This window comes from Juglans microcarpa x Juglans regia, chromosome 6S, assembly GCF_004785595.1.
Source record: "Juglans microcarpa x Juglans regia isolate MS1-56 chromosome 6S, Jm3101_v1.0, whole genome shotgun sequence".
Lineage (NCBI taxonomy): Eukaryota > Viridiplantae > Streptophyta > Magnoliopsida > Fagales > Juglandaceae > Juglans > Juglans microcarpa x Juglans regia.
Window position 1 is genome coordinate 18,810,153 of NC_054605.1, and position 125,834 is coordinate 18,935,986.

Consider the following 125,834-nt stretch of genomic DNA (forward strand, 5'->3'; position numbering starts at 1 on the left):
AATAAAGTCGTGGATAAGATAAGAGTTAGCTTGTACGAAAATTTTAAAATAGAAGTTTTTTTTTTTTAATTTTGTATATTAATGATGTGAATGGTGTATTCTGATATTCTCTACACTATTAATCTTTAAAATACTTAAAATCTTCACATAATTAGAATAATTTTAATTATTCCTCATTGATCATCTCTAATATAATTATCGATAAAAACACTTTAAATATTTTTAAATATTATATTTATTATTTAAAAATAAATAAAATTGTAAATGACAATAAAAAAAGTATGTCCAGGTTAGCTAATAATTAAACCCTTTCACGTAATCATATGGTACAAAAAGATCCACTTTCTCCGTGGTCCAAAAAGCGAGGTTTTTTCCGCCTCTCTATCCCGTACAAAGGTTCTTCCTCATACGTGGTTTCTCTGAAGATCCGAATCCCTTTAGCTCTCGAACTTTTGGATTAGGATAGGCAATCCCGCTGTTTCGTGAAGAAAGAAAATAAAAGATTTCTGTTTTCTCCAGTGTTTCCCGTTGTATTTTTATTTTATTTTTATCTTTTGTTTGGGTTGGTGCTGTCTGGATTTTCGTTGCTGGTCATCTAAGAAGTTGCGTTCCTTAAGCAGACTTCAAAGCGAGGTTTCCGAAAATCTGATTCGGTAATGCATCTTTTCACGAATGAATTCTTATTTTATACAGTGTGTTGGATGCCTTTTGTGTTCATTTTCTCTGAAAATATGCTCTGTTTTGCGACTTAGAAAATTGAATAAAGAAAATGAGAGTTTCGATACCCTGTATATTCCGCGCCTGAATTCATTTCACTTTTCCATAGTTTTCCGAATCCGGACAACGAAGAGCGTACCAGTTGGTACTAATTTTCTGTTTGCCTTTTCCCGAGTTTTCTCGGCAACCAAACAGGGTATCAACAGGAACTTCTAGGCTACGTTTTCCCATCTGTTTGATACGATTCTGCATTTGGAATTTTCATTTTTGAGCACCCTGTTAATTTAATGGTCGTTCTATACGTAGGAACGGCATTTGTATATATCATGAATAAAGTAAGCGCTGAAGCGGGCTTGAAAGCAACATGCAAGGGATTGAGCTTTAGCGCATGTTGCTCGTTAGCGCTTTAGAAGGATTGCAGGACCCTTCGGCTTTTCTAATAAGTTAGAAATAGTTTCTTATTTCTTTTTGTTTATTCTTGGTTAATTAATTATTTTAATTGCTTGATTTTAGTACGAGGGTAGTCCATGGATATGTAATGGTTGACTTTTAAATTCGAGAACTTGATCACCTGATTGTTTCATGCTGACTTGGTCCAATTGGGTGGTTTATGAGATGATAATGAACATGTTTTAAGGAATCAAACTAAATGGACCGTTCAATGCCAATATCGTAAGAAATCACTGCTCTAAGGATGGGTAGTTTATTCTAAGTTACGTAAACCTTGTGAAAGACATAAGTTAACTGACAAGTCGATATGCATGTTGGATAAGTGTTATAATAATAGTTCGATTGAAACTTATCATGAGGAGAAAATGCTATCCTTTTGGATGTTTTACTCTAACTTCCCTGCCTGATTGATGTAGCAATGAGACATACAATTTTTGGCTTAAGGATGGGTAATCAATATTCAAATGCTGCAGAAAAAGTGATGGGTCTTGCTTTGGTTTAGATTGGGGATCAAGATCTCCAGCATTTTCTATTTATTTATGTATCATTGATCACCTATCTAAATGATTGAGTTTGCAAGATTCTCTCCTGTATTATATTTCCTTATATTGGTTGAATTTTATTATTTTCTGCCAACAGATAGTCACTTTTTATTATTCTTTCTTAGACAATATGCAATTGGTTTTCCTTCAGATGTTCTAGGTGGTTGTGCTCATATGGCTCTATGCGAAAGTGAAGTGGATTTTGGCAATCTTTCTGAAATGCCATGTTACAAGAATTAAGATACATATGTCAGGGTTTAGTGCGTGTCTGAGTCTTGATTTGTCTAACCTCCAATTACTATGACATAGGACTTCTGTTTATCTGTAAAATGCACAAGTTATCTTCTGTTTCTTAAGGTCATTGAAGTTTCTACATTATTCAGTTTGACCGAGATGAATGCTTTGTTCGATATGAAATATAATGTGATATTTGCACATTTTAGATTGGTGATTCTAGTAACCGGGTATGTGTGCATATCTTCAATTGCTAGCGTGCTTATTCGGTTTAAACTGTTGTATTGTGTTCAGCAAATTTGCTTCATTTTAAAGTCTCCATGTTGAATAGCATGTGTGTATTTTCAATGCAAACCATATTTGCCTAGCATTCATATTAAAGGAGAAATATTTCTATGTTTAATCTGTGCAACTAGGAGACCACATTTTGCACTAGAGTGCCAAATGTTATTCCATTGAAGTTGTCAGGTTTTCTGTGTAACTGTCCACCATTATATTTCATCTCTGATGTGGTAAAAGGTCTACAATAGTCTTGAAATTGTATGTTGATTAATATTTTTCCTGTGGAGCTGGATTTTTTACTAGCATAAACATGATGATTCTATGTGAAGTCTAATGCAAGATAATGCACAAAATATAACTTCTATTGTTGTCTTCTTTCATTATCCTCTCGTGCTGGGACAGCTTCGGGTATCAATAATCACAGATAATGCAAATTTCTGCTGTATATTTTTCCATGTCCCTCTAGCTTTCTTTTCATATAGGTTTCCATTGTTTTCTTTGCAGTGAAAGATGGTTGCCTTTGGGAAAAGGTTGAAGGAAAGGCAAATTCAAGAATGGCAAGGGTATGCTTGACATATAATTATATTATTCTAGCTTTCACCGCTTAGAAATTAATCCATTTGGCTTACTTAATAAGGGTGTACTCTAACAGACGAACAAAGAGAAAAAAGTAAATATTTTCTGTTATCAGTTAGTGACAGGCATTCTGTGTTTTTGTTATTTCTTTTTTGAAGCTGGGTAATGGTGGTAAATGAATTTTGATACATTGTTATGATTATCTAATTATGAACAAGTCATTCATAGTAACATAGTAGATTGAACATCTTATCTAATGGCCCTTGTGACTAAAAGATTTGATTTGTTTGTACATCTGTTGTGAGCATATTAATATCATAGTTTTTTGGAAACAACTTTTCAACTGTACCTATCTACTTTTACAAACCTCTTTTACTTTGGGCTAAGGCCATTGAATTAGAGGGGGCTGATCTTAATAACTTGTATGCTTCTTTTTTTGTTAGTACGCTGTAATTAGGTATATTTCTCTTGTATATTACCTGTATACTTGGGCTTTGCCTAATTATGAGGATTAATAAATTTTTCTTACTTATATATATATAAAAAACTTTTACAAACCCCAATACAAGAATTGAAATTTCCCTAGTCCTTTTTTCTGCGAAACAAAGCCTAGTCTTTTCTGCCTTCTATCCTGCTTTTCCTGCTTGAGACTGTTTTTTATTAGCTCAGTCATGAACCCCCCTGGTTGCAGCCATGGTCTATCTTGGTAGTCTTGTACACCTGTTGAAACCAAAAAAGAATCCCAAGATCTCACAACTGACCTATATTTTCAGTATGTTTATGATCCTTCTCTGCCAACTTTCACCTGACAACTGCTTGAATGCATTTTCTAACAGAATCCTTATTTCTTGATACATGGCTAAAATTTCTGCCATTCTGCTTGCTCCAAATTTGATATACCATAGTGACTCAAACAATGGTTTGCTCCTTGCATTCCCTCTGAAAGTGGCTGGTGGCAGCAAGCTATCCTGTGGTTTTTAACCAGGCCACAATCTTTATTCTTTCCTCTTGGCAACCAGTCCATGATATGAACATGCAGGACACAGATTTGTGTAGCCCATTGCCCGAATCCATTTGTAAATTACTGCTCAAAATGATTAATCCAATTTTTTGCCGTCCACAAAAAAAGCAACCTGCTGGTAGCTTGTTTTGGGTCAGATTTCTCTCAAAGTTTATCTTATAAGATTTAGACATTAAAGCTTGTTTTTTCAAATTCTGTAGCTTCATGCGTCTTCTCAAAAGAATATTATCAAACCTTTGTTTAAATGCAACCAAACCACACATAGAGATGATACATAGAGATGATACTATGTAACCTACTTCTCGCATACATACACACTCAAAAGAGTCAAATGAGATGAGATGAGATGAGAAATCTGTGAATAATAGTAAAATAGTTTGAGTTAAGATTTTTATTGAGTTTTGGGAAATGAGATAGAAAGAGTTGAATAAAAATATTATAAAGTTCAAATATTGTTAGAATATAATTTTTTAATATAATTTTTTTTTGAGATTTAAAAATGTTGAATTGTTTTTTGTGTCTTAAATGGAAGTTTGGGAAAGTTGTAATGATTAGTAATGATTAGATGAAAAAGTATGAAAGAGAAATTGAAAAGTATTTGTATTTAAGTAGTGTTTGGATGTTGAGATGAGATGATATGGGATGAAATGAGACCAACTACGTATCCAAATGGGGCCTAAGATAAAGATGGGGGTTTCATTGAATATTATTGCACAACAGTTTCATTTCATTGTAATTAGATTCCTGTCATTGATGCTCATGATTTGATTTCTTACTCTTCCAGGTATTACATTAACTATAAACTCATGAAGAAAAAAGTAAAACAATATGTGCAACAAATTGAAGTTGGGACTCAAGATCGACGGCATGTACTCAAGGATTTCTCAAGAATGTTGGATAATCAGGTGCTTTGTGTACATGTTTCTTGTCACGAAACAAAACAGACAATATGATGTAACAAGAACTAATATATGTTTTATGTATCAACTTATAAAAATATATATATATATATATATGTTTTATGTATCTGTGCTTTGCTTATGCATGTTAAATTCCTGTCTTTCACAATCTGCTTGTTGAATCACAAATGCATTATGTCAAACTGAGTAGCTTATAGGTTTGTTAATTTTAGAGGATTCCTTTACAGTTGGTTCCAAGATAACGCGCCCACCTTGTCATTATGCTCAATTACACAATCCATTGAACTATAAGTAACATAACTGTATAAGTATTTGTTATAGTCAAGTTGAAGTAGGTTTTCTTATTAACCATTTTAAGATGGAACTAGGTTATCTTTCCAAAGTGACCATGGCCAATCTGTCAAATCTTTAAGATAAGTGAAGAAACATCTGATGTTGTGGCAGATAAATTAAAAGTTCTGTCAGGTCCCGTAGATATGTAATGGAACATGTGATATCCCTTAAGTAGCTACCTCTCCCATACGATCAAACATAATAAGTAAATTTTTTTACGGTTAAGTTACACTTTTGTACCTTTCTTACCCTCAGGAACCAAAAAAAAAGAGAGAGTTGGAGTTAAATATAGCCTTAAAGGGAGGATCTAAGACATAACCTATGTCAATGTTTTAAGTGGCAGTGGCTCTTGTGCAGATGTATACTTACCCTCTAGGGAACAAAAATTGTTTGTTTAAAGGAACCTCACATGTGCAGTCATCATGGATGACCTAAGTTCTGGTGTTCTTTACTCAAGGTTGATCATGAATGGTGTTTCTATCAATTCCTTATAATTATTTCAGATTGAGAAGATTGTCCTTTTTCTGTTGGAACAACAAGGGATACTAGCAAGCAGGCTAGCTAAGCTTGATGAACAGCATGATTCCCTTCAGCAGCAACCTGATATGTCTCAAATATCTGAATTACGAGAAGCTTACAGAGCAGTGGGACGAGATCTTTTAAAGCTTCTCTTTTTTGTTGAGATAAATGCCATTGGTCTGCGGAAGATACTGAAGAAATTTGATAAACGCTTCGGTTATAGATTCACTAATTATTACGTCAAAACACGTGCAAATCATCCTTACTCCCAGCTGCAGCAAGTGTTCAAGCATGTGGTAATGTGTTAATGTTGGAGGGATTCCTTTCCTATTTAACATTTTAAGACTTATAAAAGACTTCTCTGAAATTTTTTACTCACTGACAGATAATGGAACCTGCAGGGAATAGGGGCTGTCGTGGGAGCTGTATCGCGAAATCTTCATGAACTTCAGAATCGGCAGGGAAGCTACTTATCGATATATGATCAACCTGCTCTTCCCCTCCAGGTTTCTGTTACATATACTGCAACTTGTTCAAATTTTCATGGTCCCCCCCCCCCCCCCCCCCCAAAAAAAAAAACGTGTTTCTCACTCCCTATCGTATACACCCACACACACACTGCAAAGTGGTCACAAAGCTGGTGATTTCCTATGGTATTTACTAGGTTTCTCTACAGGATCCTGTCGTTGACTCAATAAGAGCAGCCGTGGACAGATTGACTCACTCAACAAATTTCCTCAACTTTTTGGCGCAACATGCACTCATTATGCAAGATGAGCTACCTACTCCCATTGAGGAGCAAGTTGATGATCAGAAATACCATTTTATGTCACTTCTCTTGAACTTGGCCAACACATTTCTTTATATGGTCAATACATATATTGTTGTTCCTACAGCAGATGACTACTCCTTGAGCCTTGGAGCTGCAGCAACAGTTTGTGGTATTGTGATTGGTGCAATGGCAGTTGCCCAGGTGTTTTCTTCGGTGTATTTTAGTGCATGGTCGAATAAATCATACTTCCAACCTCTTGTATTTAGCAGTATAGCTCTTCTGGTTGGAAACACCTTGTATGCATTGGCTTATGATCTTAATTCGATAGCGGTTCTCCTAATTGGCCGCCTTTTCTGTGGGTAAGTAGTCTTGTTCTTCTTACTGTGTCATTACTTGATAGGAATAACTTCAAGAATGTGCTTTTCCTGCATTTTGAAACGAAGATCTCCACCTTGCTTTGCATTTTGGGTTCAACATTCTAGTTTACAAATCTATGCATTTCTTATTTACTTTCATCACAATAAAAAATATATACTATCACATCTAAGCAAGTAACTGAGAAAAGACTACTTAATTAAAAAATTCACGAAACCACAAAATTAGTACGAGAAAATAGAAAAATCTCATGGAATTGTGTTCTGTTATAACTGTGTATATACATTTTATTTATAGGTGAAGTTATGAGATAATAGGAAAATTTTTAGACTGCCAAAGTCCACGGACCCATTCACCAAGACTTTGTCACAAAAAAACTTTTAACTGTGTGTGTACATGACAACACATGCCCTAAACATGCACATATTTGTAGGAGAATCTTAGTTGGTGTCAAAACTTGGAGCCTTTACAAAGCTTGGGTACCCAAACAATTGGCTTTACAACATTAAGAGATTGAGTAATAGAAGAAAGACTAGACATAGCTCTTTCAATCAAGGACGTGACATGAAAATGGTCAGATTGCAAGTAGAAAAAGTTTCATTCACCAAACCATTTTTGTTATGGTTATAGATTTATTTCTGTTATGAAAATATATTAACAAGATTGGTTTATGCTCTTTTATTAAGGCACACCATTTGCTTATGGTCACAAGAAACTAGAAAAGTTGGTTATAAAAGAGACGGTAATTCTCTTCTTACAGAAGTGTGGTATCAGATCTCGAATTAGGAGATTATGGTCTCTTCTACAACCAAGAAATGCTTTTCTAGTTTTTTTCCAGACAATATAACGTTATAGTATTTATAATATTCTCATCATATATATTAACGTTGCCACACTTGAAATTGTAGATTGGGTTCTGCAAGAGCTGTTAACCGGAGGTATATCAGTGATTGTGTACCTCTGAAAATCCGCATGCAGGCATCAGCAGCTTTTGTTAGTGCTAGTGCTCTTGGAATGGCCTGTGGTCCTGCTCTAGCTGGTTTGCTTCAAACTAATTTTAGGATCTACAAGCTTACATTCAATCAAGACACCTTGCCTGGCTGGGTTATGGCTGTTGCTTGGCTAATATACTTAATTTGGTTGTGTATCTCGTTTAAAGAACCTTCTCATGATTTTGAGGAAAATCAATTGCCTCGGGAATCAAATTCTGGTATGTTGATTCATATGGACATTACTGGCCATGTCTATATTATTTTTTTCAGACTTTAAATTGAATAACTGACCATTTAATGTGGTTATTTTTTTCTCATAGAACTGGTTTTGCTATTTTGGAAACTTCTAAAGAGTATATAGATTCTAAATGACATCATCAGTCTGTCAATCAGAGTGGTGATTTACTTATCCATCATTTTTGGAAAGTGTAACAAAAATTCACTCTTTTTAAGTTCTCTGTTTTTTTTTTTTTTTTTTTTTTTTATAAGTTCTCTGTTCAAGATGTTTAGTTCTGATTGTGGACTTTGAATGACAGAAGCAGTACAGAATGATTCCCTTGAAGAAGGACTTAAACAACCATTGCTTGTTAGTTCAGAAGATAAGCAACAAGATGAAGATAGTGAGCAAGAATGTGATGAAAGTGAAGAAGCTTCTGAGGAATCTCGCCAACCAGCTACTTCAATTCAATCAGCATATAGACTACTTACACCCTCTGTGAAGGTATATAGGTGACTTTTATATTAGTTTAAAAAAATTAACAGATAAGTTTGATGCATGTCTTTGATTTCATCATTGACATGAAAAAAAGTATGTAGTTATTAACACACGTGGTTTTGTTGTTGTGTCTTTCAGGAAAATAGAACTATAGTACTATTTTTATTCTTAAAAATATATATTTCAAATGTGACCCCCCCCCCCCCCCCCACCCGGCCCAATATGTATGCTTTATGAAAACACACACAAACACCACATTGCTGAAACATACTAATGTATATCGATGTTTAAACTTGTTAACCAGCCGAGTATCAATGTTACAACTTCACTTATTCATTATAATGCAGCTAGAAGTCCCAATTAGGTGAGCAAGCACTTATGCTTCCACATTAAAGCTTTGTCTGCTGAGATGCTTTCTTTGAACTGATAGTTGAGATGAGTTATCAAATCTTGTTTCACACTGTAAAGTAGAACCTGATCATTGACTTTGCTCTGTGTTTTTATTTATCCAAAATAAAATAAATTACTATTGAATTGCTGGAGATTAAGCAATCCAGATCCTGCTCATTTATCTTTTGATAGCTGTCATGTATTTCATTGTCCAAGCCCATGGACTGGTTTAAATCATCGAGAAGCTTTCCTCCTAAAATCTTCTTCCTAATCTCATATCTGCTATTAATATTTGGTTGGAGCTGAAACACTAGGAACTTCAAAACAATCACTAATTGAATTTCTATGTTTCATCAGGTTCAGTTGTTGATATATTTCATGCTCAAATATGTAATGGAGATTTTACTTTCAGAATCAAGTGTTATTACCACATACTACTTTCACTGGTCTACGAGCACAGTGGCAATTTTTCTTGCTTCCCTTGGCCTGACAGTTCTTCCAGTAAACATCGTTGTTGGAAATTACATTAGCAATATGTTTGAAGACAGGTAATTATTTAACAGTAACAAGCTTTTGATCTCTAATTTCTGGAATTTGTTCAGTATCATTAGTATTTGATTGTCTTATATCTCCTCCCCCCCTTCCCCCCAAAAAAAGAAAAAGAAAAAGGAAAAACATCTGTTCTAAAGTTTTTGGATGCTTCTCATAAACTGTTGATGCATTAATTTTCATCTGTCTGATTCTGATCGCAGGCAGATTCTATTGGCATCTGAAATTGTGGTTTGCATAGGCATACTCCTGAGCTTCCATATAATAAATCCGTACTCTGTGCCACAGTATGTCTGCTCAGGACTCATCGTGTTTGTTTCTGCCGAGGTACTTGAAGGTGAGATATTGTTCAGTTCAATTTTATTTTTGTTTCTAATAAGCACCTATAAGGAGGGAAAACTGCACGTCATGACTAACCAAATCCCAATTAAAGTGATATATTTAGGAATAATCAATGTGGTCTAGGATTAGGAGAGGAAATGGTTTTCTGAAGTTGAGAAAAGAAATAACAGTTAATTTATTGTATGTCTGAAGTATTCAAATATATCTAGTTCCACGTTTGTGGATTTGTCTTGTGAGCTTTCATTTTCAAGAAGCCTGATGCTTTTTTGTTTATAATCACAGTGACTCAGGTACAGCTATCGTCTCTTATGTTTATCATCATTGTACACCTTTCATGCTAATCCATTTTGATATCTATCTATTTGGAAATTGGAATTGGTATGTTATATGTATATCTGCCAGCCACAAGTTCAGAAACTTAAACCACAAACTCGAGATTTTATCTAACTATTTAAGGTATAAACGTAAGATGAAATAAACCAAAGATCATCTAATTGAATCTGGACATTGGCACGATATAAATGGTATCCATAATTCATCAGATATCACACTACCTTGATCTTGAATTAATTTAGGCTAAAATATTTACAGTTAAAAAATTATAGAACTGGGAGGGGACTTCTGCAAGTGTTCCTGTTTAAAATAAACCTTTCTCCATTTTGAAGACAGAAGGGCATCAAATCTTATTATTTCATATTTGATAAGAAACTAACATTTCTGTTTTTTAAATTTTTTGGATGAACTCAAAACTTTCTCTTCTATAAAACTTAGTTCATTGGGGCCATTGCTATAAATTTTAATGGACTAAGCCTCCATGACTTCCTTGTATCAGTTTCAAATTATAATGAAGTGTTTCTCTTATATATATATATATATATATAGATGTAATCACTCAAAAAGTGGTCTACAGTGTATATATATATATAAGAAGTAAGAAAGTACTGTAACAATCTCACTGCCACGTGATCAGCAAAAATGTACACTTATTAGCTGTAATAATTGTATTGTATTGGAATAATTTAGGAACAATAGTGAAGTAGAAAATAATTTCTTTGTGAAGATTCAAATTTTGTCTCAGATCTTTGCATCCTAATGAAGGGAATATATCATGACTTTTCTCTACTGTTGGTTCAGGTGTCAACTTGGCACTCCTCTCTAGGGTCATGTCATCCCGGCTTTCCCGTGGAACCTACAATGGTGGACTACTTTCAACAGAAGCTGGGACAATTGCACGAGTGATTGCAGATGGCACAATAACTATGGCTGGATACTTGGGTCAGAGTAGACTCTTGAATGTCACCCTACTTCCTTCACTCTTCATTTGCATTTCCTCCATTGTTGCCACCTGCTTAACGTACAACTCTCTCTATTGATTAGTAACTCTTGTATCAATAGTTGTCCATCCAATGCAATTCCAGTCCCTGTAAGATCTCTCCATTTCCTCATTATTTTGCCTCACCTTCAGCTATCATTGCTGTGCATTGCAAGAAAACGAGGTCATTCATTTTGTTCTTGATCTGTTGGATTATAATAAATATTTACTCCTCTGCCGTGGAGATCCCTAAAGTTGCAAAGCCTTGAAAATTTTCATCTATACTCGTTCAACTACTTTATTTTATATATAAGCCAAACCTTTGAGCTGAATTACTGAAAATTGTGGTTTTTTACTTTATAATGTAATTGAGTAGAGAATATTTAGAAGTATGGGTAATGTTACCTCAAAGGAGACTATGTTTCAAGGCTACAATATCATTTGTTGCTTTGCCAATGTGCATGTAAATGGTGTTTATAATTAGGGTTGCAAGTGTGCATAAAATCACTGATCAAAAAGTCCCTTTTGGCAGCTCTTGATCTGCAAATTATAAGAATTCTCAATGTGAAGAAAGCATGCACGCACAGAGACAAACGGCAGATAAAGGATGTCGAGGTCTGAGGCTAGAATCCAATCACCCGGTGTTGTAGTCACTGTCATCATCGTTGTTCCATTATTGCCACCACCAGCACCATGACTTTGCACCACTCCCTTTAAGTACTAGTCATTGTCACCGGCCTCCATTACCATCATACTTTTGATAATTACTATTGCATCCTGATTTTGAGAGTTTTAACTATACTTACTCCAAAAATAAACCGTAGATTGATGGGATTAAATTCTCAGAAAAAAAAAAAAAAAAAAAACGACACTAATTTATAGTACCTCCCGAATAGACATGAGCGGTTCTGTTCCTAACTTATTTTATAATCAATTAATATAATTATTCTAATTCATTATAAATAATTTCAATTTACATATAACTGTTCTTAATTTAAATTAGAGTTGTAAAATAATTTTAAAAAAAAACTAAATTTTACCATTTTTTTGGTATCCTAGGACAGCCATTTATGGTTGCCAACTCTTTCATTTCAATGACACGTAAACGACTACTAGTGATCAACAGCTGACTACATATCTAGCCCCAAAAAGTCCGTAGACGACTACATATCAACAGCTGACTACATATCTAGACATGTAGACGACTACTCGTTCAGTTTCTTCCCTTAGGGTACAAAGCTCGTTAATTAAGTCCGTAATATTTAATGAATTAGGTGGGACATGTTAAACCTTAATTCCATTTACAAGGTCGAAGATTTTATGATGCTGATTAGATTACGCTTAATTACGTTAAAACTGCCAGCATAATATATATCCCCCTATTTTGCCAGCTTCTATTAATCACATGTAGCTCACGTGCTGATCATATATCACCGACTGTATATGATAATTATAGTATATACTTTTTCAATAAGGACAAAAAAATTAAAATAACAAACAAAATGGTTGGAATAGTTTAAAAGGTAATATATACTGTGAATGATGCTCGATAAAGTTTTAAAAATATATAAGTCTACGCATTTTTAAAAAAAAAAAAGTAAAATCTATTGTTAAAAAAAATTATATAGATTTCAAATTTAATCATTTTTATGAAATAAAATGCGCAAAACTTACCCAATGAACACTAATATAAGAGTGAATATAATTTATCATATATATATATATATATATATATATATATATATATATAGTACCAATTACAATAAATATTGTGATAGACTGGTTGTCATCAATCAATTAGGCATGCATGTTCATCGCTACCACGTGTTTTATTAATTAAGTGGGTCATCGGCATTCATCGTCAGGGTATATTTTTTGGTTTCTGTTGTGTTGTTTTTTTCTTCCCATAAATGCAGACCCTCATCGTGTAGTACAGACTATTAATTTAATCACCGAAAAAGATGGTTTAAAAAAAGAAAAATGATTTAAACACAATATTTTTTATAACACTTTATATAGTTATATTTTAAATAAAGAGTATTTTTATAAAATATCTTATAAAAATAACATTATTTTATAAAAATATCTTCATTTTATAATATTGTTATACAATATATTGTATACTGTATTTTGTATATATCATTACACTTAAAAAAAAGCGCTCTATATAAATGTGGTGTATATATATAGGTACAGAACAGAATGCTTTCTTGGATCGAGTCTGATCATCATCGTAGTAACTAGTAAAATAATTAAATCGGAGCCGTCGACGAAACCATGCATGCATTGCATGATCTTATACCAATATTTATGGCTGGAAGCATTTAGTGAACACGTACATACGTCTGTCATGGACGTAATTTCGATCATGCTTCAAACATTCTCAATCTCTCTGTTAATTGTTGTAAGAAATATTTGAGATGGATAATTTTGTAGATTCTAAGCTATAAGGCAAAGCATGATGTACCGTACATGACATCGGATCGAGACTTGAAGATCAATAGTGCTTGGAAGGAAAATAATTAATTGGAAAAGAGTAATATTACTCATCAGTCATCATCTCATTATGTGATATTAGATGATTAGAGACTATTTATTATATTTTACTTATAAATCTATCATCTAATATCACATTTTGATATAAAAATAATAAAAAAATAAATGATGAATAGATTTTTTTCATTGAAAAATATTACTAGTAGCTAGTAGATAACCGGTTGACATTTGACCATAAATATTAAGATCACGATACTAAAACGAGAGATAATATGTACGTAGTTATCCAGCTCGATCAGCAATTCTCATCCATACATACATGAGACGCCCATATTTTGAGTTTTCTTCTCCATTTTGTACGTAAATAATGAAGAAAAACAAACTTACTTTGAAAACAGAGAGAGATGAGAGAGATCAAATAAAATATTATTTTTTAATATTTTTATTATTTAAAAATTTAAAAAAATTAAATTATTTATTATATTTTATACAAAAATTTAAAACAATTATAATAAGAATAAGAGAAGATGAATTAAGATCTTTTCAATACAAACGGCGCATTATTCCGCCTCCAACGAGAAAGGAAGCCAGGACGTGTACAGGACTTTTGAGTGATAACAAGAAAAGAAAGGCCAGCTACGTCAGTTAATGCAGAAGCTGCCTGAAAATGCCGGATTTAATTGGAATGATGGAATCCTTGGTCAAGAAGAATGCAGACAGTACGTACTGATAAGGGTTCCATCATGTGGCGGCATTTAAGTCTAACTGAACTACTATATATATATATATATATATAAACTGCATATATATATATATATATATATATATTGAAAAAGTTTATTTACTCACTTGATTTGTTCATTTGTCTTGATTGCTGGTATTTTTTATTTTTTTTATTATTATTTTTTATTTAATAATTAAAAAAGTGATTTTAAATATATTAATATATTTTTTTATTTTTTTAAAAAATAAAAATATAAAAAAAAAGTAAAAAAACAAAAAAAAAACAAACTGAGTGACACGCCCAACGTTAAATGTTGGACGGTAAAGTAACATTACCCATATATATAATGAGCAATATTCTTCAATTTTCTTTTGTAAAATATTTAGTTAAATTGAATAAGTCTGAAATTAGGATTCAAACTCCAAATTAATTGACCATGAATGATATCATATAAAATTATTGGTTATCCTAAAATTTTAAATTAATTAAAAATAAATAAATTTTTATATTTTTATATTATATATTGCTTAACACTTTCCTAAAGACCCACAATCAAAAAATCCTAGCTGTTGCTTAGAATTATTTAGTGCAATAAACAAAACCCAACTGCCTCTTGATCTTATCGTGCAATATGACATTAATTTGCCGAAACACAGAGCTAGCTAGGCTAGCTATATAAACCCAATCAGCCAGTAAGCATAAGTACTGCTGGCTATATTTCATCTACTAGCTCTACTCTTAATTTCTTCTACACTACAGTACTTGTTCTGATTTTCTGGGATAAATTAAACTACTTGGCCCAGCCAGCCAGCAGGCCATTCGATCTGGGTGTCATATTTTCTGCATTTCTTGAATCTTTGCTGCATGCCTAATTGGCCAATACATTTTTTCAACTGCCTGGACCAGTTTCGCCGGTACGACCACTACTACATCTCTACCCTCATATATATCTTATCGCCATCGAGATCGTTGGTCTTTTGAATTTATATATACACTATATATGCATGGGAAGAAGGCTCTGATTTTTGCTTGTAGAATAAGTCCACATTTATATACGTACACAAGCTGTTCATGAAGGCCTTTGATCCTGAGGATCGAGCTTTTGAAAGTGCGATAATGGCTACGCTTAGCTGGCGGAGATTGTTTGGTACTGCTGCTTTTGCTGGAATATTGCTCTTCTTTAGTGGCTTTTGCGCCTCTGAAAAGGGTACGTACCCATTTTTCCTGGCTTAAAGGGATAATTTAAAGATGCTGCATGTATTTCATGTATATTTTTTTATTTATAAATTAATGCTTTGCTCACGAACAAATTTTATGTGAAATTACTTTTTAAAACCTGAAATTATTATATGTATACTGATGCAAATTCTTGTCCTCATGATATAAAATGTAGGCCATAAATTAATGGGCCATCTTCAATTCTTAGATCATAATGTTTTCAAGAAATTGATTTGCAGTTGAATTTTGCAAATTGCAAATGACAAGGACATACATGTAATTATTATAATCAGTCATTCTTAATTATATATGGATTACTGATGAAAACTCATTATTTAATAAAAGTAATGGCGCTGATATATATATATATATATATATATACAATTTTAGAGTGTGTATATCTTGCGCACTTCCTTTAAAAAAAATAGAGTTTATTATTAAAAAATAATAACTTTTTCATGTAGATCATATATAATTTATTATTTTTTTAGAAGGAATACACGAGAGTTATACGCACACTCTAAAATAATAAATATTATTTCTCATTTCAGAATCTTCTCATTTTTCTTGATCACGAGATGAAAGAGATTTTACATTTTGCGAATTCAAGTTCCATTTTTTTAAAAAAAATAAATAAATACAAAGACGTATTCCAAATGTAGCATTGAATTTCTTTATGTACGATATTACGCGGCACCAATGTAGCATGTACTTGAGGCTTGTCTAAGCTGCTAACTTCTCCATGGCTAGCTCATGAAAGCTGTAAGTGGAGAGAAATATCAAATTAATGGGAATCAAATGCTGTCCATAAATATATATATATATATATATATATATATGTATGTATGTATGTGGAAAATGACCCATTCTGAATATTAATGAATGCACCGCAAAAGCTGATAATATTAATGAAAGTAGGTGACTACGATTAGCTCGAAAACAGTACAAACCTAACTTTATGCATGCCTTATGGTTAATAATACAGCTAATTATTAAGTAATTAATTTCTTGTAATTTGCTCCAAAAAAATTACTCATGAAGTGGTATTTTATAAATGAGTAATACTATTCATTATTTAAATTCTCATCATTTTCTCATCATTTCATAATGTGATATTAGATTATTAAAAATTATTTATTATATTTCACTTGTAAACTTATCATTTAATGTCATATAATGAAATTATGAGAAAATAGATGATGAATATATTTATTCTTTATAAATTTAACTATTTAAGTCGCATTTTATTAATTAATATTTATTCTAAAAACTTATACTGGTCGATTGTATTTTCAGTCGATTGCATGTATTTAATGAATCTCATTCATTTGAAAAATTAATTACATTATACTTGTTGGACATTTGAACCTCCTTAATTTCATCTTGCATTATATATCTAAGTACAAAACGAAATAAATGTAAGACATCAAAAGAATCGAATTCCTCGCTCGCTACAATAATAATACGTACTTCTTTAATTTTATTATTTTTCCTTTAATTTTTTATTTAATTTCCACGTACGCGCGCACAGCTCCAAACTACAGCTTCATGCACAAGGCAACCTCAGCCCCACCCATATCCTATTATGACTACATCATTGTAGGCGGAGGTACGGCTGGCTGCCCCTTAGCAGCCACTCTCTCCCACAACTACAGCGTTTTACTCCTCGAACGTGGTGGCTCACCTTATGGCAATCCTAACATCACTGAGTTAGACCTGTTTGGTGCCGCACTCTCTGACCTCTCCCCAACCTCCCCCTCCCAACGCTTCATCTCCAAAGACGGCGTCATCAACGCTCGGGCTCGTGTTTTGGGCGGTGGAAGCTGCTTAAATGCTGGATTCTACTCACGCGCCTCTTCACATGACGTCAGGTAGTAATATCATAAGTATGCATGACTCGGATTTTCTCATGTGTCGTCTTCCATTCTAGTACTACATGAATGTGTTTGCATGGCGCCTATATATATATATGTGTGTTGATAATTTTTGCCAATTAAATTGGCTCATAATTAATAGGGAAATGGGATGGGATGGGCGGCTAGTGAATGAATCATATCAATGGGTGGAAAGGGTGGTGGCATTTGAGCCACCAATGCAACAGTGGCAGACGGCGGTTCGAGACGGAATGTTGGAAGTCGGGGTGGTGCCGGACAATGGATTCACGTATGATCATATGTACGGGACTAAGGTTGGGGGCACCATATTTGATAAAGATGGCCATAGACATACGTCTGCCGACTTGTTCGAATATGCTAACCCTAGTGGCCTTACGGTGCTTTTACATGCTTCTGTGCATAGAATCTTATTTAGAACTCGAGGTAAGCTGTAGCAAATTGATGGACGAGTGAGAAAATTATTGGATATATTTTCTTAAAAATAGGATAAAATTTATTTATTTATTCACTATAATATATATAGTATTGTCTTCAAAATAAATGCTTGTTTAATATTATTCATCAAAATCAATCATCATAATTAAGCAGGAAGACCAAGGCCCAAGGCCCACGGAGTCATATTTAGAGATGCATCAGGGGCCAGGCACAGAGCCTATATCAAGAAGGGGTCCAATAACGAGATTATTGTATCAGCTGGTGCATTGGGGAGCCCACAGCTGCTTATGTTAAGTGGAATAGGGCCTCCAGACCAACTAAAGGCCCACAAGATCAGAGAAGTTTTGGACCTGCCTATGGTTGGCCAAGGCATGTCGGATAATCCCATGAATGCAATTTTCATCCCCTCTCCAGTCCCGGTCGAGATCTCTCTCATTGAAACCGTTGGCATCACCCACTTTGGAAGCTACATTGAAGCAGCCAGCGGTGCCAACTTTGCCGGTGGCTCTCCGAGAGACTTTGGGATGTTCTCTCCTAAGGTAGTGTTTTATAGTCACAACAAAGTTATTTTGGGCTGAGAGAGTAGTAGAAAAGCCTAGTTTTTTCCCGGATGCTTACTGGGCTCAAATTCTCTACCTGTCTAGAAGCCCAGGCCTGCTTTTAGCCAAGCAGCCCAACAGAGAAATAGTGCAAAACAACTCTAAATTATAATACCTTAATTTCGTCAACATTTTTAAGGAAATTTGACCTCAAACATGATTAATGTGTTTGTGTTGATCGCCGTTTACAGATTGGGCAGCTCTCCACAGTCCCACCCAAAGAAAGGACCCCAGAAGCCCTAGCCAAAGCAGTTGAACTCATGGACAAACTTGAAGAAGCAGCCTTCAGAGGTGGATTCATTCTAGAGAAAATCACGGGTCCAATGTCCACAGGCCATTTGGAGCTCCAGACCCTGAATCCCAATGACAACCCATCTGTCACTTTCAACTACTTCAAAGACCCCCTAGACTTGCAAAGATGTGTCCAAGGCCTTAGCACCATCGAGAGAGTAATAGAGTCAAAGGCTTTCTCCAAGTTCAGATACGACTTTTTATCTTTGCCAGCACTTCTCAACATGACCGCGAGTTCCCCAATAAATTTGTTGCCTAAGCATGAAAATGCTTCAAGGTCCTTGGAACAATTTTGCAAGGACACTGTGATGACCATTTGGCATTATCATGGAGGCTGCCAAATGGGGAAGGTTGTTGATCATGATTACAAAGTTCTTGGAGTTGATGCACTAAGGGTTATCGATGGATCCACGTTTAATCACTCTCCTGGAACTAATCCTCAGGCCACTGTCATGATGCTTGGAAGGTACATAACTATAATCCATTTGCAACATACTAAAATATACAATCATGTTAATTATTATGTGGAATCCTGCAACTGATCATGCTTTGAGTACTGTTTTTATATCATTGACGGACTATGTGTTTTAATGCATGCGGTGCAGGTACATGGGTGTAAGGATATTGAGAGAAAGACTAGCTGGCCGGAATGAGTCTCATGAGTAAATCATGATTGTAAACATCGTTTTGTTTTTATGAACTTAATTGATCAAAGTGCATGCATGGATTTGGAGGAGTACTCCGTTTTACAATGATCTGTACGTTGAAAGCCTAAAGAAATTTCAAATTAATTATAATTGATTCTTGTGATCATGGATTTGAAATTATACATACCTATATATATAATATATATATATATATATAAATTAATTAAACGTACGTGTACATTGAGGATCGATTATGTTAATAATTTATTTTCGAGTCTTCAACACTCTCATGTGGTACTTGTGGTACTAATCAAGACTACCATGCACTGTATGCTACTTATACCCCATCTATTAATATTCAATACGGTACCCCATAAGAAAAGTATATATATTGAATTAATATATATTTTATTAGATGGAAAGCTTCACAAACTGAGTGCATGTGAACATGTAATATAACGGTTGAGAAAGAAATTAGTTAATTGGCATATTCTTATGAAAATCTATGTAAAATTGAGTTGTAACAAGTGTTGAAGCAGTGTAATATGAAAAAGATTGAAGTGTGCTCAACATGGCTCGACTGGCGCTCGACTGGCGCTCGAGCGGGACCTTCCAGAGAGGTTCGCTCGACTTGCGCTCGACTTAGCGCTCGAGCGGAACCCATATAGAGTGATTTGCTCGATGTGCGCTCGACGAAGCGCTCAAGCGGAACGATACAGAGTAATTCTCTCAAGGTGCGCTCGATGTGGCGCTCGAGCAGAACCCATCCAGAGAGGTTCACTCAAGGTGCGCTTGACGTGGCGCTCGAGCAGAACCTATCCAGAGAGGTTCGCTCAAGGTGTGCTCGACATAGCGCTCGAGCAGAACCCATCCAGAGAGGTTCGCTCGATTTGCGCTCGAGCAGAACTCATCTAGAGAGGTTTGCTCGATGTGCGCTCAATGTCTTGCTCGAGCGGTTTCAGAAGACAACTTGCGCTCGACCTTCGCTCGACACCTCGCTCGAGCCAATGTTCAAGACAACTTAATTTTGAGCGTCGTGTCTTGCTGAGACTATAAATAGAACATGTTATTTTTGTTCTTTGGGTGAAGAAAATAGAGTAAAAACACAATCTCTTTTCAAGAGCATTTGAGAGAAACTTTTCTCTCATTCAAAGTTGAATCTCTTGGAAGATTTACCTTCACCAAATCACACTCAAGATAAAAACACTATAGAGTCCATTGAAGTGGACATATTCATTGGCCGGAAGGTTTCCGGAGCTGCCTTGCTGCAGAGATCGAGAGGTTCTTGTGGGATACTATAGAAAGGGTTATTTATGGAGTTGCAAGCCAAGATTTAGCTACTACAAAAGTTATGTGAGTGTTTCTAAATTGGTTGTAACGAACTTATATTTCTATAGTGGATTTGTGGTGGTGACCTACATCCGGAGTGGTTTTATATTTTGAAGAAGTTCTTCGAATGAGTTTTCACTCCGTGAACAAATCTCTGCTTTGATTACTTGTGTGATGCATATTTTTAATTAGTTGTATGGGTGTCAATATGTTTAGTAGACTAAGAAAATTTTGAATTACACCTATTCACCTCCCCTCTAGGTGTTGTGTTGGGTAGAACCACTGCTTTTTCAATAACAAAACAAAGTTCAGAAACTTGCATGCATGCGCAGAGTTGGAGCCATTACCATATGACCATCGATCAAGATCCAGCTACTATGCATGCAGCGAGTCATAATTCCCATTAATAGGACAAGCAGAAAAAATAATGATATTTGAAATAGCATTAGTATGAAAAAGAAATAGTTTATTCATAAAAAGGTTTTATAAAAACATGAAGCTCATAAATTGATGTAATATATTAGATCTATTTTATAATTAAAATAATTTTACAATCGAACTTATTAATCAAGATAAAAAAAAAATCATCTATTAATAAATTGATTCGTTGAAAGAGTAGAAACAAGATAAAACTTTATTAACGAGAGTACGTACTGTAGCTAATTAGTGAAACGGTATAAAAACCAGAGTTCATTACGTCCAATTGTAAAATTCCTACATAGCTACCAAAAGGTATATATTCCCAGGAGATCAGAAATAGGGAGGATTAATTTATTACTCTGTTTTCTTTTGCTTTTTTTTTTCAAATAGCCAATAGATGTCAAAAAGCATATTAAAATGAGAGAGAATATGACACAGGATATACCTTCAGGTCCAGGTTTCTGCTGCAATTGTCTCCCAACACGGATAGAGAGAGAGAGAAGAGAGAGAGAGAGAGAGAGAGAGAGAGAAGAAGGCATCGTGTATTCTGATCCATGGCATCTCCCTCTTGATTTTTCCCTCTCTCTCTCACTCCAGCTTGATGAAAGAAACGTTCAGAAGTCGAAAATAAAGCAGAATCCAAAAACATTCGTAAGCAAGCTTTTTTTTTTTCTCCCTGATAAAAGCAGCCTTGCATGGAATGCGTAGAAAGCAGGCACCGAAGGATATCCATGGCATATGCTTCCCTCGACCGCTTATCCACTGTTGGAAGAGCCTATAAAGCTGTCCGAGCTGCTAGACATCTCCACACAAACCAGAGGTGGTGGGTTTCGAACTGTCAAAAAGCTTGACATGAATTATGATCGTCGTCGCGATCGGCCGGTGAGCGAACTAGTTGTAGGGCTTCTCTCCCTTGGCAGGCATCATATATGCATGGCATGCATATCCGATATTCTAGCTAGCTTTCTAATGTCCCGCCAAAGGAGAGTTGCCCTCCAACTGCTTCAGCTTAATTAAATGTAATGATCTCAAGGGGCGCCCGCTAAAGATCGTGTTTTATATATGCAAGACTAGGTAAGCTCACAAAACATATATAACGCATGCATTTTGTGTTTTCTTGTTAATTTTCTGCGGTATTGCCACCCATACAGCCCATGCCATTTTCATCCCAACGTCATGTTTGTGACAAAAACTAATGATTTTTAAGTGCAAAGTTCATGCGTGCAAGTGTATTAACCGTGCATGTCAAGGGTGTGGAATACATTCAAGGGATTTTAAAGCACATATATTTCAGGCGAGACAGGACGTTCGTTTCGAGCTTAGATCATAGTTCCCAGATCAAGAGGCAGATCATACAAAAAAGCAGTATATCAAGGCCCCAGTACCAGTATCTGTCCGCGACAAGAGTCTTATTACTGTGCATTTGCTAATTTTGTATGTTTGAGAGATTTGTTCGAGCATGCATACACACACACATAAATATATATTTTTATAATAAGTGGCTATTCCAGCATGAACAATAATGAAAGTGATCTTCTTGTCCTTCCGTGCATAATCCTTGTGTGTTGTGTGGTTATTTCTTTATCCTTCTACTTTATTTTTTTGTGTCCTCTTATGTGAGGATATAAATATCTTTTGAGTTTTTTTTTTTTTCCGATTTGTGTCAGTGGGTCAGTAAGTGTCAGTGCATCATTTTAGTTATGGGGAAGCGGATGGTTTTGCTTGTATCAGTAATTTTGTGTCTCCGCCCAGTGCTTGTGTTAGTGCAAATTTTTTTTATTTACTTCTGTTTCTCTTCTTTTCATTATTATCCCTTTGTTTACAGGCGAGGGGATGTTCTCTCAGCTCTCAACAACGTCACACGCCTCCATGTTGTAGTAGTGACTCCATCGTACCAAGCCACTTAGGCTCCCTTCCGTCGTGACCCAACCCCCTACTCAACCATTTTTTCCTTTCTCTCCACGCACGGCTAAAACAATGGACAATAATTGGTGTTCTCTAATATGTTTATGTTCTTATTTTTGAAATTAATAGATAGTTATTACTTTTTGCAGGAGACTTGGACTCTTTGGTTTGAAATTTATGCTGCTTTGAGGTTGTATGTCGTGGTAGATATTCTTCTGGGTATGAAGAAAAAAGATGCTTTAATTTTTTTTTGTTGGACTAAAAGATGTTGCTATGTTATTTTATATATATATATATATTTGGTTGGATTTGTATATTTTGAGAAATTGCTATGTTATTTTTCTTTTAGTCTTTGATGGCTGCCATTTCCTCTGCTATAATGTTGTTGATGTTATGCAAGCAATGAGATCCTCTATAGGCTCTTTGCTCTCGAGGGTGAGATTTGCATGATACAACCATTTTTGTCGCTTATATTGTATTGCAGGTTCTATGCATGAGTAAATTTCTCTTTGCCCCACTACTTTTTGTTATTGGACAAGTCTCATTTTTCACTCAAATGGTTTGTCCTATATGTGTGTGGGACTCAAAGTTACATGCCATAATTCATAACTTTCATGTGTTTTTGTAAATTGATTGTTCCGATGTTGTAGTTGGATAATTAAGAGAATGAACCTAACTCTGTAAGATTATAACCTGTTTTGGAATATCTGATTGCTCTTCTGTGTTTTGACAAGTTTAATATGTAGCAAGAAAGGTTGATGATAAAGGTATTAGGTGCAATATTTGCCTGTTATTTCCTGCAATATGTTTTATATCAGACAAAGCTTGATTTAGGAGGTTTCATTGTCACTATAAATTTAGGAATTAAGACCGTATAGATGCAACCATTTTCTTCCACTTTTTATAGAACTAAGATCTACCCCAGCAGCATTTCACGCTTTCACCTGTTGACCCATCACACAAATGGCAAGACCAGTACTACTCCTGTGTTTACAGGATGTCATGACTACCATGCTAATACGTGTTTTTCTTGCTTATTACTTCTCTTCTCTTCCACTTTCTTTGTTTACTTCTTTTTTTGCTTTGAGATTCTATGTCGTGGCAGATATTCTTCTAGGTATGAAGAAAAAAGATGCTTTTTAATTTGTTTTTTTGTTGGACTAAAAGAAGTTGCTATGTTAATTTATTTTATTTTTTATGTTTTGGTTGGATTTGTATATTTTGAGAAATTGCTATGTTATTTTTCTTTTATATATTTTGTTGGAATTGTATATTTTGTTAAAGATGCTTCCATCTAAAAGTGTGTTTTCCAGCTTCAAATCTCTATGGCATAATTTGTACAAAATAAAGATAAAAAAAGAAAAAGAAAAAAGGATCTTCAAAATGTTCTTTTAATGGTAGAGAAATATAAATTAGGAGGGAGAAAGTAAAAAAAGACAGCTTTTAAGAGTGAAAATGTAGCATTTTTAGCAATGACTCTATTTTTATATCACATCCAGGGAATCCTGCTTCACGAGATGGGTAAGTTTGGTAGTCTATTAGGAGGTTATATTCTTTTTCTTTCACAACCCAAAGTTCTTTTATCATGAACTACGTGAAAAAATTGGTGTTCTCTAATATGTTTATGTTCTTATTTTTGAATTAACAGATGACTATTGCTTTTTATAGGAGATTTGGACTGTTTGGTTTGAAGTTTATGTTGCGGTAGATATTCTTCTAGGCATGAAGAAAAAAAAGATGTTTTTTAACTTTTTTTTTTTGTTGGATTAAAAGAAGTTGCTATGTTATTTTTTATATATATTAGGTTGGATTTGTATATTTTGAGAAGTTGCTAAGTTATTTTTCTTTTATATATTTTGTTGGAATTGTATATTTTGTTAAAGATGTTTCCATTTAAAAGTCATGTGTTTTCTAGCTTCAAATCTCCATGGCATATTTCCTGCAAAATAAAGAAAAAAAAAAGTATCTTCAAGCTGTACTTTTAATGGTAGAGAAATATAAAGGAGAAAGTAAGTGAAAAATGACAGTTTTAAGAGTAAAAATGTGGCATTTTTAGTAATGTTGCTATAGATGGCTCTTACTATTTTTTTTCTTCCATTAATAGAAGTTGTTCTGTTTTGTTTTTAAATTCATGGTCTTTTGGTGTTTCTCTTTGCTTTCCATGGTGACTTTCTATGGGTTGAATTATAAATTTGTGATCTTTTTTATTTTTAAACTTCTTGGTTTGGTTTTTGTAGGGAATTTGCTTTGTTTGGCTTGAAGTTTATGTTGCTTCAAGGTTTGTATTTGTCTGATTTACACATTGTTTTGCATTAATCAATTGGATTTCTTAGTTTTTTTTTTTTAAAAAAAAAGATGGAACCCCAAGTTTATTGATTACCCTCACTTGTGGTAGAAGAAAATCGTGGTTACAGCCCAACACATGGTGGTTACATAAAATCCAAAACCCAGGCGTCAAAGACCAATCTAAAGGACAACACTAATTTAAAATAACAACACTGTTTACAGCAAGACACCAAGTACATGGAAATTTGCAAGGGAGAAACAAAACCAAAACAGAGAAGCAATAACATAAAACAAACCAAAAAATAATTTACCTGGTACAAACCTTATCGTACCCGCAGGTGTGGTAAATCCAATTTGTCCATGTGAAGAAGACCTCTTAACCAATTAGGCCAGGTATGATTGTCAGACCATTCCGAGTTCAAGCCCTCAACCCCACACTTTGCTAGGAAGTCAGCCCCAACAAAATGACTATTTGCAACTAAAATTGATTGTAAATAGTCTTTTGGTTGCAATAAATTAAACACAAAAATATGTTTTTCTTGTAGATATAATCCAACCTATTCAAGTAATCTTGAATTGGACTTCTTGGTTTGGTTTGTCTTTTTTGTTATTATGATGTTGGATGTGTCTTGATCTATTGAGTCCTACTTGTTTTTTTATGCGATTCTTTTGATTTTCAGATTTTTGAAAAAAAAAACATGTCTTTTTGTTTTATTTATAATTAAAAATATATTTCTTTCGGTATAAAAAAATAGATGCTTTTTTTCTTTTTCTTTTTTTTTTTTTTGCATTAATAGAAGTTGTTATGTTTTTTATTTTAAGAATAGTTGGTATCTTTCTTTAATATATTTGGTTGGATTTGTATATTTTTTTTATTGAATAGATATAGATAGAAGTTACTATTGGGAGCACCATTTTACACACATGATGTGGCATCATCTAGATCACACATCTCCCCAAGTGAGTGTTGGGAACAATCAATTAGAAGCAGTCATGCAGTGAGTACAAAGTGTGCACTGCTATAATGGTTTCTCTCTAGCATTACTCTTTTTTATTGATTTGGTTTCTTGGTTTCATTTGTCTTGTCCGATTTGCAGCTTCTTGGAAAAAAAAGATGGCTTTTACTTTTTTATTTTATGGTTTTTTTTTTTTTTTTTTGTTGCATTGATAGAAGTTGCTGTTTTTTATTTTAAAAATTATAGGTATCTTTGTTTTATATATTTTGTTGGGTTTGTATATTTTGTTATTGATTCTATTTTTTGGTTCCGTTTGTCTTTTTTATTATTGAGCTCTCATCTGCAGTTTTATTTTAAAATGAGTAAACGGATTTATGCTATTTGGATTAATGAGTTTGTGATTTTTATTTATCTTTTAAAAATGTTTAAGGGATTTAAAAAATGTTTGAAAAAAAAAACAAAAAAACCCACTATACCAATTTATACTGTTTGGATTAATGAGTTTTTTATTTTTATTTCTGTGCATTTTCTATTGTTGGCCTCTCAAGTGCAGATTTTTTAAAATGAGTAAACCGACTTATGCTATTTGGATTAATGAGTTTGTATTAACGAGTTGGAATTAATGAAACATCATTAAATGGATTTATACTATTTGGATTAATGAGTTTATATGGTCTGTGGCGTGCCTACAACATCATCCTTATCAGAACTTTTTTGTTTCATTTGTATTAACGAGTTGGAATTAATGAAACATCATTAAATGGATTTATACTGTTTGGATTAATGAGTTTATATGGTCTGTGGCGTGCCTACAACATCATCCTTATCAGAACTTTTTTGTTTCATTTTGCACAGATTTCTCAGACCGATGTCAAACTCTTTTTTGAATCAGTCTGTGGAGAGGTCTATGATCATCCATCTGATATAATTTTGAAATTTTATTTCTTGTTGATGCAGCTTGGATAGTTGTATTAGCAATTGCAAGAAATGCACTAAAGGGGATAACCTTTTTTTTTTTTTTTTTTTAATGCAGGTTTATCGCGTGAGGCTACTAAGGGACTACAAGCATTCCACTCGTATCGCTTTTGTTGAGCTTGTAATTTGCTCCTTTTTCTTTATTATTGCATGCTCAATCTTTTTTGTTTTTCATGCATAGTTTTACTCCTTCAAAGCATCAAGATTTGTAAAAAATGAAAGAGTTTTCAAATGACCAGTTCTTGGAAAGAAAGCTATGATGAACGTTCTAGATCCTAGGTCAAATCCTGTTAATGTCGAGAAAATTTTTCCGGTGGACAACAAGGATTTATTGAGTAATGTGGTTGAGAAATTTGTATGTGCTACTTTGATAGTAGTGATTGCTACTCCTTTATGCTTATTATGTTAGATTCAAACGAGATAGTTCAAACTATGTTCCTGGGCCTCTTTTTTTTTGTATATTCTATATAACTTTTGCTGGTTTTGATGCTGGTGTTTATATTTTAATGATAATAATCTTTGAATAATTTGGGAGTGAATTGATAAATTCTTCTATTTGGATTTAAACCTCTTTTTTAATTATAACTGCCTAGAATAAGGTTTGTCTACAGTTGTATTCAAGGATTGGATGTAGTTGTATTTAGTAAGATCAAGGAATGGTAGAAATTGGCGATTAACAATTTTTGTTTTTAGGCATATGCTATCAATGTCTCAATCTGTAATCTGTATTTGATAATTTCTACCATCGTGATATTATCCACAATCATATAACTTAAAAGGATAATCTAACTCTTATGATCTTATGCTAAGGTACTAACAGTTGAAGGATGGGTTGATTGAACTCCCAGAGCTAGGATAAGGAGGATATGCTATTTTTTTTCAATATAATATTTCCCTTCAGCAGATTTGCATTGTATTGTTACTAATTTACTTATTTGCATATTACTCAAAAACATTATATTCGACACACATATATAGGATAAAACTATGGATTTGATTAGGCCAACAAGTCATTCTGAGTGGATCATAGATGTGAGATATGTTTTGTGCCATTTAACAGTTTTGTATAATCAATTTGCTAAACTTGTATTAAACTATGGTGTATTTCGAACTAATCTTTTTTGTTTCTAATCTATCAAACATGTAATTATTATACTTCACTATGTTATCATTATCCAAAAATATTTGCTAAAATGTGCTCTTTTTTTCTATGCATTAAATTAATCAATTTCTTTTTTGTAAAAGAACATATTATTTTTGTAAAACAATTGTTTCAGTTTGATCCAGCTAGGCAAACATGTTTTGCATGTTACTTGACCTAGTATAAATATATATATATAGAGTAATTCTACATACAACTGTGAAGTGCGTAAACGCCGTATAATCGCTTTAAAAAATAGTGGAGTCCACTATTAAAAAATTAATTTTTTTCATGTAGATTCTGTATTTTTTCACTTTTTTCAAAATGATTACGCGACAGCGGCACAATTCACGGTTGCAAATATCTTTTCTCATATATATATATATATAAATAAATACTGAAACTACAATTATGGTTTATATATGCAACAACATGACAAATTTATTTACTTCAGCTGCCCGAAACTTAAGAATAATACAAGAAAAAGATCAGAGGGTGTGATTTCTGATCTGGCTCCCTAAATTATCTGAAAAGAAGAATTAGTTAGTCTTACGTACTTCCCTTATTTGTTATCGTTGGTTGCATCACTTTATCATTACTTCTTCGAGTGAGGACTTCAGCTCATGCTTCACCCGCAACGTCTAATTATTTGAACCGTGTGTGAGTGTGTTATTCTTATACTCCATGGCAGCTCGAGGGTTATACCTCGGAATATTCCGTACGTGTGTTGGAGAAAAAAGAAACCAACAATTAGAGAGTGTGCCTGTTGTGTTTAAAGGAAGGTTAGCGAAGTACATGTACGTGTTAGTGGGGTTCTATTAGATGTATTAGTCCAGTAGTAATTATTTCAAATGAAATGATAGGAGTACGAAACTTCACAAATGCAATTTGAGTTCTATTCATATATGAGAAAAATACATAATTACAAACTAAATTCAACCAAAACATGTTAATCCTTGAATCTTCCAAAATTACGTTGGATTTCAGTGTGATATATATACGCACAAGGAATACCAAAGCTCAATTTTGGAGAAATGTTTTAACTATAAAAAAATTTCACAAATTGATGTAACTTAACGTCATATGTTATATTATATATACTTATTCTAAATTATATTATATGCATCATATAAATTTATAAATTTATTTTTATATAATTTCTTCCAACTCGTAACACTTTTCTAATTTCTATTGTCGTGTCTTATCGTAAATCCCATACGAACATACACAAATTCAAAACCCACTCCCAGCATACATTAATTTTTCGCTTAGCGGCCTGTTTGGTCACGATGACATCATGTGCTTCTATTGCTTTAGGTTTACCCAATATTTGTGGCCGCCCGATCGAGGGCGTAACTTAAATGCATGGGGTCCATGGCGGTGTACTGTCATAAATCATGTGATCCCCCCCATCTGGCTTCTAACAGCAATATTTATGTGGAATAAGTATCAAAGTTATAAGTTTGACCCAGGCCTCGATTTACATGGATTCAACTCCAGAAGCAGTCTTTTTCTGCCTTTATTCGACAATTTAAATTTAATACGATAGAGCCTGTAGGTTATGCAATTCAAGCACGCCTCAACAACCATGCACGTACCCTTCGGTCATCAAGAGCATTCCTACCACTTGTGCTCTGATTGCTGTGTGTGTGAGAGAGAAAGAGAGAGGCAAATTTCTAAGTCAAACCGGCTGAAATTGGCCTTCTTTATTTTAGGGGATTGGTCCAACGTACACCAAAAATAATATCATATATGAATTAATAAAAAAACTATATAGATCTCCAAAATTTCTTGATGAATGACATGATGAGTACTCTTCTGATTTACAGTCAGATCAAGGGTCGGTTCCGAAGTCAAAGTGGAATAAATTGACCTTTGTATGTTATATAAAATTAATTCACACCTTAAATTATCAAAATTAACACAATATTAATATGCCCTCAAGTCATAATTGAATGTCATAACCTCTCCTCCAAAATCAACAAATCAAAAAAAAAAAAAAAAAAAAAATCATAATTGACTGTCAAATAGCATCGTCTATATTAAGATTCGATGGTCAAGATTAATGTATCATATCACCGGCTCTTTTTTCCATCTAAATGGTAAAATTTGGATGATGAGGGGCTGTATTTAAAAATGAATAGTAGGTGTACCGAACAATGTTGATATTTTACAATGAAAAACAAAAACAAGAATAATTAACTCAGGTATATATAATGTTCAGAAACATCGAGGAGGCTTCTTGTATGCCAACAAAAACAAAAAGTTAAGTGCTCGATCAGGTAGACTCGGCCGATAGTCATGATCCATATATACGTGGAAAGATCTACAAAAATGACCTCCTGCTGGTAGTGGGATGCAGATGAAAGTGACTTGTCCATGCAAAAGTTTGGAAAAATATGGCACCCACCAATGGAGACGTTATATACCAGTGAGAACAAGAATTTTGGTGAGCTAAAGCAAGTTGGCCACCGAGAAAATTTATTCAAAGGGGTTAAGCGTATGGCCTAGCTACATCTACAAAAAGCTTTCTTGCGTGCCTTTTTCTTCTCCATGCTTTCCATTTTCACGTCTGTAGGATGTCACTACCAAAATATATAGCCTTCATCTCATTCATGATGTGAACCTCCAAGACCACTTCTTTTCTTTTTAGTTTGGAGAAGCCTTAATTAATTACAAGTTCCTTATATATGGAAAAGAAAACTGCCCCATGACAACGCATCGGTTGATGTATTGATTCTTCGAATCAGTAAATTGGATGATTCATTTGCTTAAGGTTTATTATATGATGTTGCTATTAGAACAAATTGTCTGATTTCAGTAACGGCCAGACACGTCAGATGGGATTATTGGAAAGATGGAGGAAAGTATATACTCTTCTAGATAGAGGAAAGTCAGGTAGGAAGACGCGTTCATGGTAAGCCGTGTAAGATAACCTGTCCGAAATTTACTATCAAGAAAACTCTGATCATTTATGCATCGACAAATGCACGCACAGATAGAAAGAGTATATTCGGTCAAACCAACAAGAATGAAAAGAATCAAACACACGGAGTAATAACTTGGGGGTGGGGAGAGAGAGAGAGAGAGATCAGGAAAATGCACTCATCTAGCATCAGAGAGGCCTGCCTTACTGGCTGCTGTCCAACTCCTATTCGTAGCCTTCTTGATTCACAAACTCACACTCCCAAATCTACAGGCAGCAGCTCTGCATATCACGGCTTTGTAGTGGCCACAGCTTTGTCCCTTTTGCCAAATACCCCATTTACTAACCATGAGTCCCTCCCTACATTGCACGAATCATTTTTTAACTTCGTAAGAACATACCCACAATACTATCAGACTGAACTGGCTGATCAAATAAGAGGCCAAGAATATTACCACCTCACCATCTACAACCGTGTATGCCTCGATTATGTTGGCCACGGTCTCTTCTCACATTCTCAGCAGCGGAGTCACTCTCCAGAAGCCCCAGTTGCTGCTTCATCATCATCTCCTCTTCCATCCCCACACTTTCATGAGGTGCCCTTCTTTGATATATCCTACAAGTCAGTAAACTTGAATTCCCAAATAATCTACGGTGACCAAGAATCAGAACTGGAAACCAAGCTCCGATTGAGAATCATGGCCTTCATGAATATCTCTCAAGTTGATTACAACCTGGTACTCACTGCCAACCAGTCATCTGCTTTCAAACTTCTAGCAGATTGTTATCCTTTTCAGTATAACCGAAATCTTCTTACGGTTTATGATTACCAGAGTGAGGCAGTGGAAATGATGACTAAAAGCTCCAAAAATAGAGGAGCCCAAGTCCTGTCAGCTGAGTTCTCATGGCCCAACCTGAGCATCCAATCTGGAAAATTGAGAAAGATGCTAAAGACTAAAAGGAAGGATAGGAAGAGGGGACTGTTTGTTTTTCCCCTTCAGTCAAGGATGACCGGATCACGCTACTCATATCAGTGGATGAGCATTGCACAAGAAAATGGATGGCATGTCTTGCTTGATGCATGTGCGTTGGGGCCGAAGGATATGGACACCTTAGGCCTCTCTCTTTTTAAGCCTGACTTTCTCATTTGCTCCTTTTACAAAGTTTTTGGGGAAAACCCATCTGGGTTCAGTTGCTTATTCATCAAGAAATCCAGTGCTTCAGTGCTAAAGGATTCAGCCAATGCTACAAGAATAGGTGTTGTGGGACTTGTTCAAGCATCAAGGACACCTGAATTCACTGGAGATCAGGCAATTACAGAGATGGAAATTGATCAAAAAATGAGGTCCGAATTGTGGAACGATGACTTAGTTGTACCACACTCGATCTCTGGCCCATTATGTGTTCAGCAGGAAAGTGGTGAAACTTCTAAATGGAATGAAACTGAAGGAGTCTCTCCAAAGCAGAAGGCAGTATTACTCTCTGAAATAGTGGAACTAGAGACACCCTTTGAATCTGCTGGATCAAAATACAAAGAAGGCAGCGTAAATGGGAGCTCAGATATTGAATGTAGAGGCTTGGATCACGCAGATTCACTGGGCCTTATGCTAATTAGTAGCAGACATAGGTACCTGATCAATTGGTTGGTAAATGCGTTGATGAGTCTCCAACATCCACATTCAGAAAATGGGCATCCTTTGGTCAGAATCTATGGACCAAAGGTTAGTTTTAACCGAGGACCTGCGGTGGCATTCAATGTGTTTGACTGGAAAGGAGAACAGATTGATCCCACCCTTGTACAGAAGCTCGCTGACCGAAACAATATTTCACTAAGTTCTGAATTTTTGAAGCACGTCTGGTTATCAGACAAGCATGAAGAAGAGAGGGAGAAAGCATTACAGACAAGAAAAATTGAATTTGAAGGAACGGTCTTACATAAGAAGAGTGATAAATATCAACCTCAAACAGTACCAGTGGTCACGGCAGCACTTGGTTTGTTCACAAATTTCGAAGACATATACAGGCTTTGGGCATTTGTTTCGCAGTTCTTGGATGCAGACTTCGTGGAGAAAGAGAGATGGAGATACACAGCTCTTAATCAAGAGAGATTCGAAGTTTGAAAGTTTCGTTCTTTCACATGGTGCAAAATATTTATTTGTTGTGTATTAGTGTGATGTCTACATAAATATATAAAGTCGCACTGGACGGTAAGATGTATAGTGGCACGGCCATAACTTTGGGATTATTTCTCAAAAATTTCAATCCAGAGTCACATAGTGCAAGAATTATGCTGGCTATACATTCCTAGTTTGATAAGAATAACACTACAATCAACGTGTAAAGCACGAAGTATTGATGAGTTTCCTCTTAAACTCACACCAGTAGGGAAGAACTGCGTATCAATCCTGAGGGAAAGTCATCTTAAGAGATCAGTAGGACCGAAGAAGATTAGGAGTGTTGCAGATGAAAAACCAATGCACTTGAGAGTTCTCCCATCTAGTTGCAGAATGGTCCTATCAACGATTTCTCATAAAATTATTCATCCAATGTTATATCTTCTTGCATAGCCACTCATTTGATCATGTTGGTTTGAACCGGACACGGCTCATAGGGATTCATGAACTCCCAAATTGCCCCCACTACACAAAGTCATTGCCAGCCCTATACCCATATAACTCTCTCAAAAAAAAAAAAAAAATCATTTTTTTTTAATTGCTCATCTTCAAAATTTAAGTATTCTGCAGTGCATACAAGACTATCGACCAAAAATGGCTACATTTGGCCCGTAAAAATAATAATAAGGAACATCCTCAACAGAACCAAGCTCATATAGAATCCGCTACGTACGGGCAACAAAGAATAGCCAACTAATAGGAAATACAAAATGCACAAAGAAACTTCAAAACCAAATCCTAATATCTCAGCCTCAGAAGAACTACTTTACCTGGATGTTCTAGTTTCGGCTGTTCGCAGCTTTATAATTCTTTGTAGGACAGTAGGAGGCTTCCGGGATGGTGACGCAAAAAAAAAAAAAAAAAAAAAGGATCGTGTTTCGGGTCGGTCGGGTACCCCGGAAGCTTTGGGGCCTGGGCTACTTTACAGTTTTCAACTTTTCATGGAGCATTAAGGAATAATTGCAGTTTCGGAAAAATGAAAAGTGATGAAGAAAAATCCAACCTTTTCGGTGAAGGGGAATTAGACATAATCGTGGAAATGCCTGAAAATATTATAATATATTTCATATTTATAAGTTTTTTGTAATCGCAATAATTACAATTGAGAAGAATATAATCTAAAAATCCGAACTCAAGATACCTTCAGTATTGTAATCGATTTTGTATTACAAATTTTAAGAAACAACAGTATAAAGTAAGTAGTTTGATTATAAATTAAGATTATTATACGTTAGTTAGTTATATATATTATTATTAAAGTCAGTTCTTTCGAAACCTGTATTTATGTACCACACGTCATTTATCATGTTTTATTTTGCATATTATAATTATGTATGTATTATGCATCTAAGCTTTCATAAAATCAAGTATAAGATGAACTCAGAACACTTAATCAAACGACCATTTAGATGCATGATATCAATGTAGTTTCATGGTGGATGTGTAAGCCACAACTCAAACGTGGTCCACCATAATATGCCACAATACCATCAGCAGCTCTGTAAGACGTGGGGTTGATGCACAACCTCACACACAAAGTTAAGTATGTTGGCTAGTCAAATCAGTCAGATAAATCATATCAGTCAGTTAATTCAAATAAATCAGTCATGCAAAGCATAAACATCAGTATAATCAGTCATGATTTTAATTCTCACCATGAAATATTTTATGAAAACTTTATGTTAAGTGTATTTATGATATAATGAGTTTCTTATTTAGTCATCGACTCATTTTAGTTTTTTTTTTTTTTTAATTTTTTAAACCATCCCAAATCAAAATATTTATGAAGTTAGAGGTGCAAAATGAAACTTAGTCCAAAGAGGCATATAGTGGCCTAGGTATATGGATTTTAAGTTATGATTTTTATGGTGTGAATTTTGAAAAATTTTAATAAATATTTTCACGAACTCTCTCTTATAATTTTAGTATTTTAATATAAAACGATTCTATTTATTATAAAAAAATCTTTGTATTTGGTGCTTCATTTAAAAATTTAAAAAATATATATTTTTAAGTCAAGTTTAATAATAAAACTTCGACTCTGAGAATTTTTAAAAATAATTTTATTATTAATTATAGTGGGAATGTTACAATATAAGATTTAAATAAACAGGCTTTATATAAAGTAGTAAACAGAATGACTTTTTTAAAATTTTTTTAAAGTAGAATTTACTTTTTTACAAAAGTCTGCACGTGATTTTATTCGAGACTTATGCAGATCATTTCACTATATATAAAATTAAAAATCTGCTTTTGTTGGGAATCTACCAAATTATACGGTATAACATATATCAATCTTTTTTAATTGGCGGCCATTGAAAGGTGTTAGATTAGGCTAGGCCACGCCGACAAGGCCCGAACTCAAAATTTGACGACGCCCGAAATGGCCCGGAAGTGATATTTATTATTTATGGCCGCCTGCCTTCGCGTAACAAAAACGGCACATTGTATACGTGTACTTGAGTTTAGGTTCAAACTTCAAAAATTCAAATACTACGGTGGTGTGAAAGTGGCACCAAATTAATATCAGTCTTAACTGACTACGTTATAGACGTGACATGGATGCATGTTGACTTTTCTCCTCCACCTACCACCTTGGAGTAACCGACATCATGCGCCTCGTGGTCTATAAATTTGGTCTTGTTTAGGCCATGTTTACTTGCAAGCATTAACAAATCTTAAACTAAACCAGGAATTCTTTTTAAAAATACACTCATAAGATATGGTATCTGTTTCTAGGGCGGAAAAAAAAAATACATTTTGATTAAGGAGATTGTTGTTTCCCTCAAGAAACTTTTTAAATTCCAATCCTTAGTTAATACAAAGCTTGAGTATTAATTAATACCTTGACAATCAATGTATCGTATAATGACTTGATTTTTATATAGAATAATATTAGATATAGTTTTAGAAAATATAAAATTCGTATAATTATTTAAAAAAATGATCCACTATTAAATTTTTTTTTATTTTTTTTTATTTTTTATGTTTGGTTGAAATTTGCTCACTTTTTAAATTGGAGTACACGAAATTTAGTTATTTTAAAACTATACAAATCATTTTGGTATGATGTTGTTTCAACATGCAAAGAAGTGGTTGTAATGGAGTTTGAAAAGGTAGTTAATTGTCTTTGTTGCAAATATGTTTACTTTTGAACAATAGCTTTGCTAGTTATTTATTATAAACCTCGAAATAAGATGTTTTGATGATAATTATATTTTAAATTGTTTTGGTGTATAGATGTTTGGATTGGGTGTGTGCAAATTCTAAAAAACTCATTGTCACCAAACATTACCTTAAATATTTATTATTATTGTAAATATCTTTTCTTAAAAGATTTATTTTCATGTCCACTAAATATTCAAGCCTGGTTTGGATAATAAAATCCTCTCAACTCATCACATCACATCACATCTCATTTCAATATTCAAATATTATAATATAAATATATTTCAATTTCAATTCGTCAATTTTTTCATATAATCATTACCTAATCATTACAACGTTCATATGATTCCAAACAAAACACACAAAAAAAACAAGTTTTTTAAATACTAAAACAAAAATAATATTAAAATTTTATATTCTAATAATATTTTAACTTTATAATATTTTGATTCAACTTGTTCTTTATCATTTTCCAAAATTTTATAAAATATATTAACTCAAATATTTTATTACTATTTACAAATCATTTAACTACTATTCACAGATCATCTTATCTTACTATCCAAAACAGGCTTTAATCTTTAACCACATATGGCATTTTACACAATAAAAGTGGATAGCATTACAGTTGAAATGTCTAAGAATTTAATCAAATCAAAATATTTAAAAGTTCTAAGGTTTTTAATGATCAATAATTATATCCTTGACAGGGGAGATCGTAACATTGTGTTACACTGTTACTCAGTCGGTTAAAATGCACCACGAGTACTCATTTCTTAGAATGTGATTAAACAAAAGGGTATTAGGTCAAGTCATAGTACTTCTCCATTACCATGTGCTTAGCAACCAATAGTATTTATCTGAAGTCAAGTCATACTCAGTATGCTTAGCAAAATAATAAAGAAAAAGAAAAGCAAGTCTCCCATGATACGGCCCTTTCAAGTATTGTATCACAGTTCACACTGATCCAAAGCAAAGTCACCGTAAAGGTTATGTTTTTCTAGTCTTTGAAGACTGAACTTATAAATAATAAATTTATGTTATTTATAAATTTATTTATAAGTTAATGAATAAAATATACATCTTTTGCGGCATCTATTAATTATTATAATTATAAAATAAATTAAAATATCAATATTTTTTTTACCTTAACTAATATTATAAAACTTTTACATTTTTGATATGTTAATATGTGTGTTAATAAACAAGCTGTTTGCAATATTTTTTTTTTTTTACTTCTTAATATCTTTGTTTTTTTCTTCTTTTTTTTTTTTTTTTTTTTTTTTTTTATCGTTACAGTTGAGAATAAATTCTCTCTTCTCCTCGATGTTCTAACATGACAGATCAAATAATAACTTGATGAGCAAAATCTGCTGAATCAAATCAGGATGATGAGTCTGGATTCTGGATTTTGTCACCTATACATAGTTTGTTGCATCCTATATTTAATTCAATTTTCTTCGATTAAAATACAAGGATCTTGCTGTATCTCGAGGTATAGCTCGAGAGATTCTTCCGATAAGAGCATTTAGCCTTTTATTCTTTTATTTTTTAAAATATTTAAAAAAATTACAACATCGTTAAAAAATATTTTCTTAATTATTAAATCAAAAAAATGTTTCGAAACCACTCCTCCGTTGCCCAAACATTTTTTTAAATATAAAGACCAAGTCCGACCTATCTTCTTTCCAAGATCAAGAATTTCTGGCTCCAATACTAGATTATTACAAGAAGGATCAAGCAGCCCCATTTCAATTTTCCTCTACATGAGGTGAAAAAAAGAATCAACGAAGAACCATTCAAACAATTCCAACACAATAAGAATCGCCAAAGTTGACAAGATAATAACAATAATGTTAGAAGTCTCATGTAAATAGACTAGGCTAATTGACTTTGTCCGGCTGCTACTTGGAGTCCAAGACTATTTGATGTGTAGCTATCGTTTGGTTATACAGTCTAGAGAAAATGAGATGAGATGTTTTGTTAAAAATTAAATAAAATATTGTTAGAATATAATTTTTTAATATTATTTTTATTTAAAAATTTAAAAAAATTGAATTATTTATTATATTTTATGTGAAAGTTTAAAAAAATTATACTAATAAAATGAGATGAGATGATTTTGTATATCAAAATTGAGCCGAGAGTCTCGTTAAAATATAAAATATAAAAAAATAAATAATTTCATCATTCTACTTAGTTTAAGCTTTTTAGATAAATAATAATTTAATCTAGGACATTATTTTCTTCTAAATTAGGTTGGAAATTTTCCTCCAAATTATCTTTAAAAATGATACATATGAATTGCATATATCACGTACACATTTTTTTTAAAAAAATATACGAGACTTACCTACTTTATGACATCTGAATCAAATACCGCACAATCGCTCAGATCTTTAACCGGGTCAAGCATGTGAACTGCGGGTCACAAAAAGCAACCATTGAATCAATCGACCAATTTATACGATCTTTTAATTATTTTTCCCGACCTGTGAGCTGTGCTTTTTTGGTTGTAAGTTTGAACAAAAGGATCTTTGTGTTTTAGCAACCAAGTTTAAAAGTCGTCGCTCATTAGTTCCGATTAATGATTCAGTCGTACCAATGTGAAACATATTTTGAAATTCGTATGTGTTTTTTCTCTCCTCTTCCCCTCACCAACTTGTACAAAAACGATGTTTTGTCCTCATTTGAAAGGCAGTCCAATCTCCTGTCTATATCATACTTGTCTGTGGCATGAACATGGTCGAAAAGAGGCATCTTGTTTGCAAAACTGGAGAACTGCGTTAAAAAGAGCGAAAAAAAGTAAGTACAGGTTTTAAGCGTTGGAACTGTATAATAAGATGACAAAACATCATTAATATCCGAGAGCTCGTCAGAATGTGATTTAAATAATTAAGTTTATTTATGAGGTTAAGATAAAAGATAAATATTTTAATTGTAAATTTTATAAAAATAAATTCATAAATTATATGATAATTTATTATAAAATAAATTTAATATATCACATAAAAATATATTAATTTATGAGTTTTATTTTATAAAATTTGTATAATTATAGCACTATAAATGATAATTTAATTGAAAAATAAAAAAAATATTTATAATGCTAAATTATTTATCTAGAATAATTTTTACCATCAATCATTATTTAATTCTACATTTTATCTCTCGTGAAGAAAAAAAAATTATATATAAAATGTGAAGATAAATAATAACTTATGTATACCAAATTTCTCTCATTTATCTGTTGTGACCAACGTACAGGAGGGACCATAAAAAATGAATGGAGGACAGTTTGGGCAAACAACCTCTGATCGAAAGAGGTGCTCTGAAATCAGAGCCTGGAAGTCAAGATTATTAAAGCCTGTTGCCGGCTATCTCCAACTAACCAAGCGTCGTGTATTTTCTGATTTTCCCTGTTTTTAAGCTGAAAAACGAGTTTCATTTGCAACCAACAAAAAATATTCCCGTTTTAAAATTGAATCCATTTTATCTCAATCAGTTAGTTAACGTGTATTCTGGTAAGCGAGATGCTCGGTCAATAAAGAAAATTATAAAAAGTTAGAGAAATTATATTTATAGTTTTAAGTGTATAAGATAAATATAAAAAAATTATTTTTTAAATATAAATCTTATTTTTTTTTAAAAAAATATGCAAGATTTGTATACTCTAAAACTATATCTTATAGCATTATTCTTATCTAATAAAATGATGTAATTTAATAAAATTTATCCGATTGTAAAATTTCCCCTTAAATACAATTATAAAAAACTATCTAATAAATTGATGTAATTTAAATAAAGTGATGTAATTTGGTCAACAAAGAAAATCACAAAATGATTAAAGGTTTTTCTTTAACCACGTGACATTACAGAATCTCCAATTATTCGATTCTACGTCTCCTTTCATGCTGATTATTATTTTATTTATTATTATTATTTTTATATAAAATAGAAAATAAACATTTATTTCATTTATTTATTAGTCGTTTGATACTATTTTATTAAAAAATTTATTTTATTATGAGAGCATAAATACTTAAAAATCTATTAATTATATTTTATTAATTATTTGATGTTACGTGTGAAGAAAATAGTTAAAGAAAAAAATAGTAATTATTAAAGGTTACGTGGGAGAAGCATTTCCCTTGGGATTTTTGTCTCGCACACTAATGATCGACCCAACTACCAAGGGGTGGGTTCCCCCAACCACACTCAGTTGCATCACTGCCTTAGACCAAGGCCTGATCTTCTTCCGTCCCAATCCAACTTATTTATTTATTTATTTATTTATTTATTTATTTATTTAATAGTAATATTATACAATTATTTTTAAAAAATATGAATCTATTATTAATTTATTTTTATATAAATCTTGTATGTATTTTTTTTAAGTAATTATGTAGTACTTATATACTCGTGATTACAACTCTATTTTTTTTTTATTATTATTATTGGTCCAACGTAATGACATGGGGCAGTCAATTTGGGCTGTCAATCTATAACAAATTGCTTACTTCACATCTAATAAAATATAAAAATATAGAGGCAGTTTGTTATATAATTTTATGGGAAATACTTATTAATCTAAAATTTACGCAGTTTGAGTTACGTATTAAATTATAAAATTATTTTTATTATAAAATAAATCTAATAAATCTCATAAAATTATGTTAATTTATAAATTTATTTTATGTAATTTCTTTATATCTAGAATAGTTCTTTAATTTTATTTAATTAATGATATGTGTACATTTTTTATAAATATATTTTAAAATAATAGCATTCATGTAAAATGATATTCTTTTTATAAATTATTTTATAAGAATATTATTAACTTAAAAAAATAATTGTAAAAATAATTATAAAAAATATTGTTTGTGTATCATTCTTCAATTTTATTTTATAATATAACGTTTTAGTTTACTGCCACGTTGAACTCACTTTCTAGTTTCTGCTCGCTAGTCCTCAGAAAAGACACCATAATCCAACATTAATTAATCGTGATTCCTTGTTATTATTTGACTAAAATTATTATGATTACGTTCTCATTTTACTCATTTCTCGTTATATTGATATGATTTTATTTAATAGTCATTATTTTATTAAATAAAAACTGATCTAAAATTTTTGTACAGTATTTTTGAAATTAAATATTGATTTAACATTGAGTTATATAATCATAAAAATTATATTTTTAAGTCGATATATAAAATATACTTAGTAAAATACTTACATGATATAATTTAATTAAGAAAATAAATTTTAAATTTTAAATTTGACAAATTAAAATTTAGTATTTAAATAATATGGATGGATACACTCTACACGTCAATTTGAAAATAAGATATTTTTAACATATTTTATCATTATTTTTTTTTACTATTTACAAACATTCTCTCATTCTCAAAATATCACGTCATAAAAAGATTTTATGAGAATAAATCTATAAATTAAAATTAATATGTTAAAAATGTTTTATAATATATCATATCAAATCATATAAATTTATAAATTTATTTGTAGTTAAAATATTTTTATCGCATAAAATCTAAGAAAATAATTGTATGCCTCCTTATTTTATCTATTTATTTTAATCGCTTATGTATTTAATTTTTTTTAATAATTAAGAAAGTAATTATTAATAATTTGATATTATTTTTTTAAAATGTTTAAAGATGTTTAAAAAATATGAAAAAAAAAATCCCAATTTCATCCCCACATGGGCCACATGTAATGGCAACATTCGTAAATATGAAGAAGTGATGTGGTCAAAAAAGGAAAGCTGCCTGGCGTTTGTTTTGGCACGGAGCTTCAAGTCAGAGGACTTCTCGGCTCTCGCCAGTTGGCGCTCTCACTCGCAGAGCTTCTCAACATATATATATAGACGGATGCATACATAGAAGCACCTACATCTGAGCATCACCACAGCTTCTCTCTGAGAATCACTCGTAGATTTCATTTGCTCTCTCTCCTAACCCATCTTTGCCGCGAACCAGGAGCTACCCTGCGAGGGAGAGAAAGGAAGTCGTTGTTCGGAATCTGAATTTCCAAGTGAGAAGGAAAGCAAGGAGCAAAAATGGCAAAGAATGTGGGAATTCTCGCCGTGGAGATCTACTTCCCTCCCACCTGTATTCAACAGGTGACCTCTCTGTCTCTGTCTCTGTGCCTCATTATTTCAGTTCCTGTTTGGATGTTGAGAAACGTGGGAAATGAAAAGAAAGTCTAATTTGTAGTCTTTTTATTTTTTTCTGGCAATCTTTTTTAAAAAATTGGTGATTTACGCTGGTTGTTTTGGATTAAAGAAAAAAAGAGGTAAAGTTGGGTTCAGCTATTTGGATAGTTCAATTTAAGTTCGGTGAAGTGGAGGTGGAGATTTGTTTTTGCCAAATCTTGGACTTAATAATTGGAGATTCGTGTATTGACGTTTTAATATGTGCATCTTTATATTTTCGCTCTCTCTGTTTCGGTCATTGAAACGGACGTAAAGAGGAGGAAACTCATATAGTTTACACGCTCAAGGCGTTTTGATCATTGGGCTATTCTTCAAGGTGTTATTCCTTTACTTTCCCGAGAATCAAACAGAACCTTCTTTTTCCCCTTAAACTTCCCTGCACGTAAATGAATGAATTGTAAAAATATGTTTACGTTTTATGTATAGTGGTTTTAGGTGGCTCAGATGGGGGGTATTTTTACCTATATTATGATCCAAATTTGGTGGAATTGATTTTAATATCTCTCATATGTTTATCCATATGGTTGTTATATATGAAAGTTTGGTAATTTAGTCAAAACTCTGATCCCATGGGGGTGGTCAACCACCACCGATAGACTCCAAAGGCAGTGTTAAATTACACTTAATTGCCGAATGATGATGTTTTAAATTATGATCATTTTGTTTTATAATGGATGAACAAATTGACGGGTACAATTATTCAAGATAAGAATTGAGACTGGTAGATTTGTGATGTGAACAGCTTCTTAAAAGAAAACATTTGTGAAATTTAATTCTTCTTTATCTGTGTTTCTTAAAAGATAAACAGAATAGGAATAACCAACAGTAATTAAATGTACCCAGGGAAGAACCAAGAAAGAGTTGCAAAGTTGTATGCCTATGAAATTTAAACTAGAAAATATTTTTTCTGATAACAATTATATTTTTTATGGGAAGATATAATAAAATAAAATAAAAGTAAACACACGGTTCCTAGGAATATATTCACTAATTCCCAATTGTACAGTTATTATTTTCCTAATCACCAATTGTGCAGTCATATAATCGATATTCTAACACTCCCTCTCATGAGTGGGATCGGGCCCTCCTTGATAAGTAGAGACTCAATATGTGGAATATAGATAATTAATTGAGATGTAGGGGAAGTATGAAGTTTGTGTTTGATTCAAGATCTTTGCTCAAATACCATTTAATTCACTAATTATCCAAAAGCTTAAGCTTCTGAGAAGAGGCTAATTAAATTTATTTGTTTCCTAGCAATATTGAAAATCCCTTCGTTATAAGACTGAGCCCACGTTTTTTCTCTAAATCTATATACTTCAACCATCATGGTTCAAATGGACATTATTTCTGGCAATTTATTAACCTGCATGTGTGTTACTGTAAATGAAACTACTTATATCTGCACTCCTTTTGGCGTTTTCTGATAAATTCTTTGGTTACTTATATCTTCCTTTTTGTATGGGAAATAGGAATCATTGGAGGCTCATGATGGTGCCAGTAAAGGAAAATACACAATTGGACTCGGCCAAGATTGTATGGCCTTTTGTACTGAGGTGGAAGATGTAATCTCAATGAGGTTGTGATTCTACATTCAACCCTCACTGTTATTCTATACTAATAGCAGATTTAAGTTTGGTTTGCAAATTTCCATTGCCTTTAATCTGTATTAATTAGAACATTATTATGACCTGGTGACGTTTTGGGAAGTTTAATAACACAATGAAAATTGAAAGGGTGCCTCATTAGAGGAGATGTTGTCAGTCCAAGTGTATCTTCTAGTGGACTGTGGTGAAAACCCTGAAAAGGAAAAAATATTGAGTAAATTTTCCGTATGACATGGTATTACTGTCCTTTTCATACGAGAAAAGATTCCATTTATCTATTTTCATGTCTGCTAGAGCACCATTAGTTACATTTGAGCTTATCATGCTGGATTCTATCCATTAGGAAGGCCCATGTTGATATCTACTTTTACATAGAGTCTTTCACTATTATTTTTGGCTTGTCCTTTGTTTACAGTCATTGGCTTCATATTTACCTTTTTTGACGATTAATTATAATCATAAATTTTTCTATGCGTCTTGTGTAGTTTCAATATTCATTGACTTTTCAATTCTCAGTTTGACAGCGGTTACATCCCTCCTTGAGAAATATGGGATTGATGCCAAACAAATTGGTCGCCTGGAAGTAGGCAGTGAGACTGTAATAGACAAGAGCAAATCAATTAAGACCTTCTTGATGCAAATCTTTGAGGTTGTCTTCTGGTCATTGAAATGCATATCCTCTTGTAGTTTTTTCAGTTGCTCATTTCTGGTGATGAAATATGATATCGAATTTGTGACCATATGATGGTTCCTTAGAAGCTAAACATACATGGCTAAATATATTGAATTATTAAAAATCTCAGCTGCCCATATGGTTCCAAATCACGATTCCTGTTTGCTCACCTTTGAAGCAACATTTGTTTTTGAGAGGGTTTTCTTAAATTTGGGTCCCCTGTATTGCTCTTCTACAAATCTTTATATAGTATATTTGTTTGTTAGTAGTTTAAGTCCTATCATTTTCAAAGCCCTGGTCTTCAGAGATTTCAATTGACTTCTCCCTACTTGGCATGAACAGAAAAGTGGAAACACCGACATTGAAGGCGTTGACTCAACTAATGCATGCTATGGCGGAACAGCAGCTTTGTTCAACTGTGTCAACTGGGTTGAGAGTAATTCATGGGATGGGCGCTATGGACTCGTTGTGTGCACTGACAGTGCGGTATGACGATTTCCTCTGAATGTCATATGTTGCTTGGACTAATGTCCAGGGGCAGACTTGCTTTATTTCTTATGTGAGATAGTTACATAGTATGAATGCACAAAATTGATAACTTGTGAGTTTTTATATCACTGGTTGAATCATTCTAATTCGCAATCTTATTATTTTGATGGATTTATGCTATAATGTCTACCATGCACCATTTACTTATTGTGGTTCCCTTTATCAGGTCTATGCAGAAGGACCAGCCCGGCCCACTGGAGGAGCAGCTGCTATTGCCATTCTAGTAGGACCTGATGCTCCTATTTCTTTTGAAAGCAGATTCAGGGGGACTCATATGGCTCATGCCTATGATTTTTACAAGCCGAACCTTGCTAGTGAATATCCGGTAATTTTACTGAATTCTGAATGTTATATCATCTTGTCAATTTTAATGATTATGTTTTTGTACCGTTCCTTTTCATGATTGTACTGTTTCTTTAGCTTTTGGTTGGAAATTCGTGATTATAGACATATGAATTCAACCTGTACTGTCCACTTGCTTTTCAAACAATAAGATTCACAATTTGGTGACCAGTTGCTTGTTTGAGTGATTTTGATCTGTCGACAAATACACTCGCAGGTTGTTGATGGGAAACTTTCTCAAACATGTTATCTCATGGCTGTTGATACTTGCTACAGACAGTTCTGCAAGAAGTAAGATTTCCTGGAAGTTCTGAAAGTTTTTAACTTATGTTCTAATAGAGCTTTTGATGATAAATAGTGTACCATGAAAATGCCTTAATATTTTGTATTCTGCAGGTACGAGAAACTAGAAGGCAAACAATTTTCGCTTGCTGATGCTGAATGTTTTGTATTTCATTCTCCATATAACAAGGTAGCATATTTTCGATAACCAAATTCTCCTTTGGACTCATATTTCAATCCTAAAATGCCTAAAGCAATAACTTGTTTACCTTATTGATTTTTTTCTTTGAACTACTGCAGCTTGTACAAAAAAGCTTTGCTCGCTTGTTGTACAATGATTTCTTGAGGAATGCCAGGTTCTTATTTCTTTCTCTCTAGATTTTGACTCTGCCTGACACGTGTACTAGGTGAATAATTATATCTGCTTCTATTTGCAGCTCTGTTGATGAGGTTGCTAAAGAAAAGCTGGGACCGTTTTCCACATTATCTCTAGATGAAAGCTACCAGAACCGGGACCTTGAAAAGGTACTTTTGAACCCTGTATGTGATTATTATGAAAAAAGAGAAAAGTTATTGTCTTTTGCTTCTCTGGATAATTTTGGATTGTCTCATTCTTTGGAATTTGTTCTGATGATACCTAAATATCATTGTTCTGTAGGCAACCCAGCAACTTGCAAAGCCCCTATACGATGCAAAGGTGCAGCCTACCACTTTAATACCGAAGCAAGTTGGCAACATGTACACTGCGTCTCTATATGCGGCATTTGCATCCCTTATTCACAATAAACATACCACATTGGTAATTTTCTAACTACTTAATATTCAACAATTTGGCTTTTTCCCTTGAATCGTTCATATTTCCTAAGAGTTTTGATTTTTGTGATATAACTTGCAGGCAGGTCAGCGGGTGGTAATGTTCTCATATGGGAGTGGCTTAACTGCCACAATGTTTTCGTTGAAATTCCAGGAGGGTCAACATCCCTTTAGCTTATCGAACATTGCCACTGTGATGGATGTCCAAAGGAAATTGGATTCAAGGCATGAGGTATTTCTCTTATTCTTGGACGATGCATTATGTTAATTGTACCTACCTAGAGCCCCGCCAGCATGGAGATCTTTGATTTACTCCTATTTTTAATGTCCTAAACTTTTGACTCGTCTTATTCTTGATGGAGTCCTTGGCGCAAGGGGTCTTAGTTTGATAATGTTAAACTATTAATTAAATAATTAAATCCATCTCTTCTCAAACTTTTCAAACGGGTGGTGATTTATCATGATATTAGCTCATGCGTAAAGGGAGAATTAGAATATAAACTAAGTGATTTAATTCACCTCTTTCTATCAGTTTAAGCTTTTAGGATAAGTATTGAATTAATAAATATCAGTATTTAGGGTCTCTAAAAGAAGATAATAGAAAATAATTTGGGTGCAAGAATATACAACGGATGATGAAGCCATAAAAAGGCTTCTTGTTTTTTTGAAAAACTTATAATATTTGAATAATGAATCATTCCTTACAACTTTCTACCTCAGTTGTCCATATGTGGTTTTCAAGCATTTTAATGTTAGTGCGGTTCTCATGCAGTACTCCCCAGAGAAGTTTGTTGAAACCATGAAGCTAATGGAGCACAGGTATGGAGCCAACGACTTTGTGACAAGCCAGGACATTAGCCTTTTATCTCCAGGCACATTCTATCTTACTGAAGTTGACACTATGTATCGGAGATTCTACTCCCAGAAGGCTGGGGACAAGGCCAATGGCACCCAATGTGAGAAGGGTTCTCTTGTCAATGGTCGCTGAGAGTGAACAAATTAGAGCACGTGTGCCAGAACGTTGGCTCATGTTCTTAGGTGTTGTTTGTCAGTAGAAAGAACATCCTTCCATAATGAAGTTTTTATGCCAAAGCAAGTACTTTGTCAGCTTATACCGTTCTGAGGTTCGTTCGTTCTTTGTTTTTCACTTCCTATTTCCACTTTTCAAATGTAAGTTTATCTTAATAATCATTACCCTTGTTCAAACCAAAATGTCATCTCTTTGGATGATGATAATGTAACAAACGCTGAAGTTCTTGATATTATTATACAAGCACTCTGTTGAATCAACCGGAATGTTGTCTTGGTTTCAGTTTTCATAGCCCTTTTAAAGAACTGATTACAAATATCTTTCCAGAAAGGAAAAGAGAAGATCTGACTGTGTGAGATCCTTTGATGGAGAATCTACCATTATTTCTTGTGATAATTGCTTTGGTTTCTACTATCCATGTACGAGTGAAATTATCAAGCGGCCTCCTAAAAAGCTTCAAAAACTTTTCATGCTGAATAAAAATAACAAAGATCGACATGGTATTTTAATAGAGGGATTTGTGTACAGGGCAGAGCGGCCACGAGGAGATATATATATATTTTATTGGTACTAGATGTCCAGGAACAGCATCCCGACTAATTTCGGGAGTGCATAGGCCCTGGACAAAGAGTTTTCCGCAAATGTATCTTGAATAATTTAAAGAAAAATCTCAGTCCGATCACTCATAAAGATTGTTTGCACTCAAAGAATTTGAACCTTAGACTTGAAAAAAGAATACACCCCAACCCAAGCCCTTTACCACTCGAGTCAACTCCTAAGGGTTTGAGAGATAAATCTGTTGCATCAATGCACCATTCCATGCTAAAAGTACTTGGAAGGTTAATAGTTAATGTTCTAATTTTTCAACGACTCCATGTATAGATAGTCTTGGAAGTTTACTTCTAAATGTCTAACAGTTCAATAACTCACAGAAATTTTCCATTGAAAAAAAATACTTTAACCCAATGGAAAACAAAAACTTAAATCCCCAGGGTACTCTTGAGGGTTCATGGAATCCATACTTCCTCAACCACTGCAGGAAGGGACATACCTGGAGTGAGCTACCTTGGGCTAGCTCAAGGAAAAGCAAGAGGTGGAGTTTTACTAACTACAATGCAACTCAAAAGAACACCTCCAATTAATTTATTCATCCTCAAAGTACAAATACAACATTCAAATACCAATAGGGCAATCGTGTGTCAAATGGGAAGAAGGGGGAACCCATATGGTGGATACATCACATCATCCCGCAAGAACAAAATAAAGCAAATCTCAATAAGTAAACTGACAAGTTGGAGCATAAAACTTCTAGGCTCCAGCAGTCTTCTGATTTGGCTTAAATACGTACTTAATGAGTGACTCCTTGATGGATAAGAGTTCAGGGAATTCTGCCTTCAATTTCGAGGCATCGAGCTCATTGTTGCTCCTTGGGGCAATGATCACCTTTGCTTGCTCCTCAAGATTAAAGTTCTTCCATGTGAAGTTGGGGTCAATGTATTCTCTATACATCTCTAATATCTCATTGTGGCTGACCACGCCAGGGTTTGTGAAGTTCCATATTCCAGTGAGATTTCTCTTTCCCATTTCAATGGAGATTGGGAGTAGTTCATCCAAGATCGTCATTGAGTTTGGTATGTTCACTACCTTCTCATACCTAGTGATCTTTGTAATGAAGTTCCGAGGGTTGGACAAGTCCGACGAGATGGGCATTCTGACGCGCAATGTACAGACATTATCATAGTTCTTGAGAAGTTCTTCCACCTTAAAAACGTCAAATTAGACCCACAATCAGTATCAAGCAATGCACGCATGTGCAGAGGCTGCAGAGCCATTAACTATACTTCTTGCTCTTTGTTCCTACTTCATAAATCATGCGTGTCGAAAAATAAATCATCAATCTCATAATTTACACAAGAAGTTTCATTTAACCGAGAGAAAGGAACACAAATAGCTAAGCAGCACAGATCACCAGCAGAAACAAACAGTTTGCAAATTGAACATAACCGAAAACACAAAGAAAGTCAAAATTTGAGTAGGGATTTAATTAGGTAGGAGGTGACGTGGACATAATGGACCACATTCAAAGCACAATAAATCACTTCATGGACTGACATAAACGTTATTTACATTAATTACTTTAACAATGCAGGGCTGTAGAAATCCACCATAATTAATCATACTATCAGCTCAATTTCCATGTACAAGTTACACATTCCAAAAGCTCATGCTTTTTCAAGTATCAATAGAGTATATCAGATCTAGATTTGCTTAAGCATACATTCACATGACTCATGTAGCGTGCAAAGTTGAATACTTGGTACGAACTCTCTAACCGTCACCATAAGCCCAGATCTAAACCTTAACGCGTTAAAAGTTCATACAAGGTATAGCATTTTCGCATCCATTAGAGTACTTAGAGAAATAAATCATAATGGGAAAAAGAGAAGAAAAAAACACACCATGGCCTTGGTCTTGGAATAGAACGATCCGACGAAGTTAGGGGTGTCCTCCTCCTTAAACCCGACACCGGAGCCAAGGGGGTGTCCAGAATCGTACTCGAATATACACCCGGTGGCGTAGTTGATCAAGACGAGGCCCTTCTCTCTGCAAACGTCGGCCAAGTTGAGGGTCCCGACCACGTTGGTCCGGATGGTCTCGACCTTGTGGGACTCGCACCAATCAACGTTGGGCCGGCCGGTGACGCCGGCGGCATTGAAGACGTGGGTCGGCTTGACGGCCGCCAAGTCGGCCTCGAGCGACGCGCGGTCCTCCAGGCGTCCGGAGCCGTAGGTGAAGTCGATGCCCTGGGACTCGCAGAGCCTCCCCAGCAGCCCACCGATCCAGCCGGTGCGACCATAGATCAGGAATTTGTACGGCTTGTCGGTTGCCGACGCTCCGTTGGCTGGGAAACCCATCACAGATGACAGAAAGAGAGAATCCGAAAGAGATATGGATCTAGTGGGATATATTTGTGAACGTCGATACTTGTTGGGTCGGGATCTCAAAAAGAATATATATATATATATATATATATACTGAACGGTCTCTCAGTTTTCTTACATGAACACTGCTTTCTTACATGAACACGTACGAGTAAACTCATTTTTCTCTTAAATTTTATTATCTTTAATTATACTTAATTTCTTTTAAAGAATTTCTTTTTATCGACCTGAAGTAATAATTATTTAAATGTGTCATCAGTTTTAATAAAATGATACAATTGTATTTATTGATTATATAAAAATATGTCGTAAAATAGTTGTAAGTTTAAAGAAAAATAATATTTACAGTCGTAGAGTGTGCAAGTATTACGTAATTTTTTTAAAAAAAAAACTAAATATGGGATTTAAATTCTCAAAAGAATTGTGAGGCCAACTATCGAAGGGGGGCGATTGATAAAATATGTGGTATCTATCAACATAAATAATATGTATTTTTTACACGTGATTATAAAAAAAAAAATCATACGTCACAAAATTATATATAAAAAATACATGTCTATAAATTACCTTATAAGATAATTTTTCTTGAAATTTTCTTAGTTCGTTAAAGAACTTAACAAAAAGAAAAGAAACTAAAATGTTATTTTAGAATTTTCCCTTCAAAGAAATTGAAATTTCATCTCAGGATTTTCCCGTCAAACTGAAATGTCATCTTAGAATGACTTATATGAGAAAAAAAATAAAAAATTATATAACTATGTAAACTTAAAAAGACAAAAAAAAACTTATATAATATTATTGATATGAAACTAAAGAAATCACATAATGCACACCAAAAATAAATAAAGAGAGAGATCAAATATTTTACCTCTTCTACTTCTCGTGTCTATGGTGGTGGGGTACTATGAATTTTTTTCTTGCTTTGTTTTCTCTCAATCTCAAATCAGAAAAAAGAATTGTTTTCGCGCTCTCTCAATTCCGTTTATACTTTGTTTGGATTTTTAAATCTTTTTAACTTATCATTATAATTTTTTTAAATTTTAATATAAATTATAATAAATAATTCAACTTTTTCAAATTTTAAAATAATAATAATATTAAAAAATAATATTTTAATAAATTTTATCTTCTTAACTTAATCTAACTCAATTCATTTTAATATTCTAACGCAACCTTAATCTGATAAAAGGAATGGCATTTGGCTGGGTGCATGGCATAGAGGTAGTCAAGTAGGCTTTTTAGCATGTCGTGTCAATGCTACTTTCTCAGGCTCAAATGGTGAAAGCTGAAAGCACATCATGTCACGTGTGAGTTAGATTTTTTAGTATATCAAATTAAGGCTATTAGGTTAATGTATTTAAAACTTTTGGGGGCAGTAGCCCCACAACCTACAACACAACTCCGCTCCGGTGCACGTTGTTTGCCAGTCTACGATTATATATAATATTAGTCAAGTTTAAAACTTGCCAGTAGACTTTAAACAAAATAGTAATTAGCACTTCTATGGCTATAGGAGTTAGGGAAAAAGATCCCTTCAAATTCTTGTAGGATTCAAATGTGAGAAAGAGGGATACATGAAGTGAGTTTTATAGTACTTATGTTGCTCGTATTAATATTTTGGACAGTATTAAATGAACAATAGATTATATTATAAGGTATACTTTGTTATCTCTCTTTCACTTGAAGTCATGCATCAAATTCAGACAAAAACTCTGTCACATATATATCTATTTAATTACCTATACATAAAAAGGAAAAGTATGGAACAATATTTGCAGGAATCGGGTCTCTCAAAGCCACGTGGATTTAAAGGAAACACAAATGAAGATATATATATATATATATATATATATATATATATATATAGCAATAAGGGATCTTTACATTACTGTCGATCGAAACCACGAAGATACAACATCATCACATGTTAGCTATGTATTTTAATACACATTAATCTACTACATAATTCTGTGCATGCATGCTTGATTTCGAATTTTACAAACATTCCAAGAAAATTGCCTTCATGGCTTCCACGGACGGACAGAGTCAGCTTGAGTATTTACCACCCGGCCTGGTCAACAACATTATACGTAGTACTGTTTATCGACATAAAGAAATTAAGTTGGTCGGTCCTCTTGTACTTCAAATATTTGTCTACCTTTTGCGCTTGGACTTCAAAGAGGTCACAGACTGAGAGTTGCTGTGCCAGTTGCGCTTTCTTTGATTGATGAACCAATTATTGATTTGCTTCAGCTGCAAGCCTGTCTCCTCTACAAGTTTTGCCTTGTCATCTTCCTGAAAAATATTACGTACGTAGCTACTTAATGTTATTGACAGAAATTAAATTATATATGAAGGTACGTATAGTCCTCCATATCCGGGTAATTATAATTAAGATTTACTTAGATTTAGATCAGGAATTACGATTTCGTAGAATGTGATCAGCGAAATTAGCTGGCTAAGATCAATGAAAACTCTTGTTTGAGTTAGTTATATTCATGATTTGAAGTTTGGCATGCACTTCATAGAGAATCCCAGTACTGGAATTTCATAGTAATTCCGGCCCTGGGATTATATATGCGGCAACTTTTCAAAAAACCTGCAACCAAAAGTGATACTGAAACTAAATTTGAGAGAGAGAGAGAGAGAGAGAGAGTTAAGGATTAATCGTGCATGCATGGTGGCTAACTGTGTTAACATTTTTCGTTCATCTGTCATGCATGTTAAAAAAAAATAGCGTTCTCAAGAAAACAGTGCAGAATGTGTGAAACATGTTTTGGTCGTTTCCATCCACTTATGCCTATAAAGTGAGCACTGCATCTATTTTACCCATTATCTAATATTCATGTTGTCGTTAGGCAGTAAACAAATTAATGATCAAGACATGATCATCTGGATTATTTTATATGAGGAGCAAAATGAAATGCTTGACCGGAAACCAAACAAGTAGGAATATGAACATTATCATTGTTGATCATGCATGAGAATCGTAAATGAATGAGATCATGATCATGAGATCGGTTGCGCGCTTGCTTACAGTAGGATAAGGCCATTTTGAGTGTTCCTGCCACCAATTCTTCAATACAATTGTTGTGTCACCCGGTAACTTTCCTGCCCTTCTTTTTCTCAGTATCTCCTCCCTTACATCTTCAATTCTTGACTTAAAACCCTGCAAAACAATACATATATATTCACGTAATTCGATTTACCCTTCCATGCATGGAAAGAGTAGTACCATAGGTGAAATGGTCATGCATGCATTCTTTTGTTTTATCAATGAGCTCATGCATGCATGCATGTCTTTTCATGAAAGAATAATAATCTTTAAAAACTTGTCCAACTACGCTGATCGATCAAGATCGAATATGATCACCTGCTTCAGTTCAATCTTTAATTCCTGTCTAACTCTCTCCATCAGCGACCTTTCAGATTCTGTCGGAAGCAGCGGACCAAATCCCAACATGTCATGCCCATCAGCACCAGATTGATCTAAAGCGAAATCCATGATCTGCAGATCATCCTCATCATCCGACATTGTTCCACCCGTACCTTCATCCAGACTCACCCCTGGAAATCAATTATGTTACACACAGCTAGCTAGCTGATCAATTCATCAAATTAACTTAAAATAATGTAAAACAATTTTAAGAGAGATACGAGTTCCTTTTCATCTATTAATTTTTTTAGAAATGATATTTGTAACCGTGGAATATGTAAGCGCTGCGCAATCATTTTAAAAAAATTAAGTAATGATAAAAAAATTAAATTAACTTTTTAATCGTGAAATTCACTCTTTTTTAAAAAAAATTGTGTAGCGGTTATGCATTCCACGACTGTACCATTACTATAATTTTTTTTCCCATTAACGATCAACATGAACTTCCTTCTTACAGCTCTTTGGCGGCCCAAGAATCAATATAGTTTTCAGCTAGCACCATACATTTGCAGGTGATCAGCCTTCTCTTTTCCTCATGACTTGCACAATCCAAGTATTGGCTGGTGACCTTAATTAAGAGTTTTCTCAAGAACTAGTTAATTCATTGGCTACAAACTATGTATGTATAATTATGTATACTACTGTAACACACCGGATTCATATTTGCAGCGTGACGATGAAATTTTTTTATCCCTTAATTTGAAAAGTTGATTTATAGAGCTAGCTAATTAATTATATTAATTAATGTACAAGCTGGAAATTGGTACTCGAAGTGTAGTAGTACCGATGGCATTTAGAAGCATATATAGCAGTAAAAAGGCCTCGGAAGATCTGTAACTTTCCTGGAAGCTGTCAGCATTGATCAAGACAAAAAATCCACAACCAAACCACCTACCACAAGGACTTCTTATATATTCAAAGCAATTAGAAGGGTTAATAATTCCATTCCAAATTTCCATATAGACTAGCTTCTCTCTCGACAGAAGAATACCAAATATACATCAAGTATTTCAACAACCAAAGAAAAACTAAAGTACTACTACTGCCTAGGCAAAGGTAAAATGTAACAGATCAATGCCAATTTATAAGAATTTCATTTTGCGATTAAGTTCAAATATTAATCATGGTTGACTTACTTTTAAATTGGCTAGAAAGGAATATTAATCAGTATTTCTATTAAAAATTAATTCAATCACATACATAAACCGGTGCCTAGCTAGCTAGCTTCTTGCATTCAATCATATTTTACCCTAGACTCCGCTAGCTAGCTGTATCATAAATACTAGATGAGGATAATCATGGTCAGTATAATTAATTTATTACAATATAAAGTCTTGTAGATGGATGCAGGTGTCATGCATGTAGCACGCATTAATATCAAGTAGTTGTACATGTGTGTATATATATGTAACACCATCGGCCAGTACGGCCTTCATGCCAAAAATAAATAAAAAATTCTGAGCATCACATGATGATCATCCGCAAAAGGAATTTTGCAAGTTCTAAGAGATTTTGCATGGAAGTGTTATAAACCTCTCGATAGCACGATATATATAGATCAAAACAAGACTACGATATATAGATCAATCATGTCTACGATATATATAGATGCAAGTTCTAAGAGATTTTTTCATAGCTAGCCCATAATATTCCCAGAGATCAGTATGATTAAGCTGTAATAATTATAATGCGTCCTTATGCCCAGTAGTCCGAACGAATTGCTCCAAATTCTAGGTCAAGAAGTCAGGATTCGCTCACGGTAATATATCCATCGTAATTGGAAAAAAACATATTGTGCGCAAAACCAAGCAACGGCAAAAGATCATGGATTCTATGAACTACGACCTTCAAACAAAGTCTTGACCGATGGACGAACCAAATTAAACACAAAATTAAGTTGATGGATATCATGATCGCTTAAAGAATTCTTTCTAGAAACCAAATATTCTCGAATCAACCTTATCGATCGTTCGGTGGTGGTGTTGGGAGTACCTTCCTCACCAAACTAACTAATCCTTTTTCCAACCGTAGGTTACAGATATTTTCTTTCTGGCATGAGGGTAGGTCCTACAGCACCCACTTCCTCCAGCTCGACCATCCAAACTTGCAAGAACCCCAGAAACGTACAGTCTCTTATCTTTCTACCTACTGAAACTCAATATCAAATTGCATCAAAAGCAAAGACAGAAAACAAATTAAGCATGCATTATCATCTTCATTACATGACAAAAACGTCAAACAGAAGTGGTGCTTCTTTGATGGCATGTTGTATCTATTGATCAATTGTAGCTTTAAATTTTAGCAAATGATACGAAATTGAGAAAGAATAATAATAGTAACAAGAAATTTGCATTAAGATGGATGAAGGGAGCTGGATACCAGTGAGGGCTTGCAAGGTATTTTCAATTTCACGGCAACCCACGACAGCCTCAACGGCGTGGACTCGGACATGTTGTTGAAGCTGTTCTTTGAAGCTGCACAAAACTAACAAATATTGTGCCTGTAACAAAACCCACAAAAAGATCAAAACCCTCAGGTTAAACCTTAAAACAATCAAGAAGATAATACAAATATTCAAGAAGATCGAGATCAAAGCTGAATCAAAGATAGCATATATATGTCGTTATAAGTGAGAGACCATCTTACGTACCAAGAAGTTGTCGAGCTCTTGACGCTCATGGGGAGAGAGGGAATGGGTACGCAGCGAGGCATACGACCGCAGAAGATGGTGAGACTGATCTAGCTGCGCGTCGATCAATGGTAACTGATCAATTGGAGTGGCGACACGGAGGCACGCCACATGGGCCGCCAGAAGCTGCTCATAAAGTGGGTGAGTGGCTATCTCCGCCTTGAATTGGCGTTGGTGCTCGCCGGAAACTGCCACTTCACCTCTAAAACCACCGGTACTGCCACCACCAATCATTCCCAGGCTGGGTGCTTGCATTTCTATATCCATAAGACTAAACGAGGCGCTTCTATGAGAATCGAAGAGATAGAATTAGAGAGGGCGTTCAAACGGGCGATAGAAACAAGCGAGGTTTGAAAGAGGGGAAAATTATATCGAGAGGAGAAAGAAGGGGGTGTTCGAGGGTTGAGGACGTACCACGAAAGAGACCCTTTTGCAGTACCGGAACTTTAAAGTGGACTATAAATTGTTCTGGTGTTTTGTCTGTTTGTATTCCGGACAGTTGGTGTAAGAGATCGTCCGAAAGAGGACGTACAACGGACTAATTTGAAACTTCCTGCACCACGTCCGAGAGAAACAAATCCAGGAAACTGATGAGAAAGAGAGAGAGTTGGCTAGAGAATCATAATTACTATGGAAGAACTGGGCTGGAATCGAGAGTCAGATAAAAAAGAACACGGGATATAAAGTTGCTTCTGTGGTGTGACAATTTGATTGCCTTTTTCGTTCTTCTTTTCTTTTTCCCCTCTGAATTTGTTGGGATTTTCCTTTAGCTTTTAATTTAAGATAACCTTTCGCAAGTGGTAGTTAGGTTTGTATTTAAAGAAAAGAATTGGATTGGGTATACAAAGACGATGAAGCCAAAATATTATCTGAATATATATTTTAATATTGTTCTTCGTATGCATGCTAGCTAGCTAGCTAGCTCCATCATTCACTCCTAAAAGGTTTGAAAATTATTAGCAATCGTTTGGGGCACTCCACAATATATATATACCATCATATGTCGAGCACCCCCTTTAATTCAATGATTAATGGAGCTAATTAAATATATACAAAATTAAAAACATATATACCAGCTAATTATAATTATATCCATCGTACCAAAAAAAGCTTCTTTTTTTATTACTATTTTAAAAGAATAAGTTTTCCAACTAAATGGGTTGCTGATGAAATTTATAAGTACTAGAATAATAATCGAATCTTTCAATTCATTTTAATTTTTGTATTAATGATAAAAAAAAATTAAAAAAAAAAGTCATGATCCTTATTATATATAAGTTGAGATGTCACTGTTCCACCTCCTAATTGGCTGGTGTGTGTATTTGCGGAAACAAGAAAAAAAAAAAAAAAACTAATTATATACCACTTATTGATTTGGTTCAAACTTCAAATACAAATGACAACCCACCAACTACGTGCATGCATGGCATATAGCTCCGAATTCTGGTAAATTTGTGTAATCATTTCCATGAAGAAGTAAATTAAATGAGTAGGTTATATATATTCGCCATTATTGTTGAGCAAATGATATCAAATATATTATTTCATTTTCTCTCAGTACTTAATTAATTAACCCCGTGGAGCTAGCAAGATCGGGCGACCCAAAGCATTGGAAATAAGGGGTTGTCAACAAACATCAATTTTCTAACAAGCTAGCTAGGATCGATATTGTGTTGGCATGCAGTTGGGCGGTATATCTATATCTATATCTATATCTATATATATATATATATATATATATATTTGCACGTTGGTTAAGTGACAAGTCCATCAAATGATATTTGACATGAAAACTTTTCGTATTAGTTCATTATATATATAATAAATAAAGTTTATATAGTTGTATTAATGGGTTCTATATATAGTAATTTAATAAGTGCATGCGCTAATTACAAGTAATCATAGGGATAAGGGTTGGGTTGTAATATCGATAGCAAACCTATAATTAGGCTTAGTCCTTGTTACTCGTGTACGATATTAAACAACATGCAAAAATTATTTACGTACGTAGAATGACAAACTTATTAACGTCATCATTCATTATACAACTCGTGTTCGTTTAAATTTAGAGAAGATGAGGAGTAATATCTATTAACTCCACGATTCTAAAAACAAATTATTTAAGAACTAATGAAAGCTCAGTCGTGGGTCCAACTAGCTAGCTAGCTAGCTGGGTTTATATATATAAAATCTCGACATGGAGTGTGTTGTAAGAAAAAAAAGAAAATGTGACCCGATGCGATTTTTGGGATATTCTTAAATAATCCGTTAATAACGTGTCAGCTTGACTAATCTAATTCCAGTCTAATCTATTACAGTAAAAAATAAATTTGGACCCCCTTGTCATGTCAATGATCAAATGTCTACATGCAGGCAATTTAAGCATTTTTTATTTTTATTTTTATTTTTATTTTTTGGTTTTGTTCATTTTTTTCCTTTCGTTTTGGGCACCAAATATAACTGTAGGAAGAAGCCAAATACAAGCACATGCAAAAGCAAAAAAGCACGCACTTATATGTACACGAGAGAGAGAGGGGGGGTTTCCGGTGATGGCGTGGTGCAAAAAGCCAACGGCGTGCTCTCCAAGCCCAAGGATTTAAGTGACCTTCCAAAGTTGATGATGGCGGGGAAATTACAGCGGGGTCAACCTCACAGCTGTGGCTTTGTCGTTTTCTCGGCCCCCTAATAACAAGAGAATGGTCCCACACTCCCACCACGAGAAACTTGGAGATGAGCCATGATCCAGAGTCCACGCTCTCACCGGGCCCTACAATCCTCCTGACCTTGTCTTTCTCTTACTCCACAAAACAGGTTTTTCTTATAATTTATTATTCTCCTTCCCACGAATTCTTTATAATACCTATATTTTACAACACCGAATAATTAATATGGGTGATTTTGAATCAATCAATTTGACAACGACGCGAATTTTTCTCCTTCTTTTTCTTTAAGCACATTCGTCTAATTCATTATAATTATTGCTATGGATAATAATGCAAAGACAAAACACAACATCAGAAAATACGACAATAATGGTGGGCTTCTTGTCGGTGGTGCTGAGTCATACGTATATGACGTGCCAGGATCTAGATCGTCCTTTTGGTTCATGGTCGTAGGTCCTACCTACATGGAACAAATGTTGATTAGGTGGATAACTATAAGCGGCTGGTAGACCAAGGCTTTTTAATTGACAGACAAACTGGGTTCCGACACGTAGCAAAACCAGCATTGTTCGTCATGAGAGAGAGAGAAGGCGGGGTGGCCACGGCCTGCTCGTCACGAGGGAAAGGGACTGTTGCTTCAAGGAAGGGCACCAAGCCATGAAAGGTTCGAATGCAAGGTTAAGCCTCCATTTGGATATTGAGCTCTTTATGCATAATAATAAATTAAGATGGTGAAATGAATTTTATAAAGTGATCTAAAATAAATTTAGATGTATTTAGATGATAAGTTAAGTGAAATCAAGAAACCAAACGAGACCTAAGTGAACCAACCACCCAAGGAGATTTGAACCAATAGCATAAGACCTTAAAAAAAAGGTAAAACAGATGATATTTTGAAATCAATATACAGTATAAACATTATATTTGAATGGAAACACCAATTATACAAAAGGTTTTATACAGACAAACTTGTGGGGTTGAACGTGGCCTAAAGTGGTCCTCCTCCATACCATTACCATTCCACCCAACACAAATATCTCCAACAACCAAGGCTATCACAAAAAGGACCTACCTACCATTATCTTCAATCTTCTTCGAGGTGGTCGAGAGAGGAGCCTATTATTTCAGGATTAACAAAAAACAAAAAGGGAAAAAGGACAAAAAAAGGGGGTTAAGATTGGTGGGCCATTCACTATTTACAGCACAAAACTTTGTCTAGAACCATGTGTACGGTAAATAAGATTGAGTAATACCATTGAATACAAAGGGGCCCACAAACCATTTACAGCAAACTGCAAATTTCACATCACCGTACACTTATCTTTTGATTTTGCTTCAGGCTTGGGGACGAAGACGAGTAAGGATTCCGGCCATTGTTTCTTGCCACCTGCCAAATGCCATTGGTTCAAGAAATCCATATATTTTCCGTGCAATCATGAGGTAATAAAATCATTGTAGAGGACTAGAAGTCACGCTCTGGTTGATTGTGGAGTATAGTCAAAGCGAACAAAAATTAAAATGAAAGATACTACGGCAGAAACATACCATTTTTATGCGAAATGATGTAAAATTTCAAAAGAAAACCTAATCTCAAATGCTCAACTGAATAAGAGAACCTAATCTCATAGAAAAGATTAACAGCAAAAGAAAATACAAGACTTTATATCAAAATGAATTTTTCTAGAACATCTTCCAAAAATATTTCCCCACTGCATTTATATGAGGTATCAGAAGAATAAGAAGTCCCATTAAACAAATTCAGGAAAATATAATCATCCACAGTAAGATTAAACAACATGAAGGTCATCACAACTTGGTTGAAAGAAGAAACTCTACCTGGGGACCGGTGATCAACCTTGAACTTCCAACACTAACGGATGGTTGCTGCACATTTTGTCGTTGTGGTTGTTGCTCAAACTCTTGTTGTTGCAGAGCAATTGCCAACTGCAGATCAGAACTGCCATAACAAAGTATAAATATTTTAACTTTTTTTTTTTTTGATCGGGACAAAGTAAAAATATTTTAACAGCAAATTCCACCAGCAAGCTATACTCAAAGGTCCTAAAGGAAAGAATAAAAAAGGCTGTCTAGAAAGTAAAGTAAAACAAGATTGATTTTCACATTTTTCTGATTATATTCAATTATTTTTTTTATAAGTATTATATTCAATTATATCACGCATTTAATTATCTCATACTGAAACAATAATTAACAAAAATATTGCACAAGTCATAAAGCCACAGACTGTGATCCAAATATGAATGGATCTTAAGTTTTATGATTTTCTTGTATCTTTTTCTCCTACATAAGTTTATTTCTTGTATACTACCTGTATACTAAGATTGCGCCTTTTAATGAAGTCTTATCACTCATCAAAAAATGAATGGATCTAGAGGTCATGGGTCTCATCTGTTTTCAAGCAAGAAATAAATAAATCAAGTATGCACCAGTAACAAAGTCAAGATAATTACTTAACATCCAAATCCGCTTGTGCAGAGCTATTGATGGTGGCAAGAAAGTCCTGACGTAATGAATTCAAATTAGTATCATGGACAGAACTGCTGTCAAGCTCACAAATCATGTAGGTCCAGAAAACAAAAATACATACAGCAGTGCTAGTCATAGCATTATGTTCATCCCAAGTGTCATTTGAACGACTTTCTACGTTAAATTCCTTAAAATTACCCGTCATGAACAAGGTATCCCCATTGACCTGAAATGAAAAGCATGGGAGGAATTATAATTAGGACATCAAAATTCAATATAACATCAAACTGTCCTAATATTAAAGACACCATTTGGTAATCATTTTGTAAGCATCTTCCCCATTTAGAATCCAGAAAGAAAACAAATCGTACATATTGGATTTCAAAAGCTTCACCAGTCTTTGCATGGCACTACGAAAAACTTACATGAAAAGATTTACAAAATACATAACTATGGCACCTTCCAACCCTGGAAAGAAGCATAGCCCTGCATTAAACCCATTTCAAGAAAAAAAGAAAGGAAAAAAAATCTACTAAAGATGAAATTACAACACATTGTGACTCTATAAAGAAAGTATTACTCAAGAATCAGCACATCAATCAGGTTTTGCCGAGGATTAAAGTAATTACTAAACGTTGAAAACTTGACAATAATTCATAATGTGGCCCACTGAGCCAGAAAAAGATCACAGAGTAAGCAGTTTACCTCGTTTAGTTTTTCCCACACCAAATCAGGCTGATTTATGTAACCTTGGTCCGTAGCTAGAAGATAAAGTTCACCATCAAGCTGCAATGAGAAGAGATTTGGGTAGCATCTAAGTTTTGATGTTCAGGAGCTGTCGAACCTAAAGCTTATAAAACTACACATGTTTTCTTTAAATTTTCACCATTAAAAAAATGCAACCAGAAGTTCAAAAGCATAATTACTGAACCCTTCTAAAAGAAGGCTCTTTACTGACCTTAAACATGGCACTGAAGTGATTATTACGGAAAAAAACACAAAGTTCACGTTCTTTAAGACCATCGCGTAAGCAGAAAAGGCTGCAAAAGCATAAAAAAGAATCATGTAGTGAACTTCGTAATATCCAACATAGCAAAACCCATGGATTAAGAAAGAAACTAGGAGTTATATGGCAAAACAGTAAATCAACATACCCATGAATGGTCAACTGACTAGCATTGTTTTTCAAAAAACTCCTGATAAGCTCACCTAAAGCCAATCAAAAGCAAAAGAGTCTTTCGTTTATATAAATTTGAGATCAAATTAACTGGACATTAATAGAAATAGACATTTCACACACATCACATATCAACTTCTTTGATACATCACTGACCTTGTTGTGGAGTGATTTCATCTTTGGACCTCGGACTGCAGTCATCTATAGTGCTTTTGTCAGCTTGTTTCGCAAGAACCATCTCACCTTCATACACAGGCTCCCGGTCCTCAAGAACTGCATTTCTTGATTCCAATATACATTCCTCTCCTTCATATATGGGCTCACTGCCATCAACACTTGAATTCAAAACTTGGGCAGCATCAATGTGCTGAATTCTGCCAATAGGTAAACCTGAATTGGCACTTGGTGAAGATAGGAGTGATAATTCTTCTGTGCAACCACCACCTAGTTTATCTGCAGAGGCATGAACATTGGTTGTAAAAGTGGATTGCTTCCTAACTTCACGCCCTCTAGATATACCCATATCACTCTCATTGAAAGATGCAGTTTCTCTTCCAGGAGAAAGGGAAGCAGTTCCACTTTGGAGCATCGTGTCAACACCATTATTCTCGAACACATCAATGTGGAGGGTACTTTCTTCAGATTCCACAAAAGCTGACCGATCAAGGCGGACTCCCACATCAGTCTTTAAGGATGAAGTAGCTGCTTGCCTTGTATTATTTTGTACAGAAATAAGATCATTGCCATTGCTTCTGGCATTGCAGTCATCAAATGCAGACGGTTCCAGTTTAGGGAAATTGTTGTCTTCAACACCAACACACTTCTCCAATTCATCTACAGGCATAACATCCTTGAGGTGCACACTTTCATATGACCTGACAGTTTGAGTCCCTCCATTAATATTGTCTAGAAGACTATCACCCACTGAAGTTGGCATTTCAGCCTCAGTCTGCTTCAATGCTCTCAAAATCTCTGCTTCTTCTTCAAGGTCTCCTTTTCTCGCTTTCTGGTGATCAGTGACCGGACATGGAGAATCATCAAAAGATGTAGCTTTTGAAAGGCATGGAGAAGGAACTCCTAAAGTTGCAGTTGTTGCAGCAGCAAAATCAACGCAATCTTCTTCAAGGTTGATCTTAGATATTGCCTCCATATTGTGCGTTTCAAGGGCTACAAGCTCTCCTGTGAGCGCATTGTAGGACTTTGACCCAATAGCAATAGCAGTATCACTATCCTGAAAAATATGGAAGCTTTTTTTGGATCAGGTTGGTTTGAGGAGTGAGATGAGAATTTTTAGTTTTAGATGAAAGTTTAAAATATTATTTTTAAATATTATTATTGTTTTGGGATTTGAAAAAGTTGAATTGGGATTTGAAAAAGTTGAATTGTTTATTATATTTTGCGTGGGAGTTTGGGAAAGTTGTAATGATGAGATGGGATGAGAAATACCTAACTAGCAAAAGGAAAAAGATCTAGGAGATCTTGAAAAGTATAAATAGAAAAGGCAGACCATTCTCGGCCGCTATCCAATGACACAGGGTTTTGAGAAAGAATGTCTTGAGGTCTAACATCAACTTCTCATAATCTTTGAAACTGAGTTCATTTCTCTCTTTCTCCAAATACACATTGTTTTTTACAATTAACAATACCACTTCCATTGAAAAAGAGCTAGGGACGAAACCCAAGTACACTGGGGGTATACATAGGAGAAACACCTACTTTAAGGTTGGGGAAATCACCACATGAGCATGGTGAGTTCAGGTTCCACACAATGCAGATTGATGACTACCAAACTGTTCTTTTCAACATGTTAGGAGATCCACCATTGGACAAAGGACCCAATCTATTCTGATAGAAAGCAAAAGATAATGTTCACAAAGACCATTAAACACCAGGGACTGATGAAATCTATGAGAACCACTAGATAGATTTTCTCTTGTATATGTCTTGTGTAGTTGGGCTTTGTGTGATACCCTGTACTGAGTACTGACTGATGTGTGTAGGTGGTGTATGGGATCCCACATTGCTTAGGATGGAGAAGTTCTTGCTCCTCATAATGGTTCCAATGAGGCTCCAATTGTGCCATTGATTAGTCTTTTTGAAGTAGTAGCTCAGGCTTTCCCTTGGGGCATTACACTATTGTCTTTTGAGTTCTTCAATAAACTTCTCAATTACTTATGAGAGAGAGTGAGAGAGAGAGAGAGAACCAATAGATAGATGACAACAGAAAACATTAAGGTAAAGCATGACCATCCAAATTCTTGATAAGAGCACAAAAAATGACCAATGAGAGGTTTGCAAGTTAAATATTCTGTAGAAGGACAAACTAGATATATAGGGCATGCAAAATTGTAGAATCCTATTGCAAATCATCAAACCCATTGAGTAGAAGAAACATCAGTATTTTTTTTTTTTTTTTTTTATAAGGGTAGAATAAACATCAGTATTATTCCATCATAAGAGCAACCCGAACTAGTCTCTGTAGAAACCATGCTAAATAGTATGAAATAGTATGTATGAAGCCAGAAAGGTGCAAACCTGTGGATCAACTATCCAGCCATGATATAGTGGAATATCCAGTAGATCAAAAATGGCACACTCCGGAGTAAACTCAAAATCATCTATTCTGCAGGTATCACAAAACCTATGGTCAAGACTGTAAGGAAAAAAAAAAAACAAAATGATCTACAAAAGAATAAAAAGCTTCAAACCTCCTAAATTTTATGTTCACATCAATGCCAGTTGCAAGTCGAGGAAGCAGATCGATTGCATCAGCAATGTTCTGTTGTTGATTTTCAACATAGCCTGCATCCTTATTCTGCAACATTGAAGAAAAACAGTTCATTTAGGTACACCAGCAAATCGCGGGCTTATTAGTGACAAAGAGATAGAGATCTTACATTGAAATTACTGTTGGAATCAATTAATCTTTCCGCAACTAATGAAAGCAATTTTTCCTGTGATACTTCCACAGTGTCCGGACTCAAATTCAAGTTATTCCTTAGCAAAAGAACATTACCTGCAGCAACCCTGAGAGTAAACCACCTACTTGGCGGTAAACACTAACAAGAAAGACCCAAGAAGATAAGCGCAACAATTAAGTACAGGAGGTTTTTAAATTACATGAAAAAATAATATCATTTGGACAAGCATCACGTGGAAAAGATTATTCCCAATCAACTTTGCATAAAAACAAAACAGAACCGTTGACTAACACTAGCAAATTATTTCAAATCCAAGTAGGGGGACATATGGAGTGGGGCTATGGAAGTATATACGAAAAGGTTGGTGCTCTTTTGCTAGTAATATCCGGTTGCGTTTGGGGGATGGTAGTAGGATCAGCTTTTGGCAAGATGTGTGGTTGGGAGACACGGCATTGAAGGATGCTTATCCCATAATTTTCAGAATTGCACGGGAAAAAGAAGCTATGGTGGCTGACTTGCGGGTTATTAACCAAGGTTCATAGGAGTGGAACATCAACCTTACTCGGGATGCACATGATTGAGAAGTGACTGAGCTGGTGGGATTTCTGAACATGCTGTACAATATTTCTATTGCTGCCACTATGGAAGATATGATGGAATGGCGTCCTTCTAGGAAAGGGAAATTTTCGGTATGCTCTTTTTATGACTCCATTACTATGCAACAAAGGCACAATTTCCCTTGGAAGAACATATGGAGGACTAAAGCACCTACAAAGGCTGCATTTTTAGTGTGGACGGAGGCTCTAGGGAAGATTATGACCATTGATAATCTTAGAAGACGTGGCCTTATTATTATGGATTGGTGCTGTTTGTGCGGAAAAAGTGGGGAAACGGTGGACCATCTACTTTTACATTGCGAGTTTGCTCGTGATATTTGGACCTATTTTCTCAGTAGAATGGGTATAGCATGGGTGATGCCGGGTAGGGTGGTCGAATTGTTAGCAAGCTGGAGAGGGATCACAGGGACACCACAGATTGTAGCAGTATGGAAGATGGTACCTATATGTATTCTATGGTGTATTTGGAACGAACGTAATGAGAGACTTTTTGAGGATCATGAACGCTCCTTGGAAGAGTTTAGGAGTTTTTTCTGGAAGACCTTGTTTGTGTGGGTCATTGCTCTTGATCTGAATGGTCTTCGTTTTCATAATTTCCTTGTAACTGTTTCTAGTTTCTAACTAGGTGTATTCACATGTATACTTCTAGTGTACCTGGGCTATGCCTTCCTCTATATCAATAAAATATTTTATTACTTATCAAAAAAAAAAATTATTTCAAATCCAAATTCAGACTGAAACAGTATTAGGTGATAATGGAGAAAATCACATTTTGAATTTTCGCCTCAACATTTTGACAGAAAATTATACAATTATGGAATTTCGTTGGCCCTTGTACAGTTTCCAAGAAACCAAAAAAATTTAAAAAAAGGGGGAGGAAGGGGGAAGGAAAGTTGTAGAAAGTTTAGAGCTCAAAGGGTTCTATCAGTTCTATCAATTCAGATTTCTCAAATGGTAAAATAGATGTTTCAACTCCAAGTCTGCTCCTATTACTCCCTCAGATAAATAAATAAATTGGGAAAAGGAAAATGAGCAAAACGGAGTGGTGAAAGAAGCAAAGAAGCTAAATATTGAAAACTGAAGATCTTTAATAATAATTTTATTGAATATAAAAAGAGCAGTTTAACTTCAATGAACATTACTTCCACCAATTTTTTTCCTGAAATAAAAATTATAAAACTATTAATGATTAATACCTTAGAGGATGCTAATGAGATGATAGAATTACACAGAATTCAGATAACTATGAGACCAAACATACATAAAAATAAATAAACTATCACCAAGAGATTCAATTTCATTTATTTTGCCAATTTTTCCCATCAAACTTACAGATTACCGGAGAAGGAAAATAGTAGAAATGAGAGTCACAGAGAGAAGAAAAAGCCAATAGGGTTTTTCAATTATAACCGCAAATAAATAAATATAGGGAATTTGAGAAGTAATCATTCCCAAATTACCAGAACATCCAAAAGAAGGAAATTACAGACTGGCCCTCTGTTTTGTTCACTTGAACGAGTTAAAGGAGAAAGAGTTAAACCTAAAAATCTATTATTCCCAATGCAAAAACCTCACCTCTTTTTTTTTTTTTTTTGATAAGTAATAAACTTTATTGATCAAATGCAACTAGACAAAGCCCATGTATACAGGTATTATACAAAAGAGACACCTAATTACACTCTAGCAAGCTGAAAAGAAAGTAAAAACTCATGAACACTCACCTCTTTTTTATATATATAAGTAAGAAAGACACTTTTATTCATCAAATAAAATAGGCGAAGCCCACGTACACAGGAAGTATACAAAAGAAACACCTAATTACATTCTAGAAACAGAAAACAAAAACAAAAATTCACTAGCAGACCCTCCATTAAGCACAATGGGGGAAAACCATTGAAGTAAAGAATACACAACAAATTTCCAGATTTCCTCTACAGTACGCTCCTTATTATTAAAGCACTGCTCGTTCCTTTCCCACCCAATACACCACATAAGACACAAAGGAACCATCTTCCACGCAGCAGCCACTTGAGGACAACTATGAAGCCCATTCCAACACGCAAGTAAATCCACTACTTTCAAAGGCATTACCCAAGCCAGCCTAGCTCTACAAAAAACGTCATCCCACAAAGCCTTAGCCACCTCACAGTGTAGAAGTAAATGATCCACTAATTCACCATGTTTCTTACACATGAAACACCACTCCATAACAACCAAGCCACACTTCCTCAAATTATCAATCGTCAAAATTTTCCCAATTGATATTGTCCATAAAAAAAAAAAAAAAAAAAAAAAAAAAAAAAAAAAGTGACTTTGGACGGGCAAGTGAGACCTCCAAATACGCTTCCAAGGAAAATAAGTGCAATGCTGAACAGTCAACACTTTATAATATGACCAAACCGAAAACTTTTTACTCCCCGTATGCTTCCATAACATTATGTCCCTCTCATTACCTCCAATACCCAGAGAATACAGGAAGCTGAAAAAATCCGCATCCTCACCAAGTTCCCAATCCTGAACAGCTCTAATAAAACAAACATCCCACTGCAACGCTCCATTAGAACAGATCAACAAATCTGAAACGGATGCATGCTGATTAGCTACCATGCGAAAAATAGCCGGGAACACTCTAAAAAGAGCATGCTCACCACACCAAACATCAAACGGATCCTTGAATCCTCTCCAACAACAAAATTAACATGTTTAACAAAATCCTCCCACCCCTTCCTAATGAATTTCCAAAGGCTCACACCATAAGTCCCCCTAACCTCCTTAGAACACCAACCCCCCAATCACTCATAATTTCCAATCAATAACCCCCCTCACAACAATTCCTCTTCCAATTGATACCTCCACAACCACTTCCCCAACAAAGACTTATTAAAACTACTCAAACTTTCATCTCTTATTAATCCTTTTCACTGATTTAAAAAAAAAAAAAACCTACTCAACTTTCGAACCCCCAAACCTCCTTTGCAATAAGAAAGCAAACTCTATTTCAGCTCACAAGTTAAAATTTATTCTTCTCTCCCACTCCACCCCACAAAAATGCACAAAATAACTTCTCAACCAGGTTTGCCACCCCTACAGGCAATGGGAATGAAGAAAGATAATAAGTCGGAAGGTTGGAAATAGTACTTTTGATAAGAGTAATTCTACCACATTTAGACCAATCTTTTCTCAATCTTTTCAACCACCCCGTCCCACATATTCTTAGCCTTGAAGGACGCCCCCAACGGAAGACACCTCACCTCTAACAATACCTAATACAACTAATGGACTAACGTACGGTAATTTTTAACTTTCCTGGAAAGCGGAACATCTAACAGAAGACTCAATATTTCGGTCCTCTTCTGTTAATTTAGATTCCGTTTAGATGTTGGAACGTACTGAGATCAATTCAGTTCGGTTTATTTTTTTTTTTTTTTACAAGTAATATAAATAGTTCAATCTAATTTTAAACTGAGTCTAACATTCAAACACTTGACTCCCAAATCATTAAACATCACTCAACTCAAAATCTCTTTATACATGGAACGCACAACCTTTTTCAACTCAACACTTCTTTACACGCGGGACCCATAACCTTTTTCAACTTCTCATAAATATATCTAAACTCATTTTAACATCAAAACATATCTAAACTGATCTTAGGTGGGCCCCACAAAACTCATTTCACAATCTTAACTCACAACTATTCATAAGAACTCAACTCAGCTCAACATCAAAACGGGACCTTAATTTACTTAGTAACCTAATGGACAATAAAGAAGAAAAATGAAGAATCACTATTGAGTGTGTGGGAGCGAGAAAGAATAGAAACCCTAAAAAAACCCTAATATCACGATCTTTACTAGGAAAGTGAATCAAGGTATGATAATTATAAAGATAAATCTTGATCTTGGCGCAAAATATTCAACAAGAATCCGTCTTCATCCTGGGAAGCAGAACATCCAACAGAAGTCCCGAAATCTCAGTCCTCTTCCTCTAGGTTCATTACTGAGCAACGACGTGGACAATAAAGAAGAAAAATGAATCATCAACTTGTGTGCGGAAGCGAGGGAATAGAAACCCTAAAACTAAAAAACAGACCTAATAGCACGATCTTTACTTGGAAAGTGGATCAAGGCATGATAATTAAAATGATAGATCTTGATTCTTGGCGCAGAATATTCAACAAGAAACCATCAAGTATGAAATTAATTGAGTATCCAATCAATCATCTCCTTTCACGTTTAGTCGACAAGAAGTTGTAGGAAAGCGGGAGGAAAATCTACATCTAAATTTTCCAATTCAGACAATACCTAACTACCCCTAGCGCATACCATTCCAATACGATTGCCACGAAATTCTCGACTTCCTCTAAAATCAAACCAAACATTCTTTCTCCAGTTCCACAGAACCAAACCAGCCAAGGAAATAAAAAGTAGAAAATACTCAGAAAAAAACTAGAGGGGAGCGAGACAGATGAAAGTACAAATGGCAAGAAGAGGGCAGGGGCCATTGTCGTTTTGGAGGACAATAGGGGTGGTGCGTCCCAAGAATTGAATGAACTTGGTCTTGTGCACGCACTCCTTCACTTGCTGTTCCTGCCGCTGCTGTGGTTCTTCGGAGGAAGGCGAAGGCGAAGGCGAAGGCGAAGGCGAAGGCGACGCCATTTCCGCCAGAGATTTTAGCGACGGAGTGCTCACGCACTCGGGGTTTCTAACTTCCCGTTTTGTAGACTAGACAGACGCAAAAGAATTGGTCTACACGGAGAAAGAGAGGAGGTAAGCACTAAGTAGGAACGGTATAAAAGGAAAATGATAAGACTCTACGGTGCCGTTGGGACGGTGTGCTGAGATAAAATTATTGTGATAAAAATTAAAAATTAAATAAAATATTATTATAATATTATTATTTTAAAATTTAAAAAAATTAAATTATTTATTATATTTTATGTGAAAATTTATAAAAGTTATAATTATAAGATTAAATATTTCTTATATCCAAGCTGAGTTAAAACTTAAATATGCCCAACTCACTCATATATATATATATATATATATATATTTAATGATTAAAGAAGTGATTATTAGTAAATTGATATTAATATTTTATCTTTTTTTAATGATTAATGATGTTTAAAAAAAATAAAAAAAAAACTTATTTACATTAGTGTATATATTTATTGTGTACATTTGATATACATCTTAGTATTGTCCATATCAAAAGGGGCAGTGCTAAACCTTCTGATTGTAGGTTCGACAATGAATCCCGATAAGTGTAGTTTTCTTTTTTTTTTTTTTCTTTTTTTTAGTCTCCTTAAATATTAAAAAAGCCACAAAATAATTAAAAATACTTTTTTATTCGTTAAGTTATTAAAAAAAAAAAAAAAAAAGCATTCGATATCCATTGTCGGTGACTTTAATATTTTCCTTGTCCAAATGCTTTTAACGGTTATTATCGCGATAATAAAATTAAAGTTTGTAATATTTAATTTTTTTTTCAAGTCAAGTTATATATTTATTGTCAAAATGTTAATCGTGAGGTTTATGATTCTTTTGAACACTTATAATATCTTATATTATTTGTAAATGGTATTAAAATAGTTTGTGAATAGTAGATAAATAGTTTGAGTTAAAATGTTTTATTAAATTTTAAAAAATAAGAGAGAGAAAAGATAAATACTAATGTCATAAACTTAACAAATGTTTGAATATTAATTTTGAATATTAATTTTGTTTTAAAATTTGAAAAATTTATATTATTTTTTATATTTTGTTTTGAAGTTTAGCAAAATTGTAATTATTAGATAATAATTATATAAAATAATTAAAAAATATTTGTATTTGAATATTATTTAAAAATAAAATACCTGAAAATATCTTATTAAACAAACAAGACCTTAATTATGTTGAGTAGATGCTGATAAATACATATTGGGTAATGAGTAATGCTATTATATCCTGCAATTTATACTACTCACTTTATCCTATTAATATGATAATGATACCACTCATTTAGTCTTATTGACATGACACCACGTGGCTTACTAACAAAATTAAAAACACAAACATAAAAAAGTTGAGGAAATGTACGGTTTTAGTTTATCTCTTTTTGTGTTTTCAAGCGTCATATATACATTTTTTAAATTTTGTAATGAGTAACGTGGAACTACTTTGTGGTGTCACGTCGATAGACAAAATGAGTTATATAAACTAAGAGGCATGGTAGCATTAGTCATTCGCCAATATTTATTTATATTGAATGATACGTATTTTTTTTTTAAGGTAAAACAAACTTAATTTATTCATAATGAAATATTATAACTTTGACTTGAGACATACATAATACAAGTTAATTACTTCTTTTAAGACTCTTTAATACGTAAATTTTTTTGTGATTGACATGATCTAGTCTATTGCTATAATTTTTTATAGACAAACCGTCTAAGAGACATCATTCTGTCTTAAGACAAATTTAACAAACCCCGCATTATGTCTTAATATAAAATTAAACAACCTCACACTCTTGTCTAAGACGAAGTAGATGACACAGTCTATAAATAAAAATCTAATAGACTATGTGTTTTTTTTAGCTTAAAACGAATGAAATAACAGAAAATGTAAAATATACATGGAAAATAGCGAATTATAGTTTGAAAAGCTGTAGATCATTTTAAACTTTAGAGAAAATAAAAAATGTAAATACTGAGATTATGGTGACATGTGAGGGACACGCGCTATACTAAAAGTATGACGGAATGTCAAGTTTGAAGAAATCGATAATTCTAATCCTAGAAAACACACAAGAGACATAAAAATGAATACTTTTATGATTACAAGGTATGAACATATTAATAATTATTATGATTGGTCATCCACCAAAGATTGTCCATTGTTATCACGTCTCCAAGAGTTATTCACAAAAGGTGCATGGGGCCGGGGCATCATGGGTTGGACGTGTTCCCATTTCTCTAATCTTGCATTTCCTCCGTTTTAATAGCCAAATGTCAATATAGAAATATTCTAAAATTCTTTATCAAATTTTAGGCTAATAAAGGTAAAATTGAAAGTGTGAGAAATAAACATAGAATAATATTCATATGCTCTCTCATTTTACCTCATCATTTTGATCACTTATATATTTATTTATTTTTTACTTACTGATTAAGGAAGTGATTATTAGAATATTACTGATAAACACATGAAATGAGTTCAATAGTAGTTATTGGACATTTAATGCTGCATGAACAATTCGTTCAGGCAATTATAAACGTTGTAGAGTTAATTTATGCGTCAATCCCTTTTCTATTTTAATATCGAACTTCAAGAAATCCAAATTTTACTTGAATAAGGATGAGATTTTTTTAAATTCAGTCCCGTCCATTCATGGGCAATGTGACAATATGTTCGATACTTCCATCCATGGGCTGGACATTGGGTAAAGAATACTTGAGAAATGGATTACATAAAGTATCTTCAGGAGCTTTGGGAATATTCATGGGAATATTCAAGTATTCAACCATTCCCATGAGAAAAAGTAGACATCAGGGTAATCAGGCTCAAAGCCGTTTAAGCTGAAAGGCCCAAAGTAATTAAACCCCTTTTACTTTCACAATATCTGGCCCCCACCCCTCTATCCGGCAATAATCTCAAGCGTTACTTTATACTTTTTGTTTCCGTTTCCTTTTGTTATTATGATCGAGTAGTCAAGGGGTTTAGCTGGTACAGAGTAATGTGAGTAAAAATACTTCGATGACAAAAATATTATATAAAAATAATTTTATAAATTGACGTAATTTAATATAATTATTAATCTTCAATTTTTAAATTTATTTTTATTATAAAATAAATTTAATAAATCATATAAAATTATATTAATTTATAAGATTATTTTTATATAATCTATTTATAATTATAACAGTTATCTAATGCGAGAACACATTCACGACATGGGATGAGATGGAAAAAGATAGCATTTTAGGTTCAATGAGTTTTTTAACAAAAGAAAAAAAAAATTTGCAAAATTTATACAGCCCTCAGACTGTATCTCTACTACAAAATAAATAAAAAAGTAGCAGGGACCATTATCTGGTGTCCAAAATGGTCAGAACTCACCGGTACTACCGAAACTACTCGTGTCTCGCGGTCCTATTGCTTGCCGTATTGAGCTGGTGGCCATTCTCCAATCTTCATCGGATCTTATTTTTGGAGGAGGTGTTTATGTCTCAATGTCTCATTGATTTATTTATCATGTGTTTTCCCAATAAAGGACCTTTTGAAAGGATAAAAAGTGGAGTTGGGGGTTGTGGGTGACGATCAAACTAAATGACGTGGGATTAAATGATGAAAAAATTATTAAAGATAGAATTTCGTTTGAGCACTAGATAGTGGAATGACTAGCAATAGTCTCCAAGTGCCCCTTTTCTCGCGAACAATATCGCCCCCAACTAATTACATAATTTAATTTTTAAAAAAATTTAAACTTTAAATTCCATAACTATGATAAGAATATAATAGAATAACAATTATAACAAGAATGCATAATTTCTTTTCGGATACTGATACTTGTCTCTCAAAATTGTTGTTCAAATATTTTATTTTATTTTTTATTTAATAATTAAAGATATTAAAAAATATTTAAAACAAAAATGTTGTAGCAGCACTGTTTTGCCTACTAGCTCTTGCTTTTGTTTTCTCATTTATAGAGTTAGTTTGAATTGGGAGATGAGTTGATATTTTATTATTATTCATAAATTTCAATTCATAAATTTTATTATAGTTTACAAATTATCTTAACTAATTTCATTCTATATTTGAATTCAAACAATATCTTAATTTGATTTTCTTAGGTGAGTTTGGAAGTTGAAGTGAGTTGAATTGAGTTGAGTTGAGATGATAAAATATTATTAGAATATTATTTTTTAATATTATTATTATTTTAAAATTTGAAAAAGTTGAATTATTTATTATATTTTGTATTGAAATTTGAAAAAATTGTAATGATGAATTGAGAGTAATTTATGTTCCAAACGCACCCTAACAATTCTTTTTTCAAGATCTTTAAATTATTTTTTAAACAATTTTATCTCTTTTAAAAAAGTTTTACAGGTCTTTCGTGGCATTGATTGGAGTGGTAGCCACGTGACGATGCTCCACAGCATCACCCACACATACTGAGTTGGCAACTCATGATTGGTTTATTTTCATTATCTCCTTGTACGGAGGCTTCCACGATCTTGTACGGATAAACCACTTCACTCCAAGATGAGGAACGTTTTGAGGATACCACAAGCAAGTGCTCCAAACTTGCCTGCAACTTCGGGGTCCCAAATGGCAACTTGTCCGGCATTAACTGGCAACCGACAGGAATGTTCACTGTCGTTCACCTCCAAAGCCTCTATTCCTCTGGAATGTTCACCGGATGGAGAAGTGGACGTTCTCTGTCCACGTTGCGCCAACATACGGGAAAGGCACCAAGATTTCCATGCCTCCAAAAGAAAGTTTTCACAGGTTTTGGCATATATCCCTGTTTTTCTTTATTTGGGAGGTTTCCATTATTTTCTTCCCTTGTGTTTTACCATAAAAAGAAAGAGATTAGGTTCTTTCATTTTTCTAATCGGTCTTTCTTTAATTATTTATAAGTATTCTAGGGTTCTAGCAAGTTGCAAGTTAATCTTTATCAAAATGAAAGGCAGTTATGGTGATCAAATCAATCAATCAGTCTCGTGGGTTATTTTTTCTCTGAAATTTTTCGACCTGGGTTTCTGAGATTTTCTCCTCTTTCTTGGCTGCTTGAGATCTTCCTGGGATATTATTGTTCTTTCTTTTTTTTACTACTATTCTTGCCTAGATTTCCTCAACCCTATTCTATTTTTGGAAACCGTATCTCGGTCTTACATAGTAGCTTGTAATCTTTGATTTTAGATCCACTGTCCATTAGTTTCAGTTCAGTTTTCCATACAACCTACAACCTTTTCTTTTCTGGGGTTTTCCCGGAATTCATTTTTTCCTTTCTAATTCTTGGCCTGGAGGTGCCGGAAATGGTGAGGGGGAAAACTCAGATGAAGCGCATAGAAAATACAGCAAGCAGGCAAGTAACCTTTTCAAAGAGAAGAAATGGGCTGCTTAAGAAGGCCTTTGAGCTATCTGTTCTATGCGATGCTGAAGTTGCACTGATAGTTTTCTCTCAAAGTGAAAAGCTCTATGAGTTTTCAAGCTCCGGGTATGTTAAACATTATTATTTGCAAGAACAACCCTATTTTATTTCCGTTCATCTTCATCATAAACGTTCTAAACCCATGGATCTAGAAGTTAATCATGAGCCATTGATGAGCCGCCAAGGCTCTCTACATATCAAATGTGTCTGATGTGTTTGTATTCTTTCTTTTATTTTTTTGGAGTCAGATATTAGTACACTACTGTCTGCTGTTTTTGTTCACTGCAATGGTTTACCTGTTTCAAACAGAAATTTTCGCTAACTCATTCCATGGTCCAAGGATATTTCATGATCTTCTTCAGAGATCTTCATGTACTGACGGACCTGAAAAAGAGAATTATTTATTATTATTACTTGATGAGAGAGCTACCGATCAGATCTGTTAAAAAAAACCTTAAGTAAATTAAGCAAAATTAGCTCCGTTTTGATAATCAGCTCCGTTTTGGTAACCCTTCAAGAGTCGTTTATTTTCCGACGTACGATTCATGAAATCTTCCGCTGTATAATATAAACACTACCCTTGTACTTAATTACCCACAAAATAAAACACTCCCTTGTCGTGAATTAAGTTATGAAGGAACAGGGAAATAGTTTCTTTTTCTGAAGTGGGAGTACTACTTCTGACTTCTGAAAAAGATGTTCTATTCCCTGTTTCCACTATCATGTATAGTGATTAGCATGTTATCATCCCTTTTATACATTTAAATTCATCATCTTTGAAATGTATTCGACCACTTTCTGCAACATTCTACGTATATGTTTAAGTTAATCTTCTGTTGGTGTTCAATGTTCTAGTTTGAATTAAAGTTAGCAATTAAGTTCTATGTTTTTGTCCAGTTAGGGCCCTTGGGGGATAAGGGTCAGCAAAATATCTTAATAATCTGCTTCATTTCGCATAGACATAACCAAAACTCAGAGAATTAAGCTTCTGTACGGAACGATCCCTCTACCATTAATTTCTTTCAAACCTCGAGATGTGTACTAAATCATTAAATTATTACTATGGGACTGTTAAGGTTGTGTTTGGGTGCTTTTAGATCATCGGTATTAATTTGTGAATAGTAATATTTTGTGAATCATATTGATGTATTTGAATATATGAAGTAGGTTGAGAATTTCAAATATGTATTTGAACGTATAAAGTAAATTGAGATATATTTAACTTTTTAATTACGAGAAGTTAAAAATATAAGAAATCTCGTTAATGATTGATTTGAGATAGATTAATATGAATTTAACGTCCAAACATAGCCTAAAAAGCCATGAATTAACTTCTTACTATTCATACCTCAAACTACTATTCATACCTCAAACTACCATATGTATGTTGATGAGAAATGTTATTCAAATGTCTTTATACTATACATCTGCATCTATATGATATAGTTTCATTTATAAGATTTAAATTTTAAAATTTATCTTCTAAATCAAATTATGTTAGGTACTTGTGTGGTCATGTAAAGACTTTTGAATAGAGTTACTCTATGTATATTTGAGTGTTGTTAAACTTGGAGACTTATTAAAATTAGGAGCTGAAATAAATCTCGATAAAAATTTGCCATTATTGGACTTCTTGAATCTGGGGACAATTTGATCTATTAGTTATGATCTCTATCTTCTCTTCTTTTATTTTCTCAACCATAATTTCGTCAATTCACCCAAAAACAGACCCATCATTTATCGTTCTTTGACCCGGTCTCATATCACAAAATCACTCCTATTGGTGTGAAATTATCATATTTTAGTGTTTTTAGCTATCGATCGATCAGAGTGGTTTTAATCACTTCTTGTATATCGTGATTGGGAAATATGTAAATATATATATATATATATATATATATATATATATATATATATATGCACTTTCATTCTTGATCGAGCCTGCAAATAAGGTACTAGTACTGCTTGTTTATGAGAAGTAGTACTTATAGTTTATTGTTGACATATTTTCTCATTTAATTTGCTTCCTTTTTGGGTCTCCGTTGCTAATCAAGCATTCATGCAAAGATGGTGGGAAAAGGAGAATATATCATCATGTCAAAAGTGCAAATGAGATCATCCGTTTGATTGTATCTTGATTCTTTATTAAGAAGTTTAGCTTTATATTGTAATTACCGTGCATGTAGTTGTTTTGACTTAATCCCTAGCGCATGGCCGTGAATTAATCTTCATGTTTAAATATTTCTTCTCATTTCAAACTTGCTTAACTAAATAAAGTGTTACAGCCACAAAGAGATTAATCTACAAAAATAAATCTACAAAAATAAATCTACAAATTGACATGGTTTCATATGATACGTACGTTAGATTTACTTCACAATAAAAATAATTTTATAGTCTAACATACCATATCAAGCTACATCAATATCAAGTTGAAAACTGCTGGTTCTTAAGACCAGCTATACAGTACCGGTTCTTAAATTTTAAATCACCACAATACTAATTTGAGCATGGATCACCCTTTTAACCATGCTCATGACCTGTAGTTAGTCATCAGTCAATCGCCTTATAAGTAATCATGAAATTATACTGAATTATTGTTGAAGACAATAATGATTGTCATTTCTATGATAGAGAGGCTTAATTAGAAAGAATTTTAGTTAATTGTCAAACGAAGATCAATAAGTCAAAAGTACTCATGATTCACTTGTTGATGGTGTACATGATGATTAAAAATACGACACGATAGATGCAATGTTTATGAGATTAAGTCATCAGAATAAGAAGTTTAAGAACGAATTATAGAATTTTTTTTAAAAAAGAGGAGTTTGTTTAGCTAATATATACCACTGGACTTGATTGTCATTCCCTCGTAGATTATTTTAAGGTTGCCAATATGACGTGTACGTATCATGTGTACCAATGAATTAAAGGTCTTCAAATGCATTTTTATTTATTTATTTATTTTAATCCTTTCTCATGTATTCTAATCTTCTCGTGAACTGAATGTGCTTCAGTGTAAGCAAGACAATAGAGCGGTATCGGAAGAGAACCAAGGTCGACGATTTAATTTCTATGGGAGTATCATTCCATAATAATGCAGGGAGTATCACCGGCAAATCTCAAGAAAATTTGCAGGTTTGCGCATTCCATAACTATGGGAGTATCATTTTGCTTTCAACGCATTGGATTTAAATATATATATATATATATATATATATATATATAACTTGCCAAATAATATCATTGATCCTATTTTTTTTGTCAATGTACATAAACTTCGTCTTTATTCATTGATTCACCCGATTCAGTCTTAACAAATTACTAGCAAATCTGCCACGGCTTATTAAATTGTGACGTGGGAAAGGTTGTAACTTGATGTATTTTTATGCAGATATAGCAACGTTTTACTTTTTTTTTTTTTTTTGTAACTTCTTCCTGTTGTAAGGGTGGCATTTTTCCTCTTGAATTGCAATTTCATGTGCGGATGATGGTTTACGATTAGGAATACTATTCTGATGGGTCTCTTAAAAATATGATCCTCTTATATCACTATGTATAAGAAAAATAAGTATTTGTGATGGAGTATTTGCGATAATAATAACTATTTGTGACGAAAATAGACTACTTTTAGCAAGAAATAATCATTTTTACAGGAAATTATAGCTGACCACAAATAAACAGTTTTCTTGAAGTGTATATGCACCATGTATCAAAACAAAGCTTCATTATGCATGCGATCAGACTTGGGAAGAAAATTAGGTTATTAAATTCTAGTCTTTGGTTGTACATGCAGCAGCATTTGATCAAGGAAGATTATAACAGTGTTAGCTTGGCAAAGAAACTCGAGATTCTTGAAGTATCCAAACGGTAATTAGAGGCTTAGTTTGAGAATTAGCAATAAATAAGTACGTAATTAGCTAGCTAGCTTGTACTACAATCTGCTTATAATTCGTTGAAATAATGTGAATATTGTAGAAGACTCGCTGGAGAAGGTTTGGAATTATGTTCAGTTGATGAGCTGCAAGAGGTAGAGAACCAGTTGCAGAGAAGCCTTTGTAAAATCAGGGCAAGAAAGGTACGTAAATCCAATTGATCTAAAAATATCATGAACAATATTAACTCCCGGTTAATTAGTATTTTTTTATTTATATAAATTTTAGTACTTACAAGCCGATTTTATTATAGGATTCATTACAGTTATCTAAAACTAAAAAATAAAAGAAATAAAACTATAAATACTTTTTTACGCTAGATGCCACATCAGCTATTTGTATACAATAAATGGCCGTATGATATTAGGTAATTTGTCAATACGACTTATAAGTAGCAGTGATGATTTTACCGATGCGTTGAGTGTCGGCAAATAATGGGCTATATATATATATATATATATATAGCGCTGAGGACATTAATTTTAATTAAATACTAACACCGTAACGCAATTGATATGATCTTGCCTGTGTGCTCAGAATCAATTATTTACGGAGCAGGTGGAGCAGCTCAGGAAAGAGGTAAAGGCATAAAACTAGTGTTTCATCGTGTGTTTTGTATATAATTCCGGTAATCGCTGATAATGCAAGAATGCATGTTGTTTGTGTAATTTCCTTTTATTGATCAGGAGAGATGCCGACGGGAAGAGAATGCAAAGTTACGTCAGAAGGTGATAATTAATTTTTCTCCTCCTATATATATATATATATATATATATATATATATTATGGGCAATATCTCTCTGGAATGCGGTAGTTCTTGCACCAATATTCTGAGACATTGCACCTGAATTAATTACACATGAAAAATTGTAATTAATTATTTTTTTTAATTGACCTTGAGTGTTTGAGAATAAAGTCTCGACTAATGTCGAAATTTAACATTATTTATTAATGATGTTATGCAGTGTGGGATGCAGCCAGTAGTACATGACCCAAACCACTGGTCAAGCAAACAGCAAGAAGTTCTCCACGCAAGTAGTTTGAACGTGATAACGGATTTGTTCATAGGACCACCCAAAAGATAATTAAAAAAAAAAAAAAAGGTGGTCACTACCTATATATATATATATATATATATATATATATATATATATATATATATATTCTTGAATTATTTCTCTTTTGTCCATATCCTTGAATTAAAATTATGATTCAGGGTACCTTCATTCATACCTACAGTGGGGACTATTAAGGATACAAAATAATACATCATTTATTATCATCCTTCTTCAGTCACCCGTCACCCTATCAACATTAATTCCATATTATACATGATTTTTTTTTATTGAATATTATATATATAGATAATGAGTAGGATAATTCTTTTAGTTTAGTAATGATAAAATAAAAAACAAAAAATCAAATGTGGTGTGGTGTAAGGATGATGAGTAGATCAATAGTTCATCTTAAAAATGTTACTGTCATAGACAAATTTCGTAAAAGTAAACTCTCAGATCGATTTGATTTTATATAATATATTAGATTTATTTTTTCATAAAAATAACTTTATAATTTATATGACTTATTTATGGTTAAAACATTTTTCATTTTAAATTTATTTCTCTCAAATCCAGTTCGAATATTGTGGACAGACAACAAGCTGAGGAAAAAAAAAACATGTATTTGATAAATAAAAACCTGGAAAATATCGATACGCTTTTTTATTTTTTATTTTTCAAGTAAGAGAACCTCATATAATGGCCGTAAGCTGTTGGGTGGTGGTTGATCGAGTTTGGCAGTTGAGCTTTACTACTCATACACATCACATTTTATTTTATTTTTTAAAATCTATTCCTAGAAGGATCCAAAATCTTCGGATTTCTAAGAGACGCTGATCTAACAAGCAAAGCATAAACCCAAAGCTAAAGATTCGAAAAGCAGAAGCAAACCCAAAAGCAAAAGCCTTGGGACTGAGATCGTTCAGAGTTCGTAGAGATAATTAGTACTGTCAATATTTGGGTGTCCTCAAAGATTGGAGCTGCTACATAGACTGGTCTAAGCCGGTCTCATACTCAGTAGAGAAAGATGGGTGCGTTGACTGCCCTTCCTCCTCTCTCATCAAAGCTAAAACAGCTCTCTCTCTTTGAGCAACAAATCTCTCTTTTTCCTTATGGAAAGCCAACCAAGAAGAAGAACCTGTCTACTGTTCCTGTAATAATCCTTTTCCTTCTTCTTTTTTCGTTTTAACTTTTTTTGGTATTTTTGGGAGTTTTTTAACAGAAAATAAAAGGGGTTCTACTAGTTTTGATCGGGAATCTGTATCATTAGTTATTTTGGGTTTGATTGGCTCAGGTAGCAAGATTGTTTGGACCGGCGATCTTTGAAGCTTCGAAGCTGAAGGTACTGTTCTTGGGAGTGGATGAAAGAAAGCACCCGGGGAACCTTCCAAGGACCTATACGCTTACGCATAGTGATATAACTTCTAAGCTCACTTTGGCCATCTCGCAGACAATAAACAACTGTCAAGTAATCCTGATCTCTAATCTCTGACACGGTGACAACCATACATGCATGCATGCATACATACATACATACATGTTCCCTTTTCATCGTTTGTGTATAAATCTTGTAGTGTTATTGTTATTACGGTTTGGATCACACTCTCTGTCAATAGTGGTGGGTAGGGAACGCGAGGAAACAGGGTCATCTAGTCACGACTCACGGGAGTGAGTGAAAGAGATCATGGGCAGGGAATTGTGAATCTGTTGCTTAAAGCAAAGTTTGGGAAAGGAGTATAAAATTCTGCAAGAAGGAAAAAAAAAAAAAAAACAAACAGAGGAAAGCAGGGGATTACAGAGAGTAAATAGAATTAAGAAATTGTTGCTAACATGTTCTTTTACATTTATTTATCGTGAAATAATGTCTCTGAAACTAAAAAATGGGGAAATTTCGATTTAGAATTTCAGTTGCAAGGGTGGTACAACAGATTACAGAGAGATGAAGTGGTGGCAGAGTGGAAGAAAGTGAAGGGAAAGATGTCTCTTCATGTTCACTGTCATATAAGTGGAGGTCATTTTCTCTTGGATTTGTGTGCTAGGCTTAGGTACTTCATCTTCAGCAAAGAACTCCCTGTGGTAAAGTTCTTGTCATGACCTTTAACCATGAACTAATAAGCTCTTCTAATTTTGTTAAATCAATGTCTTAATGCAAGATTTGCATGAACAGGTTCTGAAGGCCTTTTTCTATGGAGACGGTAATTTGTTCAAGCAGTATCCGGAATTACAGGAGTCTTTGGTTTGGGTTTACTTTCACTCAAACGTTTCAGAGTTCAACAAGGTGGAATGCTGGGGCCCGATCAAGGAGGCTGAAACACCAACCTATGGCGTGCAAAAGGACAAGATGCAGGCAACCCCGCCAAGCAACAAGAGCTTGCCCCAACCATGCCAAGGAAATTGCGAATGTTGCTTTCCACCAATGAGCTTGCTCACATGGTCAGAAGAACCACCGCGAATGAGTGAGAGTGAAAATGAAAATAGTTGTGGGACCCAACATAACCGTGAGCGGTAGATCCAACAAATCTAAAGATGATCTGTCCCTTTTCTCATTCATTAACGTTTATCGCAACATATTGAAAATATGCGCTCTAATGTAAATGAACGCGTGCCTCTTTAAAATTGAGTAGCATGGTTGTAATCGGTTGGGTCTGTTTTGGACATATTGTTGAATTAAATCAGTCTAAATCGGTTTTGGAATGCTGAGAATTGAAACCGACGGGTTCATCCAGGGATTCGAAAATTTTGATTTTTTCAGTTTCGGTTCGATTCGATTCTATATGCGTGATTTGATTTTGAGATTTTTGGTTATGTTGGTTGGTTTTTCTAACCCAAATGAATAATGTTTTTAGCCCAAATATGAGTTTTAGAGCACAAAACAATATGCATACAACCAATTAAGTTATTAACCAAATAAAAACTAAAAGCAATTAGTCAAAATATACTTACTAGTTTAATTAAAACATGCACTCAATAATGCATAGAAAAACCTTTAAAAATTGCATAACAACATTCCTAAGGGCTAAAACTAAAAGTTGTAGGAAATCCAAGTCTGATCTGGGTTACCAAGTCTCTGTTTGTGTAAATATATATCTTTATGTATATGAATATAAATTTTCAGAGGAGTCTTTTATTAATCATTATGCAAAATCTCGATGCCATTGTCATGGCAGATCGTTTGGGAGTAAAATCTCCCTGCAGGGCAGCCTTATGAGAGGGATTTCGGCCATCAAATGCTCATACTGAGAAAACAGAAACCCTTTTAGGGAAGAACGAAGAGAAAATATTCAGTTTGTGGATTGAAGACCCTTCTGTCATGAGGAAACATGTAAATTTACACTGCCCCAAATGTCTTAACAACATGGAGCCTTGCGGTGAGCACAGAGCAAACTATTATTTAACCACAGACCTGAATGGGCAACTGAAAACATTAGAACCACTCAGATTTTGATCCCTAAAAACGGTGTAGAAACGTTATAGCTTTCCCTCAATTCTCACCAAGATAATTAATTATGTGTGAGAAATGTAGACTTATGAGACATGCTGACCGAATGGGCAATGGAGACATTTTCTATAGAAAAAAACCACCCACTCTGCTCTCTGTGTCATGGAGACAATGAGAAAAGAAAATGATAGTCATTTACATATATTACAGAAGCATGCCATGGTCAGACCATGCTAGTATTCTTCCTTTTCAAATATACAACGGAGCTGTTAAAATAATTGTTTAACACCTCCTCCAGAAGAAAGAAAAAAAAAAAAAAACTGCTCGTGTGAAAAAGATGTCCAAAATCACCAGAGCTTGCAAGAAACCAGGGATGTTCCATCACTTCCAACTCCCATCCTAGCATTGTTAGGTCCTTGCAAGTTCTCTGCATATTGTGGGTTGGGTCACGCAGACCAACTTGAGTCTCTCTTAGCACAAAATAAATTTTGAACCCGAGGAATATATAATGTCTTATTCCCCATTGAAGAGATGTCAATCCATGGTATAAACAATCGAATTATTTCCCTTAAGTCAAACGTCGGCAATGATTATCGAATTGTAGTTCTTCCCAGAAATGATGCTCCAATCTCGCTGTCTGTGTTCTGCATTAACATTTACATTCATATGAGTTGTTTTTATCTTCACTACTGCAAGCTACTTGATCCAGATATTATTACCAAGGTGCCAAACTGGAAATAGATGCGGGCGGAGCTTAGGTTATGAACAGTTATACGGATACAGTTCTTTACCAATTGATGCTTCTCCACTTCTCAATAGAGTTGAAGGTACAAAAGGTGCAGGGAAAGAAGCATGAAACAACTAGATGTGATGAGGGATGTTTGCTCTATGTATGTGCTCCATGCATGTATTTAGTTAGGTACCACATGAAGGTGAACTGGCCACTTTCCACTGAAAAAGCAAAACAACTAATACAAAACACACGTCCACACTTTTATCTAAGAAAATAATTGTTGTACCTCTCCAAAGGATGTGTACTAAAAGCAGTAAAACTGTCCAGGAGAGGGGATATCTGCCGGAGTTGAGAAAACAGTTCTTAAGGTGAACGATATCTATATCAACAGCAATTGAACTGGAGGGAGACCGGACTTAGGACCTAAATGAAAGCATCAAATCTACCAAAAATTTTGGATTCATCTAATGGATCATTTACCTGTGATTTAGCGGAGGGGAACACATTCCAAAACCTAAGTGTTTCATCTCCAGCTCCTGTGACAATGGTCTGTAACAACAAGGGTTATTGCAGTTAAGGAAGAGCATAAAAATGGGAAATAAAATTACATATCTGGCCTATTTGTTAACACAAAATCTCAACGATTATTAAAAAAAATAAAGGACAAATTACCTGTCCGTCAGGTGAGATGGCAAGATAGAGAACTCGATATGTATGGCCCGTAAGAGTTGCCAACTACATGAGAAGAAAAAAATTAATAAAAAAAAAATAACCGATAAGATATACTGGCATCACAGCAGATAAACTTTGTACCTTTGACATGGCAGGATATCTCCAAACTATTATCTGATTTTGGGAGTATCCATGGGTGCTGACAAGTTCATTGACATTCTTGGACCAAACAAGATTGCATACCTGCCACATGCACAGTGGAGATCAGTACATCTCCATATTGAGAGAGAGAGAGAGAGAGAGAGAGAGAGATCTCCTCAATTCCATGATAACGATAAATCATTATTGTATTTACTCATCAATAGTTCCAAACAAACAAGTCCAATATATCTAGATGCAACTTTGAAGAAAGATTTTTAAATGGTTGGCTATATGTGTAGCTCTTCATTAGGATTTTTTAGCAAATTTTCATTTAGGACTGAGAAGAGTGAGTATTTGACTAGTACAGATGCATGATTAACACATATAGGTCGCAGAAGTGTGAGCCGGGGGGATGGGTCTCATCATGTGACAATGGATTTTGATTGGAAGCAAAAAAATAACTTCAAGAAATAATAAAGATAATAATAAAAGCAGTGGATCATCTATGAAGGATCTAATATTAAGCTAGTATCCTCTTTTAACACAAAGTAAACTTAGTTCGACTAGTCCAACTGAAAAAATACCAGGAATGTTCTCCTTGTACTACCAGCATTTCAAATGCATAAACTAATGACTAATGCCATATATACCACACTCCCATTCCACTTTCATCCCACTATGTAAAATGTGGCGTTTTTATCACCCTTGGATCATCCTTTATTTATTTTAAAGAAAAACTCAAGGTTGATGGGCAATGTCACCTCATCATAGTGGGTGAAAATGGGATGAGAGTGCTGTATGTAGAATTTTCCTAAACTAATAATTATCTCTAACACTGGAGTCTAAATTATATATTCAACCCTCCAAAATGGAAAATGAATCTTCAATGTAATGGTACCACATATTTCAGCCCCATATTAAATAGCTGATATTGTTAAATGTTATAACTTTACAAACACTTGAAAATATCATCTTTCTATTCTCTGTCATTGAGACAAGAAAGTGAAAAGACAAGGAAAAGAAAGGTTTACCTAATCCATGAGTATACCAGAACCACTAAAAGGAAATCATTGAGGTCAAAAAATAAACTGGCAAGCAGATTACCTGACTTCCAGTGTCCATGCAACTCAAGTGTGAGTTTGTGGTTGTATTCCAGAAACGAATACATCGGTCTGCAGTTCCTCCCCCTGATGCAAGAAGTCCATTAACATGGGGAGACCATGCAATAGCTTTAACTGCTGCTGTATGCTCACAGTATTTCAGCACAGGCTGAGTTGAATTTTGATTCCAAACAAAAAGCTACACATATGTGCAACAAACTATCAGCCAAGAATGCAAAGAGGAATGAACAAATATCTGTGAAATGCAATTAATCAGAAAAGAAAATGAAATGTCATCACATACTCTGTTATCATTGCCTCCAGATGCTAATTCACGATTATCATACGACCACTTTAGTCCACAAACCTAAAACACACAAAATTAACACTCAGGCTGGGAAAAAAAGATCTTAAAATATAAATGAAAATTCAACAGACAAAGGCAATGAAGAAGATGGCAGAAACAGCAGCATATACATATAGCGATTTCTTGCATTCACAAAAACTAAAGAAGATGCATCTGAAAGCAGGATGAAGGTGCTGAAAGAAGCCCTCCCAGCAGGGGAAGGGGGAGGTTGATTCAGAAAGAAATCAAATTAAGTAGAACACGATGTATGGGAATCTGACCTCTGACTTGTGTCCAGAGAGTTTACTGACAAAATCTTCCTGAGCACGTATATCTCGTTGAAAAATACTCTTGTCCCGGCCACCAGAAGACAAAAGAGCTGAACTCCAAGCTAAGGCCCCAACACGGAGTCGATGACCCTCCATAGTTCTTACCCTTTTACACCGAGATGCATCCCAAATCTACATAGGATGTTGTCAAACACATTAGCTAAATATGCTAGGTAGTACATATTATGCCAAAAATCTCAAAAACAAGTAGGAAGTGTTTAATTGACCAGTGGGGAATGAACACAATGCATTTTATGAATAACCCTCACTTTTCAGAATCACAGAAGAAGAGCACGCCCAAGCCGCCCTGTGCAGGGCTGGCTGGCTGGCCATGATGGCCATGCTGGTACCAGCCAATCAATTTAAAGGAGACCACTAGCAAGTTGTACTATAACTCCCCACAAGCTTTTCATTAATGATCTAACCGAATACCATCTAATCAACAATTGCAGATGTAATTGTTTGTGGTTTTCAGGTTCACTTAAAAAAAGTTTTAATCATAAGAATTCATCATGTCCTCTCCTCATGGTTTCATATATAAACCCTCCTATATCTGTCTTCCCAAATGAAAAAAAGGGGAATCATTCGTTGTTGAATCGATCAATAAACATATATGAGATTGAATGCAATAAATAATCACTATTCATAATGCCTCTAACCTGAACTTTTCCATTGCTGGTACCAACAGCAAGATGTGTACCGCGCTGAGCCCACCCTACCGAACAGACACTGTCGTCGACTCCCAAGTCACATAACTTGGTTACCTGCGTGCAGCATCCAAATAGTATCAACAAAGACATAAATTTCAAACCTGTGAAATTTCGGCAGATATAATTGCCTAGGAGGCAAGTTATTCATGATATAGCGGAATTAAAAATAAAACAAAATTTTAAGAACAGGGCAAAAAAGTCACCTTGCTACTACAAGCATTCCACAAGTAAACACAGTTTCCCAATCCCACCGCCAAGACGTTATGCGCAGACCAATCCACCAGATTTAGATAAAAGTCATCTTGCAAAGCTGGCGCGTCTAAAACCTACAAAAAACAGTTATGCCCATAAACACGACAAACCCAATTCACAAAATCCAATTCCAATTCCACCAAAATCAACCAACCCCGGTAATTCACCTTATACGGCGACCGTGGGATCTTCCTTGGAGCCTTTACGGGCTATGATTAACCCCGGGCATTGCATCGTCAGACCCAAATGGAAAAAGGGAATGCAAAGCCTGGCAGGTATCCGTCTTGTAACGGAAGATATTCCGGCTGGGGGGGTTCATCCAGTCACTCCTCTTCTCGGGCGTAACCGGCGAGACGACGCCAGATTCAGGGCCGAAGAGAACCGTGCGTAGGAGCGTAGAATAGACGCTGGTGGAGCTATCCTCGCGGCCCTCGGAAGAGCTGGACTGTCGCGGCGCTGGGAGGTGGAAGAGCCCGAAGTTGGAGCCGGTTCTGGTGGGAATAAACCTATCGGAGTAGATCGTCCTCGACGGCGATGGGTGGTGGTTGGCGTTGATAAGGCGTTCGATGTAGCGCGAACGGGCTGAGTCCTCGTCGGACATCTTCGGAGCTAGATTCAGCTGCGAAGATGAAGAAGATGGAGTTGGGGTTCTGGGAGCAGGTTGACTGGGAAATCTTTGAATCGCGGGATCTTCCATAAAAAACAAAAAACAAAAAAAAAAAAAAATCCTTTTCGTGAGGACGATAAACAAGCCCTTTTTTGCGTGTTTCGGTGAGGAAAACTTGTGGCTTTATCTCAGATTAAAGAGCTCTTTGAGAAAACAGGGATTAACAGAGATTTGAACGTAGACAAGACAGTCGGAGAATAGAGGTTTTGCTTCTTTCACAAGTTGCGGTTATCTTTCCCGGGAAACCTTAGCAGACCGCTCCGTGAGTCTCAATAATTTAGAGCACGTGTTATAAATTTTACATTCTCCCTGCGGGTATTTTCTTTTTTTTTTAGAAAACATTTTTTTTTAATATTTGGAACTTTAGAAAAAAGAAAAAAGAAAAAAATAATAACAATAATAATAATAACAATTTAATATGTTGTAGATCTTTTTCAAAAGAAAGAAAATACCTATAAAATATGTTTATACACTTCTACACGAGGAAGGATTTTATTTTTGTCGGTTGAACTGTGGTTCACTCGTACTAGGTTTTTTATTTTATTTTTAGTAAAATTGTGTTTTAACTCTGTTTTTAAAAAATGATTGGTCACACTTTAAATATAATAAATAGTTTCTAATCACTTAATATTACATAATAAAATATGATAAAATCGATGATGGAAGACATTATTTTTTATGTAATTTGAATTATTATTTTTATTGTATTTGCACTCATTATGTTGAAGAATCATTTGTATCAATGTCAAAGAGGCATTGGATTAAAGAGAAATGATTTGCATAAGTCATAAATAGACAAGTTTTATACAAACTTTTGTAAAAAAATAGACCTCATTTTAAAAAAGTGTAAAAAAAATTATTATTTATTAATAAGACTCATTGTTTTATAAAAGATTTGTATAAAACTTGTCTATTTGAGACTTGTATCTAGCATTACTCTTGAATTAAAACTACTTAATTTTTTAATATTTTTTAATATATGGTCAAGATATTATTCACCAAAGTTATCCCAGTCCATACAAAATTAAGTTTAAATAGTTGTTAGAAAATTAAGGCTACGTTTGAATGTTAAACTAAGTTGAGTTGAATTGAGATGATAAAATATTGTTAGAATATTATTTATTATTATTATTATTATTATTTTGAAATTTGAAAAAGTTAAATTATTTATTATATTTTGTGTTGAAATTTAAAAAAATTATAATAATAAATTGAGATGAGTTAGAGATGAGTTTAGGTTCTGAATGAAGCCTAATAAGAAATTAAAAAGTAAGAAAGATGATACTTGGGCTGATATATAGTCAAAATAAGATAGCAATCCCAAAACAATGAGTACAATCCAAACTCTAATCATAATTAATAAGAAATAAAATAAAAAATATAGAATAATAAATAGGAATTGATTTTCATTAATCCAAAGCCGCCTGTTGTAACTTTGTAAGTACGGCATGTTTTTAAATGGAGAAATATTTTGCTACAAAAAGATTTTAATAAAAGTAAATTAATAAATTAATAAATTGATATATTTTAATATGATTCGTTAAATTATAAATTTTATTTTATTATAAAATAAATCTAACACATCATAATGAATTTATAAATTTAATTTTATAAAATTTGTTTATAATTACACCACTTCACTTATCAATGTCTCCACTCTCCATCAACTCTTCCGGAGTAGAACAACCCGAACCCGTGGAACAGTGGGATTTGAAAATAGCCCAATAAACAGGAACAAACTACTACGATATTTCTTTGTTTGTGTGTCTAATTACATTGTATCAAAAGTAGGTCGGTTCCGATTCTACGAAGTACAAAAAGAGAATTGGCCCAATTTGATTCAAAAGAAATGATCCTAAATTCAACCTGCTGAACTTCATCCACACCCAAATTCCTTTATGAAAACCAGTCCCATTGAAAGAAGCCCATAGAAATAATTTATAAAAAGACCAATCGAATTATGTTTAAAATTATTTAAGATGGAAATGATATAGGTAGAAGAGAAATAATATTTGTAATTTTATGAAATTTAAATTTCATATACTCTTTTTAAAAAAGTGGATAAATTTAAGATACATGAAAAAAATTATTTTTTTTAAATGTACGAACTTACATTGTAATACCCGGACCCAATCAAGCTCAAATTTTTTTGTTTTAGTTCATTTTATTTTCTTCACACGTTAATTTTTCCTGCACGTTTTATTTTTCCGTCTATTATTCACCCTTGAGTTTTCCTCTCGTCCACGGCATGCATAATCTTGCACATCTCTAGTGTATATTTTTTTTTATCTACTCCGCGCACGTCTCCGGCTCTATTTTCATGCACACACATGACTCTATTTTTAGCTCTCTCCACACGCACCTCTCCTTCATTTCTCTAGGGTTTTTCCGTTGTCTATATATATACTTGTACTCCTTTCCTGAAAAGTATTAGCCGCAGCAACCCAAGCTCAACTCCCTTTCGTTCACTACCTCTCCACGTTCTTGGCTCAACGCTCGTCAACTTTACACCCATAAACCAGACCACCACTTTTGACACACTCCGGCTCAGCCTCCGTCAACCTTCCACCAAGTTGTAGCCGCTGCTAGCCTCTTCAACCTAGTCGTTGCACCGTCCAGAATTCACGCTACCCCCATACGAGATCAACGTAACCCGTGCTTACACGAAGCCCGCACCGTGCATTGCCGCGCCACCCCAGCACCTCCACATAGTTGTCGTCCAGTTCATCCACCCCTCGTAAGCATCCGCCAAGATCAACCACCAGAACCGCGTTCCACAGCCATAGGAAACAACAACCCACCGCTTCTACCAAGTCAAAATTCTCTGTTTTATCTCCCAAAAACAGAGCACTTTGTTTCGGCCACCGTGAGTTCGTCTTTACCACCCAGCCGTCAACGTTGCCATTGTCCATCTCCCAGCTCTTTGCACAACTCCTTCCCGCACGTTTGACGCTGCCGAGACAGCCATCTTCATCTCCGCACCTTACGCGGCTCCTCATTCGCGGTGAGTTTCTGTTCCCTTGTTCTCCGTCTCTCCTTCACTATCCGTTTCCCTCACCGTATTGCTCTCTCTCTCTCTTAGTGCTCCGCCGACTTCACCACCTCCCATCGCACACTGTACCGTCGCACGTTACCTTCTTGGTGAGTCCCTGCCGCCGCTGCACTTCTATTATTAATATGTGTATGTTTATCGCTAGTTTTCTTCTTAAGGTGTATTTATATATATATATACATATATATATATACACGTAAATATATAAGTAAAGTTTTAACTTGGGTACTTACTAGTTTTAACCTAATATTTTTGGGTGAGAAGTCTTTTTTAGGGTTTATATTTAACTGAGATTTTGCTTTAAGTTTCAATAAATATTATATTGTATTTTGATAATATTGTTAGTTAAAGGAAGTAAACCTATTTTTCTTAAGAGATGAGTTTTTCATGACTTATTTTATGAAAATTTTAGTAACCAATGTATTCTTTTTATTTATAAAATATTGTTGGTATTTTAGATATTTTGAATATTAATTTTTATTGAGTTCTATAATTATCATAATACTTATTCGATAATTTTTTTTTTCAGTACGAATTCGATTAAGTGGATATTGATGGTCTTAGAAAATGATGGTATTAGAAAATGATGGTATTTTAAGGTTATGAGGATTTTTAGGTATTGAAGGATTAAAATAGGTTATTTTAGAAGCTTAGGATTAAAAATCGAAATGTGTAATTAATTGGAAATTTACGAGAATTACGTGATTATTTTATAGGTAACGATTAATTATTGTTCGACATTTCGAGGAAAATTCTGAAAAAGCTAAGAAGTCTAGGTAATCGGGGTTTTTATGCTAGACTTTGCATTAAAATAAAATGAACTGAGGTCTTTTTGAAAAATGTGCATGTTTTGTTATGAAAAGAAATCTGAAACGACTTCAGTTATTTGTTCTGTACTACTCATGAGATTCTGTTTAAGAAGAAAGTATTTTCTGTCATGACTGGTGTAAACATGAGCTTATTTTTGACATTCTGTTTCTGAACTTTGAAAAAGAGAGCGAATATGAAATTTTGTGCATAAAATATGTTTTGTGATATGATTTTGTTCTGTTCTGAAGATTTTCTATACTCTGATATGATATGATGTGATTGTTGAAAACCTCTGGCATAGCATTCTGTTTCTGTTTCTGTTCCGTTCTGACCTTACCACGGGTGTAAAACTGTGGCTTCTGTTTGGGTTGGTACCAACTTTTCTGTTTCTGGTGCATCCACTTTGGAAACAAAGTGGTTTTCTGCGTGGTTTTTCCTATGTGCACACTCGGGGCTCTGAGAATGAATAAGGGAAAGATTCACATTCTGTTTCTACTCGGTTAGCTACCGGGGTTTGCACAACCCTACCACGGGGGTTAAACATGGTATTTGTTCTGATATGATAAGATAAGATATGATGTTTTAGTTTATGCTATGCCAAAGAGATTTTAATTATGAATATTTTCAAACTTTCGCTCTGATATTTTTGATAACATGTTCTAACGCTGCATTTTGAAAACATTATTTTGATTCTGCATTTTGAAAGAAAATATTTTTGTTCTGCATTCTGAACTCTGTAAATGCTCATTTTTACATACTAGTATATATCCTCTGCTTATTGAGTTGTTGATAACTCACCCTTTATCTCCAATTATTTTTCAGATAATTTTGATAGTTCAGCTGGAGAACAAAAGTAGAAAGTTTAGCAATGTGTGATGATCGTAGTGGAATAAGTGTCTGATGGTACAAATGCTTATTTGAGAGTCATAATTAGCAAACTGATTTATTTTTCAGGTATTTTGATTTGATGAGTTGAGGATATTTTCGAGTTTTTGGAGAATTTCTAATTTATATTATTGAAAATTTTTTATTGTCCCCATGGAGGAACTTAGATATTTGGATTGATTAAATAGATTATATTTTATGAAATTTTCTGAATTTTATAGTTATGTTATTTAAGTTGATATTAGGTATTAAGAGCTAATTCTCTGGACCTCCGAGATCGGGGTGTTACGTACATACCTTAAGAACTATATTTACCATTAATCAGAAGTATTATGTCGAGGTGTATTTAGGTTGATTTGGGACTTTAGGTCCTAGAGTTGGCATGAGAGATGAGAACTCTAGGGAATCTAGATCTCATTTGGATTCTCATCTACTAAGTTTTCAATTTGTATATCAATATAAATAGCTGCGCCATAGGATGCTAAAACAATTTGTTCCCACTAACTTCCAACCTCAATGATGGCTAATGACATCTTCATCTTCAAGCATCTGCGAGTATAATTGCTTTGGGCACCATAAAGAATGGAAAAGTGAAAGACTTTCATGTGCTCAAGCATGACATGTGACTTTACTTTTGCGTTGAAAGTAACAATATAGAAGGAAGTATTTTTCTTCAATGTTCTTTTTTATTTTCTCTGGCAAGTAGTGATCTTCATTAAAACCATACAGTAATACACACTTAAGAGTCTGAAATTAAAATACAATATTATACTGGTGGATCGTCCCGTTATGAAACTCCAATATGCACTGTGTTATTTTTATAAAGGAAATGCTTTCATACAAGTTGTTTGAAGCTGCCTATTGCATAATTAAATGCGTGCATCGATTATGAGAACGATGTATTTTGATTGCTATTGGATCGAGCAAGAATTTTGTGTCTCTGGTTATACCTTCAATTGTCCCACATGAAATTTGTTGCGACTCATCCAAAGTTGAAATGGCTACTTGGGTGGGTGGTTTTGATTTAATTGCTATCTAGCTTTACTGAAATACCTTCTTTTTTTCCCTTTCTGGGAGGGTGATTTTGACCCAATTCATCTTTACTTGAATATTGTAAAACCAACCAACTTATCTGACTTCGATATGCATTAGTAGTCCCAATTGCAACTTATTCGAAAGTTGAAGGAAAAAAAAAATGAAAATTTAATCAATCATGAGAATCAGATTTGTTCCTCTTTCAATATGAGGAACCTACAAACATATGGTTGAATATCTTTTTTTTTTTTTTTTTTAATCTAATAAAACATACAATCTTTGTTCATCAGCAGATGTTACAAAAAGAATAATCACAAACAAAAATGAGCAATTTCTTGAGGAGAAGGTACATACTCATGCTCAATTGTTGTAGGCAACGTTCGAGTAACAGCTGCAGTAGGAGCTCTCACATGTCCTACCATCGAAACTTGCAAAGCTTCTTCTTCATAGGCCCTTCTCTCCATCTCTTCCATTCTTGATTTCTTCTTCCCTTTAACAAGCAATGCCACCAGAAGCAAACCCAAAAGAAATGCACCCAATGCAGCTCCTACTGAACTTCCGACCACCAATTTCCACCGGCTAATCTTTTTCCTCAACTGCTCCGGCGCCATCTCAATGACCAGTCCAAAATGGCCATGCCTCTTTGCAACACACACATATGGTGATACCTGATTTGCTAGTGTGACTTTGCCATCACTTTCAAAACTAGCACAATATGGCCTGTTTCCCTGCATGTTGGTTAACTTTGTAGTATTGCTGAAATCTACTGTGATGGGCTTTTCTTCTGCAAGAATTCCAAGCTCATAAGGGTTGCTAAAATTCATGTTGGATCCAGCATTATATGCTAGAAGACCTAAAATAGGGGAAACGAGTTGATACCCAGATATGTCATAATTAGCATAGAATATGGAAGACCAATTATACCCCAAATTTTGTCTAACCACCACGACTCTCTCCACACATGGATGCACAGTCACTCCAACATCCAGATGAAATTCCCTAACCTGTGCACCATATCTTCGTAGACTGCCACACCTGAGTCTCAACATGTCGACTCTGATGCCGGAGAAGTTTGCTGGTAAACGTACAGTGTGCAATATTCCAGTCCTGATCAAGTGTTGGTCGTGGGCCTTAAACGTATAGTCTCTAATGTATAGATCAAGAAGACGATCTGAACTGATTCCTTGAGCTTCAGCCTTTATTGACGTTGATGATGCCCATGAAAGAATTATCAATGTGAGAGAGAAGAGGGAGCCCATTTGATAATATGAAATTGGTTCAGAAGATGTTGGGTGAAAGTGTTATCTTGTATGGTTTTTCCTGATGTTCTGGGGCTTGAAAATATAGTAGTATGGTTTTTCCTGATTTTTCTGGCACTGGCACATTAAAGGAAGAGCTTGAAAAATGTGATAACCAGATCTAGATGCTTTTGCTGTAGATATAACTGGACTGAGGCTGCAAAGAGGAAGGCTTGGACTGTTTGCAGCAATTTATATAGCCGAAAATCTTTGATGGATAAAAGAGAAAGGAAGCAAAAAAAGATAAGAAAGTTCTTATATTGCTTCTATCATGTCAAGTGCAGGACAGAATATACGTGTGGTGGCTGTAAAAGTTCCTGACTGCCAGTTGTTTTAGAGGAGGTGGGGTTATGAAGAACTAGTAAAATGGATCATGAATTGTTCTTAAAAAAAGAAAAGAAAAAACAGATCATGAACAGTTAGACAGCAGCATAATCAGAATGAAAATCTTTGGTAAGCAAAGGTTGTCACAGGTACTAGGGTCATATGACAAAGGATGGGAGATATGATTTGGGAGCATGGGCTGATGCTGCTGCTGATGATGACACTTCATGGCAAAAAGGAAATGAAAAAGGGGACTGGCGTGCTTAGGGTAAGAAATGAGGGCATTGTTCACCTAGGGCTCCAATGCTCTTAATTGTGTTTGATAACATGTCTGCCACTCAAACAACTTTGTGGTTATCATCTTAGCTAACCATTACATTCCATTTTTGTTCCCTCATATGGACCCAAATATTCAAATGGGGTCACCTGAGATGTAATAAAAAAAAAAATGTTTGAATTTTTATGCCCAATACTCCCTCAATTCATTCCTTGTTTTCATTAACATGAATTGAAGGCTCACGAGAGGAATTCTGTGCTTTTTGGCGAATTTTCTTTCATGTCATTGGCAGTACCTCAAGGATTGCACTAGTTTTTTCCTTCATCACTTTACAAGATTAATATCGTTGAAGATGTCGTCTTCTTTGGCATATGTGATATTGTTTTTTTTTTTTTGCACTAATAACAAAAAGAAAAAGTCGGTTTGATGAAACAATGACATATTCCATAAAAAGTTCAGGAATAAAGTTTTAGTTGACTTTAGGATCTTGTACTTGATTCTGTGCAGGAAATCAGGTAAACTCTGTCTCTCCTCAAACCTTTTAACCCTGTCAAGTATTCGAGTACTATAAAGTTTTGGCACCGAGTATCATTGATAAAATTAACAAGCAGCAGTAATACTTCTCTTGGCATGAACATCTGCTCTCATGGCAGCAGCTGAAGACTCATTGGTGACTAACATAGAGTCATTGGTGATCAAAAGCATGTACATCAATGGAAGTAAACATTTGCCTTATAGGTCAATTTCACATCCTAGAATAACCGAGCAACTACCTAAAATTTATGAATCACACACTTATTTTTTCCATTATTCAAGTGACAGAAAACATAATCTCTCAAATCTTAAATTTATGGGCAATTAAATCCTAGTTATCCTTCTAGTTCTTGAGAAGTAATACTAAGCTAGAAGGCTATAGGTATAATCCATTTTCTAAGTCCAAACTTTTCTCCCCATATCACAGTTCAACTAGGCATATGATCATATATCAATGTACTACTACGGATTCTGCACTTCAGAAGAACTCTGTATGAGTTATTCGCCATGGAAAGTCCTTTGCTTTTCAGCTGGTAAGATTCGAATGCATTTCAGGTCCAACACACTTACTTTTTGTCAAGACTGGCTGAGACTAGCTAGGCTACTAGCTGTGGTTTTTCACCCTAAGAATATTGTATTGAAACTTGCATACGTTCTTTCTTCTCGAAACAAGATGATAGCCAAATATATATAATAGCGTGGAATGAGTACCCATGCATAGTCTCGCAGGCAGTTTCATCGCCATAAAAGGTGGCATGCGCAACCTTCCTGCATGGGATTGGTCGGAAGATTACGGGCTTTACAATGATGGCTTGCTCATGATGATGATTGCCAGTAAAGAAGGAGCCAAAGCACCGTGATTGAAGCGAAGAAGCCATAGTACTGCTGCGTTGATCTACTCTTGGTAGAGCTCTGTGCAATGCCTATTGACCTGTTTGTGCTATCTTACATGATGTACACACTTCTAATTACAAGAGAATTCATGAGCCTCACGAGGATTGAGTCATGCTTTCAACTTATATATTAAAAAATATAATATTTTGGTGTAAAATTCAAATTTAAGTATTAATATATGATTCGATTTGGGTCTTTAAAACCCAAATCCCTCCATCCAAACACAATATAATATAATCTCCAAGTTAGAAATTTGAGCACAAGCAATCATCAGAAAATTCCATGTTCTTAAAGTGAAATAGCTTTCCAAACAATATCAAGTACCCAAATAAAACGTTTACAATAATTACCTGTCTTTTGGAAACTGGAAAGTTAAAAAGCATTTGCTCAGGAAAATTTAAAAAAAATATGGAAGTGAAAAGATGGTGCATGTTGCTGTTCCAAAATAGGTATCATCTATTAATGTCTCCATTTTCCCCCCAAAAAAATTGTATATTTCTTTGTTGATGTATATTGGAACACATCAACGGAAGTTGACATTTGCCTTATAAGTCAATCCTTGATTCCAATTAGAAGGAGCGACGTCCCATGCATAGATAGTCTCCTTGGTTGTGTAGGAGGAAATCATGAAAGAAAGAGATTGGCCTCCCAGCGTAGCAAATGCCTGGTACGATGCTCCCCAGTTATGGCTCATGCTTATCCACCCTGTTTTGCTCCCTTTCACCCACATCTGGGAAATGTCTCCCCCACCTCCTACGTTCATCACATACACCAGCAACCAGTACCCATTTCCTTGGAAACTGAATCGAAGTTCATCGCTCCTTGCGCACGGTACCCTACGAGAATCAATGAATCATATACATGGATCAATGAAAGAATGTTTCCTGAGATTTTTATTTTTTTTTATTTTCCTGCAGATACAACAGTTTTGGAAGTGACAAATTCTACACGATTTTAAGTCTCACCTGAGGTACATGATTGGAATAATGCCAGCCTTCCACTGGGCAATCTTCATGAAAGCAGGCTTGGAGAGGTCAAAGTGGGTTCGAGGTGGGTTGCACCAGCCACCAGCATTGGAGTCCTGAGACCAATTTGGTGGGCAAAGGTTTGTAGCCGTCACTGTGGTGAATGCGACGTCCCCTGTAAAGCACCACGGGGATTGAAAGCACTTTATTTGATAACAACTCCCGCATGCGTACCCATTGTTGAACAGGGTTGAGCTCAAGGCTGCTGTGTCTGTTCCGTAACCGTTGGCAAACAAGTTTCCATAGCCACACGCTCCTCCTGTATGTGAACCACGCATAAATGGAACATTAACATTTGCATGTTAATTTCCGACAGCTCTACTAATTTCACAAAAACGCCTGCCATTAATTACGGTCAAAAACCCAAAATATTTTTTCATAAAAGTTAACTATGCATGATGTTAACAACTTTATGTACGTACGTACCCATGGTCTCGGAGGCTGTCTCGTCACCATAAAAGGTTGCATGGGCGAGCTGCCATGGACTGGGTTGAAAGACAGCAGACGTTAACTTGCAACTGATCATTAACAGTATGAATGCCATTAACAAGAAGCTAAAGCTCCATGATTGAAGCTGGGAAGTCGCAGCCATATATCATATATATGCTTCAATTTAATGAGAGCATAGATATTAATCGAGAGCTTCTGTGACGACTGACTGCAACAATGCAGATGTTGTCTTGTACATATACTAACTTATATAATGTCCAACATTAACAACCATGCATTATTCGAGAACTCGAGATGTTGCCCTTCGTGGTCCTCACGAAGACAAAAGTCTTCCAACTTCAAATACATTTTTTTACTATTCAAGAGCTAATTTCCTATTTGTTGGAAAGAAGATAGGATATGATCACGATCTGTCTCATACATTTATGATTTTTATACTCCCATCTCGCACCGCAACGTATATAAACGATCATTTCGGTTCAAGCTTGGGGCCGACGTGCAAGCATGAACCTATTTGGCGTGCTTTCCTATGTTGTTTTGTTAAACAGGGCAAACCTTTTTTTGCCTGCTCTGGGAGCATTATCTTTCTTATCTTTTCCTTTTTGTAAAATATAATTTTCCGTTGGTTAATTTGGAAGGAAATTAATAGCTTTGATGCGTCGATAGTCTAATAAAAAATTCAACTTATTATTTTGTAGAAAAATTTCACTCATCATTCTCACAACATATATCATATATAATTTTTTAATTTTTTTCTCTTATCAATATATGATATATGGATGATAAATAGAATAATTTAATTAATATATAAAAATAAAAAAAATAAAATTAAGTATAATATATAGATATGTTGAGCAGAAAATTTTTTAAATAAAAATATAACAATGATAAATCACACATCTCTTATTTAATTAGTACAAAATCAATTATACTACATGGCCGTTGAAGTCCGCGGATAAAGCCCAACAGTGATAAGCCCATTTGGCCCAAGAAAGCGTGCCGTTTACATGAATAATATATAATATATATTCAGGAAACAAGGATTTGGGTAGGAGTAGATCCGAACCCAAAAGAAAAGTCCGGATCAACTGAAAGGTCATGGACAAGAGAAGCAGAGACGCGAAATTGGCTGCAGCCGCCCAACCACCACAGACTAGACCCTCTTCTTCCACTAGACCACTCCAGCCGCCTCCTCCTCCTCCTCCTCTTCAGTCCAGGGCTCCACCGCCACTTCCTACTCGCCCTCGCTTCGAACCCGTCGATCGTGAAAAGGTCTCCTTCTCTCTCACTTCCCTTCTCTGTCGGGCTTCCTCTAGGGTTTGTTTACCACAGAAGATAATAATTTTGATTTCACCTGTGACATTATGAGGTTATTAATTCCTTTTTATAAACTTTGTATTGATTTCTTTTCTGGCATGAAAAAAAAATGCAGACTTGTCCTCTGTTGCTTCGAGTTTTCACTAAGGTATGCTCCTATTTCATTCACCAAGGAATTTTGATATTTCCCGTATAAGTATACATTATTCTATTATGCTTAGAAAAAGCCAAGAGCTGAGATTTAGAAGACAACTTTACCAAAGTATTCACTTTTGCCAGTGTCCAGAAAAAAATATAATAATAATAGTTTGCGTATTAGAATGTATGAACCCGATTTTCGTTTATGGAAAACAGTATATTGCTCCGAAAAAGCAACCAAATACCGAGGTGGGCTTGTACTCGCAAAAGTTCCTGGTTACTTGCTCACTGACAGTATGTTCGAGATTTCTGGCTTGCGTTTAAGGTTTAGTCAACTAGAGTGCTAACCGTGCAAAAATGTGTTCAATTTACTGTCTTTTTTCACCTATAAACAAGAATGCTGGAATGTTTATGTGGACAAATTTGACTGCAAGAGTCTTTGCGTGCTAAAATTTAGCATTTGAACTATTTATATTCCTCTTACTTTCTTGTTGTTCACAACCAATTTTATTCACCTTTAGGATGGCTGCACGCTCTGCCTTTGCACCCTTGGCATAGTTAGTGCTTTCTTTCACTTCTATTGTAGCATGTGAATCTGTGTGAACTTGTTGGACTGGTATCCAAACCTATCTATGAAATTTGGTTGATCAATATGTGATCATTTCTAGGCTCATCGACGTGATACATGTGTTTTATATTTGTGTTATATGCTATAGGTCCACAGAGGTATTGCTGTTGTGGTTTGTGTATCTCGTGTATGTTCTCTTTTTTGGCTACGCCCATTTCACTTGACAGCCTCTGATTTTATTGTTTGTGTGTGTGTGTGTATTGCATCTAGGGGTGTAAATTTAAACTGGGAAACCGGAAAACCGGATGAGACCGAACTGGACCGGTTGGTCCGGTTTTGAACCGGTTCGGTCCGGAACCGGTTCTTATATTATGAAAACCGGCCGGAACCGGACCTGTTGGAAAAAATATATATATAAAAATTAATTTTATATATTATACAAAATATTTATATATATATAAGTTTTATATATAATATATAATTATATATCATATATGAAATAATTTCATATTATAATTTATAAATTATAACATAAAATGTTCATCTTAAATATGAACATTTGTAATTTTTTTGATCATATGTTATTAATATAATTATATATAAGATAATTTTATTATAATTTATAAAATAAAAGTTTAATCTTAAAGATGTTATCATATGCTTTAAACATAATATATATATTAAATTATTAATAACATTTTATTATAAGAAGTAATACTTTATTATATATTTTTTACATTTTAAAAAAATCGAAAAACCAGACCGGACCGGAATCCGGTAAAACCGGATGTACCGGTTTAGGAGGGTAACCGGGGCGTAATCGGTTTTGAAAAATGAAAAACTGGTACATACCGGTTTGGTCCTAGATTTTGTCCAAAACCCGACCGGTCCGGACCGGTTACACCCCTAATTGCAACTAATTGGCTGATGTTATTAGTTTTATAGATATTCTTTTTGTTTGGAAAGTTTTTCTAATTAGTTTGGTTTTAACTTTCTGCAGATTGGAGGTCATCATAATGAGGAAGATTTTGCAGTGAGAGGCAAGGAACCCAAAGATGAGGTTCAAATTTATACCTGGAAAGATGCAACACTCCGTGAATTAACTGATCTTGTATGTTGTACCCCCAAGCCAATCCTCTTATCTTTCATAAAATTAGATGCTCATTTGTCCTGTAGATGATTTTAGTTCTTTGTCAGGTTAAAGAGGTTGCTCCTGAGGCTAGGAGAAGAAATGCCAAACTGTCTTTTGCTTTTGTATATCCTGATCAACGTGGTCGTTTTGTGTTGAGAACGGTACACACAATTTTCATTTAGCTGGTCATACATATATTTGTTCTGCAATGACAGTAGAACTGCTGCATCATCTGCTCATGTTAGTTTGATCTCTAATAATTGGCCCTGGGTTCTTAACTACTGATATTTTGTTCAGTTATTAATCCTTTGAAGGTCTTAGGATGCTAGTATGACCCACTTATAAAAAATAAGGATGCTAGTATGACCCTATAACACTTTCTGGTGAGATACCATAAACCTTTAAGGCATAATTAAATCTTCTAAAATTTGCAATCACCTTTATTTGTGAGATATTGAGTATCCCACTGCACGGAGGTATCCAGTCTTTGGGCAGATGTAACACCCTTCTAGTTGTAGTGGGGAAATCATATAAAAGTGAGGTGCAATCAAGCCGTTGACCATAATTGGCATAGATGTAGCATGAACCCGCAGAAGAGTTATTGCAGTTTTTATTTTTAAATTGCAAACTTACATATCTTGGGTCCGAAGGTGGGAATTACACTTTCTTTTTCCTTTATTGATAAGTAGGTGGGGATGACACATTCTTATGGAAACAGCAGACGGGTGGAGGACAGCAAGTCATTGGGTGAACTTAGCTTCCAGGTAAAATGAAATAGATGTATCTGTATACAATTATGCATAGAATATATTTTTAAGTTCAATATGGATGAGTTGACTCTTTTTTCCTGGACTGTAGATTGGAGATTACTTGGATGTGGCAATCTTGTAGAGGAAAAGGTTGTTAATGGATGAAGTGTCTATGGAGTTGTTCTATGACTAACTTTAGAGGTGCTGTTATGCATTAGTTTTATTTATCTCCTGTCACAGAATATGTGTTCCAAGCTTTTAAATGCTTTAACTTTACTTGGATGCCTTGTGGGTTTTGCAAGCAGTTTATGTATCTGCAGACGATTTGACCGATCCTCTCCTGCCACAATGTCTGTTAAGAGTGTGGTTAACCTATAATATTTTTTAATCATATATAGTTGTTGTCCAACTGCCAAAACGGTGTTTTATTAGTACTGATTTCAAGTATTTATGGCGGGCAGCTATTTAATACTCAAAACTTTGGGACCTGGTTACCGCTCCAGCACAATCTTTGTGAAGAGAGTTTTTGCTTGGTGTGTGTGTGTGTGTGTGTGAGAGAGAGAGAGAGAGAGAGAGAGAGAGAGAGAGAGAGAGAGAGAGGGGGGGGGGGGCAAGTAGCCTTTAGAAATATGAATTTTAGGACTTTATCCTAAGAAGTCATGATATATATTAGGAATGAATACTTAAGGTGGAGAAACTTGAGTACTTCTGATAGCGTGCTCCACTTATACAAAGGAGGAGAAGCTGATGTAAAATTTTGGCATTCACGATTGGATAGGATGTTGCATCAAAATTTTGGCATTCACAATTTTGGCTCTCCGCAAACGATGACTGTTGGTATATACAGACGCAACACCCTTCCTTTATCTTCAACTTCTCAAGTTAGTAACTGGCATATTGCGGATTCACTTAAACTGGATATGTCCTGCAAGAGTGAGTAGCTTCACATTTGTCATATTAATGTCCGAGTATTATATATGCATATATGTTTGTGTACATATATTAGATTCAGTGGGTAGACAGGGTATGTACCTCCAGTCAAGCGTTACTTCCTTCTGGCAACGTAATCAAGCGTGTCTTTGAGTCATATACCAATACAGTTTCACAGCTGTGGAAAAATTGAACTTAGTTTTAACAGTTAAAAGCATGTAATATAAGCCTCCCTCCCGCATAAATGTAAAAAAACACACAATGTTAGTCAGTTAATGCATGAAGTGAATAAAGATCTGTGTACTTACTTTGAGCATTTGACAGTGTTGGTAGAACCACCACTAGAAATTGAAAGGATGGTCCCAAAGAAGGAGCCATTCTCCGTACCACAATTTGGACATGCGCCCTATAAATGAAGAGATGTCAACACTCTGTTTAATTGGTTGTTCTGTCAACTTGGGAAGAGATGCCAACAGATATTTTACCTTCAAGATCAAGAAGTCTTTCACAATCGCATTTGTGAGTGATAGAGCTAGCCAAACTATGAGGGGCACAGCAGCAAACCACGTGAAAATGAAACTGAATGGCTCGGGGAGCTGCAATTCATCATTCCACAAACCCATGCCTCAGCAGTAAACAGTAAAAAAAAAACAAAAAAAAACCCGTGAAATGCTCCCCCCCTATATTTATTATTTGCAATATCCAGATCAAGTTTCTGACTATCTATACATCTGTGGTTCACAAAGACGATAAAACAAGCCAGTTTGATTTCAATGGCATAGCTGAGGGCTGTCTAAAGGAACGAGGAACTGTGTCCAACTTGTTTTTCCTTTTTTTTCTTTTTTAATAATGCTATATACAGTCATGAGTTGTGCAAGTGCTGCGTACTTCTTTTGAAAATGAGTGGATTTCACTTTTAAAAAAAATTAAATTAATTTTTTATGTAGATCATATTTTTATTTACTTTTTTTAAAATAAATACATGATCCTTGTGAACTCTACAAATATTAATTTTTTTTTTTTAGTTGGTTACTGCTACCGCATCCATTGAACTTAAAAGACTCCAAAGATTCATAAAGACACGAGGAAAAAAGGCAGCATCAACTACTTACCTCCAGTAGATATGTAATCTCAAATCCGGTGAGATCATCGAGAAAGAAAAATCTGGTAGGACATACACCCAAAAAATAAACCAAATTAATCATTTATTTCTTTAGAAAAAAGGCACCTGGCATCCGAGATTCCTGACAAGCAACTGTAAGATCAGAATCCATGGGCCTTTCCCGTTGATCATTTAAGGCCATTAAGAATATGATGAAGATAAATATATGAAGTGCCATTTGACTCTGGAATTAAACAAAAAAAAAAAAAAAGGACCTCTCTATTACTACCTCATCTTTTGCAGCATTTAAACAATATGAACAGCAAGAACACTGCATTATTTTTACCTATTAGATGTACTTTTGTTGCATCACATAGAGCAGAGAATTATAGAAACAGATATCGAAACAACTGTGAGATGGTTATAATCACATGAATTCAAACATAAATTATTTCAAAAAAAAAAAAAAAAAAAGTATGCCACTTACAATCCTAATGCAACAACAGTCGCTGGAACGTTCAACAGAAGCATCTTCAAATAGTCAACTGACAGGTCACTGTAAACCTATTGTTAGAAAGTCAGTCAGTACAAATTAATTCATGATCTGCTTTAGTATTTTTCAAACAGTAATACTAAATAAAAGTTAAGAATATGCAAGCACGTCCAAGTTGAGGAGGTATATATGCACTCGTTCAAAATGAAAAGGAAGAGACGGAGACCTGGGAAGACGAGCTCAATCAGAAACATATATAGAGCATGTAGCATTTACCTTTCTACTTCGGAGACTGCATCGTGGACCTTCAACAACAATTTCACTGCCTTCAGTCTGAAAATTAACCATTATGGCTATGATTAAAGACCATTCAGTCAATGAATACCGTTCAGACCCCAAAGTTAGTATTTACCTCTGCCTTTTGTTAAATAAATTATGAAAACATACCTAGAAAGTAAGTCTAGAATTTGGTTCCCTGACACAACAATCTGTATCTGCACTACTACTCATTGAGGTCGACATATATAATTAACAAAGGAACAAACAAGCACAAACCTTTAGCCGCAACTTCAATTGATCATACTCTTCATCATTCATAATTGGTTTCCCAGCTACATAAGCCATCGAAGCTTCAAGAAACTTCTGTTCATCTGAACCTGGATTGTGAAATTAACCCAGAAATTCATCAAAAGTTTAGCATCAGATTTACTTGTTGAATAATTTGATGCTCCTTTAATAAAGACCAGTCCATACTTAGCATGACAACGCTGCTTCCTTCCCACATCAATTCTTCCTTGAGATTATCAAATTCCTCATTTGACATAATAGCTTTTCCCTCATAATAGAATGCCTGTAGAAGATTACAGAAACAAGCATGCATGTTTCAGGAATTACAGCATAAAAGGGAAATCACCGATCGTGATAATTAAAGCGCCAGGTGTAAACACATCGATTTGAGCATGAACCAGAAACAGTAATATTTGTCTCATTATTATGTATCGGAAAGCAAAACACTAGAAAAAAGAAGTTTAAAGATTCTGTAGGCATACTTGCAGTGCTTGCAGAAACTCTTGTTCAAGTTCACCAACCGACTTTTTCTCTTTTTTGTCAATGCTACAATATGGCAGGATTTTGCTGTCGACAACCTCGCCCCCTTGGGCACCTTCAACCTGGTCTGGAAAATTAAAAGAGGAACAAAAAGAGTGAGCGGCATAGATTTTCTCATTGAAACCAAGCGAAATGATAAAGAAGAAGAACCCTTCTACCTTAATCGTTATGTATCTAAAGCCAATTAACTAACAAGCATAGCTGCATATCCCTCAACGTCAACTATTCATTTCTCCATTAATTTCCACAACTACACGCAATTCATAATCCTTGATTAACATGTTTCATCCACTTTTTCACTCACTATAATTCCAGAAGCACTGGTAATTGAAACCATACGAACCTTGTTGATCAGCAGTGGCCTGGGTGGGTAGCACCAAACCTCGGCGCCGAAAACGTATGTGCCTTCCATTGAACAGAACCGACTGAAACCTTGTAGAGGAAGACAACGAAGAAACCGATGAAGAAATAGGAGACAAGGGTCTTCTAACAGAGGGCGGTTGCAAACTTGGGGAAGATAAAGTAAAGGCTAACTTGGTTGCCATTAGAAGTTGAAGGGTGGTAGTGAAGATGATCAGCAATAATAACGATGGTGGGTACGGAGGAGCTGTGATGCAGGGTTTGTGTGAAAATTGAAATGGTTCTCAGGTGCGAGTGAAAATGGACGCATTTGGGATTATATTAGTTTGTATCGCGGGGGTGAGTTTGGAGGGAAAGAAAAGACGGACACAACTCAGAGATAAGGCAACGTGGGAATTTGTGGAAGGAAATGAAACTGCTTCTTTGTCACTCGGTTTCTGAAAGAAAAATTCCGGTTTGGAAATGGGAGGGACAATATCTGCCACGTCATCACTGAATTCGTCGGGGGAAATCTATAGGATGTCCTCTGTAGTGGACACGTGATGGTTCACGTGGTTGGGTGGGTCCTACAATCCTTTCTTTCGTTTTTGATTGGACGGATTGGGTTGGACGATAGGTTGCAGAGAAATGAAATCTGCTGTAAAGGTTGTTTTCTATGGGTCCTCCTAGAGGATTACATCCGGGCTCCTTGAAAAGGTACATCCTCGAACAAAAATCCTCTTCAAGTTCAAGGATCTACTCCTAGGTTATGAGCTTGCCCCCATCTTATTACCTCGTCTTCGTCTTCTTTGTTTCCTAGTCATGCCATCCATTCATCCACTCATAATACATTTAATCTTTTAATCTCGATACATAATTGACTAATTAGCATTATTTTTGTTCATCTTAATATACTGTCATTTATATTTGTATAGTTCTACATGTACGTATTCGTACTATTTGAATATCCACCTATTTTTATCTTTTATTAATTTATTATTTCAACAACACATCAGCACATATAGTTATTGTACGTAAAATTATTAGTATAAATAATATTTTTCTTTATTTTTGTGTAAATAGTATTGTACATTTTCAGGCCACCTTTATTTCATTGGCAAAGACTAAACTTATATTTTTGTGTAAATATATATATGGCCATTATTCCAAAGTAAAAATGTGTATAAACATATATGATTCATCGTACACAAAAGTGTATGGGGCCTAAACCAGGGCAATAGCAAAACAAGAAGAATGTATTAGAAAGTGTACTTTAGACTGAAGCAACATGAGCAATACCGTCAGTACACGAGTATGGTTCTATGATAAAGTCTATATATATTGTCGTGCCTTTTTTTCTTTTTGAAAAATTCTATTATTAATTCGACGCATAGAGCATACAATCAAAACATAAATTTTAAAACTTAATTATTGTAAATTAACTCTTACCATTTAAGTGATACGAATGATATATTTTACAGACTGACTCAAGCATATAATAACTTTTTTTTGGTATTGGAAAGTAATGCAAAAAAATAATATGCCGAGAGAATGAACAAAATTAAATTTTGATCTTATAAATCAAATTATATCATATGGATAGTACGTGGTGTAAAGATTTTCAAATAAAATTATTCTTCCAAAAAACACACATGAAAGATATTCCAACCAAAACACAGTATGAATAGGGCAGCTTGCTTACTTGGATTATCATTTATTGAATTGTTGTTGATCAGGAGTTTTTCCAACATCATCGGCTTCATCTATTTTTCTTTTTTTATTTGCTCTCCTTTCATTCTTGTATACCACTTTGGCTCCGTAACTTTCATAAAACGGCACCATCCCAACATGACGATGATTGTGATAAAATTGAATCTGGAAATTGTCCAAAACCTTTAGCTCAAAGGATTGTAAATTGGAGTACCCCACCCATACAACATATTCAGTCGTATTTCCCTTTTTGAACCAATCGATATTAACCAATCGTACCCCTTCTTGAATAAGGCATACATGATTTGAGCCGTTACTAGTTATCTTAGTATCACCAATAATTCTCTCAATGCTCGAAGTATCTTTAAAAAATATTACACGAGATAATACAATTCCGCTTATCTCCTCCAAATAATGCGGCCCCTCAATATCTATTACCCACCTTTTCTTTTTCCTCGGTTGGACATCAGTCTCAGGCCCTTCACCATTTCATTATCTTTTAAAAACTCATGAACATAATTGAACCAATTTGGAATATGATTTTCCCGCAACAAAGTAGCATCATAACCATAAAGTCCCTGTTAAACCAGTACCATCATCGTCATCATCAATTCAATTTGAGTCATGCATGCTATTAAAAATGAGATCACAGATACATACCTTACACAATAAAGGATTTTGCACTTTATCATTCCATATATTCACATGCATTTTGTCGCAGCCTCTCAAATCAATACTTCATAGCGATCTAATGTGGCTTCCATTGAATTCCAATATTTTTTATACTTCTCCAAATCTTTCTAGTGACTTGCATCCCTTGACATGCACTTCTATTATATTTGGTGGAAGTTCTAGTATTTCTTCAAGTTTCTCACAACCGCGCAAGTAAAGAATAGTTAGTTTAACGAATTCTTTGATGCTCGTGGGAAGGCTAACAATTTCAATCTTTGATAGATCTAACAGACCCAAATTGGCCGAGGAATTAAACATGGTAAAGAAACTATATAGTGGAAAGAAATTTGATTCTGAATGGAAACAACTAATTTGAAGATTCGATACTTGTAATGCAGTGCTCCCATTGCTTGAGTTTGATACATTGTCTTCCATTGTTGTAGAATTATTAGGTAGATCAAGGGATTGTCCCTCATCCCTCATCTTTTTTACAATATTTGTATAACCACCAATAAAAAGCAAGCCTAAATGTTGCAACTAGATCAAAGCAATTGGGAGACGCATAAGGTTTTTGTAATTCAATAGTTGTAAAAACTGGAGCCCAATGAGGTTCCCGATAGATAAAGGTAGTTCTTCTACTGCAGTGCCATATAGAACCAATATGCGTAAAGATTCCATTTTGCACTCGATTTCAGGAAAATCACGAAGACTTGAGCAATCATTAAGATTAAGCATGTGTAAAGATCTCAACTGAAGGCTTCTTGGAAGAATTCGGAGTTTAGAGCATCTCTGAAAAGTTAGATTAAAAAAATTTTCTAGGAATCCAACGGAATCATGCACCTTAACTAGTTTGTGACAAGATTTGAGAGTCAAGATCTGAAATTTCTGTTAAGTAACTATAAAACTTGAAAGCCATGGTCGTCAAATTCTGTAAAAGAAAAGAAAAAAAATTGAATGGAGTTTACTAAATAACTTAAAGAAAAAAAATATTGATGATTATAATTGTACGTACCTTGGAATTGAATTCGTCCCATAACTTCTTGACGATGCTATCACACATTTTAAAGACAATGAGATTCTTCCCTTGAAAATTATGTGGCAAATATGGAAAAAGGATAGTTATACCAATTAAGGACTCGTAACTTGTCGAAAAGATAATTAGGTCCATGAGAAAAATGTGCATTATGATTTATAAAGACCCTAAGGCTTTTCATATGTTGAAATGCTTCCGGATGCAAGCTTATTTTCTCATCACCTTTAGGTAAAATCTATTATTATGCCTTCAATTTGGTTTGACCCCTGATATAAGAGAATGTATATATAAGAGTGTCAGCAAAATTAGTGCATAAAGTCGTTCATAAATTACAATTTGCTTAAGTTAATAATTTTTTAGTTGACGGTATATTATTTCATAAAAAATACTACTCTCTCGTTATCTTTACATGCTATTTTCCAATACTGAATATTCACACGTTAAAATATAAAAGATTGTCTTTTCTTTCCCAACTTACGTACAATACTCTTTTAACTTTTCATGAAACAAACGCTAGCTACAAAAGACATTGACACTAAATTAGAAAATATTCAGATATTTGAAACGAAAAAGGACATTTAGATATGGTTCTTTTAGTGATTCATCTTAATAAATAAACTAATTCTATTTATAACTACAAATTCATTCTTGATCATTTAAAGGTTTTTTTCACTGGTATTAATTCATAAGTCCATATTTTTCACTACATTTCGCTTTTAGAAAAAGGAAATAAATGTAAAACCTGAGAACTTCTTTTGTGATTCTTACCATATCTTCTTCGAACACATGACGAACATCCTCGTGAAACCACAATCTACTGCGTTTGCTAGGATCTTTGGATGATTTTTCTCGGACAATTTCTTGACCCATATATTGTAGCTAGTCATGCATCCAAACATATTCATCATTATCCCGTTTAATAGTAATAAGACACTTGTCTATAAGCCTCTGAATACCATGAATTGGAAAAAAACCACAACTATCAAATATTTTCATGACATTAGCCAAAGGTTTTCCCTTAAAGAAAAATGCAATATCGAGGAATATGTCTTTCTCACTATCTTCCAAACTATCATAACTTATTTGAAGTACTCTTTGAATATTTCGGTTGGGAATGTTTTTATACTTATCCAATGCATTTTTCCATTGATGTATACTTTGACCTTTTAGATCCGAACCTAGCACTATTAAAGCTAGTGGAAGACCTTGAGCATATTTTGTTACTTGTTTAGAGAGGTCCACATAATCCTTCAACGGTTCTTTTTCCTCGAAAGCATACAAGCTAAACAACTGAAGAGCTTCATTGTCATCTAAAGTCATCACCTCGTATTTTGAATCAACTTTAGAGTTATCTAATATATGTTGATCTCTTGTTGTTATGATGACTCTACTTCCTAAACCAACCCAAGCACAATTTCTAGCTAATTTTTCTAGTTGGACCATGTCATCCACATCATCAAGAATTAGTAGAATCTTTTTAGATTGAAGTCTATGCCAAATTACACCGACTCCTCTATCGACATCATTAATATCTAACTTTGCTCCTAAGATCTCGAAAAGAAGTGTATTTTGCAACTGAATCAAACCTCCCGCTTGTTTTGAAGTTTCTCTAATATTTCTTAAGAAACAACTTCTTTCAAATTAAGAAGAAATCTGGTTATAAATATCGTTTGATATAGTTGTCTTACCAATTCCACCGGTTCCGAATATCCCTACCATGCGCATGATATCATTCCTTTTGATAGTTAAACGCTGATAAATGTCCCGTATACGAGACTCTATCCCAACTAGATGCTTGGCAACGCTTAAAGGTGTTCGGTTTACTATTTTTGGATTCATCCATAAAATGATTTTTTGGATAAATTCTGACTCATCATCCCTATCAATAAAAAAGAGAAACATTTAAAGAGTCAGACATTTCATAAATAAATGACATATAAATAAGATTTGAGTTAAGTATATATTATTTTTCCTTCCTTAAATCTGAATATTTTAATATTAGATTGTGCATTTGTTGTGACCTTTTGCCGTTGTCAGACTTACATTTTCATTCTTTTGTATGTATTTAATTATAACATACATTTTAACTAATTCTTTTTTCCATTGTCAATCTGTCCTTCCCTCGAATCTGAAACGTATAATTTAAGAGTATTTGTAAACCTTGAAACAAACTGAAACTAAAAACCCCTACTGAATCAAAGCTGTTTTTTTTCTTGTCATCAGTCCAAATCTTATTCTTTAAATGACCCAAATAATAAACAATTCCCACCCTAGCCTTTTCTTAATTATTTTTTTCCATCTCTCATTGAACAGTTAATTGATGGACGTACGAAATTCCATATATATATATATATATATATATATATATGTATATATTCCTTTATTCCTTAGTTGTTGCTTGCAATTCATCAAAAGACGTCACAAGGGCAAAAAGAAAGAAAATATATGTATTTTTTTAATTTATTTTATATTCTTCTATTTCTTAATAAGCTTTATATGAAACTAATGTGGTAGTGGTAGTAGATATTAAATCCCTGAATCAAAAAGGATTTCTAAATTAATTTTGTTTTGCATAAAATTGAATTCCAAAAAGAATCGTAAACATCAAATATTAATTTTTATTTTTTATGGTATTTCATCTTTACCAATTTTCCCGATGCCAGATGCTGGATTTGTGTCAATTTAATTGCCCCATGATAAATATCTCAATAGCATCATATATATGAGCACACAAACATGATCCCAGCAGCTTTATGTCATTCTTGATTTTCTTTTCAAGCTTAGTGAATGCTTCTCCAGGTCTTCCTTTTTGTTCTCGCACTTCCGATGGCTTTACCTTATAGAATATTGGTAAAACAATTTGTTTCATTATTTTCTTACATTCAAGAATTTTCAATAGCTCGTCTAAGCACCATCTAGATTTTGTATAGTTTTTAGAGCATACAATGATTGAAATCTACGAGTACTCAATCCTTGAAAAATTCTGACAGAATTTGTTATCCTCTTTCAAGGTTGACGCCATCCGATTCCACTTTGACGTAAAACACGATTTAGATGAGAAATAAACTTGTGGCGAACATCTTTACCTCTAAAGTTCAAGAATTCATCATGATTCTATGGACGGATGGGAGGAAATGAAGAGGATGAAGAAGAAGAAGAAGCTCCTAATTGAAAGGCCATGGAAGAAGTCATGCTCTCAAACTCAGTATGCACGATTACTATTTAATTACCAAGCGGTCCAATTATAGAGTAGTGTTATGCAAAATAAATAATTATAGAGAAGTGGGAAGAAACTTCTCGGCAAGTTCTTGGCAATGACGTCGTCGACCATGCATGCTAATTAACCAGAAGTTAAATCGATCTTACCACTCCATTCAAAGGGATATATATGGTTTAAATTAAACCAAATGAGGCCTTAAGCATCGTATCGTATAAGAAAATAATTTGTACAAATTTAGAATAAGATAAGTTTGGTGTAAACTCTTTAAACAAAAGAGACCAATGTGAAAAAAGTCTGTTTTTTATGGTACATATCTCTCTCTCTTCTAATCTAGGGACTTGAGTATATATAATAACATGCGGAATCATCACTCGTTCTAAAAGTTTAAATTAAGAAGAAGATGTAGATTTAGTCATTTATATCTTTCTTAATAAGGATTAGGTCAACCATTATATCCAAACAGCATAGATGATTGGCAGAAATTGAGTTCAGTTTATTATTTTAAAAAATTAAATTATATATGTACAAATGTGTTTGTAACATGAGTATGATACATGGCTTAGGTATATAATCTTAAAATAGAGTTGCCACAATTCGATATTTTACGCGACACCATATTATTACAAATAATATAACATTTTATTTTATTTTATTTTCATTGGTAAGCCAACTAACACTCATATACAGGGTTTTGAGGTTTATGTATGTGCATGCGTAAAACACACGTCCAAATCATGCGATCACCCATGCTTTACGCTAATTATACTAGTAATTTTATACATTAGTTATTATTTATTTTCATATTTTTTATTTATAGTTTTTTTATAAGGTGCGGATGTATTTTTCATAAGATGTATGAGTATTTTTCATAAAATATAAGGTGTGGAGCAGTAAATAGTAATTGATGAAAATTTTTTTTTGTAATTATATTTGCCACGTGAACTTTAGAGGGGTACTTTTGGATTCTTCTCTCAAACAAATTTTCATTGAAAAGCATGTGCTAAACATACATGGCGAGATATGTTGCATTTAGATAGTGAAATGATTTCAGATATTCTGTTAATAGTAATAAAAAAAATAAAATATTAAATAGTAATAATAATAATAAATAATAATAAAAAATAGATAAATAATAATAATAAAATAATAAATAATAGTGAAATATTCTCACTATTCAAACTAGCTCTTAATCACTGAGGATGGACTGGTTAAAGAATTAAGAGAGTATACTAATTTAAAACAAAGGTTCAGATCTAATATCAATTAAGATTATTTTAATTAATTCTTAATTTAAACTTAAAACTTTTGGGATTTCCTGACGTTGGAGCATTGAAAAAAACTTATCATCGATTTAAAGTAAGTTCCAGTGTGGATATCTGCGTTGTACGGCTTGTTTGAATTTTGATCTGGCTATCCAAACAAGTAAGTTTTTATTTCATCTCCACGTTTTCAACAACTATTTGAGAGTTTTCAAATTATCACTTAAATAAATAATAAAAAGTAAAGGAACAGTATAAATTAGTCACTGTCTTCTTCAGTGATTCCCGCAGCCCTTTTTTATTTTTTATTTTTCGCTTTCCATTTCGTCCATCCTTCCTCTTTGTCTTCTAGTATACGGTCTTTGTTTATAGATTTTTTAACAATAATTAATTATTACTTTTCAAAGCTAAGTGCACTCTCTTCTAGCGTACCGTCTTTGTTTATAGAATTTTTAATTAATAATAAATATTACTTTTTATTAATATATTTATAATTATAATTTAATCATTATTAAATTCAATAATTATTAATTATTGGTGAGACACATCCTTTATTAAATTTTTAAAAGTTAAAATTATCTCATCTCATTTCATTATCTAAATACGCACTTTTTTACAAATCATCTTATCTCATCTTAACTTAAAAAATTTTCAACTATTCAAAATATTTCATCTCATCTTAAGTGTGTAACCAAACGAGGTAGAGGAAAAAAATTGTGCGAAACTCTTTCTGCAATTCCTGTATATAAGATTATTATGCAAGTTTGGGTTGACTCTTCAAAAGAAATATGTTGTACAATAAGATGAAGAGTTAATCTTAATACCGGTCGAACTGTTTTTCTCCATTAACAGCCCTCCAATAGATGACTTCTGCGTAGACAACTCACCAACACTACCATGTGCCCCAACCTCACGGTATTACGCACGATTTCCATTTCTCCATTCTCTCCCCATGGACTCAACCCAAAATCAGTTCCATTCTCTCCCACATAATCGTCTCCGCCACAACAACCCTCAGTGCCACGACAACAGCCCATTTCTTCGTTGTCACATGAGGAACGCAGCCTCTCTCTGTCGTCACACGAGGAACACCCCTTCTCTCCATTCTCTCCCACATAACCGTCTTTGCCACGACGACCGCCCCCTCTCTGTCATCGCACGAGGAACTCAATCCCCCTCTCTCCGTCGTCGCACGAGGGACTTGAGCCCCCTCTCTCCATTCTCTCCCACAGAACCCAGACGACGACCCTCTCCATTTTAAGATTTTTTCGTATACGACCATTGGTCATGTTCTTCAAAGTTCTTGGCTCATATATATTTTTTTAACCCGTGACTTGTATTTTGGAAATCAGATGTTGATATTGTTTTTTTCCTGTTGGAGTTCGAATTGGTTTGTGTTGCTTCAGTTTTGTTTGGATGCTGATAAAATTTTGGTTTGATTGTGGGTTGATTTTTGGGAGAGGAGATAGAGATGATCGACGAAGATGGGGGAGATTGGTGACAGAGATGGGTGACAGCGAGGATGATGGGCAGCAGAGATGCTTGGCGACGGTGGCAGGAGAAGGCAAAATGACTAAGAACATTGAACGTGAGGGGTCTGGGATCATTCCGATGAATAATCTGGTGTGATGCATTCTATTAACTTAATGTGAGATAAATAATGTGTCAAAATTTAATTAAGGGATGTTTATGGGTGAATAGCAGACCGACCGTTCCAAAACGATTCCCTAAGATGAAACTAGTCGCTATCTGGGCTGTTGTATGGGGAAATTTTGTTAATTTTCAATTCTTTTGTTAATTTTATTTTGTTTATGACTTGTGATGTTGTTTAAATATGGTCTTCTTTAATTATTAATTTTTATAAATCACATATACGTGAAAGAATAAAATGTTTTCGACCTTTTTAAATTATCATGACTTATAAAATTATTTTAAAATTATTACTATCTTTACACAAAAATAAAGGAAAATGTTATTTATACGCACATAACTATATTTGCTTATGTGTTGTTGAAATGATAAATAAATAAAAGATAAAATGAATAAAATAGGTGGATATTCAAATCGTATACGGTATACGTATGTACATGTAGCACTATACAAAAATAAATAACAGTAGTAGATTAAAATGAGTAAAAATAATGCTTAGTCAATTATGTATCGAGATTAAAAGATGAAATGTAATAAATGAAAGAAAATTAAATGTGTTTAGACTTTCAAATTTAATGAATTTTCATATTATGAGTGGATGAATGGATGCGACGTAGGTACGTTTAGATAGTGAGATGAGATGGTTTTAAATGAAAGTTAAAAGTTAAAGAAAATATTATTAGAATATTATTTTTAATATTATTATTATTTTAAAATTTAAAAATACTGAATTGTTTATTATCTTTTATGTAGAAATTTAAAAAAAATACAATGATGAGATGGGATAAAATCTCGAAATGGAACCTTATGAAGGTAACAAAGATTTTTATGTGAAAATTTAAAAAAAATTATAATGATGGAATAAGATAAAATGTAATGGGTTAAAATTAACTCTCAATCTAAACCAAGCCTTACTGTTAACTTCCAGAATGAACTTAATTTGGATTTTTTTTTCTTGATTTTCTGCAGTGGGAAACAATCTCTTTTTTTTAGGTCCGTTTGGATTTATAGTTGATCTCAATTTTTCTCATCTAATCATTATAATTTTCTTAAATTCTCACATAAAATATAATAAATAATTTAATTTTTTAAAATTTTAAAATAATAATAATATTAAAAAAATAATATTTTAATAATATTTTATTTAATTTTTAATTTTTATGTCAACCCATTTCAGCTTAACTGTATCGAAACCTTACCGCAATACTTTGCTTTCAGACCAAATCAATCACATTAAAGAGCATTGAAAGTCACAGAAGTTTATCATTGTGAAACACATGTTCCATATATTTTCTGTATATACAGCTGCTGGAGCCGCAGCTAGTGTATTTTGAATGTTTTATTTTTCATATATATATATATATATATATTTTTTAATATTTTTAATATTTAAAAAAAATAAAAAATTTATAACTTCATTAAAAAATACTTCCTTAATTACTAATTAAAAAATAAAAATAAAAAACCCCAAAAGAGAGCCCATAGCGGGAAGGGCTAGCAGCACTTTCCATATTTTCTGTATCATTTAGACCAAATTGATCAAGTTAGTGTTAAGTACCTACTCGAACATCTATTTTTGGCAAGCCGATAATGTTGTTTGAAGAACATAGAATCCACACTTTTTTTCCCTGTAAAGTCAGAATCCCATGTCACTTTGATCGCTTTGCATGTATAGTCCATCCAAAATCAACGTCATAATTTATCATAATTAATTAGCTTCCTTCCTTCATTGAATTGGACACTTCAAGAAGGTTGCCAAGATGTTCATCATCTTTCTTTTATCGCCTGTGACCCAACTTGTCTGCTTTCTTCTTTCTTTTATTTATATATTAATTAGAGATTGAGTTGCGCGGCTTCGCCTTCTATTTCTAACATGGGGAGATTCACTTTTCTCTGGTGAGTAGTAATCAGCCTTCCATACATTACTTCCTCCATGTCCTTTGAAGGAACATCTTCCTCTTCTTCTATCGATCGATGGAGTTACGATGTATTCTTGAATTTTAGAGGTCATGAAGATACTCGCACTAATTTTACTGCTCATCTGCGCAACATTTTATGTCATAAGGGTATCAGTACTTACATAAATGAAGATGAGCTTAGAAGAGGAGAAGAATTTCTCCAGCTCTTTGCAAAGCCATTGAAGAGTCGAGAATTTCCATCATTATATTCTCTAAGAATTATGCATCATCCACATAGTGCTTGGACAAGCTGTTGAAGATCTTTGAGTGCAAGGAAACAAAGCAACAGGTGGTTCTAAACTTCTACCGATGTTTTACCAGCTAGATACTCAAACTCAATGTTGGTTAATATAGTCTGGGTAGGTAGCATATACATATACCATGCACCAAACTTCCATATCATTAGCGGTCCAAAGCTAGATTACATGAATGTTGTGAAATTACTATTTGTCCCAAAAAGAAACTATTAAATGAGGTATAGTATAAAGTCAGGTTTCGAAAGTCTCTGCTTTAATATTATATAAAATTACTTGTTTCAACTGTTTAAGATGATAAAAAACAGTAGATTAATTGTTTGTATTATATTCTTAGCAGATATATCGTGACAAAGGAATTACTTCAATAACTACTCTTCTTAGGGAATCACCCTCAACGGTAACATGTAAAACCTGTGGCGAATCCAAAATTTTTGGGGGAGAAGTAGTTTAGAAATAATTAAAATTAATTCTATATATCTTCCGGTTGAATCTTTGGCTTCATTTGTTGTTTTTAAAAAAATGATACTTTTTAAATAAATTTTGTATTTTTCATTGTTTGTCAACACAAATGGATCATACGATTAACAAGGAAAATAAAGCTTCTAAGGTGAGAAAAATCGCTTAGCCCTCTAAGGAGGGATAAATCACTCTTACAGACCCAATATAATGAAAATAATATGATGTCATCAATTAGAAAATGTGATATCCAAAAGAAAATTTAGATGAAAAGAATTTCTTTATTCTTGGATATATTAATCTAATATGAAAACATGGGATTTGTTATGGTTAAATTAGTTAGAATCTCATTTCAACTTCAATGTCAATTTATGAACATATTCTTCAACTTAAACACATTCTACAACTTCATCGTTCAAATGATAAACACGATCGAACAATTTCATGCCGGGAAATATTCTTTCAAGTGATGTACTGATAGGTCACATGGCCCAAAACCATCTAATTAAATTCTGCTTCATGTCTCTTAGTAGAGACATGAGCATAACTGTGCAGTTTATCTGATGCTGGAGGCAATAGTTTCAAAAGAAAAACTAGGCATCCAGAGGTTTGCTTTTCCTTGGAGTTTGTGTTCTATGATTATACGATTGCCTTGAATGAATTAAAATACTATATGGCGTGTAAGTTTAATTAGTTCTTGTGGCTTCTCGAACTGTTTAGAAATATATCTAATCTCATCTCATCTTATCTCATTCTATTTTATTATAATTTATAACCACAACCATGTTATGCTGCTTTCCACGATGAAGAAGGAGAGGGTGTCCATGTTCTGACAGAGCCAATAAAAAATAATTGCGGGAGTCGTACTCGTACGCGTTAACTTCTGTGGCAAGTTTTATAGAGTCGGTGGAATTAACAAATCCGACGTTAGCGGGTTGAGAACCGATTTGTATTGACCCGTCATATTGTCAGACGGATCAGGTTGAATAAATCGGACCAATCGGCTCGTCGGCGCATGTGCACAGGCCTATCTAACACCATCTTTCATTGTCTTTCATATTTATTTTACATCTCCTGTAAAACTTCACCATTTCTAGCCGTTGATATGCCTCGAGAAGCACAAGTTCCGAGTGTTCAGGTTCATCCTCTGCCTTTTACTCTCTCTCTCTCTCTCTCCCCTCCATTGCCTTTGCACTCTTTATACTCATCTCTTCCAATTTCTTTCTTTTATGCATTAAGAGCCTTTTCTCTCATGGCGGAGACTCCGTTAAAACGCCATAGAGAAGAAACCCTTTAGAATGTGTTCCGTCTCTATTTTTCTACCACTGTTTCTCTTCTAAGGCTTGAACAAATATCATTATTTGGGACCTTTGAAGTCCGATGCCTCACCTGACCGGCGCCAACTAAACACCAGCCTCACTTCCGCCGGTTCCTGATTATAATCATGTTCTGCCTGCTATTTCTACTACTCCGCCTGATCCTCCAACGACATCCAATCAAGTTCCGAAAATATGGGTCTCTCCTGGGCAGTTGAGTGCCGGACAGAAGGCATGAATAGTGATTGGAGTGTTGGCCGGTGCGGGTGCTTTGTGCGTGGCAGAGCTGTGGTACAAGAATCGCCATTTCTACGTAAGAAGGTGGTTTGGAAATGGACCCAAGAGACCGATTCTTTGAGGTTGCAAATGGGTCCCTGACTAACTAAATGAATTGAAGTTTAAGCCCTTTTGAGATAGCAAAGGAAAGGTTGTGTTGTTCTCTTCGGGGGTCGTTCGAATTCCGATGGGCTTCACGTGCGGCTTCGGAAGATTGTAGTTAGCCAGGCTCAATTTGTCCCGACCCAGAAAAAAGGCATTTTCGTTCATCTATTTGTGTTTTGCTGTCTTACTGCATGCAGTTATTTAAAATAAAATAAAAAATATTTTTAAAAAAAAAACCCGATAATTTCACCCGATCCGAATGGAGCAGATCAGATTATATTAACCTGTGCATGGTTATTTAGATAGTATGAGATCTTTCTTTTAGCAAAAAGCTATACGCAGTCGCCCGTTACAAGCGTGGGGCAAACGCGTCTGACGTGAAAAATTAAAAACGTACCATTTTGTGTTTGACCCCATTTCTCATATCCTCGACTCTCCCTCCTTCCATTTCCCTCCTCTGCGTTTCGCCAAGTTCTCAACTATGTCTTTTTCTTCATTCTTCTTTGATTACTTGCTCTGAATGTGATGCTGTTCATCTTCTTTTTTTCATTACATACAGTGGTTTGAATATGATCGAAACTTATTTAAATACAGATCATTTTACGTATTCTTCTCATCCCAATAGTTACATTTTCAAATATTTAACTGAGTCTTATGAGTTGGAATTATACCAATGTTTTGAATACCGTACCGGATGGCGTACCGGTCAAGGCACTGAAACGAAATATTTCGATACCGGTACCGTTTCATATACCATTTCGGGATAGTCGATATATGAATAAATTATATATATAAATATATATAACAATTATATTCTAAAATAATAGTTTATATATGAATAAATTATATATAAATACATACATAAATATAAATTATAAATAATCTAGTCTAAATTGGGGGTCAAAAAATGAACTTGTAGTTTGAAAAAATAGAAAAAAAAAAATGAAGGCCGAAATATGGGCCGGTACAGGCCGAAATTTAGGCCGAAACGGTCGGTACCGACTGGTACGGCCTGTATTTAAGCCGGTACGAAATACAGGTAGTATCTGTACCGACCGGTACGATTACCCTATTGAGCCTCTCCCTTCCGGAGCTTTTCTCATATATTGATAAAGAAGGGATAAAGTAAAGGAAAAGATGTCTTACGGCTAACCCTCTCTGCTTCTGTTGTTATCGCAGTAGGAGCTCGCTCCGAGCTCCGGTACGAGCAGTGTTTTTCTTTTTTAACAAAGAATAAATAGGCGGGAGCGGTTTGTTAAGCTAGAATAGAAATGGATCAACTTTTCCTATACAGAACGGTGAGCTAAGGTCGAAGCACGCTCGCCCAGTGTGCTTCTTCACGACATGCTCTGAAACGATTTTTAAAACTTTGAATTATACTCTCTCTCTCTCTCTCTCTATATATATATATATAATATATATACGGCTAGTTATGGGTTTGGATAGTGAGAATTCTTCAGAAGTGTTGAGAATGTTTGTGAATAATTATAAGTAGAGATTGAAGTGAGTTTGCGGATCCTATTGAAAGTATTTTGAGTTGTTTGAATGTATGAAATATGTTAAGTTGTTGACTTTTAGATAGATAAATGAAAAAAGTGCGGGTCCCATCAATGATTGATTTTTTTTAATGATGATTTTATTTATATATAATAGTGATAAATATTATAGTGATTTTATTTATTTTTTATATATAATAGTAATAAATATTATAGTGATTTTATTTTTAATTTATATATAATAGCGATAAATTTTATAGTGATTTTATTTTTTATTTATATATAATAGCTAGTAATAAATATTATAGTGATTTTATTTTTTATTTATATATAATAGTGATAAATATTTTAGTGATTTTATTTATTATTTATATTTAATAGTGATAAATATTTTAGTGATTTTATTTTTTATTTATATATAATAGTTAGTAATAAATATTATAGTGATTTTTTATATATATTTAATAATGATAAATATTATAGTAATTTTTGGAGAGACTTTAGTACGAAGATGGTTCATTGTATTTGACATGTGGAGTATTTTCATCAATACGATAATACTTGAAAAGTGTTTAGACTTGAGATATCTTCGCCACCCAAACATAGCTTAATTTTGTACATTGCTATCATTCGTGCGGCTCCTCCCATATAAAATAATGTTTTGTATGGCGGAATGAGTGGGGCGGGTCATATTAATGATGAATCGGTGGGCTTTTCAACCGTTTTTATGTTTTTTTTTTATAGTTCTTGATTCTAATATTCTCTAATTGTAGTATGTAATCGTGTTATGTTTCATAAACATAGATGCATTGTGATTGATAGAACCCGCTAAGGGCTGCGCCGGCATTTTTCAATCATAATGGTGCTCGGGCTAAGATCAAAGAGTCAAAAAAGTGTTTCAGTTCAGGTTCATTACCTTATCCATGTACTAGAGGTAAAGCCATGGCCACCAACAGAGTCTTTGAAATCTTATCGGTCATTGTTTATTAAGTGGGAAAATGGTGACCAGAATTCTGGGTCCGTTACTTGTGGGGTTAGGGACGAAATAATTGGAATCGGCGAGTCTTTTAGGCTTCCGGTTACTTTATGTAGGGAGGCGTCCAAACAAGGCACAACCCATGAAAGGTTTCAGAAGAACAACTTAATTTTCTTGTATGAACCTCGAAAGGACAAGGCAGTCAAAGGTCAACTCTTGTGGGGACGGCTGCCATAAATCTTGCGGATTTTGGAGTTATCAGAGAAACCATAGCCGTACGTGCTCAATTGAACTGCAAAAGGAGTTTCAAGAACTCGACGCAATCAGTTCTCTATGTGAACATTCAACCTCTTGATAGAGATAGTTCCAACTTC

General features: G+C 34.2%; 14 protein-coding genes across 19 annotated transcripts; 7 read left to right on the forward strand and 7 right to left on the reverse strand.

Moving 5' to 3' along the window:
• Window positions 1-334: 334 nt before the first annotated feature.
• LOC121237529 (SPX domain-containing membrane protein At4g22990-like) lies at window positions 335-11,277 on the forward strand. Its single transcript, XM_041134298.1, has 11 exons — window positions 335-653; window positions 2,730-2,788; window positions 4,607-4,727; window positions 5,579-5,890; window positions 5,996-6,100; window positions 6,271-6,725; window positions 7,650-7,951; window positions 8,270-8,454; window positions 9,196-9,386; window positions 9,591-9,724; window positions 10,864-11,277. Exons 2-11 carry the CDS (start codon window positions 2,736-2,738, stop codon window positions 11,100-11,102), a joined length of 2,097 nt encoding a protein of 698 aa, XP_040990232.1. The 5' UTR covers window positions 335-653; window positions 2,730-2,735; the 3' UTR covers window positions 11,103-11,277.
• A 3,674-nt stretch (window positions 11,278-14,951) lies between these two features.
• On the forward strand, window positions 14,952-19,512 carry LOC121237543 (protein HOTHEAD-like). The gene is made up of 7 exons (XM_041134329.1): window positions 14,952-15,183; window positions 15,274-15,468; window positions 17,011-17,350; window positions 17,496-17,797; window positions 17,963-18,348; window positions 18,600-19,165; window positions 19,305-19,512. Exons 2-7 carry the CDS (start codon window positions 15,333-15,335, stop codon window positions 19,363-19,365), a joined length of 1,791 nt encoding a protein of 596 aa, XP_040990263.1. The 5' UTR covers window positions 14,952-15,183; window positions 15,274-15,332; the 3' UTR covers window positions 19,366-19,512.
• Window positions 19,513-31,274: 11,762 nt separating this feature from the next.
• On the forward strand, window positions 31,275-33,581 carry LOC121237535 (molybdenum cofactor sulfurase-like). The gene has a single exon (XM_041134310.1). The coding sequence runs from the start codon at window positions 31,458-31,460 to the stop codon at window positions 33,402-33,404; it is 1,947 nt and encodes a 648-aa protein (XP_040990244.1). The 5' UTR covers window positions 31,275-31,457; the 3' UTR covers window positions 33,405-33,581.
• Window positions 33,582-42,505: 8,924 nt separating this feature from the next.
• On the forward strand, window positions 42,506-48,420 carry LOC121237568 (hydroxymethylglutaryl-CoA synthase-like). The gene is made up of 12 exons (XM_041134369.1): window positions 42,506-42,771; window positions 44,337-44,443; window positions 44,988-45,120; window positions 45,487-45,630; window positions 45,860-46,018; window positions 46,253-46,326; window positions 46,432-46,507; window positions 46,618-46,673; window positions 46,755-46,842; window positions 46,976-47,116; window positions 47,213-47,362; window positions 47,903-48,420. The coding sequence occupies exons 1-12, from the start codon at window positions 42,709-42,711 to the stop codon at window positions 48,116-48,118; spliced, it is 1,407 nt and encodes a 468-aa protein (XP_040990303.1). The 5' UTR covers window positions 42,506-42,708; the 3' UTR covers window positions 48,119-48,420.
• Window positions 48,421-49,280: 860 nt separating this feature from the next.
• Window positions 49,281-51,244, reverse strand: LOC121237601 (bifunctional dTDP-4-dehydrorhamnose 3,5-epimerase/dTDP-4-dehydrorhamnose reductase). Its single transcript, XM_041134429.1, has 2 exons — window positions 50,620-51,244; window positions 49,281-49,921 (listed from the first exon to the last, which is right to left on the reverse strand). The coding sequence occupies exons 1-2, from the start codon at window positions 51,073-51,075 to the stop codon at window positions 49,469-49,471; spliced, it is 909 nt and encodes a 302-aa protein (XP_040990363.1). The 5' UTR covers window positions 51,076-51,244; the 3' UTR covers window positions 49,281-49,468.
• Window positions 51,245-53,010: 1,766 nt separating this feature from the next.
• Window positions 53,011-58,036, reverse strand: LOC121237598 (homeobox protein HD1-like). 4 transcript variants are annotated; one of them, XM_041134424.1, is made up of 7 exons: window positions 57,642-58,018; window positions 57,189-57,498; window positions 56,918-57,038; window positions 54,476-54,669; window positions 54,140-54,271; window positions 53,261-53,397; window positions 53,011-53,173 (listed from the first exon to the last, which is right to left on the reverse strand). In XM_041134424.1, the coding sequence occupies exons 2-7, from the start codon at window positions 57,492-57,494 to the stop codon at window positions 53,149-53,151; spliced, it is 915 nt and encodes a 304-aa protein (XP_040990358.1). In that variant the 5' UTR covers window positions 57,495-57,498; window positions 57,642-58,018; the 3' UTR covers window positions 53,011-53,148. The 4 variants fall into 4 exon arrangements, with proteins under 4 accessions (XP_040990358.1, XP_040990356.1, XP_040990359.1 ...); XM_041134422.1 differs by having other exon boundaries at window positions 57,189-57,513; XM_041134425.1 differs by having other exon boundaries at window positions 53,011-53,397; window positions 57,189-57,513; window positions 57,642-58,036.
• A 2,759-nt stretch (window positions 58,037-60,795) lies between these two features.
• On the reverse strand, window positions 60,796-71,826 carry LOC121237528 (ubiquitin carboxyl-terminal hydrolase MINDY-1-like). Its single transcript, XM_041134297.1, is given in 13 exon segments — window positions 60,796-61,236; window positions 61,239-61,277; window positions 61,727-61,847; window positions 62,362-62,411; window positions 62,499-62,603; window positions 63,083-63,163; window positions 63,336-63,417; window positions 63,532-63,586; window positions 63,711-64,785; window positions 66,090-66,177; window positions 66,263-66,369; window positions 66,452-66,570; window positions 71,570-71,826. Coding segments are annotated over 13 exon segments (2,148 nt in total). The 5' UTR covers window positions 71,751-71,826; the 3' UTR covers window positions 60,796-61,191.
• Window positions 71,827-76,466: 4,640 nt separating this feature from the next.
• LOC121237625 (MADS-box protein SOC1-like) lies at window positions 76,467-82,316 on the forward strand. Of its 2 annotated transcripts, none has more exons than XM_041134456.1 (7): window positions 76,467-77,301; window positions 80,253-80,373; window positions 81,035-81,105; window positions 81,214-81,313; window positions 81,708-81,749; window positions 81,857-81,898; window positions 82,136-82,316. In XM_041134456.1, the coding sequence occupies exons 1-7, from the start codon at window positions 77,120-77,122 to the stop codon at window positions 82,253-82,255; spliced, it is 678 nt and encodes a 225-aa protein (XP_040990390.1). In that variant the 5' UTR covers window positions 76,467-77,119; the 3' UTR covers window positions 82,256-82,316. The 2 variants fall into 2 exon arrangements, with proteins under 2 accessions (XP_040990390.1, XP_040990389.1); XM_041134455.1 differs by having other exon boundaries at window positions 76,499-77,301; window positions 81,032-81,105.
• A 740-nt stretch (window positions 82,317-83,056) lies between these two features.
• On the forward strand, window positions 83,057-84,937 carry LOC121237609 (protein STAY-GREEN, chloroplastic-like). The gene is made up of 4 exons (XM_041134439.1): window positions 83,057-83,381; window positions 83,523-83,696; window positions 84,137-84,304; window positions 84,396-84,937. Exons 1-4 carry the CDS (start codon window positions 83,256-83,258, stop codon window positions 84,735-84,737), a joined length of 810 nt encoding a protein of 269 aa, XP_040990373.1. The 5' UTR covers window positions 83,057-83,255; the 3' UTR covers window positions 84,738-84,937.
• Window positions 84,938-85,844: 907 nt separating this feature from the next.
• LOC121237566 (protein FIZZY-RELATED 2-like) lies at window positions 85,845-90,877 on the reverse strand. Its single transcript, XM_041134360.1, is given in 11 exon segments — window positions 85,845-86,311; window positions 86,881-86,949; window positions 87,073-87,135; window positions 87,214-87,315; window positions 88,318-88,512; window positions 88,618-88,680; window positions 88,941-89,120; window positions 89,648-89,752; window positions 89,902-90,024; window positions 90,118-90,161; window positions 90,164-90,877. Coding segments are annotated over 11 exon segments (1,482 nt in total). The 5' UTR covers window positions 90,648-90,877; the 3' UTR covers window positions 85,845-86,257.
• A 5,756-nt stretch (window positions 90,878-96,633) lies between these two features.
• LOC121237596 lies at window positions 96,634-98,258 on the reverse strand. Its single transcript, XM_041134416.1, has one exon. The coding sequence runs from the start codon at window positions 97,656-97,658 to the stop codon at window positions 96,711-96,713; it is 948 nt and encodes a 315-aa protein (XP_040990350.1). The 5' UTR covers window positions 97,659-98,258; the 3' UTR covers window positions 96,634-96,710.
• Window positions 98,259-100,204: 1,946 nt separating this feature from the next.
• Window positions 100,205-101,343, reverse strand: LOC121237617 (expansin-A7-like). Its single transcript, XM_041134447.1, has 3 exons — window positions 101,178-101,343; window positions 100,692-101,010; window positions 100,205-100,562 (listed from the first exon to the last, which is right to left on the reverse strand). The coding sequence occupies exons 1-3, from the start codon at window positions 101,341-101,343 to the stop codon at window positions 100,250-100,252; spliced, it is 798 nt and encodes a 265-aa protein (XP_040990381.1). The 3' UTR covers window positions 100,205-100,249.
• An 894-nt stretch (window positions 101,344-102,237) lies between these two features.
• On the forward strand, window positions 102,238-105,498 carry LOC121237635 (histone deacetylase complex subunit SAP18-like). The gene is made up of 6 exons (XM_041134474.1): window positions 102,238-102,473; window positions 102,634-102,666; window positions 104,225-104,335; window positions 104,422-104,517; window positions 105,046-105,120; window positions 105,215-105,498. Exons 1-6 carry the CDS (start codon window positions 102,300-102,302, stop codon window positions 105,245-105,247), a joined length of 522 nt encoding a protein of 173 aa, XP_040990408.1. The 5' UTR covers window positions 102,238-102,299; the 3' UTR covers window positions 105,248-105,498.
• A 227-nt stretch (window positions 105,499-105,725) lies between these two features.
• On the reverse strand, window positions 105,726-109,543 carry LOC121237592 (PGR5-like protein 1A, chloroplastic). 2 transcript variants are annotated; one of them, XM_041134411.1, is made up of 11 exons: window positions 109,081-109,543; window positions 108,680-108,804; window positions 108,384-108,480; window positions 108,186-108,286; window positions 107,907-107,963; window positions 107,625-107,701; window positions 107,148-107,199; window positions 106,521-106,631; window positions 106,344-106,441; window positions 106,138-106,213; window positions 105,726-106,046 (listed from the first exon to the last, which is right to left on the reverse strand). In XM_041134411.1, exons 1-10 carry the CDS (start codon window positions 109,280-109,282, stop codon window positions 106,144-106,146), a joined length of 990 nt encoding a protein of 329 aa, XP_040990345.1. In that variant the 5' UTR covers window positions 109,283-109,543; the 3' UTR covers window positions 105,726-106,046; window positions 106,138-106,143. The 2 variants fall into 2 exon arrangements, with proteins under 2 accessions (XP_040990345.1, XP_040990344.1); XM_041134410.1 differs by having other exon boundaries at window positions 105,726-106,030; window positions 109,081-109,542.
• Between the last annotated feature and the right edge of the window lie 16,291 nt (window positions 109,544-125,834).

Coding starts and splice junctions, on each gene's coding strand:
- LOC121237596 (XM_041134416.1), bottom strand. CDS start 97,658: ATGGGCTCCCTCTTCTCTCTCACATTGATAATTCTTTCATGGGCATCA.
- LOC121237543 (XM_041134329.1), top strand. CDS start 15,333: ATGAAGGCCTTTGATCCTGAGGATCGAGCTTTTGAAAGTGCGATAATG. Junction 17,351..17,495: donor GCCTCTTCACATGACGTCAG/GTAGTAATATCA, acceptor CATAATTAATAG/GGAAATGGGATGGGATGGGC. Junction 17,798..17,962: donor AATCTTATTTAGAACTCGAG/GTAAGCTGTAGC, acceptor ATAATTAAGCAG/GAAGACCAAGGCCCAAGGCC.
- LOC121237529 (XM_041134298.1), top strand. CDS start 2,736: ATGGTTGCCTTTGGGAAAAGGTTGAAGGAAAGGCAAATTCAAGAATGG. Junction 2,789..4,606: donor CAAATTCAAGAATGGCAAGG/GTATGCTTGACA, acceptor TTACTCTTCCAG/GTATTACATTAACTATAAAC. Junction 6,101..6,270: donor AACCTGCTCTTCCCCTCCAG/GTTTCTGTTACA, acceptor GTTTCTCTACAG/GATCCTGTCGTTGACTCAAT.
- LOC121237598 (XM_041134424.1), bottom strand. CDS start 57,494: ATGGATATAGAAATGCAAGCACCCAGCCTGGGAATGATTGGTGGTGGC. Junction 54,670..56,917: donor TACCTTGCAAGCCCTCACTG/GTATCCAGCTCC, acceptor ATTGATTTCCAG/GGGTGAGTCTGGATGAAGGT. Junction 54,272..54,475: donor TAAAGATTGAACTGAAGCAG/GTGATCATATTC, acceptor ATTGTTTTGCAG/GGTTTTAAGTCAAGAATTGA.
- LOC121237535 (XM_041134310.1), top strand. CDS start 31,458: ATGCACTCATCTAGCATCAGAGAGGCCTGCCTTACTGGCTGCTGTCCA.
- LOC121237568 (XM_041134369.1), top strand. CDS start 42,709: ATGGCAAAGAATGTGGGAATTCTCGCCGTGGAGATCTACTTCCCTCCC. Junction 45,631..45,859: donor TTGTGTGCACTGACAGTGCG/GTATGACGATTT, acceptor TCCCTTTATCAG/GTCTATGCAGAAGGACCAGC. Junction 46,843..46,975: donor AGAACCGGGACCTTGAAAAG/GTACTTTTGAAC, acceptor ATTGTTCTGTAG/GCAACCCAGCAACTTGCAAA.
- LOC121237635 (XM_041134474.1), top strand. CDS start 102,300: ATGGACAAGAGAAGCAGAGACGCGAAATTGGCTGCAGCCGCCCAACCA. Junction 104,336..104,421: donor TCCGTGAATTAACTGATCTT/GTATGTTGTACC, acceptor GTTCTTTGTCAG/GTTAAAGAGGTTGCTCCTGA. Junction 105,121..105,214: donor TGGGTGAACTTAGCTTCCAG/GTAAAATGAAAT, acceptor CCTGGACTGTAG/ATTGGAGATTACTTGGATGT.
- LOC121237609 (XM_041134439.1), top strand. CDS start 83,256: ATGGGTGCGTTGACTGCCCTTCCTCCTCTCTCATCAAAGCTAAAACAG. Junction 83,697..84,136: donor AGACAATAAACAACTGTCAA/GTAATCCTGATC, acceptor TTAGAATTTCAG/TTGCAAGGGTGGTACAACAG. Junction 84,305..84,395: donor TCAGCAAAGAACTCCCTGTG/GTAAAGTTCTTG, acceptor TTGCATGAACAG/GTTCTGAAGGCCTTTTTCTA.
- LOC121237617 (XM_041134447.1), bottom strand. CDS start 101,343: ATGGCTGCGACTTCCCAGCTTCAATCATGGAGCTTTAGCTTCTTGTTA. Junction 101,011..101,177: donor GACAGCCTCCGAGACCATGG/GTACGTACGTAC, acceptor GTTCACATACAG/GAGGAGCGTGTGGCTATGGA. Junction 100,563..100,691: donor ATTCCAATCATGTACCTCAG/GTGAGACTTAAA, acceptor TGATTCTCGTAG/GGTACCGTGCGCAAGGAGCG.
- LOC121237625 (XM_041134455.1), top strand. CDS start 77,120: ATGGTGAGGGGGAAAACTCAGATGAAGCGCATAGAAAATACAGCAAGC. Junction 80,374..81,031: donor AATCTCAAGAAAATTTGCAG/GTTTGCGCATTC, acceptor TTGTACATGCAG/CAGCATTTGATCAAGGAAGA. Junction 81,106..81,213: donor ATTCTTGAAGTATCCAAACG/GTAATTAGAGGC, acceptor TGAATATTGTAG/AAGACTCGCTGGAGAAGGTT.
- LOC121237592 (XM_041134411.1), bottom strand. CDS start 109,282: ATGGCAACCAAGTTAGCCTTTACTTTATCTTCCCCAAGTTTGCAACCG. Junction 108,287..108,383: donor AAGCAGCGTTGTCATGCTAA/GTATGGACTGGT, acceptor TTCACAATCCAG/GTTCAGATGAACAGAAGTTT. Junction 107,964..108,185: donor AATTGAAGTTGCGGCTAAAG/GTTTGTGCTTGT, acceptor GTTAATTTTCAG/ACTGAAGGCAGTGAAATTGT.
- LOC121237601 (XM_041134429.1), bottom strand. CDS start 51,075: ATGGGTTTCCCAGCCAACGGAGCGTCGGCAACCGACAAGCCGTACAAA. Junction 49,922..50,619: donor ATTCCAAGACCAAGGCCATG/GTGTGTTTTTTT, acceptor GACGTTTTTAAG/GTGGAAGAACTTCTCAAGAA.